Source organism: Columba livia, chromosome 4 (genome assembly GCF_036013475.1).
Source record: "Columba livia isolate bColLiv1 breed racing homer chromosome 4, bColLiv1.pat.W.v2, whole genome shotgun sequence".
NCBI lineage: Eukaryota > Metazoa > Chordata > Aves > Columbiformes > Columbidae > Columba > Columba livia.
Window position 1 is genome coordinate 14,626,977 of NC_088605.1, and position 144,179 is coordinate 14,771,155.

Sequence of the window (144,179 nt, forward strand, 5' to 3'; positions counted from 1 at the left end):
ACATTTGGTCTTCTGCCATTACTACTTCGTCAGCCTTTGTCAAAAGCCTTCTAGAAATCTCAACAGGCTCTGTCAGCCAGAAGACCTTCTTCACAAGTTTTAAAAATGTTAAAAAAACTAAAATGTTCAAAACTCCACAGCTAACAGTATTGTGGTTTTTTTTTTTACACTGCTGATCAAAAGAGGTAACAGACTGTGGGGGCATGGTCTCATTTGGAAATTAAAAAAAACATAGTTTAGAGGATTCTTTCCCCCCAACGTTCCCTGTCTGATAGCTTTAGCTTTCCGTTTTCTTTTTTTGTGATCCAAAGAGCCTGTCCCAAAATCCAAGATCCCTGAAGATCTGTGTTCATGTCTAGACAATGGTAAGATTAGGTGAAGCCCTGTTTCCACTTGTTCCCGTACAGAACTGATTGGAAGATGTAACTTACTCGTGGTTCCTCTTATCACACAGAACCCATGCTAACAGAACAATCAGCAAGACAGAGTATAACTTTGAAGTCATGTACTAAAAACCTCTTTTCAAAAGATGCCATCTGGAAAGACTTTGGGCCCTGTGTTAGATACAGTTTCCTCTTCAAGCATGTTGGTTGGATACTGCAGTGATGTTAAAGGCACTTTCAGAGGAAAAGATGCTGGCAGTTAAATTCCCTTTTTCTCCCTTTAAATTTGACTAAGATCAATTTAAAGAGAAATTTGGATTTTTCAGAGAGCACACGAAAATACACAACCAGTGTGCCATTGTACTACTGAAGTGAGCAATCCCTGTGAAATGTATGTCCATGCCACACGCTATGAAAAAAAAAAGGTGGTATCAGAGGGAACGTCGAGAGGTATTGGGAAGGACAGCTCTCCCTTCGGCCTGTGTCAGAACGCTCGAGGGACGGGGCGGCGGGCAGCACCCCAGGGCAGCTCCGGACATGCCCCCGCCTGCCTCGGCGCAGGTGCTTCAACGCCAGCCCAGCCGCTCGCACTGCGTGTCCCCGCGCACGGGTGACAGGTCCCCACGCAGGGCCAGGCCGTGCTCCCCAAGGTGCCACCTCAGCGCCGGGTCCCTCCCCGCGGGTCGGCGGGCCGGGCCGCGTTCGCAGCGCGCCTGCGCGGCCGCCGGGGCTCCTCAGTAGAGCTCTACACGGCGCCGCCGGCGGGAGCGGCGGAGCGGCGCTGGCCAATGGGGCGGCGCGGTGCTGAGGTCAGTTCCGCCGCGGCGGCGGGCGGGGGGTCGTGCTGAGAAGGCGGCGGGGGGCTCGCCCTGCCCTCGCTGGGGTAAGTAACCTCAGGGCGGGGTGGGAACTGTGGGCCGGGGAGGATGGGGCTCGGCGCTGCGGTGTTTGTGCATCTGGAGGCGAGGGGAGCGGTGGCGGCTGGTGGGGTCTGTCCCTGAGGGGGTAGCCCGTGTTTTTCATCGCCCTCCTCCGCGCCAGGTAAGGCTCCCCCCCGCCCTGCCTGTTCCAGCCGGGCCAGCGCCGCGGTTGCCGGCTGCCCGCCATCCAGTCTGCCCTGCCCGCCAGCCCGGGTGGGCGGGGGTCCGAGCAGCGAGCCAGGGCTGCGGGCCGCGCGGTGCTGCCCCCTGCGGGCCGGCAGCGGCGCGGGCGGAGCCACCGGGCCGGCGGCGGGTGGAGGCTGCGCGGCCTGCGGAGGGGCCGCCACCCGGCGCGGCAGCGGCGCTCGGCCTCCGGGACACGGTCCTGAGGAGGGAAGGAGGGAAGGAAGGAGGGAGGCCGCGCGTCGCCGGAGAGGCGGCAGCACTCGCGCGTGGGTGGCTGGATGCCCAAGGAAATGGGGTTTGTTGGTGCGGGTGGCGGGCGCTGCTGTCTCGTGGACGCCATCGGGCTGCTCGACCCGTCTGGACTGCGGGGCTGTTGTCCAGGTTTGTCATCTTGGTCTTCTTCCCGAGGAAAAGAAGCTTTCGGGTTAGTAACTGTGTTACTGAGCACAATGGAACATTCGGTGTTTTGTATGTAAGTTGAGTTCTTTAGAGTATTTGGGCACAAGGTTCTCTTAATTAAATCCTTTATTAAATTGTGTTGCAAGAGAATCTATCTTAAAAAAGTATGACATGTAAAACTACTTGGGTTTCATCTAAATAAATGACCCATCGCTATAATAGATGTAGCCCAACTATCCCAAAATACACATTTAATTTTAAAAGTGTATTTATTATTAAGAAGACTAATGATGTTGCAGAGGATTTTGCTAGCATTCTGCTCTGCATTGTTGCTACAGTAAAAGGTGATAGTCAAGGCCCTTTTCTTGCAGATACTTATATACATGACTAATTTTAGCAGGAATTAAATTTGTAGAAATGAATTTTAGTGTCTACATGTGTGTTTTTAGAACTGGAAATGAAGAAATACATAGTTTTAATGGGACTCTGCCCCCTCTCCCATTTTCTTCAGTGCCATACCTCCTTGCTTTGTTGCTTACAGGCCTTAAAGCTTAGACTAAGGTAACGCTAAATACTCGTCAGTGTGCTCTGGATATATGGAGAGATTTTAAAAATGGCTGTATATTGTGTTAAATACTGAAATGTGCAGCAGAGATTTCAAAGTTGATCATACATGTAATGAAAAAAAACTGTGTAAACGTCTGAGCACTCTCTAAATGACTGCTTTTGATGCAGTAGTTCTTTGAGAATGTGTTGCTTAGTTTGTTGCCAGAAGACCACCAAGCAATGGAATGATATGTCAGAAACATGTGTCTTTCAGATAGGAATAAAGCCAGGCCTCAGTCCTACGACCACAGAGGAGCAGACCTCCATTTTGGGCCTGCCTTCTTACAATGCCAGTAAATGTCAATACATTGGGCATTTTTTTACCTATGCATTTGAAAAATAGTGATTTACTTTTAATAGTGTTTTGCATAACTTTATGTCATAAGTAGTAAAAATTTTGCATGTAATTAATTTTTTACTGTAGAGTGAAATAACTGTATGTTTTGTAATAAAAGTAACCTCTAAAAACCTGATGTGTGGTCTTTGCTTGTCTTAATTCTCTGCATTGACATTTGTCCTTCATTTTGATGGAAAAACTTCATGTGAATTTCAGATACAGAAAGTGTAATGACTCTGTGATGACATCTTATTGTGAGGCAAACAGTCTTTTTAAGAAGAAATAATTGTAGATAAAATGTCTTTGGTGCATTTGAATTGTTTGGTTTTAATAGAAAATGAGTTCTTTAATTAATACAATACTTTATACTTGAGTGAAGCACTTTGGATCTCTCCCAGTCATTAGGCCTAAAATCAGTGACTGACAACTGGCAACTACATAGTATGGTCAGTAGAACAGTTAACTCTGCTTAACAGAGATAGTCAACCGATGTTAAATGGGTGGTATATGGCATATATATAATTGTACAATACGGACAAGATAATTTTAAGCTTATACAGACATTTTAAGTTTTTTCACAGAGATGCAAATTTTACGTGATGCATCTTGCTGACAGAGTGATGCACAGTGTCTTCCAGTTCTGTTTGAACTTTTTCTCTTAGGAGATGACTTATATGGGCTTTTCAATATCAAAGCAGGCCTTGATTGCTGGATACAGTCGTAGAACTTAGTGTGCGAGATGTGTATGTTTTGCTGAAGTAAGTTTTTACTTATTTAATCACATATGATAAATTCATGTGGATTGTCACACCCATTTCATTGATAGCAGTGTATAATTTGAGATAAAAAGGGAACTAAAACACTGGAAAAGAAATATTCTTATTTGAAATGATGAACTAAGTATTAATATATTTGAAGTAAATGGAAATTTCAATAATATAGAATAATAGGAAGACAGTAGCAATTCCTGTCTGACAGTGGCCACATCAGGAGTTTGTAATGTACTGCAGTGCAAAAATCCCATTTGTACTGGATGAATTTGGCATAGTCAGGCTGTGTAGGATATTTCTGCCTGTTTTTCTTGGTTTTAATTGGTCTTTGTTTTCTAACCTTCATGTAACTGTGATATCCGCTGTTTAGAATGCCTTTTGACTCCTGCAGATCTATTGATCTCTGTCTTGAGCAGCAAGGTTCAAGATGTACTAGTGTTGTGTGAAAGGGGGGAATATTTCCTGTTACTGAGTGCTCCACTTTTTAATGTCACTGAATTGCAGGTGTCTGGTAGAGGGAGTGAATGAGAAATTTTGATTTATCTTTCTGTTGTTGTTTTTCCATTTACCTCTAAGTTTCTGCTTCCATTTTTTTTTTCAAAACTAGGGCCTCTAATTTTTTTCAGTTTCACCTAACTCAGCTACCTTATTGTATTTAAAATTATTTTTACAAACTTCTGAATCTGTCCCTATGAAGACAGGAACTAGAATTGCTTTTAAGACTCCTAGTATTTCTTACTCCATTCTTAATCTGTCTTTTGTTTGCCATTCAGACTCCATGTAGACTTTCAGTTCTTCCTTTAACAGTATTTTTTGATTGGTCTGTGTGCTCTCCTTTTGATTGTAGTTTGAAAAATTGAGTATGTAGCTTTTAATTAAATCTTCTGAAGCATATCTCTGCTAACCCTTTAAATCTCAAAACAAATCTTGGAGGGTATTCCCTCCCCCTGTCCCTGCTGGTATGGAGTGAATGGGTGCTGGATTGCACCACCTCTCTGTATACATTGATGGTCTCATTTTTCTGAAATAACCAGAAGAAGCAAATAATATTTTAAAATATAATTAGAGTGCACTTTGGGGCTTGTTTTATCAAAGTAATGATAAAGTGGGCATGTTTGCATCAAACCTTTTCTTGTTAACTATTCAGCGTTCAGGAAAGACTGGTGAACAAAATAGCTAGGGAGACAATGGCAGTGTCACTTCAGCATCACCTGGTTATTCAGTTCTTTTTTTACCCTGTACTGCGTCTGACTGGGATGGAGTTAAATTTCTTCGTAGCAGCCTGTAGGGTGCTGTATTCTGGATCTGTGGCTAAACCTGTGTAGATAACACTGGTGTTTTGCCTGTTGCTGAGCAGTGTTTCCATAATGTCAAGATTTTCTTTCGCTCCGCCTCTGCTGCAGTGAGTTGGCGTGGGCGGGCAAGAGGTTGGGAGGATATACCTCAGGGACAGCTGACCAGAACTGGTCAAGGGGATAGTCCATACCGTATAACCTCATGCTCAGCAATAGAAACTCAAGTAGAAGGAGGAGAGGGGCTTTAGCTTCCGGAGGGTTGTTATTCAGAGGGTGGCCAGGCATCAGTCTGCTTGTGGAAAGTGGTAAGTGACTTCCTTTGCATCACCTCAAACTGCCTTTATCCAGATCCATAAGCTTTCTTGGTCTTTTCCTCCAGTTTACTCCCCTTCCTACTTAGGGAATGTTGGGGAGCCAGCATGTGGCTGCTTGGCTGCTGGTGGGATTGACCATGGCATATCTGAAATGTGATCACAGTAACTCCAACAACATTTGAAAACTCGATTCTGGCAACAAGGTATTTGTGCAAGTCTGAATGAAAGCTTGGTTTTGGGGCTATATACGCATTTGTTTTCACTTTGATACATAAAGCTATTTGAATTAGGAAAGTTTAGAAGGATTACTAGCATGTTCTTTGGATTACCTCTGTTAATTTTTCTTGTGTCCACTTAGGCTGAGCAATCTGGATGTGTTTGGTAAATTAAAACATTCTTAAAGTGTTTGACAATTACTTGTACTTTCTCTTGAAGGTGGTGGATACTTTTTAATGTTGTCCCGTAAGGTGAAGTTTACAGTGTTAAAAACAATATGAAAAAACTGTCCATGTCTTTAATATTGTCTTTTGTGATCAAGGATGTGGATGGCATAAAGTGCTCTGTGCTTATCTTTTGATCTGGTTCATATAGAATGCAGTTTCAGTACCAATGGATAGCTGTTAACAGAAAAACAAAAGGCAAATACTGATTTAACTTCGCCCTTTCATTTCAAATGCAATTTTAGTTCTGTCTTAAAGATGTATAGAAGTCTTCAAAGCATCTTTGGTCTGGATCTTGAGCTTATCTTTCTCCTCAAATAAAACAGTGGATCTCCTAGCCCACCATCATGCTTGTGTGTCAACAAGATTCTTCTTAAGTTTAATAATTGATATTAGCAGGGGAAGAATTGCCCATGAGAGACTACCAGAAACATTTTTTTTTCTTTCCACTTTAGAATCTGGACAGTATAGGGCATGATGTTACCAACATTAGAGTTGCTTGAAAATAAAAAATCGTCATACCGTGTTACAGTAGTCGTGTATACTTTCCTGCTTCCTAGGGGGCTGCCATTTATTTGTTTTTCACATTGAGATACAGAGGTTTTTCACATGGGGTGTACAGCTGTCTGCATTGCAATGAGATGAGATTACTACACTCCTAAGAACTACGTACTGAGGAGTTTTAAAGGTGTGCAGTCATCCATCTGCTAAAGAGTGAAAAGGACATTATGTTGTCCTCAGTCATTTTTCTAGCTTATTTTTACTGTTGTTTGAGATTACATCGGTATACTTGCTCCTTGCAGAGGCCCATCTTTAGGGCAGCGTTCCCTTAGCAGCTGGGGATATTGGCAGATGGGGCACAGGGAGATGCAAGAAAAACTTTCTGGATCAGGTGCTTCCTCCTGTCAAGCCATTGTGGAGATGCACCATACTGTAAAGTTTTTGTCATTCGTGCAGGATTATTGTAGTAGCACACTGCTTAGGTGAGCTCAGCACTGTGCTTTTGGAGCCCAAATCGAGCCCTGCTCTATGTACACAGACTTGGAGAGGAGCTGGATTTCAGAAGCAGAAGCCTTCTGTGAGATGTATTGAAATCTAAAGGAATAACCTTGTGAAACAGGTTGTCTACATGAATGCAGATCTGTGCAACAGTATGTCTGTAAGTAAGAATGTGTACTGTTTTTTTCTGGGATTGAGTTAATTTTCTTTGTGGTAGTTAGAATATTTTCTTTTTAGCAGCTAGCTCAGTCTTTTCTTTCAGATTTACTGTGAGAATAATGTAATAACACACTGCACTGCACTTTGCTTGGGGCAGAGTTATTTTTTTCTTTCCAGTAGCTGGGCTGTGTTTTGGAGTTGGTTTGAAGAGACTGTGAGGTCTCACTGGGGTTTTGGCTGTTGCTGAGCAGACCAAGCACTTTCTCAGCTTTCCAGTTGCAGGTGTAGATAGAAGCTGGGAGGGAGCATAACGGGACAGCACCTAGACTGACATCCAGGCTGGCCAAGGAGATATTGTCTGTCATTAGTGTTGTGTTCCATGTATAGCTGGAGCCATCTTTTTTGGCTTTTTCTTCATTTTCCTTTTTTCCTGCTGGGATCGTGTGTTTGAGACCAGTGCGCTCTTGTCTTCTGGGACCAGCTGTTTGACATGATTATGTTCAATATGAACTGCTGTCCAGGTCTCCACTCTCCTGGGATCAGCTGTACAGGAGTGGTGTTTGTGATCACTGCCTGGGGATGGGCTGGGTATTGGTCACCAGGTGGTGAGCAGTTGCATTCTGCATCGCTTATTTAGTATTATTATATCTTCCTTTGCTGACCTATTAACTGTTCTTGTCTCAACGCACAAGTTTCTCCGTTCTATTTCAATTCTCTCCCCCACCTCACTTGAGGGGGAAGAGGGGAGTGAGTGAGCAGCTGCATGGTCCTAGTTGCTGAATGGATTTAAGCCATGACAGAATGTTTGAATAAGAAAGGTATTGACTAGATTTTACTTGTTGCTGTTAGCTGTGGACTTGTTTTATATATATCTTGAAAGACTAATTAAGTTGTTAGTTTTCCAAATAATAGTGGTCTCATAGTCTTGACAAAAGCTTAAAGGCTGAGTTCTTATTCATGTTAAATATAGAAGAGAGACAGTAAGAGTGCTGGAACCTGTGGGGCCAAATATGCTGCACAAGTTAATGTGCTGTTTTTACACTGATATTACTGTTTTACCTCTACTTTCCGTTGGCATTGTTTATTTTGCTTGATTGGCATATTCTGTATTAGAAGGATGGAGTGACTTACTTGTATGCTTGTCCACATATATAGAAGTGATTACACTCTGATGTCAATAGAAGTGAAAGTGATTAATTTTGCAGCCACAGATTGTTTTGACTTCATTACTTTGAGAACATGTGAAGTATAAATCACACATTGTTATGAGTTAGTGTTCAAGACTGTTTGGATCTGAAACATTGGCAGTGATTAGAATAGAACTTCCTTCTGTACTTAATTTCTGCACTAACTTAATCCTTGTATTTAAAACTCATGGTTTTGTGTTTCTAGTAACCGTTGTAGTTGCTCTCCTTTTTCCTCCTGGATTTTACAAATGAGTGGCACCTGCACTGTTTCATAATCGCTTTTCCCAAGTTCAGGATTGTATATGAACTGAAATCATATTCTGCTGCTCAGTTCTGTTGCCAAGTGTCTTTCCTGTTTGGCTTATAAATGCATTTCTTAAATGTAAAGTTTTTCATGGTGTGCATATACTTTTATGAATTTATGAATATTTTGAATATGAGCAAATGTTGAACAATTATTTGACTGGGTACGTTTTGCTTAGAGTTAACGGTTTTATGTGCAGAATACAATTAGTGGTGTATTAGCATATTAACTTGCACTCAGCAATTCAGCTGTGATCCACTAATAGTTCAATTATTCATTGTATTTCCATGATCAGTGAATTGTAACTGACTTAATTTTCTGATTTTTATTCTTTAGTGCTACAAGTTGATTGAATAATATTAAGCACATGGAGTATAATATGGATGCAGTTCCTTGAGCACCGTTTCTTCCAGAGTATATCTTCTGAAGACTGTTGGCCTGAGTGATTGATAAGCACCATACACAAGACTAATACCAAGAACAGATTTCGTCTGTTGCTTCTGTGGTTGGCAGAACTGATGCAGAGTCACGTCTTCTGAAATGCAGTTGAAAAAAATGAGGGAAATTTTACCAACGTTGTACCCTGGCCAAGTTAATGATAAAAATAATTCCTTAACAACATCCCCGAAGCAATCTTCTGAGGATAAACCAAATCCATCAAAAGGGGATGATGACCAAAACTGCTGTTACCAAGGGACTGAGGCTGAGAATAGTAAGTTGACACTGATAAGCTGTATAAAATGCAGAAGTGTTCAGAAAATTTCAATGCAAGATATAGAAAAGCATAAGAATCTTGGGTGGACTGAAGACAAAAATTTTATCTGCAAGAAGTGTAGTCATATTACATCACCAGCTTTCCAGTTTGTTCCTGAGGGTGCCAGTGCTGTAGACTTTGAAAAACGTGGAAAAAAATCCCCAAGTAAAACCCAGAAAACATTTAAAGTTAAAAACTTTCTGCCAGGTAAATACTACTGTGATAAATGTAGATTTTCTACAAAGGATCCTTTGCAGTATAAAAAGCATGTAGGTCAACATGAAGAAATTAAATTTATTTGTTCCCACTGTAGTTATATATCCTACACAAAAGGAGAATTCCAGAGACATTTGGTGAAACATACTGGAACTTTTCCGTATCAGTGTGAATACTGTGAATATGGTGCTGTTAGACATGACTATATAGTGAAACACACAAGAAGAGTACATGAAACACCCACAAAACGGCTGTCAAATACTACCACAAACCACAAACAAAAGAAGTCTTGCTTGCCGAGTCAAAGCACTTTATTTGAAAAGCAGAAATATGATAAAATTCCTTATCAGAATAAACTTTCAAGTTCTTCAAATATGGTTTGTGAGATTCCAGATAAAGTAGCTAAGCCAGTCTCTTTGTCTCATGATGTAGAATGTAACGTAAATACAGCATCAGTCCAGGATAAAACGATATTGCAGCCGTCTGAAATAAGTGTATGTGAGAATCAAAGTGTGGAAGTTGAGGTTTATTCACCAAAAACGGAGCCTTTACAACCTGGGATGCCTTTAACAGTAATTGCACCGTCTGAACTTGTAGTTCCTTCTAACTGTTTAGCTCAGATAGTAGAGATTAAAATAGTGAATGGAGCACAACAGCTGGTTCTCAAATTAATTCCTGTGAAAGAAGCAACTTACAAACCTGCAAATGGTGCTGAAGAGGAGCTTGAGAATCAACGTATAGAACAATTTGTGGAAGGAAAAAAGACATCTTCTGTGTCTCAAAATGAGTTGCTAACCATGGAAGTGAATGTAGACAAATTATCCAGTGTTAGTAACCAGTGTAATGTGGATGGTATGTATGACAAGAATTCTGAATGTCTTTGTTCTTCTGATTCTCAGCTCTCGGACTGTAACTCTGTATCTATACAGAGGGATGATGCGTCAAAATTATGCTTTCATTTGGTGAAAGGTATTGATGTCCGTTCAGGTGTTATAGAACTTTGTTCTCAATCTCTGGTGATGAATAGTACTGAAAAAAAAAGTGATCTGAAATCCTCAAGGTGTGAAGTAGATGGAAAAAATAGCTTGCATTATGACTTACATCATTATGAAGAAGCTGTGGATATACCCCCTCCAAAATATGCTGCTATTTCCGAAGATATAAGTTCCAAGAACATTTCAGTAGAGGCTGCTCAGGAGGGCAAAAATTCCCCTTCTGCTGCAGTCCTTAAACAAAAGGATACATTGCCTCTAAAGAGGGATGCTAAAGAATGTAGGAGCCTGCCAGTTAGCTCTACAGAAACGCATTCAGTTGGTAAGAGTTTTGATAAAAAATCTGTTACATCTTCTGAAGCAGGAAAAAACTTTAATGTCACCAAAACTCCACCTTGCGAGGCCACGACTTTTGACTTCAGCAAAGTAAAGAGAGCTGAAACCGTAAGTCAAAAGAATAATCATCTTCTGGATTCATTAGAACTACAGAAGATGGAAAATAAAGGCAACCCCTTTGAGGGACCTATTATTTCATCTGTATTTTCTCTTAGCTCTGGGGCTGAAAATGTTCCAGAGGGTGTCAGATGGGATGACACAACTTGCAGTAAGAAGACAGCGACGTTGCTGTGTAGAAAGATTGCTCAGCTCATGTCTGCTGCTGAATCCAACATGAAATCCATGCCTTTGAGATGTCACGCTTCGAGTAAAAAGGTGCTTTACCCTCAAGAAAATTCAGCAAGCTGTGAGAGGGTCGTTTATGCCGCAGAAGTGGAGCAGCCTGAATCCTTGTCTCAAGTGCATGGTGAAAACTGTGTGATTAGTAGTGAAGAACATAGTGAAGAGCAGCTGCTTACATTTGCAAGAACATCTAAAAGCAGGGTAACTAAAAATGCCCATGTTGCTACTCCAGTGTTCATCCCCAAAGGGACAGTACTGAGAGTGCTGAATGCTACTAGCAGTCAAAACTCAAATGGACTAGAAAACAGGAGTGAAACACCAGCTCCTTCTGTGTATTGCAATGAAATGTTTCTGCCTCGCCCAGTTCCTGTGAGTGTTTCTGAGACACTTGGCAGTAATTTGCCGTGTTTGCATGATCAGAGCGAACTGACTGCACAGCCCCGAGTTATATCACTCAGGCAAAGACCAAAGCGAGAGGCAAGTGTTAAAAATAATACCAAACAAACTGGTGTACTGTTTCAGAAAAGCAGTAGTGTGAGTAAGCAAAGCAAACCTTATTCAAAAAGTCAACCAGGTCCCAAAAAAAAGGTGAAACGAGTGGGTACCAGGGAACTTCCTAAGAGGAAAGCAAGGACTCGGTCAGACACCAGTTCAAGTTCTGACATGTCCTATCTGTTGACAGCAAGACGTCTTCGACTTGTCCCTCTGAGAATGAACCAGCTGATAAAGTGCCCTCGTCGTAACCAGCCAGTTGTGGTACTAAACCATCCCGATGTTGACTCACCAGAAATAATTAATGTCATGAAGACTATTAACAAGTATAAAGGTCAAGTCCTGAAAGTAGTTCTATCAGAAAGGACAAGTAGGTGTCTTGGTGCCAGACGTTATCGAAACCGTCTTACTCTTCAAAATGGTGAGACAGGAAGTCAAGTGAAAAAGGAGAATATGCTAAAAATGAAACTAAAAAAGACCCATAAAAACAACTACCAGGTGGTGGAAACTTCATCAGCTGAAACACTTCAGTGTATGTTTAAGTGTTGGTTTTGTGGAAGAGTATATATGGACCAAGAAGAATGGGTAAGTCATGGACAGAGGCACTTGATAGAGGCCACCAAGGGTTGGGATGTTCTTTCTCTTCCAGCAAAAAAGCATTAAGTGAGAGACTAGGAGGGGGTTCCCCTCTTCTTTTTAATGAGTGCCGCAAACTTGCTTGAAGGAAGATGGAAGTAACTGCTTTATTTTGCCAAAAGATCTCTACTCTTAGCAAAGTGGAAGAGGAGAGCAGAGCTATAGAGATACAGAGAAGCTGATAGTGAAGATTAAGCACTACTTTGCACTCTCATGTTTGAAATTTGTATTGGAGGTCAACTTCATCTGTTCCATAGGAGAAATTTGAAACAAATTTGCTATGCAAACATCTTTCTAGTTACCATTCTTTGTGCTAGAATACTGTGCTGTAACTGGTTTGTGCTAGGTCTTTATGGATTAAAATCTTAGACGATAAGATCTTTGTAAATTTAACAGGGTTTAGTTTGCTTTCTTACAGCATGGTGTTTCAGAGATCGAGCATATGTGTACTGAAAAGCACCTTTGATCCTCTCTGGGCAGCAAGTACATCATAGATTTTAGTGGCAAATTAAGCACCATGCATAAAAAGTAAAACTTAAATGTGAGTACCCCGTTTCACTGAAACAAAAACACTTCTGCTGACGTTGGAGGAAGTACAAGGGTGTAAATGAAGATTCTGTGGGATCAGAGTTGGTCCCACTAGGTCAGATAGCACTAAAAGTTTAGTTTTGTTTGGTACTTAGATTTAACTAGCCTGTATTGTGTAGGTGTGAGAAAGAGAGCAGAACGCTGTCAATTTTCTGTACCATCCTTGTTGAACAGGCAGCGCCGGAGATACCATCAGACTTGGACTGATCGGAGTGAGAAGCTTTTCTCCATATGGTCTCAAGGCTGTTCTGAAATGTGAGGAAGTAATAGCCAAACATAAACCCTCTTGTGCCGTGTGTGTGCAGTCTGATAGAAACGCAATTGCAGAATTGGGCGTTTGGTTAGAACTCTAGCTGGTGCATTGATGCTTATTTATGGGGGGAGCATGCTGAAGATGAAGACTTTTCAAAATGAAAAACCATGTTGCACAGTGTTGACGTTGCCAGTGTTGAACCAGATTTTCAGTGCAATCTTTCATCGTCCTTAAGAATTTGGATGCTGTTAGATTATATTTTTTTGTAGGCCTCAATTCATAAAGCATGTGCCTAGTTACATATTTATGTCTAACGTGTATCTGCTGACTTCAGTGCAGCATAAACATTGCTCAGTTGCTTAAACACTTTCCTAAATCAGGGCCAAATTTCAAGTTTTTAGTGAAGAAGAGCGATGGATAATACTGAAGTCTAATGTTTCTGTAAATGAATAATAAATGTTTGTCTTCATCTTGTCAATTTTAAATCATTTAATGTTCATATAGAATGAACTATATTGAAGCACATATTTACAATTAAAATGAGTTCTTACATTTTTGCAGGTAAGAAAATCAATACTGACTCTAATGCTGGATGTCTGTTATATGTTTGAACTGGGACTACTCTTGGAAAAACTGGTAGTTCCTAACTCTTTCTGCCGTTGTTGCGTTTTTGTAAACCGTTTAAGCTGGGAATATTTTTTTATATACTCCAGTGGCTTATACGTTGTTTTGATAAAGTATGTTTTTTATCTGTATTGAAATGTAAATATTTTAAAACTGCATCTGACTGAGGCTTATTTTCAAAACTGGTTAAAACATTGCTTTCTAATCATTTTGCAATACAGTGTTAAAATTCTTCAGATAGTTGGTGCTTTGTCAGACCTTTTTCATCATGTACACATGGACCATTTTTGTATCATTTGTATCAGACCAACGTATTCCAACTTCCTTTTGTCCGTTTCGTCAATAATAATGAAATGATAGTTCTCATTTTGTATTCAAATAGAATTATATTTTTTTAGATGGGTACAGTAGAGGGTTTTTTCACTTCGTATACTTTGATGCAAACATAACAGTACTATTTGCATTTTCGATTGTGAAAATAGCTTCCACCTTAAAATTCTGGCATATCACATAAAATAAATATGGATACTGTTAACATAAGAAAAAACATGGTGAAAATTCCTCCTTTGTTTTAAATCCTTCAGTCCAGGTTACTGCTTGAATTAATTTTGTTTCTGTAGAAGCTACTAAATAAATAGTTTTAAATTTGCTTCGTAAGAGTTGTCACTGGCAAAATTAGAACATTGCTCGTGAAAGCTGTACTGAGGGGCGGGGAACTGCTGATGCTCAGCATTATAAACTCTAGGTGGTTTAAGTACACTAGTAATGCTTGTCTTCTGTAAGCAAGTCTACTGTTCTAGTAAATGTCTGCAAAGCTTTGTATGTCACTGCCATAATCTGCTATCTAGATTGTTAAACTGTGTTTCTTCAGGTTTAATTTAGAAAATATTTATTTTTGTTCCAACATGAAAACCTTTGGCAAGTTAAATTTTATGGCGGCTATGAAACTCCTGAAGCAGATTACATTATACCTCTTTTCCTTTTTATGAGCTCTGACAAACTCTACTTAGCAGCTTCTGTTTTGTTAATTTTTATTCTTATTGTTAGATAATGTAATGTCAGAATAATTCCCTTGAAGTCTGAGAGTCTCAGTGGTTTGAAATAATTACAATGAATGTTCTCTTGCATTTTGGTGCAGGTTGCAAGGAAATAACAACCAACTGCTAAATTTTTTTAGAGCTAGTTTGTGCCACTACATACTACATTGTACATTGTGTTGGGATGTCATGCTTTGGGCTTGAATGTTTTCATTCCGCTTGGTCCTGTTCTGTAAGGATAAAGTAACTGAGTTTGCTTTATTCCAGTCACCTAGTCAGACTTCTGGGTATGCTTAGAAATGAGGGCTATGGATGCTTTGCAGAAAAATACTGAAGTTTTGTCTTTCATATTTATAATGAATTTAGTTAAGCCTTCCAAACCTGAAATTATATGAATAAATATTATCATGTCCTTTGCTGGAAAAATATCACATCCTTGTCTTCTGTGATACACACTAGAACATGTTTTCTTGCTGAGTTTGAACCACGTCTGCTGTTCCTGCTGATGGCTTTTATCTCTATATTTGCACATGGTATGAATTCAAACGGACTGTTTGCATAATGGTCCTACTGTGTAAGTGGTTGACAGCTCAGATACGGTGTAAAGTATTGCTACTTAAGCTAAAGAATAAGTGTTAGTTAAGTAATAGAATTTACATAATGAAAGCTAGCTTTATATAATCTGCTCCAATATCTATGAGCACCAGCTGACACCCACTGACTTCAGTGGCTGCTGAGCACAGCTCGTTACTGTGCAAACACATAAGCACACTGAATGAATTTGTTATACAGTGAATACTCAGTAGCATTTCACCTGTATTTTTCAAAAGCAAGAGTATAATTTGCATATGACTGTAGTATGTTTTATTTGGTTTTGCTACTAACTGAGCTTCAGTGATGTTTAGGTGAGCAAGACTGGGTTTGGTTTTCGCCTTTTGGAAGGTACAGTGCAAGAAAAGCGAATTGGTCAATCCTTGTCAAAATTTCAGGAGTTGGTCTCTCTTAATGCTTTTCTGTGAGTTAATACAACGGCATATACCTTACCTGTATGCTCAAATTTAAAAACAAATAGAATAAAAAAATGGGAGTAGATCTGTGTTCTCAGTGGAGAGAAGTGTTTTTAGCGGAGCATCTAGAATGTTTCAGAGTATTATGGGGAGCTCCTCACTCCGGCTAGTCCGATTTTTGAGACATCTAAATAATTTTTGTGTTGGCATCTATACAAACAAATCAGTGACGTTAAGGCAGAAAACATCTTTTACGCCACTTGAATGGATGTGTCAGGTAGCATTGTTCTCTCTGGCTTCCTGATTTATCCTTTCCATCAATGAGTGTGATGGGAACATATTTGTAGAAGTCAATGATTTCTTTCACAGAATTAAATTTCTGAGGGGAAAAAAGAAAAATTGTAATCAGTGACCGAAAATGAAATTGCTAGATGGTTTTATCAATAACACTAAAGGACTTGCAAATGACAATATTAGAAATAAGTAATATTTTGCATAGAATTACGATTAGATTAGGGGAAGCAATCATAAAAGGAAAAGCACCAGATTTTAATAATCTTATTTCCTTTGTGTCCCTCTGTCTTGTGCAGGAGAAAGCAGCAGGCTGCTTCAGGGAAAAGGGGAGCATGTCTAAGCCCTGGGAATGCAGTATGACCTGTAAAAGTTTGTGGTGGCAAGTGTGATAAGAGATTTTGAAAAGATGAAGCAACTATAAGTCATGACGAACTTCATGCTGTCGAAAGTTACCCTTCAGTAGCAGTACATAATACTTTACACTGCAAGTTTCTTTGTACCTTTTTAAATGTACCTTTTTTCTTATTGAGTTAATGGAGAAAGTTGCTATGAAATCCCTTTGGAGTATGGAACAAGAAAGGTCTCAGCAGGGTTTTACTTTCATTCTCTGCTGTTCAAAACAATGATATCATCCAGGCCCGTTCTGAAAATTATAAAGGTGTGGTTTGAGAGTCCTGAATTGATCAAACAGCAATGGAAAGCTATCCAAGGTATTTATCCTCTTACGTCCTGGTGGGAGTCGCTTAGTCTTGCCATTCTGCTGGTTAACAGTTTTAACTAGTTCTCTTAGCTGTGTGTAGCTTGTAAACTCTAATCATGCCACTAAATTGTCACCACACCACTGTTGCTCCTCCTGAGCCATTCTTGACTCACTGGTATTAAATCTCTAGAGCTGTACACAGTGATGCAAGTTTGCTGTGACATTAATACTTATCCTGTATCTACATTATATCACATTTACCAAAAGCATCGAAATTCGTTGTGTGTGTGGTGGTATCTCATGGTAGTCTCTGTCACCTCCACCTGATTCACACCTAGTTGATAACAAGAATCTGATTAAATCGGTGATTTGGTGTAACTGCTCCTGTATTATTTTAAGATGAAAACTATTTGATCTCAAACCCAGTGTGCTAATTTTTGAAGGTTTATTTTGTTAACTTATATACATTTTTCCACTTTGCCTTTTGGTCTTTGCCTTATGTTCAAGGTCACTATTGCTACTAGAAGACTAGGCAAAGCTTGTTTGTATTTTATGTCATATGAAAGTAATCCTGACTTTTTTTAATTCTAAATTTATTCTTTATCAGCACCAGTTTTTTGTTGTTGTTGTTGTCTAATGTTTGTTAATGGTTGGAAAGTTTAAAAGTCTTACTGTAGTTGTTATTATGCTTTGGAACGTTAACTTCGCTTCACTTGGCTAACGTCATATTACATTCATCACTGTACCTATTAGCTGTAGCTTTTCGGTAATGGGGCAAAAATGTCTCAGTTGTTACTTAGATTTTTTTTTTTTTTTCCATATTTTATTTCATCCTGTACTCCTATTTGAGTTAGTGGGATTTAAAATATTGACCTCTGAGTTTCTTCATGGCTGCTAGAACATGAAATTGACTTGGACATTGTACCACCGATGATTCAGAACTCTGTCTTTGGCCTTTCTAATGGAACCTCGCAGTTTGTTAGGTGTAAAGTCACCTAAGGACTTAAAGATGAAGAAAATTCAGTACTGCAGAATTGTTCATTTCCCTTCAATGTCTGAAGAGACTCAAACTGATCTCTGCTGTCCTAGGAATGTCCTGCCTCCTGGTTTCCAGACTGTTCTGGGAGACGGGAATAGGGTCTCAAGGATTGCTCATGAAAGCTGTAGTTATTAGTTGCCTTGGGGTGGTGGTGGGACTCTGGACTGTGTCACATATCCTCAGGGAGACCAGTTTGTCCTTGAACTGTCATTCAAGCCGTGGACAAGATGTTTACCTTGTAGACATCTCTCAGTTGAATGTACTAGCATCCCCTGACGGGTGTTCACTGTGCCCGTTTTCCTGGTGGCAACTTTTGATGTGACACTGTCAGTGGGAGTGCTCCCTCATCTACTCTTAATGAGTCAGACCAGTTTAACGGCTGATGAAGGTACTTGGATCTGATCCATTTGTCTCACTTGGAAATGAACTGAGTTGAATTGATGTGACTTGTATGACCAACAATTTGAAAATAAAAGTAGCAGCAAATAGTGATAAGGAGTGGTGAGGATGGAGAAAAGATCTCTGGCCACAACAGTGAGATCCAGAGGTATGTGTTGGGCCACGCTCTAAGCTTCTATGTAAAACACACACTGAGCTGAAGAGGAGTCAACTCCTGCCTTTTAGTTACTACGTTGTGAGTTGAGTCCACTACTGCAGACGTACTAAAAGCTTGGATTTTGTGTGTGACAGATCTAGTTTTGCAATGGTGATAAGAAAAATACTTAATTTTTGTGTCACGATCAGCTTTAAATGTGAGCAAGTTTTTTTTGATTTTTTTTAGTTTTCAAAAGAACTGTTTATATGAAAAGCAGCAGCATTACAGGTATCTCTGAATCTTTAATACTGAAACTGACTGGGAAGGCAACAGCCAAGTAAAGGGTGCTCAGAACAGCAGTTTTGAATGTAAATGCCTAAATTTCTCGTGTGTCCTATTGGGGGTCTGGTCTTTATAGCTTTATGTGATTTGGCCTTTAGTGAGCCTAGTGTAGTATATGAAATATGTATGTGGATATGAACATCTGTGGCTAAATTGCTAGTGAAAGATACAGCTCTACTAACAGTTAATGTGCTTTTTTTGTCATGTTGACGTAGAAGTGACAATTTTTAAAAATAGATATATGGTGATCAATGCATTTTTCCCATCTTATGGCTTTTAAGGGCTATATGAGAGCTAATGATGCCCTCAGAAAAGCTGAATTAAATACATTTTAAAAATTGTTAATAAAAAGTCTTTTTTGGATCATACAAAGTGTTAACACCTTGTAAACTGCGTATGAAAAATCAAGAGTTGCAATAGGATAGTGAAAACTATGAATAATGATGTGTAAGAAAAAAATAAGTTTTTAATGGATGGAAAAAGATTAATCCAGAAGTGAAACATGCTGCAGAAAATCAGTAAGATTGAAACTTTGAATAAAATGAACAAGTGGGTAGAAATATTAATAGGTCCGCACCTGTTTGTTGTTTAAGTTGTTTTCTCTTTAGCGTGTGAAGAAGAAATAATCAGCTAATGTAGACAAAGCAGCTGGCCTGTCTGCATTGCATACTGCAAAATGTGGTGAAACAAAGGGAGGGACAATGGAGAGCACACTGGAAAGCAATTTAACAAGCATTGGAAAATTATAGGCAGCAATTTTTCTGTAACTCACAGCCTTGCAAATTGTTGTCACCCTCCTGAGAAAAGAACTTTAAGCAAGGTGCAGAAGTTGAGGTGACAGTTTTTGGGGAATCCTTTCAGAGTGCCTGAGATGGAAGTAGTTCTGCTGAGCGAGGTTAGTGCCATTGATTGTTCATTATTGCATATGTTTTGTGCCCAGTTTAGCGTTAATTTTATTTTCGCGTCTGCTACTGAGAAGAATGCACAGAAGCGAGATGCCGTTATTTCTTTCGGCGGCTCCCTGGTACATCACTGACTAGTAAAGCGAGTCTGAGATTTTTCTGTTGTAGTTCATCTATGGGAGGATTTCTGACTTAAAGAGAAACAATACTCAACATTAAAAAAGAAGGTTTAAGGTAACATGTCATGATTACAGATTTGGCCTGGTAGAGCCAGGTCTTAGATACGCTGTTATTAACCAGGTGCTTGAAATCCCTATTCTGGAATTGTAACTTTATGACTTGACTGTTGTCAGTTCAGACCCACTGTTTAACATACGTACTTTCTGTGCAGAAGTTGAAACAAGCAAAAAAGTCCTAAATTTTGATATTTCCTGAGATGGGAGGGATTGTGTTCTCCTTCCTTTTAGTTCAGTAAAAATTGTCCAGATGAATTTTTCAGGTGATTTTCTAGTTGCCTTAATTGTGAAATCTGTTAAAATGATGAATGTTTAGTGTTACGTCTTTATTCTGTAGTGTTCTGTACAGATATTACATTATCCTGTAGTTTACTGTATTTCAACTCCAGTCAGGCTTTTTAGTCAGTCATTGTTTCTAATCTGAGCCTTTGTTTTTAAAAAAAAATTCAATGGGGGCCATTACAGCAAGGCTAAACAGTGCAAGAACCACAGAAAACTAAACTTGTTTTCTCCCTAAATCATTCTAAAACTCCAGGAAGTCTGGGAGACTTGGTTCAGAAATGCAGCCAATGTTTTACAGAAGAGCAGTGTTTTCCTACAGCAATGCCAGGTGATGGTACCTGCAGTACAGTACAGTTCTCGTTCGTTCTACCCTTCCACCTCAGTGTGCCTGAGCAAGGATCTTTTCCCCTCCTTATTAAACCCCAGTGTTCCTGAAGAACAACTTCCCAGTAAACGTTGCCCCTCATCTCTGAAAGTTCATGAATCCTATCTCACCATTTCTAAGAAGAATCCAAATATAAGTCTTGAACCTGCCCAGTTTATCAGATTAGCTTGGGTCAGTTTTAATTTCAGGTTTTTTTAAGTCTGTCTGTATAAAAGGTAAGTTTAAAAAGTATTGACACACAGAAAAAAGATGTAGTTTAAGGTTCAGCTACAGAGGCTTTTGCTGCTTCACCTTAGTTGGATTTCTGACTGTCATTCACATAGCTAATGACACTCCTAGTAGTTTGTTGCTTTGCTTTTCTGGTGTGCAGCTGGTCCTCCCTTACGCTGAATTTCATGCTCAGATGAGCGTTCTTTGAGTTTCTTTTAAATTTTTTTTTTTTGAGAGATGACTGACATCTTTAGAGAGGTGACTGTTGCAGTTTTCACTTTTTCCTTGTGTGAAAGACATGCAAGTATGGTATTTGTTATTTAACCATATAGGTTATCATGAATATAATTGAATTTATTATGTAAAATAGCATTGCTAATCTAAAGGGATTTTCTAATTGAAATTTAGCATATCAGAAAGACTGGTGGGGATTCACAGGATTTAATCACTTTTGAATATCCATGACAACTTTAGCCTCATTCTCGCTAAGATATTTTTTGCCTTTTGCTATATGAGAGACAATTAGTGGTTTTATGCAGCATTAATAGCAACAGGCCATGCTGTCAGATATGTGAAATTGTATGTATTTTAGAATATCTGCTGATACTACGTTAGCATATTTTTAACTTGTTATAGTATGTATACCTGGAAAAGGAGGGCTGTTTAACTCTTTACTTTGCAGGTGTTTACTTAAAGTAGGTAGACGCTTCTTCCCTGTGAGGGTGGTGAGGCCCTGGAACAGGCTGCCCAGAGAAGCTGTGGATGCCCCATCCCTGGAAGTGTTCAAGGCCAGGTTGGATGGGGCTTGGAGCACCTGGTCTAGTGGAAGGTGCTCCTGCCCATGGCAGGGGGGTTGGAACCAGATGGTCTTTAAGGTCCTTTCCAACCCAAACCATTCTATGATTATAAGTACCGAGGAAATTTTTACACTGATTTAAATCCGAATTTGAGCACGATATGCAAAATTCAGTTTTAAATCATTATCTTGAAGTTGCTTGGAACTTTGAGTTGTACTTGAAATGAGAGCATTGTAAAAGAAACTTTAATGAAATAGCAGATTTGTTATGTGGGAGAGTTTATAACTAATCTTTAGTATTAAGAGCTTGTGAAGTGTGACATAAAAGCAGTAGACTATAAAGATGGGTGGGATTTTACTTACATCATCTCCTCTGAGCCCTGTTCCCAGTGCATATTGTTGACTCTCTTCCAGAAAACGTACTTTAATGTTGTATACCCTGCTTCCATAGTAGACAACCAAAACATATGGTTCAGCATTTGATTTCGTTGAACAATCTCTAACCAAGAATGTCTCATCCTGTATGACACAGATTTGAATTATGGATTGTATGGTTAGTTCACAAAAAAGCCCCTGTAAGCTATTCTGAACAGTTTCCAGACACTTCCTCCAAGAGTTTACATCCCAGGTTTTGAGATAAATTGTACTTACAGTGTTTTCCAGTAACAGTGCCTTCTCTGCTTCATGGCGATCATAATCTCCAATGTACCATTCATATTTGTTTAAATCCTTAATTTTAAGACAGCATAATCAGTGTATAGAAATTAACCACAGCTGGCAGAAGCAAAAGGCAGTGCAAACAGATTATATCTACTCTTCATTTTTAGCAAATTTAGCACAGTTTATAAAAATAATTGCAATGCGTCTATATCAAGACACCCTGTTAGGAAATCTGAATCAAATTAGACATGTAAATTCTTATCTGTGGTTTCAAGAACTCGTATTGGTCTGTGTTCATGGATGCTCAATACCCACAGCTTTCAGACCATTTAACTTCTTGGAGAAATACTTTCAGTAAACAGCAGTTGTTATGTTATATGTGTGCCCTATAGTGATAATGCAATTTTCTAAAACCCGTCTCTTTATGAAGCGAAGGGGTCTTTACCTTTTCAATGGGTTGGGTAGGAGGTTGCATTTCCCATTCTAGAAGTGAATGTTTTGATTTGTTTCTGGGTGCTGTGTGTGGCGTCGGAGATGGTGACCTCTTCACTGACAAATTCTCTGCATGTAACGTGGACCCTGTAAAAGTAAGTTCAGAAGGAAAAAAGCTGTATTTTTAAAATGGAAGTTATAGTTTCATTTTACCCTATCACTTTTACTAAATAAGTATGAGAACAGCATTTACAGCTTGGAAATACAGTATTGTGATATGAACCTTTAAAATGAAGAGCTGTCAGTTATGACTGGCCTTGCGCTAATGCAGCACCAGTGCTTTCAGATTCATGCCCTAGGAGATTTAACACATTAGTTTCCTCATGTTTTTCAACTGTCATCACTCTGCCAGGTTCTTGAGCACATAAGCATGGCAAAAAAATATTCAAGATAAGCTACTAGTAACATAGCAAATGCTAAATAAAATAATAAATATGGGACTTTTGTATTCTAGAAGTGTAACAGTTCATTCTGTTCTTTCACCTTTTGTGTTGGATTGGAGCTGTTGTTATGTTGAATCGTATTAAAGCCCCTTGTCATCCCATTGCCAGCCAGCATTGTTTCATCCAAGCTGTTGAAAACTTAAAGGATTCAGATGCTGATGAATTTCAGTCAGCTCAGCGACTTGTTTCACTTAACGAATTTAGGGCCAAGACGTGAGGTTGGTGTGGCATTAAGGAGAAGATGAAGGTGGTGGCTCCAGCTGCGTGTTCCAGCTCCGCGCTGCACTGCTGAGGAGGCAGCCGACTGAGAGAGCTTAGGTAGCTGAAAACCGTCCTCCCAAAGCAAATGTGATTACCGTCTGTAGATTAGGGCTGCTGTTTCCCAGCTAGACCCAGCTCGCCATGTCACTGGGGAGCTGTGTGGGTTCAGGGGATGGGATGGGAACGCAGAGTGTAGGGTAATGTGGGAGGCTCGCGCTGAGCTCCATGAGGATGCAGCAGAAACAGCCTGGGATATGCAGTAGTGGACTTTCAGTGTATACATCAAATGCACGTTGTAGGAGCACAGCATGGGGGGAGAATGGTTAATTGAAGATAAAAACCCATCATATCCTGCTCTACAAAAGAAAGCATTTTTGTTTGTTTCATGCAATGCCGGTGGGAGAAATGACCAAGTGACTATTGTTAGAGTAAATGAGAAAAATGTGGTTATCAATGGTTTGCATCTTTTCCTTCTGGTTACTGTCACAAGAGACGGTAGTGTTTGCCAAAGCAGTATTTCATTACTTTTTATCAATTCTTCATGCTTTATCAGTTCATTATTTTTCTGTCCATACATCACGTATGACAGAATATTGAAGAAATTTGACTTGGGAGACATTCTTTTACAGAAGAATAGTAGTTTTCACTGTGTTTCACTGTTTCATGCATACATGTACCATGTTCTGGTTTATAGCAGCATTATGTTTGTTTTTAAGAGAGTAAAAAACATGCGCTGATCTCAACACACAAACAGCTGTGGTCCATTCAGGAATTAAGTCACTGTTCAAAGGGTCTGTGACCAGACATCTACACTGTGTTTCTGTAACCACTTTGAGTTGTCAAAGTGCAAGTATGTCACTGTTCAGCTTATTGCATCCTGATTTTGGCATGTGTTCACATTGCATTTCTGGTGGCTATCCCCAGATATTTTGTTTTTAAAAAGAGACCCCACAGCTAGGACCATGTTTGCTTTGTGACTGGTGCTATGTATGTTCCGTAATTTTTTTTCAGGTATGTTTTAAACTGCGGGACAAGAAGTGGCAAATGATCTCGCAATGCTCGTGGTCTGGGCCTGGTTAACAACAGCTCAACGAGAAAATAAGAAGGTTTTATATTTTTTAAGAGGAAAACATTGTTTTCAACAATAAAAACTAAAACTATCAGAGAGAAATATGTACTTACATAGCGTAAAAAAGGAAATTTGTATAAATTTAATAAAATTAGTATTTCTTCTTTAAATGTTTTTCTAATCCTAACATGGGCTTGAAAGGAAAAATTATAGGATAGCATGTGAAAAGGCCACTTGTTTGTTCTGTCCCTGTTGTTTCATGAGCGCAAGGAATTTATAGAGGGAAAAGGATATTGTGCTGTCCCAGAGAGCCTGAATGACCAAGAGCAGTGGTTGGGATGGTAGGAAGTGCCTGAAGCGGAGATGGCTGTGGGGCACCTAGGAAAAAGACTGAGGGTTGACTGAGGACAGCAGGAACCAGAGACCTGCTTGAGCTTTGTGGATTCTGTAGAGACAGATTTTTTGTAGGTATCCAGAGGAGAGTATGTGGAATTGGACCCCCAGCACAGGAAGGATGTTGATAACCAGAAGTGGCTCAGTGAGGGGCCACCACTGGAGTCAGGGAGCTGTGAAACAAAGCTGGGGGAGGTGGGCTTGTTTAGCTTGGCAATGACTGAAGTTAAGGTGGGTCCTGCTTGCTCTGAACAAACAGTCCATATGTTCTTCCTGGTGTTATTTACTTTTACCATAAATTCACATTGTGCAACTCATAGGCTTTGGCATGGCGTAGGGGTTTTGATACGAAAGTGCATTCGCAGAGGCACTTAAAAGGAGAACATAGAAGTATAGTAAGTGTAGTCAAGGACAGTAGGAAGTTACCAGTGTGGATGATTCCTATAGCTCCTCAGTCCCCAAAGCCCCTGGGTCTCCCAAGGTGTGAACTCTCTTTTTAAGGAATGGAGACCCAGCATTTTAATGACATTCAAAAAACCAAATAGACCCAAGTCATGTTATTTACATGTACTCCATCTAAGATATCGATACACCTCTTTATCAATGAATCTGTTTACATAAGACAAATAGTTTCCTTTATTGCATCTTTTATCTTTAGTATGCATTTCTAAAAAGGGAAATGGTGTTTACACAAGAGAATCATAAGTGTTTTCTTTTGCTTACACAATTCTTATCATGAAATTTGTTTAATAAAGGGATTTTGCTTTTTAAAAGTCTGTCAGTAGATGCTGGGGTGTTTTTCTGTCCTTGGTTTTTAAAGCAGGTGTAAATATATTGAAAGGGATGAGCCACATGCAATTTGGGTTAAACACTAATGAGGCTGTGTTTTCCTAAAATAAATTAGGTAGAGGGGCTGGTGGATGACAGATACAGTATGATATGACAGCAAAAAGCTAACAGAACTTTTAATAGTCCTTGTAGAAGTATTGTCTTTAACATTAGAGACACAGTGTGTGTATGAATGTAATGAAGCTGCTGCTGTGTGTGGCATCCAGTTCTGGCAATCTTACAGGAATCCAGGGCAAACGAGCAGAGGGGTGTTGCCATGGTGCCTGGGCAAGCTGCACCACAGGGTGTTTCTTGGCGGGGCACCCACCGGTGTTAGTCTTGGCTTCCAGTACATTCCCTTAGCTGAAACTACACCATCCAGTGGAAGTCTTGGTTCTCATCATAATTATTTGACAGGCCTGATAGTGACATTTATAAATCCTTCCCTCTAGTAATCTGGGATAAATCCTGAGCAATTTCTTCGAAGATCAGTTTGTTAGTTTACACAAAGGCATTAAACCCATAGCAGCTGCCCTGTAATGGCCTGAACATCTGTAGCTTCCATTTAGCCCAACTGATTGCATCTCTGCCTGGAAGAGCAGAGGCGGTTGTGCTCACAGCGTGCTCTGTCTCCATGGGTGTCTCTTTGTGTGCTCAAGCAGTTTGCCTTCCCTTCCTCTCCCCATTGTCCTTCAGTAGCTTGTCCCAATCCCTTTCCTTTTCTGGGTGTGGGATCTGCAGTGGTCTAACACTCCCATTCCAGGTTGGGCATTTCTTAGCTTGCACCAGGCACAGGGCATGGCTGGGCAAGGAACTCTCTGCTCGTTTCTTCACTTCAGTTGACTGTGCCATTGTTTTACTTGTTTTGTGCTTGCTTTATTCAACAATCCCTTTGCACTAACTATGCAGAGTGAAAATTCCCAGTGCAGATGTGCACATGGATCCATTTCTTATTTATCTACATCTGGTGTAGTTTTCAAAGCAATCTCTGGTTCTTACCTGAGCTGCGAACATTTTTAGAGCTCCGCGTACATTGAAGGCTGGGAAAAAGCAATGAATGAAAATAACGTCAGAAAAATACTTCTGTAAGCGACAGTATTTAAGTAAGGGTCAAATTAGAGATCAATGCCTGGCTGTGCTTCCCCAGAATACCCCTTCCTCTACTGTAGATTGCAGCTTTGGGCCTTCCTGGGTTTGGGACGGTAATTTTATATTTAGCATCTTTTTACAGTTTTCTCTTCCATGAATTTCAACAGCCCCTTTTTGAAGTTATATCAATTTTTACTCTCCACACGAGTATTTGGCAAGAGTTGCACATTTTAGCTGCGTGTGTAGTGAAGCACAATTTGCTTTCGTTAATTTTGAGCCCATTCCCTGCTAATTTCACCTGATGTTCCCAGTCGTTTTCTAGGAAGACCAAGGGAGCAGTTGTTCCCTGTCCTTTCTGATTTTCTAGACTGCTGCTGAGTACCCAGCTGCTATTTTGTTGTGCTATTAATTAGAACGGTTACACTGGGAAGAGCACTGACCAAATAACTTCACATAACAGAGCCACTGGTACCACACAAGGAGAAACAAAGTACTTGGGGTCACGCATACTGTTACATTTACTCCAGACAATAATCTTATCTTGGAGAAATGCCATCGTAGTAAACAAGGCTAGATCAGAGATTCAGTATTTGTCTAGGAAAGATGTTAAATCATTCATACGCTTCCTAATACTTTATCCTATACTTTTGTGTTTTGCTGAGTACTTTAGGAGGATATAGTTTTAAATGTGCATTTTGAAAAGAAAGATATGTGTAGGTTAGAAAAGAAAAATAGGAGCCACAGTGACAGATTTCTATGGAAGAATATTTGGCCTTTGAAAAGCCAAGTATGTTTCCTTGTATATACAAAGTTGAAAATAAGTGGAAGAGAAAATGCTGAGGCTGAAGGTGGCAGAGCTTCTTTATACAGTATATTTAACACCCTATCATGGATAGGGAGGCAAAAATGTAATATAGTAGTATGCTATTAAAGATAAAAATTGAATGCGCAATTACAACAGCTTGAAAGCAATTCCCAAAGACAGTTATTGTCATGCATCAGGGCAATACATATCACTACATGGCATCAGAAAGTGATAGCATCTTTTATTGCATAGTGAAGTCTCATTTTCTAGGACAGAATCTTTAGTCCTTGAAGCATCCAGTACAAACTCAAGAAATTCTTATATTCCTACCTGGCTTCAGAATGATGCTTTGGTGTATACTGTTGTGCTTGAAAAGATGTTTCAGCTTTCTTCCCCAAATCTGTAACTATGAATACAAAGAGTAAGAACTTATTATTTCCACTTATGTGTAACTTGAGTGTATCTAGCAACTCCAGTGAAATAAATTAACTAAACTAAACTCCTGGATGGCAGCTCAATAAAAAAACCTAGCAAGCTGCAATCAGTCTGACTTAAATGAGTCAACTAATTATTTCAGTGGGAAACATTTATACTAGCACTGAATGTTACAGGTTTTGCTGATGCCAAATATGGCTTAAGATAGTGGTAAATAGTGTGGAATGCTGTACTGGAAGCAGAGGGTTCATAAATCCTTTTTATAGCACAGGATAGATAGGCAGCGAATGCATTAATGCAGTCAGTACTATTTCTAGCTGAAAGTCAGGAAACTCTGCCTTAATCTGCACAAGAAAATGTCAGAGGAAATTATGGAGTCATTAACACAAACGTGTAAACAGCATAATAAACCTCTATCTATCTTCAGAGTATTTCAGAGTAACATTTTTTCCATGGACCTTTGTGCATGTATACACAGAAAGCGGCTTAAGCTGTTATTTTCCAAAGCTGTACATGTATCTGAAGAATTGACATGTTTTTGAAAAATGGGGCTTTTTTAAAGCTTTCAAAAAACTGTCTTTCAAAATTCTTACCCTCAGATTATGAGAGAGGAGCAAGATGGGGAGAAGGATGATGTTATGTGTGCAGATCAGATTAATCTGGTCAGGATGTCCTTCCTTCCAGTTTTGTTTGTTTGTTTGTGATGTTTTGTTTTGTTTTTTATTTATATATATTTTTTTTATTCCAGCACTCTTATTTTCCCCAGAATCTTAAGACTTTGATTTCCTAGAAAAAAATGTGGTATCCCAAATAGCTGTAGTTAATGCCAAGTTAGATTCCTTTTTTTTCCACTGTGTCTTCCACAGCAGTTGAGATCACTCTGAACCTCTCATTTCTCAGCAGATATATACCCGGGAGGTGTCTTTTCCTCATTTAAACACAGAGCCAAGTAGCCCGATGCTACATAGCAGGATAGGTGTCACATTCCTGTACTGATTACTTCAGCTGGAATTTTAGTGATAGAATATTTTGTTCTTGGAATATGAAAGACAAAAAATTAATATCATATTATTAAATACTAACCTTGTTCTCTTCCAGGTGCCTAAACAAAATGATAACATAGACAGTAAATATTTTTCTTTTGATTATCAACTTACTCCAACAGACCCAACTGTGTTTTAATTTAGAAACAGTTTATAGATATCATTCATTAATATCCAATCACTGTCAAAACCTCAGGCTGACTGCTGATCTCAGTCCACTGGCAACAATGAAAACTGCGTTTTTAGGGGTATAAGAGGACGTATGGCTTACTGCAATGATCACCATTTCATGATGACTGTTGTGCATCAGTTTAACCTGGTCCGGCTCGATGTGCTGTTAGCCTTTATGGCACCAAGGGCACACCAGTGGCTTATGTTCAGCCCATGGTCCCCAGGTCCTTTTGAGCAGAGCTGCTGCCAGGGGGTTAGTCCATCCCAGGGGAGGATTTTGCATTTGTCCTTTCCAATTTCGGGGGCTCCTCTTGGCCTGTCTGGGTCCTGGTGAGGGACAGTCCTGCTCTCAAACCTATTGACCTGTCATTTCATGTCTAAAACCCTGACAAAGGCACACTCTTGTTTCCTTCTCCAGGTCACACTAAAACTATTTATGCAGTCAGATCTATATGAATGGGAAGTGATCCAAATTGAATTTGATCTTTTCCATGTTCTGAGATATACAATGTTTCTCCTTAAGATATAGCCGAATTAAGAGCCTGTTAGGAGCTGCAGTATTTGTGCAGCTGTGCAGTGCCCAGCTAGAAATATGGTTTACAGATGTAAGATATTTATTGTTCTTGGGGGTGTTTTAACATTTGGTTTGTAATGAGTCAGTATCTAGGACAAGACAAAGCTTTTTGTGGTAAAATATTATCTTTCTTGCCAATATATAATTTTCTTAGCATTAAATGTTCATTACAATATTGCAATCAAACCATCTTTTGTAATGATCTTCCAAATGAAAAGATTTTCTAACCATGGGAGGAGTGAGGTTTAGGACAGCCTCCCACTCAGATCTGTGGAGAAGAAAACCTCAAAGGATTTGACAGTTAGAGCTACACCAGTCTATAGATTTGCACTACAACCCACTGTGGTAGGAAATGGCAGGGCTTAGTTAGTATAGAGATTCCTTTCTTTCCTCTGTTCCCTTGCAATGAAATAAAAAAAACAACCCAATACAGTAGAAACATGTTAGTGCAGTAAACAGAACATTCAGTAAGAAACACAAAATGCCATAAATTATAACCTATCTGAATTTAAAAAACATCCTTTAATACTCTGCTTTATTGTAAGAACTGTATCTCTTAATCCATGTTATGGAAACCACTTGTCATAACTAAACCCCTTTATTGCTAAACCCATTTCCTCTGCTTTACTTCATTGGCCTGAGTAGAAAGTGAAGAACTTCTTAAAAACATTTTTACAGAAACTGAGATCTGGAAAAAAAAAATCACTTGCTGTTAACCGGTCTCTCTGTAAAAGTTCCTGCTTTCTGCTTTATACGTGTGTATAGGTGCATTCCCAGCATTGCTTCTGGCCACAGCAGCTGGTGCGGGGTGGTGGTGGCAGGGCTGCTGGTGGCCGGCTTGGGGGGAGAGGTGGTCAGCTTGGAGGTGTGGGCAGGGAGGGAAGAGCCATTTTAGGCTCTGTCAGACTGGGGAATTTGGAGCCACTGCTGCTGTTGAGAGGACACACGTCTCAGTGATGCCTGGAGCTGCCCTTGGTGGAGCTTTGCAGACCGACTGGAGCATGGGGCCAGTGGGAGATGAACTGGGGGATGTTCTGAGGCTTCCTGGGCTGCTCGTGGCTCCGGAGGTTTGAGGCCATAGCGGAGTGCGAGCTTTGGTAGGAGGGCTGTGCTGTACGGGGCTGTACTGGGCTCAGGATGGTGAGGACCAGCATTGCTGTGGCCATGGTCCCCACCTTGCTGGTGGGGCTGGGGGGAGCCAGAGTACCACACAGAAGGCGGAGCGGCAGTGTGGTGGCCCCCTCAGTGGCTGCTGGAGCTATTTTGCAGGCAAAGCTGCGAAGTAGCTGTGGTGAGGGTTTTTGCAGGGGTCGTGAGACACCCTAGGGAAGGAGACAGGAGAGGAGAGGGAAGAGGGAGCTTGGATATAGTAGGTGAGGTTCATTCTGGGTATAAATTTTGTCAGTTTTTTATTTCTCTTCTTGGAAAGGTTCATGTTATTTTTGAGGTAGCCTCACATTTACATCAGAGTAATACTATTTATTACTGCTCTATTAATCTTATCATTTCAGTTTTCTGCTTTTAAAAATCTCTATGAAATTTCTGTTTCTCTGAACGAGAGTGTCTCTCCTGCTGCTCATTGTTCATAGATATCCGCGGCATCTGGCAGTTATGAGATAAACTTTCATGGGGATACTTGGGAAAGTAGCTTTGCATGGTGTGTATGTTTTTATTTCTGCAAGTAACTTCAGAAACTGACCTTACGAAGTAGTGGTCTTGGAAATGCTACACGCAGTAAAGATAGATACATTTATGACCCAGAGCTACTATGATTCTTATAGTATTTTTTACTTATTAGGCTAAAATACTGTTAGAAGCAAGGCTGTGAAGCCATGGAATGTGTATGCTTTTTATGGTCATAATATACACAAAGTTGATTACTTACTTCGTTTATTTTCTTAACAGATAGATGTCTGGAAAAGAAAGAATTATATGCAAAACATTTCATTACCATAAAATAAAAAGCACTTTGAGTACTTAAATACTTTGATTACATCATCACTGAAAATTAACAGCCCTTGGAAAGGGAAGGATTTTATTACTGCTATAGAAATTCAGTGGCTCGTTATATTTTTACATAAATTATTTGCAGGAAAAGGTTATGGACTTCCATAAAAAAAGAATAGCATCCACTGAATTAATTATGGTAAACGAGAAAAGACTTTGTTAAGGATTTATTCTGGGAGGAAGGGAAAAGTGGTATGAATGATTATCAGCTTTCTTCACTACTTTTCATCTCATGCCATAATGTCTTGTTATGAACTTTAAAGTCAGCTATAAATGGAGGTAAATTCTTGAAGAGTTTAAAAAATGGAACATTCACAGAGGCACAATGAAAACTGTAGAGGAATGGAGGTGCAAACCAGGAAAGGAAGAATAGAGAATGCTCCCCATATTCCTGACTCAAGCAGGTGTTTAGGTATTGTTCTGCCTTCTCCTCATATACCCGATCAACAGAAATATCTTCATTTCCTGTAAAGGATCATCAGAAAATATTCTCCCTGGAAAGGGACAGTGTATTGAGTCTGACATTTTTTGTTAGATGTCCTAGGTCTGATGAACACTCATGTATTTTAGCAGGGTATATCTCATAGTAAAGGAGATAGAAGACTTGGTTTAGAAGTTATTCAGCAACACAAGGTGTGGATAGGAATCTAGTAGTTTTTTTGGGATTTAGTCCCTGCTTAGCTTACCTCCTGGTCTGAGAAGCTACGACAGTGAGTTGTTTTGCTAAATCAGTCAGAAAGAATGCGAAAGGAAGAGGTGGTATAGAAAACCCTGGGAGCTGTTTTTCAACACTTGTTCAGCAAGAAGGGTCTCTTCCTTAGAATCTTAGAATTGTTTAGGTTGGAAAAGATGCTTAAGATCATCAAGTCCAACTGTTAACCTAACACTGCCAAGTCCACCACACTACATGTCTTTTAAACACCTCCAGGGATTGTGACTCAGACACTTTCCTGGGCAGCCTGTTCCAATGCCTGACAACCCTTTCCGTGAAGTTTTTCCTAATATCCAATCTAAACCTCCTCTGGCACAACTTGAGGCCTTTTTCTCTAATCCTATCACTTGCTAGTTAGGAGAAGAGACCAACACCCCCCATGCTACAACCTCCTTTCAGGCAGTTGCAGACAGCAATAATGTCTCCCCTCAGCCTCCTTTTCTTCAGGCCAAACAGCCCCAGCTCCCTCAGCCGCTCCTCATCACACTTGTGCTCCAGGCCCCTCACCAGCTTCGTTGATCTTCTCTGAACTCTCTCCAGCACCCCAGTGTCTTTCGTGTCACGTGGGGCCCAAAACTGAACACAGTATCCGAGGTGGGGCCTCACCAGCGCCAAGTACAGGGGGACAATCACTTCCCTGGTCCTGCTGGCCACACTATTGCTGATACAAGCCAGGATGCTGTTGGCCTGTTGGTCTTCAGCACAGGTGCAAGACCCGTGCTGAAGACATCAGTATGGAGGGTGAAGGAGGCAAGAAATTTGAGAATGATCTGTTAGGAGAAAGTTTGAGGAAGACTAAGAGAAAGGAGAGGAAATGTTTAGTGTTTGGATAGCTGGCATTTGTGTTAGCTTCTGCAAGTTGTTAGCTTGGTCTCCAAGGTCATTATTTGACATGTGAAAGCCTATATTCAGGGCATTGGGTGCATGGTAAAGTTAAGCAATAATAAAGGTGTGCTGACAGGGCTGGCCACCATGAGGGGACATGGCACTTGTATGGCCTGCTTTCCACAGGCACGTTAAAGTTTAAATCTCACCAAGGCTTCTGAGATACATTCCAGGGTCCTGCACACGCCTATACTTTTTTTATGAGGCTATTTATAAAGTGTATAATTAATGATGTGTTTAATTTTATAAGTCTTCCAAATCTTGTGGGAAAACAGGGCTTGCACTCCTAAATCACATCTGTGGTTTGACAGCTTTGTTTACAGTGTAGCTGATAACAGCCGTACTCCTCCATGCTGCGGCTCATGCGACTGTTTTCTCCTTACAAAGCTGTGGCTGGGCTGAAGATGGGTGAGAAATATTTTGAGTGAAGTGCTTGTATGGGAAAATTGTGAAGTGCCTTCCCCAGGTCATGTGTGGTCTTAGCCTGTGCCACTCCTCTCTTACATGATTAAAAAACCTAGCACAATAAAAAACCAAACAAACTATTAGAAATATGTTGAAATCTATAGCTGCAATGAGAAGTGGAGTTTGGCCATTTTTGCTGCTGCCTTTTACTTCTAGAATAACAAATGGCGTTTATTAGTATTACAGAATTTGGCCTTATGATGGAACCTTTCAAATCCAAGTGCTCTGCATACTGCTGTCTGCTGGCAAACATGGCTTATGACAGTTCTCACAGAGCTTTCAAGGTATGTGCTGCCCTACCAAGGGATGGGATCAGTCATGGGATTTGGAACTTTGCAGCTATAGGTCAGGTCAAACATCTGAATATGAAGCTACTTCATATTAATAAAATGATTTAACAACCAACAGCCTAAGCCATTAAAAAAATTAAGCATCATTCAGGAAAACAAAACAAACCAACTTGTACTTAGAGCTTGGTCCTGAAGTATATAGTTAACCTACAGTTAACCTAAATTATTTCATTGATTTGTAAGCTTTCCCCTCTCCATGGGATTTGTAGTGACCTTGTAAAATGAAGTAAAATACCATCCTGATGAACTGAAATTGAAACAACTTAAGGAAGTATGGATGTGATTGACACAGCTCAGCTGTGCCTAAACTTCAGGCTGCAAAAGATTTTCGTCGAGAGGCATTTGAGCATTATACTCTGTGGCCCCTGGATATTTCCCATTCCTCTTCCCACCATCCCCGTTTATGAATGTGCATTTTGATTACACAGCAATAAAACATGCATCTGGTTACATGGCAGCAAGCAGTGTATATACATGCTCATCTGACTAGATTCATGTGTTGTGTGAAAGAAGTAACCAGACTCATAGCCTGACATATGGATAGGCTTGGCCATACAGTTGAACACAAGTGGTTTGTGCTTCAGAACTCAGTGCTCATCCACACTGCCATGTCAGGGTGCCAAATGAGCCTGGGTGCCATATGACAGAGGAGGGCGAGATGGAAAGGACAAGCAGCAACTCGTAGTCTGATTTATTGGCCTCATGGGCTGGAGAAGGACTCTGGCTACAGATTAGTAATTTCTTTCACTGAATGTAACATCCATGGCTGTGGAGTGTGTTTCTGTATCTCTGGTGCAGTCAGTGTATTTCCCCATCACTTGATTCACCAACTTGATTCACTATGCAAGTGCAATTGTTTCCATTTAGCAGTGGTTGCAAAACTTCTAAATTTCAGTAAGAAAAGGATAAACCTTAAGCAAAGGGTTCATGAAAGTTCTGCCTATGTTTCTATTCCTTTATTTCTTTACCATTATTTTGGCAGTTTTTCCTGTAAAAAGTTCAAGTGTCACATTACACTAAATACCACTTCTCTCAATTATTTGCAGCTGTCTAAAGAATAACTATTTTTTTTTTCTTAAGTAAAAGCAGAGGTGCAATGGAGGTAAAGTCTTGTGGTTTGACCGGGAAGAGTGTTTTGCTTCTGAGGGAATAAGGATGAGGAATGCACCCATACCTTGTGGCTTTTGCTGACGTTGGAAAGGTGTGAGCTTGGCTGAGTGTTTTCCTCGTGTGAAAGAACTGGCTGCTTATCTTCGGCTCTGGAGGAAGGGGCTGATACTGCTTTGGCAGTGTCTTCAGAGGCCTACAGAAGTCAAAGGAGAATTTTAAGAACTTTTAGGGAATAAAGGAGGTAGGGACTGTGGTGTAAGTGCAAACTCGAGGAGTAAAACATTGGAATTTTACCAGGGCATTTCAATGTATTTCTGCTGAGCTTAGCTCAGATCCAGGAGTTTCTTGGGCCCTTCAATAGCAATAGTAATTTTGGATAATATTCTACATTTGTAAGACATTACTGTGCTATGTTATGTGCCATGTAATACTGCTTTTGTGCGCTTCACCAGTGTGTGCCAAGTGCAGCTTCCCAGTGTTGACATTTCTGGATATGGCTGTGAATGAGGCCCAGCCAGGGAACACACTGCAGTTCAGACACAGGAAAAAATGCTCTTCATCCCAGAAAACTCACAGCTAACACGTGCGCAGTGTTTTATGGCAGATGTGGGGATGCTCTGCCCATGCTGTGAGACCTGCCAGTCACAGCCCAGCTCCAGCTGGGAGCTGTAGCACAGACAACTCAGGTGAGTAGAAGTGGAGGTGCATCCATGCTGTACCGCAGACCTGCCCCTCAGCAGTGGGCTCCTGGGGAGGGAACCTCATGCGTTTGCATGGTACAGACCAAAATTAAGTCAGGTGAGAGAATTAAGAGCCATTCTGGCCATTGTAATACAAATGGAAACAAATAGTGAAATTTTGTAGAATAATGGAATGAGAATGTTCTTATTTTGGTGCTTTTATGGTTATGAATTTGTGAAGCTACACTGCCCTTGTACACTCTTATTTCATATTTTAACTTCAGGAATAATCTGAATATGTCTGTAATGCTGTAATGCTAATCATATTTTAAACTTATTTATAGCTGTTACAGCAGTCAGCGTCAGCGTGGAGGAATACGCTTGTCAGTCCTGGATCACCTTTTGGAAGGATGTCTTAATTGTAGCACTTATTGTTTGAGGTTCAAGGGTCAAGAAGTGTGGTGTGTTTTGTTTTGTTTTCTTTTGTTTTTATTTTTTTGTTTGTTTGCTTTTTTTTTGAGGGGGGGGAGGTATATAATAGAAAAACATTTATGTGGAATACAGCTTGGTCCATCTGTTGTGAAAGTAAGTGGCAATATTCCGGTTAATTTTTATGGATGTGATTTAGATTTGTAACAAAAAAAATTGGCAGAAGGATTCAAGAGGCGATGAAGTCAATATTATCACTTTCAACAGAGCCTAAGGCACCAATACAAATGGATGAAAGATTTTTTTTTCCCAACAGTTTGTATCTGAGTTGAACCCGATTCAAGATTTCTAGGCTTTTGACTTGGTTGTAGGCTCAGCCAAGTTGTTTTTGAGGATACAGACCTGAGCTCCTGCTACAAATACTTACAGCTCATGTTTTATTCTCCCTGATTTCATATAAGAACCTAAAAAAGTCCAAATAGAGCCAGGCAGTAAAGGGATGCCGGCTCACTTCCAGTCATCTCGTTACAATGAGCGGTACAGATGGATGTGACCGTTCATTAGCACTGAGTTCCCCAAGGACCGCAGGTAAGCGACCTCTTAAGTGATCTCACCGTGGGGGAGGCACAGGGTCCTGGAAAAGAGAGGAAACAAAAATCTGTGTAAGCTTTCTCCCTTGTTTTGCTAAGAGAAATGTAAAGAGTTTAGATTAAGGAGACATGCCTGTGTCAACAGTCAAAGGGTTTATGTACTCTACAGCATAGAACATCATACTTCAATATGCTGTTTTAAAATCACTGAGGGGTAAAAGACGTCTACATAAACCATGAATGCAAGTAAGTGGGAGAATGTAGGACTGCAGGTGTGAGTTCTCTTATCCTTTAGATAGTCGTTGGCAAAATTGCAGCCTGTTTTTAAAAAGATATTAAATGGCAAAATGACCTGTAAAAATTTTAGTTGATGACAGATTCTGCTTACCTGGGGTCCATGTATTTTCATTCTTTCTCCTAAAAATAATTATTAATAATTGTTAATAGAGTGCTACCCACATAATTCGCAAATAAAGGTATAGCTTTGTTCTGGTATTGTCATCGTTATTATTGGCAGTCCAGCCCCATTCCCCTGCCCCCCGGCTCTACCTGCAGAGCATTCATCCTGCCTGTCACATCTGCATCTCTGTAATTTTTCCTGCTACTGCAAGGTGAGCATTAATTTCTGTGAACCTAGAAGAGTCTGGAAGCTTCGGAGGTTCAGTGGGAGATTGCTGTGTGTGGGAATGGAGGCAAGTCACAGCCTGGACCTGAGGCAGAGGTCACCAAAATGCCTTTTTCCTCTGTTAGCTGTTCTGCACATGAGGCCAATGGACTCTGAATGAGGCTTGCTGGAAGTGAACTTGGTTTGATCTGTACTTTACTTAGCCTTTTTTTTAAGGATGGATTCACAGGTGGATTCAGGTGCTGCTTCTTATCAACCATTTGTGCTTTTCTCCATATAAAGCACAAGACTAAGTGGACTTAGATAATTATGGTGATCATAGTGCTGAGAATCTTCCTGTGCTGTAGCAAATAAATCTTTTTGATACCACTCACAGTCATTACACAGGTGACATAGCTAAGAATCAGTTAAAGTGAAAGCAGAGTAAACTTTGGTTCACAGAGCAAACTTTGGTTTTCACTGTGTCTTTCAGATTGAAATATCTGATGATGACATTTATTCAGTTATTGTATATCTAAATATTGTTCAGAGACTTTACAAATATACTCTTATCAGGTTGTTTGGGATGCGTTTTTGTCTGTTCATTTTTCTATACAGAGATTTATAAAAATATTGAAAAGTAACGAAAGTAATTAATTTTTTTTAATTTCAAAAAATATGACAGATTAAATGAACATTAGGACATCTTACTAATAAGAAACCTCATATCTTACTCTATATTAGATTTTTATTTTGAAAATATTTTCATGAGTTCTACATACTGAGATCCTAATTAATGCAGAAAGAGTTATAGTATATCTTAAATTCTCCTTCAAGTAAACCATAACAAATAGCTCTGGATAAAATTAAATGTTTAATGTTAAATGTTTAACAATTCTAGAAAATAACTGTTGACAAAAATTCTGTGCTGTTTATGCCATCTTGTGGCAAAGCCACTTAATAGCACCGGGAATGAGAATAAATGTTACACGTTTAATGACAGTGTAGTTATTATCTAAAAATAATAGTCCTCTACAAGCACTGTTGGCTCAGGATGTACTAAAATACGTATAAGTTGCATTCTCAAAGTGCAGAGTTTAATTTACTTGCCTGCGCTGTCTTTGGTTCATCTTTCTTAATGTCAACACACATCTCATGGAGGCAGATGCACATGGAAATCCAACATACTGATCATGGGGGAACTTGAAGCTTTATCTAAACTGGCAAACTGTCAGTGGGTCCCTGCCTACCAAGTTCTGCAGATTTTGAAGCTGGCTTACTCGAATTTCTCTCAATTCAGCTTTCTTACAAGTTACATAAGGATTTGCTCATAAGAGTCAATCTAACCTTTCATTTCGCAAACTTTTTAGTGCTTACTTTCTCATAATCTGTAGGAATTATTTGGCTCTATGTTTTGTATTATAATATGAACTAAAAGGAAAAGAAATAAAATCTGTTTGCATGGAATTCTTTGTGTTATTTTTCTGGCTGATCGAATATAATACTTACTCTTTGAAAATGAGCCATTACAGCAAACATGGAAAGGATCATATTTTCATGGCTTGGCAATTTCATTCTTTTTGACCATAATTAGCTTATGGTTCGAAGATTTGAAAATGGTAAGTGAAAAAATACTCCTTTTCAAGGTTAAGCAGATATTTAATCCTTCAGTGGCTGAACTCATGAGATATTGCTACTTCTAAAGTATGTGAAATATCAAAAAGTATATAGAAAAGCATATAGAAAACTGCTTTCAAAATAATCTTATGATTGAGTAAAACCATCAATTAAAGGATTTTTAATAGTTGGACACCTCATTAGATTCCTGAAGGATAAGATAGCAGTTTGTCTCCAATTTCACCATAAGAAGCAAAACAGAGCAAAGAAAAATCAAAGCTACATTTGTGACTCAAAATTATAGGATTTGGAAGTAAACTTACAGTTAAAGGTAAAGTGGTGGAGAAAAAAATAGATGCTAGGTGAAACATAATTAGCATATTCTTAGTAGAGGAATATTGCCTAATATATTTTGTCAATAGTTACCCTAGGATGTAAAACCTTCATAGGAATTACTAAAGTTGATATTACTATTTAAAAATAGTTATTAGATGATGCTTTACAATGTATTAATGCAAAATGCCTGAGAAAGGGAACCAAAAAGCGTGATATCTTAAGAAGGAGAAGTAAAGCACATCAGGGCTCCTGCAGCCTTTTGGTGGAACAGTTCAGGAGGCACAGGCTCCACCCCACGCCATGCCCCTCGTGCCCTTTTAATTGCAGGGAAAAGCAAAACCTGATTTTTAAAATGAACGTCCTTCCCCCCACTCCTGACCCTGGCCCCTGTTCCCTTGAGGCACAGGGATCTCATGATATAAAATATATCTCCTTTTGTAAATTATGACTTTGATGTTAGCTAGTTGAAACAGTATTGCAAAATTTGCAGTGCAGCTGCCATTCTGAAAACCATGTCTATTCTATCATCTGCAATCTCTGCTTACGTACAAAACCTAATATGGAAGCAACAATTTCTATTTCTGATCGCAGAAATGGGTAGATTTTTTTTTTTATTATTTATTATCATACCTCTAACACTTGGCACGCTCCTCTCCTCCAGAACAGACATGTGTTTCTGTTAATAGAACAAAATAAAGATGTGATGTCAGTCATCATCCTTGAAACTATGGCTGGTAGAAACAGCGCTGCTGCTGGCTGGGATGCCTTTAATGCTCGGTAGATCCCCAGCAGCCACCAAGCGAAAGCAAGTGGTGAGGGCATTGGTGCAGAGCACAACAGGAACGGCTCACAGGAACTCGTGCGACCCTGTACAATCAAATGTTATGTGGCTAAGACTTTACACAGACTGCACTTAACTCTAAATGATATTACAGACAAGGGTAAATCTGTTTGTGACTGGGATTGAAGATCTCTACTTACAGCTGAGAATGGAGGGGGCCTAGCTGTGTGCTGGCTGTTCACTGGGGAAGTGGTACCTGAGGGCCTTAAACAACGTTTATCTGTAAAAGAGGAAGAAAGAGCAAGCCTAAGTAATTCAGTAATATTATGTTTTAAGAAGAGGAGAGTTTCATGTTCAAAATATGTTTTTCAGGTTGGATCTTGCTATATTTATAACATTTAATTTTTTCATCTTTAGAACTTAACCAGTATTTTAGTAGCTGTATTGAGGACATAAGCATGGGCCTGGTAATAGCTTTATGGTTAACCTCCTAACTGTGGTAAAAAAAGAGTAAATAATAATCCTGCATAATCTTGTACACAGTTAAGGCAGACATTTAGACATTAGACCCAAACTGTGGATAGATTAGTGAATTTGTTTTTCACTTAAACCTTTGTTATTGGCAATGCCATTGCAATGTCCTGCTTTTGCAAAGGGTCTGGGGTGTTTGCTCTCTAGAGAGCTTTTTAATTTCTACTTTAGCATTAATAAATACTGCACCCATGTCAATCTAAAAGAAATGCACGGGTTGTGCACTAGTGTGTGTTTTTGAGTCATTAATTTTATATCTCGAGGGCATTGTTATTTGCCTAGGAAAGAGGGCAAAATGGGATGTTAGCATTGAGTTTCGTCTTTCTGAAAAACATTTTCAGACCTTTCCTTACTCTTGTATCCAGCCACATTGTAGTTACTGGGGATAACACACAGGAAAAAAGCAGCTTTTGTTTAATGTGCTTTCCCTGAAATTGTAGACCAAAAATGGTGTCTTTTTGGTATTTCAGGACAGTCTTACATAAAAAAACAAAAGATGCTGACTGCTGCCTGAAAGTCTTTACTAATAACCAAGATAAAAACAGCATTTGGCATTTAACTTCAGATTTCGAAATAAATGCTCAAGTTAGTCTTTGGAACATCATGTAGAATATCTGGATGTTCAGATCTGCTAACACACTGATAAATTTACTCGCATTAAAAGCATCAAACTAACTCCCACAAAAATCAGTAGAAAAATATTTGCTGATTTTGATGTGAACTGGAGCAAGATTTCATACATACACATACACACACACATACACATATACATCCATACATATATTTTCAGATATTTTTTGTTTCTGATTTCCATCAGACTTTCGCCCCCAGTTTTTAACCGATTTAAAGCCTCTACAGGATGATATTTCACTTTCATAAATGAGATATTAATTTGCTATCTATGTTTGGGCATTAAATGTGACTTAGAATGGATTTAGTAAACCAAAACTTGATTAATGCAACTATCTTGCAAGGTTAAGAATACTTGAGAAATACACTCAAAGTAATTGCTTATTACTGCTATTGAAAGTGGCAGAAAATGCCTTTAAGAAGAATACTACACTTATTCATCTACAAATTATAATCTGGAGGAAAATTTCTTATGTGCTTTAATATGTTTTCCATCTTAAAGGTTTCTAGGCTTAAATAGCAGTGGGCTTTTCTGAAGTGGTTGTGGGTTTGACCAGTCAGAACTTTGCACATTCCAGGTGGAATGGGATCATAGAATTTCTCACATGAGGGTAATATTAAAATTACAAAAGCAGCATGTAATTATTAATTTAACATAATCTAATGGAAATAATTGTAATTGTTGAGTATGAAGATGCAGATAAAGATCTTCTCTTATTCCTGCCCACCAGTGTTTTATTTTTCAGTTCAACCATTTCATTTTAAAAAATACCCAGACTGAAAAACCCAAGGCTGTACTGTTCCTGTTTATCTAGAAGTTTAGCTCACTTTCTGCAGTCAGCAAATGTTACCTGCATATTCAGATTCTTGTAGAGGTTTGGCAGGAAGGATTCTCAAAGCATGGATGGCCTCCAGAGTGGAAGAACTCACAGTCTCATAATCACCTTCTTCCTCCTCAGATACCTTGGAGGAAGATTGTAAATTGCTCTTGCCCTTCATTGTCAGATCTTTGTTCTGGATAGAAGAAGAGATGCACAGTGAAGTTCAAGATTAATTTGAGATTTGGAAATATTTGATTACCAGAACCAGACGTTTTGGTGCACAGGAAATTTTCTGATGGAAATTGGAGGGTTGGAGTCGGAGGAAATTGGAGGGTTGAGCAAGGGTTTTGAGGATCTGAATTTTTGGTTTAGATTCAAAAACTAGCCATTTGGGAGATGGTTTAGGTCTTTCTCTGAATTTGGTCTGTCATCACTCTTGAAAATATGAGAGTGTTTAATTTTATGATCATTGCAGAGATTTGAAACAGTGCCTTTCATGACAATATTATCCATGTGGTATTTGTATTGTACTGACTGTTTGCATATGTTACATGCAGGAATATATTAACTAGCTCAACACAAATGCCATGCTTTAAAATAAAAACATGCATTGTTTTTGAGAATTAGAGCTAGCAAATGTGCAGTCCAAGTGAACACAATAGCAAGTGTGTGTTGAACAGTGGAGTCCACAGAAACGTGGTGCTGACAGTGATTCAGGATGTCTCTGGATGTGTCTTTATGCTTGTACTAGGTTTGTTCAGGATTATTTTCTGAAGTCCTTTTCCACCCTTCATACTCACTGCTACACGCTGGAACATGACTGTTGGCTTCCTTCAGGAGATGTGCACAAGTAGTGCAGAGCTGGGGTTACTGCCGAGTGAACTTAACCGAGGGCAGCCAGAGGCTTTTAAGTCACGTTTTGCTACCTGAGATGGTATAGGTGCATCCATGATGTTTGTTTTAATCTCTTCTTGAACTCACTAGTAATGGGGAATCAATAACTTTCCGAACTGTCCTTTCAGTTCACGCTTTTTCTCTCGAGTGCTGCAAATTAAACCAATTTGTTTTACCCTCCAAGGACACTGAAAAAATTGATGACTATCCGCTTTATTTCAACCCTTATCATGCTTAATGCCTATAATTGTATTTCCTTTTAGTCTTCTAGCTAAGCAAGTACAAGTCTTTAAAGCTCTTCCGAGTTGTCAACCAACTTAAAAGATTTTGATCCTCATATCTCCAGTGTTGCTTCCTGTGAACTCTCTCCAGGTTGTACGCATGGTTATTAAAACATCAAGCACACCTACAAACAGTGTTATTGACAGTACGTTTCAGGGTAAGGTTTGCCTTTTTATAACATAAAAAGGGATACATAAGAGTACTTAAGAGATAATACCCCCACACCCTAGACAGACCCCTGCAAGAGACCTGGGTTTGCAGGCTCTTCTGCTGCAGAACAATTTCCAGTTCAGTAGCAGACTGTCAGCTGGACTGGGGGTGGGTAATGTTTTCAATCAGTTTGCAAATGCTTCACACATTTTCACCTAGCCCAGGTTTCCAGGTTTCTGCCTGTGACACTGTCTTCTGGGAAATGTCAAAGCCCTAATAAAAATCAAGATATCTCACATCTACTGTTTTCTTTCTGCCCATTATGGTCATATTTCTGCCGAGACAAAAATAATTTTGGTGTGAGGAATTGATGAGATGTTCTTGTGTTCACATTAGTAGTTTTTTTTACATAACCAGACTTGTTATTTCCAAAAGATGCTTTAAGAGTGACTTTGTTGAATAGTCTCTCCAGGTATCCAATGAACCCTCAGGGTTTACTTTCTTTCTTGTAAGAAATGGATGTTACCAATGTTCTTTTCCATTGCTTTAGGATCTCAAGACTCCTTGGGGAGTTCCCAAAGATAATTAATTAATGTAACAGAAATTACTTCAAATACTTAAGTGCTTTAGCATAAGTAAATATTCTCCTGGCTGTTCTTTCCTTGTTCTGCTCTGCACTTTTGCCACCTCCTAGCTGGTATTAATTCCATATAGTGTCTGATTGTAATGAACCTTTCTGTGAAACCTGAAGCAGCCAAACAAAGTATTGATAGCATTCTTTAGTCATCCTGTACTTATTCAACTTGCTTATTAATCAATAGACCTGTACTATCTTTTAATCTTTCTCTGACTGGTAAGGTATTTACAGTCTTCTTATACTTCGGAGCTGCAACTCAAAACCAGCTTTTAGATACAAATGGGGAAGATGTTGAAACGTGTACTGTTTGCTTTTCAGCTTTCATTTGCATTGGTTGCATATTAAAGCATGATATTTATGACTTACATACTTGTTCAGCTTGACTCCTCTTATTTTCACATGATCTTGTGATAAAGATGTATTTAATTTTATTTTAAATGGATAATGCATTAGTAAGTTAATCACTAATCTAGCTCCCACTATAAAAAAGAGTTCTCATATATACTTCAAAATTCTCATGCTTCATTTTACATTAACAAACAGTGAATATTACATTTTCTCTTACCAGCATTATAGGCAAGATGATATCAATGCACATCAAGAAGTGAAAAAAAAAAAGTAAAATTTTAGGAACAACAGTGTGATACTTACAAAATGGTAAGTATTAGCAGGATTAGTCCTTCTGTTTTCTGTGTGAAACAGAAAAAATGTCAGCAGGTGTCATTCTGGAGAAAATTATACAATAAAGCAATAACAATCCATCAGCTGTACAGTATTTTTCAGATACTAAAACAAGATGAAGCAAATCCATCATGAGTTTGTTGACCTGTGCAATGCATGAGGAAGTAGCTGTGTGGAAGTGGGATTCACAACCCCATGTCTACATCTGCCCACAGAAACTACTCAGAGAAGGATGTACTTGGACTCCTCTCCCTCTTCTGAATTTTGCTGCTTGGTGCAGAACTATGAGGTCTCACCCTGGGAAGCTTGGGAATCCTGGTCTGGAAATCCCTCTTCTGAATAGAGACGTATCTTGTTCATTTAGTGGCAGGAGAAAATTAAACCTCCTGCTTTCACAACTGATCTGGAGAACGAGTTGTACTGATCTCTTTTCTGTAGCAGTACAGCATTTGCCCAGGAAACTGGAGTTGTGGTTTCAGATTGAGAGGCTCCAAATTCACATTTCCCCAAAGTGAGAACACTCCAACTACCAGGCTATAAACTGTTCTAGGTAGTGGCTGTCTGCCTATGGAAGTTGTCTCATGGTATATCCAGGAGAGGATGAGTTACAGAGCCAAAGAGCTGGGGAACAGGAAAGTGTTTTTACTTAATCTCATTTACACATTTAGTCCAGTGACTGTTTAATGCAAACCAGTGAGGGTGTCCTTGCCCAGAACGTGTTCTTGTTCTGGGCTGCTGAAGCAATTCTTGCTTAGGCCACCTGTAGCCTCACAGGTCTCACATCTGTGACTATAAAATAGCCTGATTTCAAAAGCAGAGCACGAAGTTCTTCTATTAAGCCTAACCTATAAGATATAATTGCAGCGTGCTCTAATGCTTTGTAGGAAGGCAGAATTGTGGACTGAAACCCTTTTTTGCCAAGGACAGAATTAAAACAAGTCTTCTTGCCCTGGTGTTGTAGCTTCTGTGGGTACGTGAAAGACGGGCAGCATCCCGCAACCCTCCCTTCCAGCTGTGTTCTGAAAGAAGCCAGTCTTTACCTAAACAGCCTCTTTAGATTTGTGCTGTTGTTCTTTCATGGTCTGAATACTGCATGAGCCTCCTATTGCAGAGTTTTGTATGCCCCAGTAGATGGCATTGAATGTTCATTTATTCAATATATATATATTATCTCTGCTCAGAGGGTCATTCTTGGGGGGGAAGGGAGAGTTATTCATGCAAACTACTTGTCTGATTTTTCTGTTTCATTATGCTGGTGCAGATCAGAAGAAAACTCAGCTAAATCAATAGTATTACTGAGGAAAAGCGCTGCAATGAGAGGATAATTAGATGGTACCAATATAACAATGAAAAAAAGGAAGGCAGTGTCTTAAATTGTAGCCTTTTTACTTCTGTGGGTTTAAAAAATGGTCATTCTATCCTCCACAATAAGAAATGAATAACAGTGGTAAACATGGTAAACATCAAAGCTATTAGCCGTGTATTTCATGGCTTAATGCTAAAAGGAGACTGTTTGACACAAGCCTTTGGGGTGATTTATTGCTATCCAGTATCAGTTTACAATTTGATGTCCAGGTTAGTTTATAATCTATTCTGTTCCACTAGGGTCACCGGAGTTTGGAGGAACTGCAGCCCTCCCTCTCCTTTTCCTCTAACGCCTCCTTTGCACAGGCAAGTGAAGACAGAGGCAGTGTTGCTGCTCTCCTGCCGACATTCCCTTTAATGAGATGAACACCCAAATATTTGCTCTGTGCTAGCTGAGGAGCACAAAGTAGCTAGAAACTGCTCCTTGTGTTATTTAAAGATAATTTGGTAGTGATGATGAAATTCAATTCTGTCAGCTATGCTGTACATATGCGTCCTTCAGAATGAGAAGGGCTGTGTGCTATCGGGTGGAAGACCACTGAAGAGGCTTACTGCTTGGGAAGAGACTGTTTCTACTATATTTTATATACATATATATCACCCTGGGACATCCAATTTCCTGCCTTCTGTTGTGCTGACTTTTGTACAGGGAATGAAAGAGGGCAGAATCTTTGTATGAGGTAGTTGCAATCAGCTGGACCTTCTGACATCAATATTTTTTTCACTGCAAGTTAAAGACGTACAGCTGGCAGGAGTCAAAATCTTCTCAGGCTATAAGGATTGAACATATTTTATTCAGTCTGAAAAATTTGTGTTGCTTTGCTACATCCTTTGTGAAATTAATAAATGGAGTGTATCAGTTATAACAGTAGTAAGGTATTGTATTTCTATGGCATATACGTGGGTGTGTTTCTGACAGTTGACAGAGAACGCCTGATGTCAATGGAAAAAAGGGAAGAAATTAATTTATCTTTAATTTCTGAGGGAATAACTTTATGTGCATTTTGTGTCAACCTTGCCTGCTTTTCATAGTGGCCTAAAATAAGTTTGTTCAAAAGGGTGACAGGTTAGCAATTTGTATATAAAAAACCCAGCGTCAGAAAGGGAGCCCTTCGTTAAATGAGAAAGCAGAAGGTAACTCTGTTCCCATTGACTTCGGTATGAGTGCACAGTGGTTTTTCAGTCACTGTTCGTGGTGTTTCAGCCAGTGACAGAAAGTGATAAAATATTGTGGGTTATATTTTAATAGATGTTGTGATCCTGACAGGGTGTCTCCTAACCACTTCAATAGTGGACAAAATGAGGCTGGAAATGCTGCAAGGAAGAACCTGCACAGGAGTTGTCAGAGTCACGTTTTTTCTGTCCAGCACAAAAGTGCCTGGTAAAATCTTGTCCTGTTAAGTATATCGGCATCTTCTGTTAGCCTCGAGAGGTGTTAGGCAAGATAAGTAGAAGCTTCCCGAATTGCATAAGTTTAATTCCAAGACCAAGCAAAAGCCTAGGAAGGCTTTGCTTCAGAGACTGTGGAAAAGTTTTGTGAATGAATGCCAGTTATGGTGAGCTTCTGTGATGTGGCCAGCTGTCTGTAGAGAATGAAAGTCTTGCAATAAGATGACACTATTGCATTTTATTTTTCCAGAACTGCTTTTTCCAGCCCTAAATCTTCTGTAATATATTGATACTAAATGCATTTAATCAGCTTCACATATTGCAATAAACATACGGTGTACCAAATAGATTTTTCTGGCTAGTTGTGCCCCTATTTAGTCAGATACTTTTTGTGCTTTGCATTAAATATCTTTCAGCTCAGCTACAGTTGTGAAATATGGTATCATTTTCCACTGGCTTAAGTAGGAACAGTGTTTTACTTATGAAATCAATATGATTTAAACATGCGCTTACTACTGTCCATAAGCTGTCGTGGAATTGGATTTAGGGATCCTGTGTCATTGTGCCATTATTTTGGAATGGCAAACAATAAAAAGGGGGGAGTCCTTCATGAGTAATGTGAGAGGAAAAAGGATAGGTCCGTTAGTTGCCTCTAGAAGTCATCAGCCAATGTAATATTTTCAATCTCCAGCAAGAGGATGATTTATTGATGGCTTTTTGCAGTGCACAACTTCACAAAGCCAAAGTTTTTTGGGAGCACTCTGGAATTAAACACTATTTTGCTTTCTTTATTAGTGGGTATCCAGTTTCCAATTAGTGAATATCCATTGCTTTTCCTTATTTCTTACAATTAATTTTAATTTCTATGATCTTACAATCTTTTACACCTTGCATGTTATGACTGTCACTGACTGAGTAATAAATATGGTAAAAAGACATGCTATAGCACTTCCTTTTTCCATACTGAATGAATTTTACCTTTTGGATGTGTATCCAGATTCATTGCTGCACGTATGCTTGGGCAAGATCTAAAGACATTAAGAAAAGGAAAAAAAGTCCACTTTAATATTAGAAATTTCCATCGTTCTGTGAAACTTCTCAAAGAATTTAGCTTAACAGAATGAGTGAAAGCTTCAAGGTTAATAATTATATTTGAAAAATTATTTGGCAGATTTGGAAATCCAACAATCTTGAGTCAAACCTTACATTTTTGTTTACTTACAGCTCCAAGTTTGGCGCAGTTACAGAGAGCTCTGCTCATACGGCAAACATTCATTTTAGACATAAATATTGTAACAGCCTTATTGATGCTTTAGCATATTCAGTAGATTGTTCAAGGGATGAATTTGCTTAGGGAGGCAGGAGCCAAACCTCTCTTAGCACACGGCTGTGCCACTGCACATGGCTCCATTCCCGTTCTTCCAGCCAGCAGAATAAGTATAACAATTTCCTCTAGTCCTGATGTGATATTCTTCCATCCTGCTATTACTCTGCCATAGGGAATATATGAGATATATTGAGTGTGGAAGAAACATATAAATGGGCCTTGACCTTACTCTGGTGTTCTGGATGATGGTTCTCTCGCCATTACCCTCTTTACCTCCCGGACCTTAGCTCTGTATCAGCCTGTCCAGCAACATTTATGGATCGTTGCAGTAGTCAGTGTTCAGAAACAACAAGATATATTTTGCAATGAAAACGTGGCCAGAGATCACATTAGGACTGCATTAATACACACTCGCTTTATCCAGTATCTAAGCATCCACCCTTGGAATTGCCCAAAATTTGTGAAATACCAACACAAATCTTTGAGTATCAGCTGCTCCACTCTTAGAATTACAAAATAAATTAGTTTTGCAGCAACTTTTTGAATAGAGTGAAGCTCAGTGGTTTCCTGTTCAGGGAACAGCCTGCAAACCACACCAGAGTCGTCTGGTCTTTCACCGTCTGCTGCTTAGAGTGTGGAAACATCAATAATGAAGCTTTTATTTATGTTACTTATCAGTACTTTAAAAAGTAGTTTATTTACTTAATTATTTTTGTCAAAGTTGCATTCCTGCTGTTTGAATCTGTTGGGTGATGTAGTACAGTTTTCTTGTTAGCTCTGACAGAACTGGACAAGGTTTACTGACAGCAAACAGCAGTAAGTAGGGAAGAAATATGAGGGCAAGCAGAGTTGAAAAACTAATTTTCAAATCTGGAAAATGCATATATCTAAATTATTCCCTTCTTCTCTACTTCAGACATTTCCATTGGCTGAATATTTTGATGATTTTCTTGTAGTTTTCAACTATTTGGAGAAAAGAACAATGTTTTCCTGCCGAGAGAATGAAAAGCTGGAAACTGAATTCCTGCATCCAGTGTTTTGGTTTCTTTAGAGTAGGGTCCTTGTTAAACTTTTGCACAAGTGAATAGGAATTAAAACCAAGCAGCACCTATCTAAGATCTGTGTTGCTACCAAAATACCTGTGAGACACTGGTAATGTATCTATCAAAGCAACAGAGATCAGTTCTCTTATGCTCGCTGGTTCTGTTTGCTCCTGAGAACCATTTAGAAACATCTTCTTAATTCAATCATGTAAAATAATACTTTTCCATAAATCCTTGAAACAAACAGAGTTGATCTCATCTTTCACACTTTGACTACCAGAAACTCGAGTATTTGCAGCAATTGATTTAGGATTATTCCCACGCATTGTAAAGATGGTCATGTTCTCTTGAACAATGTCACTTGGATGTAGTTCTGCCCAAATTCCTTTAAATTCATAGATACTATAGTCAGTGTTATCAAACTGAGTTTCAATTTTTCTTTGGAAATGTGCCCCCAAATACTATTTAAATATAAAAAGAAAAATAACAAAAAACCATGCTCTTTAAACAATATTTGAATGTGCACATTGATAATTAATATTTCTAACTGTCAGTGTGGAAATACTAATGGGCACAAATGCAAAGATTAAAATTTTAGAAGAATGAGAACATATTTTCTGCTGTGGAGTTAGAGCAGGAGGTATGGTTGAACAGTCGCTGTAATTATGGAGGATTTTTGTCAAGTGGTTAAAATCTATACTGCTGATCTATCTCTGTGGAACATCAGGAATACAAACAGGTAACTGATTTCTGTAATCTCTATGCTCTTTATCACTCATGTATAATTTTTTTGTCCTTTAAAAGAACAATTTCATTCTTTGCAAAACTCTTTCCCCAACTCCCCCTAAGGGAATGTGTATTAGAAATGCAAAAGTCTATTGTGTATGAATATTATACATACAGTTAACATACTTTTTTATGTGTTTGAATTTACTGCATTCCTCCCTGACCCGCCTGGTGGTGAATTTCCCAACATGCACGCGCAGTGTGACCTTCTGCAAGTTCTCCCTTGCCTGCAGCAGGGAACTATTTTAGTCTGTTTAGTCTGTTTTTTGTCTGCGTATGAGATGCAGCACTGGGGCTGAAATCCTCTTTTGCTGGCTACCTCCATGAATCCTTCAGAACTACATACGTGTTCCTCTAACTAGAAGCATAAACAGCTCAGAAGTACAGGATTTGTCAGAAACTTATCATAGGTTCAGACTATGAGGACATTTGGCACCTTTTGGGTGATTTATGTTAACAAAATCCTCACCTTTCCTGAAAAGACTACCAAAAGTATTTTCCACCATTTTTGCTTTAAAATACAGCTATTCCATTTTAAAAATCCCCATGTCTAGTTCTAGGGCCCAAGCATTTTTCCTTCCCAGGATTTTCTTCATTCTCTGGTCAGTGCTACAACAACATTGCTCCCTCCTTCTGTAAAAAGGTGGGATTTTAGCTGTGCAATTTAAGACACTTTAACCTCTTTTAACTTAAGGGGAATGTGTAATTTCATTTAACTGTCTATGTTCTGTAACTTTTCCCATTTATGATACTCATTCCAGAGTGACCAGGTGAAAACCCCTAAATGGTGTGTCTCTGATAGTGCAGTTTAGCGGCACAGACAGAGCAGCAATATCCACTTAGCTCAAGATTCAAGTTACATGATATATGGCCAGGAGATATACTGGGGAGAAAAATCAAAGGTAGGCTTAATTTTAAACGATGATTGACTAATATTTAACTGCAGACAAATTGTAATGGAACACCTACAGAAATAGACATGACATTTACATTAATGTCAACTGAATTAATCTTGGTGGGTTATGTTGCAATAAATTATGATAAATTTATGGTGATTTGGATGTATAAATTTGTTTCAAAAATCTCCAGGATTCCTGAAATGATCAGGTAAGTTGTAAGATACTCCATTTGAAAGTTTATGTAATTCACAGCATTTAAGGGAACAATTAGTAGGGTAAATTTTACCTGCCAGGGATAAAAGGTGATTAAGCCAATAGCTGAAGTACAGATGGTTAAAACACAGACAAGCCCATTTCATCTTATCTTTGTTCTTCTCTTTTATTCTGTTTCAACAGTGAAACAACAACAATAAAAGTAGCTACCATATTAAATAGCTCTCCTCTGACTGCAATACTTTACATGAAACTGTTCAATATTGCCAGATGCTTTGTTTAATCAATTACTAGATTTCAAAGGCCCTGCCATACTCACGTCAAATCCTTCTTCATGAGAGACAGTAAATGCTATAATTCGGCCCAAAATATTCAGAAGCAAATCCCCACTGGTAAAACATTATTGCAGTTATCTGTTTTTTGTAGTTACTTATTTTTGCAGTTATTTGCATATTTATTTGGTTTTGTGGTAATGTTTGAGAGCTCCTGTCATAGAAGAGATCCTCACTGTGCCAGGTGATTCACAATCACAAAGCCAGTCCCGGTCAAAAAGATGCATAAACCAAGAGAAAAAAGTGCATGCAACTAACAAGTGGTGGTTAAAACAACCAGCTAAAGAGAAAAGAAGTTTTGCTAGAAGGAAAGGAGTAAAACATGGAGTATGCAACTTTGTGCTGACTGTAGACATCTGAAGAGGGTCAGTCTGTAGTTTGAAAATCCAGGCACCTGTCATGCCCATGGAGAGAGAAAACCACCTTTATATCAGTACTACGGTTGAAAAAGGTCAGTATTATATTTTATGGGCTACTTAATACAACAGAAGGATCCTACTATTTATCATTCTGATTGTTGCAATCCATGGTTTATTTTCTGAATAAATGTTTACCAGGGTGATTAAGGGGCACTACCATTCAGAAACCAGCTTGTTTCTTGAAGTGGTGGCTGAAGGTGGTGTATGCACTGCACATGGCAGTGTGGTTGGATTTCGGGGACTTTGCAATCACCAGGTTACACAGTGGTTTGAAAGTGCATTGTACTGTTCATTTTGTTTCCTGATAACGTATGTCTCTATAGATGCTGCTACTTAATAGTAGGGTTTGGGTTGGGAGGAGGCTTAGCCACCTCTGCCGTTGCCCTGATTAAGCAAAACTGAAGTCAGTAGGGTAGAAGTAATGTTTAAATCTAACAAGAGATAACATTGTCAAAAACCCTAAGGGAGTACATGGCAGAGAGTTCACTTTCAGAAGTAAGAGAGATAGTTAACCTGGCTTGATTCGTCTATCTCACTATTGAAGATAAGCTCGGATTTGGAAGCATCCCTGTACTTGCAGTATGCAGCTAGAAGCATGAGGTGGACACTTTCTTCCAAGGAAAAGTGAAGGATAGCTGTGCACCATGTTTTGTATGAAATCATCTTGCGATTAGAGGATGTTTGTTGTTCAATACCTCAGTTATTACTGCTTCTGCTAACATTTGCTCTCCACTGAAAACACAGGTACAGGAACCTGGGATGGACTCCCATGGCCCAGCTGAGCAGATGCACCTCTTGGCTCTTCACTCACAGCTTGCTCTGCTGTGTATGATGAAGGAGAGGTGGATTTTCCGCATGGTGGTTGGGCAGGCGATGAGTGCATCTCATCAAAATACCCTGCAGTCCCCATTTGAAAGGCTGAGGGATCTGGGGCTCTTTAGCTTGGAGAAAAGAAGACTGAGGGGTGACCTCATTAATGTTTACAAATATATAAAGGATGAGTGTCATGAGGATGGAGCCAGGCTCTTCTCAGTGACGACCAGTGGTAGGACAAGGGGTAATGGGTTCAAACTGGAACACAAGAGGTTCCCCTTAAATTTGAGAAGGAACTTCTTCTCAGTGTGGGTGACAGAGCACTGGAACAGGCTGCCCAGGGAGGTTGTGGAGTCTCCTACTCTGGAGAAATTCAAAACCCACCTGGACACATTCCTGTGTAACCTCATCTGGGTGTTCCTGCTCCGGCAGGGATTGGACTAGATGATCTTTCGAGGTCCCTTCCAATCCATAACATTCTGTGATTCTGTGATTCTGTAGGTACTTTCTGGAACAGAGGCTTGGATCCCACAAGGTTGTGAGCCCAAATCTTCCTTTTCTCGGACGCGGTACCTGCATGCAGAAGGGCAGTGGGAGAGTTTCACTACTCTCACCATCCCTCCAAGGGGGCAGCAACCAGAGGTGACTTTGGGAGGTGCAATGAGAAGTACATTTCCAAGCAAGGCTGTCCAGGGCCTTTAACAGGCTGAGATGAACCCTATGTACTCTGAATTACCTGTGGTACAAGCTGAGCTTTTAAGTTCTTTGCAGCAGCTTTGGACAGGCACAGAGTTGCCTTTCTAAGTATGTGAGATAATTTGCAGGACACTGTATTGTCTCTGTCTGGGATGGATTTAATTTTCTTCAAGGTAGCTCGTATGGTGCTGTGCTTTGGATTTTTGACCATGCTTTGGCTGCTGCTGAGCAGTTCTTGCGTAGCACCAAGGCTTTGTCGTTTTCCCATTCTGCTCTCCCACTGGGCAGGCTGGGGGTGGGTAGGCGGTTGGGAGGCAACACATCTGGGACAGCAGAACCCAACTGACCAAAGGGATATTCCATACCATATGATGTCATGCTCAGCAATAAACAGCAAGGGAAGGAGTGTTTTGGAGGTAGCCACAACTCAGAGATTGCCTTCATACCACTTGTTTAGTATGTGGTATATTTTTTTAATTTGTTTACTTAACTCTTCATCTCAACCCAAAAGTTTTCTCACTTTTGCTCTTCCATCTCTCCCTGTCCCACGGTGGGGAGGGAGCGAGGGGCTCTGCAGGTCTCACTGCCGCCCGGGTCAGCCCCACGTGTGCACAGGCAGGCAGGGCCCAGGGGAGGGAGGGAAGGGACACTTGACCTTCCAGCTGTCACAGGGGTTTCAGGATCACGGTGTTGACGCAGGCATGAAAGCATCGTCTAGGTCTGAGGCAAAGGCCTGACCACTTTTCTGAAATATGTCCCAGATACTGCCCTAAAATGGAGCACTCTTTTGTTGCTTTTAATTTAGAAAGGTCAGTTTTATGAATCAGTGATATGATCATCCGTGGAAGCATTGTACTCAGTGTTGTGATCTTAGAAAAAAACTCCGTAAAACAGATGCTTATACGATAAACATATTTAAACTACTACAGCTGTGGGCCTTCCAAGTACGTCATGTAGGGGGAGACTAGTTCTGGGTTTTTTACCAAAAGTAAATCTTAGGAACATATAATAAATATTAAAGGCTATGTTATCTTAGCACATTTATGTAACTGATCTCTTGCAAAACTATTTAAAAATTATGAGTGCCAAAATTCATTTGAATTATTTTATTTTAGAAAAGAGTGCTCTAGGTTTCTGTAGCAACCTTTAAATGATATGTATAAACACACCAACCAATCAGCATAATTGCAGTTCAACAGAAACACAAATACAATGAACATTAATTAGCTATTGTACTGGTTAAATGCAGATTTCAGAAATGTCAAATAGAAACATTTCCTTAGTGCCAAACTGCATTAACAAGCTGCAAAATGCCAGCTCTTTGCAAGTCCACCTACAAAATATTAAAAGATTTTAAAACTAGTTCTATCAGGGAAAGAGGCCCCATGGCAAATGTGTTATGAATCGTACTTCTCTAGCACTGGTTAATACAGGTATTCAGGCTGACAAGTAGGATACACAGAACACACTTTTATTTGTATTGCAGCCTCTTCTGGTTTGGAATGGCTGTAATGGATCCTAGACAGGTCACTTTACACTGAATGGAGGATTAAAATGAGAAAAAAATGATAACCCATTGTGGCTGAAGAAAAGGATGGCACTACACTAGGCCATGTCTCAAGCCAAAAGAAAGAAAAGAGAAGAAAGTACTTTAATCAAGAGAAGTAAATACTTTAGTCAACCTTAATTACAAATACTCACAGCTATTACTGTTGCAAAACTCAGATTAGTTTTTTGTTGTTGTGCGTGACACCATGCTGTGCAGAGAAATGCCTGGAAAAGATTTGGTGTTTGGCATGGTTTCCTTCCCACAACTCTTCTATTGAATCAGAGAAAACGTATTCACGCAGCAACAGAGTGTTCTGGGACACTTCAAGCCAAATGCTGCAATATAATCTGAACCACATTGCAAAGTTTCCTTGGAGAGGTGTGGCATGAATAAAACAATATGAACCATGAGCTTGCCTCCTCCTTGCCTTACCCTTCCCGTACGTCTCGTTAATGGTATACAGTGCACAAGGCAGTACCACACAGCTTCATTAAATTTGAATATATGCTTGTTTAAGCATAGCATCTGCCATCTCAGCCCACCCAGTTGAGACCAGCATGCATTTAGTCAGGTTTATGTAGTTTGAACTGCTAATAAATTGTCAGGCAGTGACTTGCTGGCTGAAGAGATGCTGTCAGGAAAGACAGGGGCTGTGGGTACCTGAAGGGTAACCATGGACATTTGACACTTGGAAGGATGCTAGTGGGAGGCTTTGGTGCCTGTGGTTACTGTTCATATTACTGTGCATGTTTATGCCAAGCACTTTCTTATCTACAATAGCATCTCTGCCACGGTACAGTATAGAGCGGGGAGATCAGGCAAACAATGGATTGAAATAGAAATGCTTAAAAAGTGCAAATAAAAATAGTCACTCAGTGACTTCTGCTAAACTCACCTGAAATATGTATTCTATGAGAAGACGAGGAAATGCATAAAGGAACCAAATCCGTATTGTGGATAGGGTTTTCACATTTTTCAGTCCAAGCAGCTAAATACTAGAGTGAGTGGGCATGACTGAGGGAAGTCCTTAATGCATATAAAATGGTTTATAGTAACATAATAATAAAAAGATGCTCTTGAAATACTGTAGTTTGTGACCGTAGAAATGGGAGTCATTCAATTACAATGCCTCATCTGAATTTGGTCCTGAGATTATATTAACACTTTGGAGAGGTCTAGGGTTGCATCACTGCGGCTATTTTCATTTTCACATTTCTTAGCTTCTATGCAACCGCTTGGGATTTTTCACATCTAAATGATAGAGTTTCTTCTGGAATAAAGAGCAAAGATGTGAATGAGAAATGAATGTGTTTTACTTGTTCATGAAGATCCTGGTGACACAGGCAGTCTCAGAGGACAGGCAAAATTTGAAAACATTCCATCTAAAGATAATTCTGCCTGCAATATGTGTCTTTCATAATGTTCATATATATACATTTTAAATTATTTTCTCTTTTGCCTCTCTCTTATAATCAGTATAGTTTTCTGACTTGTTCTGTGTTGTTACTTACCAAGTTATTTTTCCTGGCCTTTTAAGTCCATACATCAGGATACATTGCTTATCTCTGCCCTTGCATCTTGTAATAAAGAATGCAAATCCCTATTACCTCAGGAAAGTCAGAGGGAAAATATTTAACTTCTTAATTCTCTCACTAGTGCTTGAAATCTTGGGGTTACCATCTGCCAGACCTTTTAGGGACCGCTGGGTGTGAAAAAGGAAGCCAAACCCTTCTGGCTTTCCATTTGCCTAGAGAATACCCAGGTATCCCAGCCTCAGTGGTCAGAGGAGCCGGAGGTTTGTTATCTCCCTCCTCCACAGATGAGCAACATTCTGGGAGCAAACAAGCAGGTGATATCTTATCTCAGGGGATGCGGTGCTGGCTGCAGCTACTTGCCAGAGAATCTGGGGAGGTGCTGTGCGACCCAGCACTGCCCAGGGTGTTGTCATTACGTGTGTAGCCCTTTTTAGCTTATACCAGAGTCTGGCAATCTTCCCTGTAGCCCAAGGCAAACCTGCTGCTTCAGCAGACATTTGACTGGGGGTTAAGTGCCTGGATCAAAATTCCCTCTTATTCCTGTAATGCTGATGGTTTGCTGCTTCTGTACAACAGCAAATCATAAAACAACCTGAGCAGACCTATTGCACATGACAGGCAAGTAACAAGAACTCAAAGAAAATGCCATTTCCATCCTTCCTTGGTATATGCTGTCAGGAAGGAGCTAGTAGGTAAGCAGCTTTTAATTTAATCTCACTTTGAGTCAAGGTGGAGTAATCTGTGTATGAATATAACGCAAGTGCTTGATCCCTCCCTCACATACATAGTGTCTAACCTAAAATATGACTCTTAGTATCCAGGGAGAATAAAATTACCTTTCTAAGGTAGGAGAGAAATACATATCTAGAGAAAAGGACATCCTATAGTGAAGCTCTCCAGTTTACAGCTACTGCACTGTAAACTTATATCCTTAGTACCTGTGAACCCAACATCGTTACACTGTAGTTACAGGTTGCCAATGAAATCCACTTTATAGGTGGATTAAAATAATTTTTGCAAGTATGCTCACAGGAGTGGTTTCCATGCTGGATTAGAGTTAAGTATAGCAGTCATTCTTCCAAGTAAAAATGAAAGCAAGCAAGTAGCTTTATAGCTGTCTCTTTCATTTATATGGAGTTTTTGAATCATCAGAGATAACAAGCAAAAATAATTAATCTGATGATTTTTTTTTTAAATCAACTCTTTGTGTTTTTTTAGAAAAACAACCATCAGCATTTCTTTAACACTCAGTTCTTAATGGAGGACAGCAAATATTAAACCAATGGTTTCTGTACGGGTCTGACCGGAAAACAGTTTCTATTAATTACCTGTACATTTCACAGAATATTCTGATATCTTGCTTTAGCAATCTGTAGAACTCATGCTGAAAAACCAAATATAAGAAATGCTACAATTTGGGTGAAGGAGAAGGGGCTTTGCTGAATAGGTTATATTTGCTTATTTAAACATTCATATCACTTAGATTGGGATCCTGAAATATAAATTATGTGTTTGAATTAACCTGCTCTTGACTCAATGCAGTCATTCATGTTTGAAAAGACTGGCTTTTCTCTAGGTCTAGCTAAGTGCCCCTGAAAATTAAAAAAAACCAACCCTCCTGCACTTTTTTCCCCCTCTTTCTCTGTCTCTGTCAATAATCCAATTTTATGTAAAAACCCATGTACTTGACCAGTCCTAGATCGCCATTTGTGTCTTTTCCTGACTAATCCCAGATTAACCCTCTTCTTGCTTTTGACCACCGTTGTGCAGTTTTACCCCTCTCTGGAGGGTATAAACTCTACACAGAAGTCACGGCTGGATATCTGCTCAGCGCTGCCGGCTGCCCACTCTTGTGGCTCCTGGGATTTCCATTCATGCTGCCCAACAGCTACAGACACGTACGCAGGTGAAATGTTGGATGTCTACATGAAAAGCTTACTGAAGGAGAGGGACTGGAGTGGAACGGACCATGCTGTTTCTGAAGCCTTTGTGAATAAGTGCCTGATTCTGGTAGCAAGACACACTTCACAAGCAGCACAATGTTCCTTTCAGAAAAGATTTCTTAAATCATCACTTTAAACTACAGCCTAATATTTAATCCTTATGCCAGTTCTTCTCTCCTTGAAGGCCATTCAACAGAAGCAGAAACATCCAGGAACCACAAACAAACAAACAATTCTGTCAATAACTGAACTATCCCAAATGTCTAGTGTTGAGATGCTGTACCTAGTGAAACCAAATGCTGACCTCCTTACTCAAATTAAACAATGCAAGGTTAGATGTCAAGGAAGCATGTGCAAAATATCTGCAAAGAAAAACTTATGCTGGGAAAGGCAGACAAATGAAAACTGACAGGCTCCACTGCAAGGAAAAGAATACTTCAACAATATCTTTGGTGAAAGCTGAAAAGCATTATGCTAGGTTTTAAAGTAATGGTTAATCCTTTTACAACCAATGAAAGTTTCATTCAATAATATCCATACATCCAAAATGACCATTTTTGGTATTTTTCCCCATTAGAATATGGAATAGAATGTAGAGAAAGAGGTCTAGGAGAATCAAAAAGAAAGTGATGTTTTTCTTCATCTATCTCAACTAATCACTACAAAATTATTCCACAAACTCCATACCGTGGTCAGTATGCGTATACACTTTTTCAAATTAGCTGCTTTCTGTTAATAAAAGCATCTATTCACAGGTTGATTTTGCATTTGCATTCATGTGCATACATTTTTTTTTTCATTCTTTCTGTCAAGATGTCAACAATAACCACAGAAATATTATCTTTTGACAGCAATAGATATTTCTTGTTGGAGACAGAGAGCTGCAAAAGTCTTGTATTTTTCTCTGAGGATGTCACTAGTAGCATCATAAGGATGCTACCGAAAGGAGAAAGAACACTTTGGCAGCTTAAAGGCTGCCAAATGTAAGTATGTGCTGCAAGAAGGGGGCATTATTTTACTAACATGAATTAACTTACTAAATATTGGTTTATAGTAATGTATTTTTGTGTTATTAATCCTGCAACATAATCCTGTAATACAGTTGTCTTTAATGTTTCTATATTATATATTACAGGAAAAAATGAACAAACTGAATTTTCATGATGCTAGGTTACTGTGAGGAGCTACTCCTTCCTTCCTTGCTGGAGAGAACATAATTTCTTTAAAGATGTGCTTTTTTAAATAGAAGGCTTTGCATAATTTGGTCAGTTTTTCTTTTTGTGACAGCAGACTCAAAGGTTCTGCACTGGCTACACAGTGCCCTCATATTTCCAACTAACCCACTATGACAGCATTAGTGCAGGCTTTGCCGCTTGCCCCTGCTGATGTTCAAAATGCTACCAGCAGAATTAGTTCCAGGGACAAAGTCAGCAGTGCTGCCTCCAGCAGCAGTGCTATGATGGTGCATCCAAAGTGGTCACCTAAGCAAAATCCTGTGAAAGACCGGCCAATTTTTGGTCTAGGTCAACAGATCATTGGGATCGCTAAGGCCCAGGTGTTTTGGTTTCAGCTTCAAACATAATATTAGTAAGATCTAACACTCAATAACCTCAGTTACAACTAAAACCTCCTCAGAAGGGGGGGTCCACATTCAGTATTGGTCCCTGCTAAATTGACCACTGACACACACACCATACATTTATCTGAAGGAATAACTTTAGCCATTCCCCCATCTTCTCTTTCAGCTGATATGCAACTTATTCCTGTTCGCACCCAGAAGAAAATTACGAAAAAAACATTTTCATATTTTGCCTTCTTAGTAAGGTAAACAGATACCTGGATTTTCATTCTGAGATGGAAAAAAAATGCATCTTTACCCTATAGACACTGCAAGACAGTCTATTCCCATAGTCAAACTAAACACAACTTATTCTCTCGGCCAGCTACAGCTTTTATGCTGGCCTTGACTGACACAGCAATAAACTCTACCTGTTACTATATCACTTATGCCCTGAAAGGGACTCAGCCTTAACTATACTCGAATGAAACCTGTAGACCTAACCACACTGCTTCTGTCATCCCACATCCTGATTCTGTGGGGTTTGTCTGACACAGTTTAAAGCTATCTCCTCAATCTAGGTCTTGAGCCTCAGTCCCAATTCTGAACCTTAAAGGTAGCTCAGGGACTCTTGTAAACTACTCATCATCATCTACAGTGAGGGTCCTGAAGACACTAATAGGCTTTAATGGCTCTGACCAGTCTCACCTGGGGCCTCTCCCCCACCCTGGCTCATGGCCCAAGAGCCCATTTCAACTCACCTGGGGGCCATCAGACCCTACCCAATGAATGATGACATAAAAGTTTCAGTCACCAGCTCAGCCATGCCTATGTCTGGCCATGGACCCTGTTCATTCAGTCCCCAACTCACAAAAGGACCTTCCAGCCTCACCTTGAATGTGCCCGACAACCACTGGACTGTGTCTCACCCTGATTACCTCAGTCAGACACGATTATAACCCCGACCAGCAAACTGACTTCCCAGCTTGGTCTAGGCCCTGTCTCATTGCCATGACCTTGTCTGCTCTGGACCACTGGCTGGACCTGGCTGCCATCCCCAGCTGTGCCCTGCTTGTCCCACTGGGGTGGTATGATGGGCCCAGGCTGGCAAGGCCCCTGCCCCAGTGGTCCTATCATCCCCCTCTGCTCTGGATTCCTTCGAGTGATTAGCTCCCTATTGTGACCAATTTCATGTTTTTAATAATTTGCAGTGAAAAATCTTCAGTTTCTAAAAATAGAATTAGATCGATGTTGCATGTAATAAGGGAAGTAGAAAAAAATCTGGAAATTCCAATTCTGTCCTAAAAGCTTAAGGACTGATGCCTGCTAAAGCTTTGGTCTCCCAGCTAGGGTTCCTGTCTTGCTTTTCAGAGATAGCATCAACACTTTAAAAATAAATACTTTTAAATGCTTGCATGTGAATTGAAAGGTGAAACTGTGAAATTTTAAGCGTACAGTTTTTGAAATATAAAGGTTTAGTATGTGAGAGAAAGCAAATGAAAAGGAAATCATGAATGTGTTCAGATCAAAACCACAGGAGCATCGGATGCTCTACCAGTTGCTGGAATGCTGGCCTCAATAAAGCTACAGCAACACACACAAGCCAGGTGCTGTACCACAGAGCAGGGAGAGCCATAATGGCTTTGAGCTGCAGGTTTTCCACTCCTCCCTAATGCAGGCTGTAGTTATGTTGGATGTATATAAACTGCTCAGAATGAAGAATTAAAATGAAAGATAATATTACATTGGGAAAAAAATGGGTAATCAGCATTACAAACATGCCTTTGCTTTGACATAGTAAAATAACGTTAATGTTTAGTACCAAAGTATTAGAATTTTTGCCCACTCTCCCAATCATGGACCATCTAAAAAAGCATTTCCCAATGTCTCATAGTGATGCTTTACATTAAAACTTTCAGTATTAACTGGAAAATCCAACCTACTTTAATAATAACAGATGGCTATGAAGTGAATGCAGAGCTGTATTTCACTCGTGGGCCTTTGCGGCTATTCAGAAGCCACTTGAGTTACACACTCATGGTTAATAACATCAGCTGAGCCACTGCAGTTAATTACAGCATTATATTTAGTCCATAGCTTTCTATTATACTTTAAGTCACAGTAAAAAAAGGGCAAGCATATAATCCCTCCAAAGACATTGTACTGTCCTTGTTAAAAAGACTGAAAAAGCTTCATAGCTGTAGACAGAATGCAAACCCCAGTATGTCTCTTGCACAGTGCAGCTTAATTGACAGTAATTCCAGGCTGGCCAGATAGCAGACACTGTATTGCTCCTTATTGCAGGCTAGTAAATGAAGTATTGTCTCTTGGCCACAGGAGGAAGGGAGGAATTGGGAGATGTAATGACAATGGAGAAAGAGCCTCAGGAAGCATCAAGCTCCCTCCAGTTTAATTTAGTTTTTCTTCCTGATTTCACCCCATTCTCTACTTTTTTTGTCTTCTTTTCATTTGATTTCTGAAGGAAAGGAAACATATAAATAAAGCCAAATAAACCGGAATGCTTTTTCACCAAATACTTAAGACAAAGTAAAATAAAGCTATTTCATCAAGGAAATTTTAAGGAGTATTTTTAAGAGACCTTTTCATCAGCAGGGCTGTAAATTATTGACTTAGATTTTTCATTAAAAATACATAGGCAAACTCTTAAAAGTAGAGCTTCATTTCAGAGGCAATAAGACCCATGACCAAAAAATTGAATTGACAGCCCCCAAAACCCCTGTTCTTAAGATACTTTTCCACTCCTTCTGTTGGCTTAACACCTCCTGTAGAAAATGGACTAGCAGGGAGTTTCCTTTTGTGTCCCTTGCCCGTGCCTAGTTCCTCTCTTTATACTCCAGACTCAGAAGGAAAGGAGAATGACAGAACTGTGTACCTGTGCATCAGGGATAAGACAGAGGATCTGTGAATTAATCTAGAAAACACTGTTTAAAAACTGTATCACAGGGACATTGTTTTTTTGGCACTATTAATTATATCTGTGCTTTTCCCCAGTGTGAACTGAGCTTTCCCCGAATGCAGTGTCTCTGTGGTGAGCAGCTCGTTCTCACCTGCCTTCCCACAGTTACAGGGTGGTAAAAGCTGCAGTCTTGCTCTTAGCTCTCCAGGTGCCAAGCTGTGTGCTTGAAGTGTTTGGGTTGTTTCTGAACAAAGTCTGGGGAATGATGCTATTTCTCTATCTAGCACTGGCCTTTTTGCAGTGAACACTCTACTTGCCTGGGTTGTGAAGTCATTCCTCAGTATTTTTAACAGTTCTACCTGACACAGTAATAAAGGCAAATCTTATTTTCAGCACCTTACAAAACTAGAATAGGTATATTCGTGATCCTTTGGAAAGGAAGGCCTCTGACAAATGTAAATAATTCACAAATGCTAAAATGTCTACTTTATCTAAATAATTTTTTAGAGTGTAGCTGTATTTAAAATTGCAAATTAGTATTATAGATGGCATCTAATTTATTAAAATGTGTACATCCATAAAACTGATGCTGGAAGCTTTTGGATCACAAAACCTTGTGTATGTTGAAGCTGGCATCTTAATTCTAGCTCTAGTTCCAGCTGTGGCATCTATGCCTTTGAAATACTCACAGCTGGGTTTGACACTCCTCCCTGCAGACAAAGAAGCCTGCTGTCTCAAAACATTGGCTTTAAATTTGCTGTAGCTTAGTTGGAACTTGACTTAAAGACTTGTTTCTCATTGCTAGGAGACACCTCTGTATCTACTTCAAAAGCAAGTGATACCAAAACATCTTCAGTCTCAGGTGTAGTTAAAAATTCACTCCCATAGCAAAGGTAAGGCAACAGCCTTAAAACACAGGTTAAAATTCAGTTTATAGCTATGTTACAATTAGGTGCAAAGACCTTAGATTAAATTTGAGCCTCTTCTCCATGCAAAATGCCATTTAATCAATTGCAATATTTCTTGTGTACCTCTCACTCTCTTATATGAATACCTCTGCCTGCAGATCAGCAGGAGTTTTTCCAGAACAAGGGGAAAGTAATCTCTCTGGGTTCAGGCTCCTTGGTTTAAAACAGCAGGGCTTTCTCTGCTGAGCTGCCCCTACCTGTGAACACTTCAAAAGAGCAGTCACAGCAGGGGCTGTAGCCGAAACCGAAAGTGGTGGCTTTATCTAACATGGGAGGTTTCATAAGTCTTCAGGCTCGGGGGCAACTTGTTCATTTAAAAAACATATTTTTAAAGTGATACATTGCATGGCTGTTATAAGACCTTGAAGAAGATAATAGTAGCCACACGCTCTTTCCCTCTGGCTAGCTTTGTGAGAAAATGAAATGAAAAAACAGAAAAGAGGACGAGTGCACTGTTCCAGAAACTCGGTGTTAACCCCATTTCCATACTGCACCCACAGAGTGACGGTATTTGGAAGGGTGAACCACAAGGGTTGTTTGTTCTCTTTGATGATATTTTATGATGTACAAAGACAGTACCATTTTAGACATTCTTTTCCTTCATGGTCTTAGTTAAAAATGTCAGGAATACCGGGTTATGCCTTTACTTTTTGTGCTAGAGTACTGACTGGGGCAAGGTTTTGAGAGATTTTGGAAACGACTTTGCTTTAGAATGAAAGTGAATGTTGACTTTAGCATAGTTTAAGCTCATGAATTTAAAGGTGTTTAGGTATTTATTTCCAAATTATTTCCAAGTTAGAAGGAATAAATGGCTTTGTTTTTCTTATGGCAGGAGAGAAAGGCATATGTACATCTTATGTGCTTTTGTATTATTTTACGAAGTATAACTGATAATATTATACAAATGCAAAATGACTTTATACACACAGGTTTTTTTCCACATGGGTATTTTTTTCACAAGAATGATACTGGTCAGGCTCACAGGCATGTGTTTTATTGCCAGCAGATCTAGGGACTACAGTAGTTCATTCAGTGTTTACTGATTTTCTGTATTTATAGAAAGTTGTGTGTCGTGGTCTAAATTAATGCATAATTATAATTTTGGATTTTTTTTTAAAAACCTTCAAAATTATAGACTCACATTGGGTGAGTCCTGCCATTGATAAGTAAGTCTCAAAAAGGTAGGTAAGCTAGGATGGAGAGCTGACTAGCTACATATTTGATATCTATAAAAGCTACAACAAAGTATATATCTGAAAAAACTGGCATGAGGTCAAGAATGGTTCTTAATTTTCTAAATTTCCTTCTTGTTCAGTGCCCTGTGAAAGTCTGACTTCCTAAAACATGCATCGTATTTTCTGTGGTACCCCAGAAAATGGGTATTTATGGGGTTTTCTCATATAACTAGGTCTGAGCTCTGAGAATTGAAAAAGCCTCCCTTTCTCCAGCTGAACAAGAAACAAATCTGCAAGTATACCATAGGCATAATTTTTCAGACAGAGTGACCTGATTTTGGTTATCATATAAGCAACTCTTATTTCACTGTAAAGAGTTGACCAGAGTTACCTGCCCGAACATGACTTTGTGCTAAGCCATTACGCTAGTGCTCCTACACACCTACAAATTCAACCCTCCACTCTGTGTATAAAACCTAACTGCATATTTTTACTCGAGTTTGTAGAGGGACTTAAGCCCAGGTGAATCCCCCCCAAGCTAGTTTTAAATTGAGAGCTACAAGCCTTGCCTGCTCATGGGAGTAAATATTCCAGTGCATGGTTTTACTGAGCAGTGAGCTGCTGTGGGTGAGTTACTATCAGAAGTGAGTTAACTAGTTTATGCTAAGTTAGCTATTTCTTTAAAAGATCTGGTAGCTACAGGGTGTTTCTGTAGTAACATTTTTTTGGTGTCTGGAATGCCTAAAATAACAACAACAGCAAAAGAAGTACAGAAAGAGTTTTTCCACAGAAAAAATATTTTTCACAGAAGTCTATCATTTCTGCTGGGGTGGTAAGCAGAAGCTGCAGGTCCCCTGGTCTTTGTGGAAATCTCATGAGGTGAGACTGACTGATGGACCTGAGGCTGAACAAAGGAGTACCATAGCTGAAAAAGAACACCGACAATCCCCCCATTCCCAGGCCACAACCCCTTGCTGCTGCTGCTGCTGCTGAAAATATTGTCTTCTGAAATACAGCTTCAGTTGTAGCCTCTGTGACATGCAAAACCTCGGGGGTTTATAAGCCTGTAACTAAGAAATTACATCACCTCCCTTACATTCCCTGTGAATTTCAGTTCTACCATGGAGCCAACACATGAAAAAAGTGAAATGTAGGTGTGTCCCTGGGAGGAAATTACTCATTAGCAAATTTCAATAAATGAAGCAAAGTTAGAGGCTCAACTATTACTGCCTTCTGAACCGCAGAGCTCCTGCACCAGTCACAGTGTGGATTCCTCCATCCAAACAAACAAACCTTCCTCGACTCTGGGAACGTCATGGGCACTAAAGTATGTATGGGAATGTGATAACATCCCTTCTAACATGCTATTAGAAGAATGTAAAAAGAACAGGAAGAAAGAGCTGCAGCATAAGAGGGTTTGAATATATGTTTATGACTCATTCTCATAGACAAGCTGACTGTGAGTTAGAGCAATGGGCAATGAGGATTGAAAACTTACTGAATGGCCAGGCCTAGAGAGTTGTGATCAGTGACAAAGGTGAGTAAGGGATGAGAGCATCTTTCCTACTACGAAAGCCTGAGAGAACTGGGACTGTTCAGTCTGGAGAAAAGAAGGCTTGGGGGGATCTTAATCAATGTTACAACTACCTGATGGAAGAGAGTAAAGAGGAAGCCAGGCTCTTCTCAGTGGTGTGCAGTGACAGGGCAAGAGGCACAGGGCACACACCAAAATGCAGAAAATTCCATTTAAACATAAGAAAAAACTTCCTTACCCTGAGAATGGTCAAGTCCTGGCACAGTTTGTCCAGAAACGTGGATTCTCCATCCTCGGAGATATTCAGAACTCCACTGGACAAAACCCTGATCAACCTGTTCTAGCTGATCCTGCTTGAGCAGGGAGGCTGGACTAGCTGATGTCCAGAGGTCTCTTTCAACCTCAGCCATTCAGTGGTTTGTCCACTGATAGCAAATGCAAGCTTTCCAACTTTTAAAAATACATTTTCATGTTAGTAGTCAGAGGAGCTGTTAAAGCCATAAAGTGTCTTTAAAGGCAGGCTCTACATGGTGGCCCCTATCATTTGGTAGCACTGGAAGAAACAGAAAAATGCATGGAGAAGAGGCAATGTGGGAAGAGAGGTGAAAGGTAGGGCAGGAGAAATATAAAGGAGGAAGAAAGTAAAGCTATGGAAAGTCTGAGACAAAGTTCTAAAACCAAAGACTAATTTAGGGAGTTGTTTTCCATTGCCAATTTTAGTAATTCCTCTCCATTACCTAAGGCATGTTTTGAAACAAAAAATACATTCCTGGCAGCATTTGAGTTGCTCTGTTCCTTATTACTGACTTGGTCTACAACAAAGGGAATGAATTTCAGTGCTGAATATTTCCTTTCTGTATGTGCTGTTGAATCATGATGTAGCACACAGCACTTCCAGGCAGTCAATATGCTGTTAGATGTTGACTACAGAAGAGGGTGGGGATTGCTAAGAGCAGCAAATGGACAGTGATTTTCTGATGCTACCCAGAAGCAAAGCCCCCATAAAATGAAAACAGAGAGACTGCAGTGGTACAACTATGCAACACCAATATAACCAGTGTGAGGTAGTGGAAGTTCAGATACTCACTATGGGTAAGAGGAAAGATGTCTCACAGTAGAAGAAAGATGGGCCACCTTATTAGAGAATTAGATTTCCTTCGGGAAAAGCATCTGAACAGCAAACACAGAACTCCTTTTCAGTCATTGCCTCTCAGTTCTGTCTTAATATTTTTTTTTTTTTTTTTGCAAGAGGCAGATATAAATTTGGAAAAGTATGCAAGGAAAATGCACACATAAAGTAAATGAAAAGTCATTGACCTCATCTCCTAGATGAGTTGTTCAGTTTGGATGCTTATACATGAGAAATATTTTCAGTGATGATTTGTGACACAATAATTATTTTAAAGTCCATTTATTACCAATGGAAACATCCGTTGCCCCCAGGTTGTTTAAAACATATTCTTAGAACTAATATATGGCTCTGGAACTGCTTTGAAAAACCTTATCTGCAAATGTCCTTATTGGAAAAAAACACAGGAGGCAGTATTTCTCAGTGAAAGACATCAGAGTGGAATTTGGAAAGCTTGCATTTCTTGCTGGGATATGCTGCTCAATCCCTATATGACCCTGGATAAATGACTGGACTTACATTCATTGTATTTTAGCTGGCTTCAAAATGAAGACTAGACTTTGTTGTCCATCTAGACTGTTAATATTAGAGGTTCCTACAAGCTAACTCTAGAGTGCTGCAGCTATTTTTCCCAGATACTGGAAGATTCATAGGTTTCCCTTCTCTCGAGGTCTGCTCGAGATTGCATATGTGTATTAAAAGTTTGTTCCTGGCTTCACTGCCTCCCTACATCCCATCAGCACCAGCACTGGCATTGTATAACTAGCATCAGGCTGGTGGCACTTCTGCCTTCTTTGAAATCCCTGAACTATTCTACTACAAAGACAGATGAGGTTTATCTCTGAATACTAGAGGTAAGTGTAGTGAAGTTAAGGACATTCTTCAACAATCATCCCAGAGTGGTGATTTGAGAACTAGGAGATAGAACAGGAGAGGGCAGCTTCAGAAAAGACAAAAGAAGGTACTAACAGATAGATGAGCAAAGACTCTGAGACTGCCATGTAACCTTCACAGTGAGTGAAGCATAACATTAACATCAATAATCAAATGCAGTAACAGCCAAGTATAGAATGCCAAAGAGAGGCTGGCAAACATTCAGGTACAGTACTTATTCCTTGTTCATGGAAATGCAAATTTTCAGAAGAGTCTGTGATCAAAAAAGTAAATGTAGTGTTTATTTAGAGTCTTAAAAATCTAGATGCATGCATTTTTTTCCTTCTTTTTTCTTCTGTATACTTTTTGCTAAACTAGAAAATAACTTAATTTGAGGTATCATCTATTTTCCAGTGAAAATGTTTCAGTTTTGCAGTTTTGACAGGAGTTAGTCTGTTTGAAGATGTGATGATGACTGTGACTAGCATCACAAAGTGTATAGCATAGTCATATTTTTAAAGGTGTCCTTAATGAAATCTCCGTTTGTATGTGAACAAGTTTTCATTTATGCATACATTGTTCTACCACTACCATCTGTGCGGTCAGTAATGGAATTTGTACACATAGATCTGTGTTTGTGAGAATTTGTGAAGTGAGATTTAGGTTTTACAAACCAAGCATAAATTTTGAGAAGAATCTCTGAAACCCAAATCTAAACATTAGGGGTCTGTGAAATGCCTTGGTCACAAATGAGAGAATTAAAATATATATGTACATACACAAACACACACTTTTTAAAAGCTTGGTTTTGCAGTCTAAAATTCTAAATTCTAAAATGTCTAAAATTTTAAAGGCCATTTCAGACTTGTCAGCTATTGTATTGCCAGGTCTTTTATGTAGATGGCTCAATCAAGTTTCCAATTGTCTGCTTGTCTCTGCCTGATATTTCCTAATAGAAGCCTTAGTAGTCCCATAATTTGAACAAAAAATGGAATTTATAACTTTTCCATTTTCTTTATCTCTATTACAGTCCAGTGCCATTACTTTCTTTCAGCTTAATAAATATAGTGAGAGCAAAAAATAGTCTTATTGTCTTCTCTCCTAATGTGCAGCTACTTGCCAAATGGCAGGACCTTGCAGCTTTACATATACCAATATTTCTGTGCTTTCTGCTATTCTCACCCTGTTTTACATTTTCATTTAAAATTGGCCTTAAATTCACACACAATTTCTTAAGCTTTCTATTTACTGGGGTGTGTGCAGATTCAGTTTAGTTCAAAATGCCTTAACCCAATTTTAGCTATTGCTGAATGATATCTGTAGTGAACCAAAATGTTTTATTCTTCTGGAGTTAATTTTCTCCTGCTGTTTTTCTGTACTGATTATTTTTATTCAGTGTTTGTGAAATTCCTGGTAAATTTCTATGGCAGGTCCCTCTTCATCTGAAATCACAATAACGTGTTTGTGATAGCAGAAATAGCCCATGGTGGCTTGCGATTTACAGTAAACAGTAATGGTAGAAGCAGACAGACATCTGACTGGAAAAATGATTCCTTAAATACTTTTAAAAATTAAGACAGAACAAATATTCTGGAAGATGTGCAAGAAACAGTGCTTTTGTCTAAATGGCTGCCTTTTAAAAAATTCACCAGAGAGCGTTGATTTCTCTTACCTCATAATAAGAAAACTTATTTTTCCTGCCTTAAATACTGGACATTATGTTTCAGATATCTGGAAAGAGCTTAATATTCTGAAGAAAGCTACCTGAAAATTGTGTCTTGAATGTGAGATATAGGATCAAAAGAATAATTTATGAAAATTTTGGCCCACATTTTCTGTGTTAGGGTCTTTGAACTTCTTAAACTTGTCTTCAAAATATTAAAAAAAGGGTAGCATGAGCAAAATTATAAATTTACAGTAATTCCAAAAATTACCAGTAGCTCACAATACTGTAAATTGTGTGTTTACTAGGAATTTCATAATTACATGGAGGCCTGTAATAATCTGTTTTTTGAAATATTTCTAGGCATTCTGGTGTAGAATGGAGCTTAGAAGTACGACTTCTAAATTAGAAAGAGGACAAAAAGAGAAAGCTCACATGAAAACCTTACAACTTTTCCAAGGCTAGCTTTGATAGTATTGAAACACTGAGGTTGTCAGTAGAGGGGATGTAAGATGAAGTAGGGAGAAGGTTTCAAAAACATTAGCAGATTCAACTGAGAAAGATGCCAGGGAGAACTTAGCTAACAGGTCACCTGAATCCTATTCAGCTAGTTCACAGAAATACCTCATTTCTTGTAACTAAATCTAGCTGGAGCACAGAAGTAACAGCAGAGTAGTAACACTATACAAAGTTTGCCCTGTGCAACTCTCGTGATAAGACACTTTTTTGGCAGTCTACACCTACTGAATTTGGGTGGCTGCCTTTATTGTGGGCTTGGGGGCCTTTGGAAATAAAATTCTTGGAATAAATACAGTTAGTCAAATTACCAGACATGTCTGTCATTGATTAAGAAAAGCTTTTGCAAACATTTAGAGCAGTAAACTTGGCCCAGATTGTAAATGTTGATGTTCCACGGATTAAAAGGGGAACGAGTGACAATCAACAAACTGTAGCTCCCTGTCTGCTTTTCAGCAGGACCACAAAAATCTTTTGCAGGCGACTGAAATGCTGGGAACTCATGATGGGCTTTCCACTGCCTTTCTCCAGCACATTGTGCAGGCATCAAGGAGAATGTTTGTTTCTCTTGGCTAAAACCCTGCAGTGCAGATGACTCTTGCCAAGCAAACTGATGCAGGGGCATATGCCAGAAAACTCCCTGTCCTAAGAGCACCATCTTAGTCAAAATAACCAACAAAATCAACTCTCCTCTAAACCAGGCTTGGATGGGGTCCTCCCATTCAACTTAAAAAGAAGGAAGGAAAATCAAAGACCCTAAGCCACTAACAGTTTGTAAAAAGCATAACTAAGTGTAACAAGAAAATGAGAATTAGCTTTTATGTGCTGTCTGAAAAAATAACTACAGTCAACATAGAAGCATGGTTAAAAACCCAGACAAGTATTATTTGTCGTGAACATTGAAAACTGATCAAAAACTTTCAAATATTGCTACTTGAATGAAATTTCAGAATGAAAGTCAGAATTAAAAAATGTGAAAACATATAGCATTGTTTTGTTGTAGCTCTGTAGCACAAAATGCAACAGATTTCCTGAAAAAAACAGCAGATTTCCTGGAAATGGAGCAGATTTCCTGAGGCTTTTACTTTCAGACAAAGGATATATAACCCAAACAGATTTCAGGCCTCTGCTGGAAGTTTTGTGAGTTTTTTGTCCAAATAACAGAATGGAGCAAGTCATGGGAACCTACGACATCCGTGGGGTGACCCAATTCCTAAAAAAACACTGGGCAGAGATGTTCTGGTTTGGCCCTGAGTAAGATCACTGTCTGATCACATGGACAGTTAGTGCCAGTTTTTTCTTTGAACAGCTTCCTAGACAGTACATGCTAGTTTGGGCTTTAAGGTTTTACACCACTATTATTTGAATTAGAAGAAAATCTACAGCTTTTGCAGGACATCTGAAGTTTTCTTAACAAACAACCCTAAACCCAACAGAAAATAACCAAAACAAAACCTACATGGCATTGTTGCAGAAAAAATATTACTTTATTCCCCAATCAAAGGTGAGTTAGCAAGCACATAATTTGCCACTGGAAATAGGACATAAGCTTCTAAATCATTTAGACACTTCTGGAAACCAGATTTGAAAATCCAGCTCACAGCACAGCCAGATTCCTAGCCAAGCACCACTGGAAGAACTGAAGAATTTGGTTTCAGTTCTGTAAATAATTAACTCAACCTGCCTTTTATGTCAATTCCTATACATAGATAAAAATGTCTACCAGGAGCCAGATGTTTGTGCAGAGACTACGGCACTGCAGAGACATCATGTAACTTCACGCCAGTTATCCACGCTCATTCAGCTGTCTGTATTCTCACAATAAAATTTAGTGGAAATAGACGAAAGTCGCTGTAGACACTACTGGATGTTTGGTTCAGAAAATCAGTTGTGAGATTATAGTTAAGGTGCAGGCAATTTTGGGAAGCTTAGTTTTTATGCTGCCTGTATCCTGCTCTATTTCCTTTTGAAGTGCTTTGTAGTACCAGGCCAATTGTATTTAGTGCAAGAGGGAACAGTGGCAGAAACAGAAGCACTCATTTTACCAGCAAGCATGAAGCAGTTGTCAAACGGCATTGTCAAAATTATTTTCAAAGCCTGTCTTCACAACAACAGAAGACAGTCACATGGAGGAGGAAGTACTTATTTATCTGATCGAAATAATACAATCTGGTTTCACTAATTTGTTTCTGGCAATAATTAGCATGTTGCTCAATTTATTTTAATAGCACATTAATTTGATTCCTTCTCTTGCCAGAAAGGCAACCAGAAGCTTCAAAGTAACAAAATACATCTCTAATAGGAGCTGCCAAATTTCTCTGTAAAGACAGTTATTTAGGAAAGTATTTGTGCTGGTTTATTAAGTGTAACTTTATAATGCAGTCCTAATACGTTACATCTAGCCAGAAACATAAATCAGCAACACAGAAATCCTGTACACTGGAATTAGGCAAAAGAGGCCAAGTTTTTTGGTAGAGGGTCTGTTGGTTTGCTGAAGGAAGAAGTAAAGGAAACAGTTTAAAATGGGAGGAAGGAGCTTTTGCTGTGTGCCCTAAGGCTGCCCAAGGTGGCAGCTTGTATCTAGGACCTGCGTCCCATGCAATCCACACATTTCAACTCATAGTATGAATCTGTTAGAGCAAAGAAGACTCCAAAACACAAGATAATCCCTTGGTTAAAACTATTTTCTTCAGCAGAAGCCTTTTAAAAGCAGAAGAGCATAGGAAAAAAACAAGGGCAACTCACAGATGCTTTCCTTCAGGGCGCGTGGGTTTGAAGCTAGCACAACGCCAAGGTGGTTTCCCCTGTAAAGCAACTTTTGTTCAGCTTTTTTAAAAGCTTCGTGAAGCTATCTGAAGGTCAGTGATACTGATAAGTTGAAATAGTGTAAGTGGTAAAGTATTCTGCAGGTTTTTGATGGGCTTCCTGTGGACGGCTACCACATGTCCAGGCACCAATCAGCACTACGAGACCTGACCGGTGGGTGCCTGTTGTTTCCTCTCTCTGAATCTGCCTCAAAGCGAAATAAGACACAGAACATTCTCTCATGCTCCTGTCTGCTGTAACCCATATCCAACAACTCTGTCTCTGTGGCAATCACCATTTAAAATCTTAGCATGGGCAAAATAAATTAATTTCAGTAGGCTCCTGCTTAATTTTAATGGGGGAAAATTATTCCTCCTGATTTTAAATTTTCTCATCTTATCAGGCTTTTCCAAGGGCTTATAAATTATTTTAAGATATGTTTAAGTATTTTAATTATCTACTTCTGAAAAGAAATTAATATTTCAGGAACAATGTGCTTTTTCTTACACTATGGTTTCAAGGGATTTCAGTAGAATTTTGTACCTGTGTATGGGACTACTATGTAGAACACGAAGAATTTTTTCCTTGTATTTTGAAACATAAAATCCATGTGTAAATAGAGAAGATGCATGTGATTTCTAAAAATATATACTTTAGTAAATATATATTTTCTATTAAAAATAACATTTTGTAAAAAAGATGTTGTTGTGGGGGCAAGCTGTACAGCCTGAAAACATCTGTCCACGGTACAAAATGAGGAATGGTGTCCAGCATAAGAGCATGGCAGCACTTGAAGCCCAGAAATTAGCATGCATGGGGCACTCACAGTGCAGCCCCAATAAATCCTTGTAATGGAATTTCCATATTTTCATTTTCATACCTCTGTTATAAGCTGACTCTCCCAACAGCAGCTTTGTTCAGGCTTGTATTTCTCAGGAAAAAAGGGTATTTTGTCTGAAAAATCTGCTCTACATGCAAGAAATCATTTAAAAATGGAATAAGTAATTTCAGTTCTCCATTAGTTCAGCATATGGCCCACAAACCTGTAGATATTTTGACTGTTTTTGGAAAGCATGTTATGTTTTTATTTGAGATTTTTAATGCAAACATTTGAAGCCACAGCATTTACAGTACTGTTTGTATAAATAAAATATTATAATTAAAATGTTGCATGGAGCCATCATTATGGCAGATGGACAAAATTATAATTATACACTGCAAAAATACAGAATCCTGATTTAGCATTAACTGGAGTCAGCAGGACTCCTACTGTTCTGTTTAATTGTTCTTTTAGAGAGTGAATATGAACACTATGATTTTCCTTTGAAAGCAACCTGCAAATTCATTTTTCTTCTTTCTTTTCTTATGTGCTATGGGCAGCCTCAGGTCTCCTGCTGAGGGAGAGCAACTACAGGGATTATTAGGAAGAGATTTTACAGAGGAACAATGATGGCATGATGGCACTAATACCGCCCCTTGCAGGATGGACATTTCTGGTTACATTTTGCAGGAGCGCCTCCACAGCTCTTCATCCTCTCTTCTTGCTTTCTGTTCAAGGTTTCATACGACTGAAGAAATGTTAACTTGACTTTTGTTTTTGTTTCAGAAGCCTGTCCCTGCTCTTGTTTTACAGAACAGAAAGTTCTGGAGCTGTGAGGCAGTTCCTGGTGGGATTGTATCTTTTGTGCCGTGTTTGTGAATCTGTGATTAGGTGCTGTGTTTTCAGCTGACCCACGTCTACTTACAGACTGTCACCACTGCATCCCACAAATAGTTAGGCTGAAAAAAAAAGCGGGAATAAAAGTCAACCGTTTCAAACCAGTTTATTTCGATATTTCTGAAATTAAACTCTTTTTTTTTTTCCAGACTATGCTCAGAGAATTCGCATAGGTAGCATCTATAAAAGCAGTATTTGATTCCAAGGGAACAAACATTCCTTAATGAATTTATGGACCACACAAAAGTATTTGTGACAAATATATATATATTTTTAATGCTGAACAGCAAGGTTCATGATGCTGCTGTGGAGTGAAACAGTCTCAAAATTTCTTTGTGTAGTTGTCATCCCAGAGCAACAGACATTGACAAAAGCTTAAATTTGTAAACATGGAGCTATTTCAATCAGAAATTTCACTTCCTCAGAAAATTTCTCAACATCTTGAAGTGGTTAGCTGCTAAACTCCCTCAAAGTCTCTTTTCTTTAGAAAAAGTTCTTTTAACATTATGATTTATATCAATATTACTTTGCTTTCAGTAAATGGTACATTGCTGCTCTAATATCCAAGCTGTTCACTGTAGGAAAATGTCTCATTTACAGGGGAGGGACTCAATGGCCGTGTCTTTGTATGTCTGGAAGAGCAGCATCCCAAGGCAGATGTGAACACAGCGTGATTCACCTCCTGCAAGCTTCCCGCCGCGTGGCTGCCTTGGCGCTCAGCCTGCCCGCGGGACAGGCTCCATGCACACACACACTGGGCAGCCTGGAGCTGTGAGCTCTTGTGAACTTTGGAGGTTGCTCTCCTGTCACAGTATCACAGTATCACAGTATGTTTGGGATTGGAAGGGACCTCAAAAGATCATCTAGTCCAATCCCCCTGCTGGAGCAGGAACACCTAGGTGAGGTCGCACAGGAACATGTCCAGGCGGGTTTTGAATGTCTCCAGAGAAGGAGACTCCACAACCTCCCTGGGCAGCCTGTTCCTGTGCTCTGTCACCCTCACTGAGAAGAAGTTTTTTCTCAAATTTAAGCGGAACCTCTTGTGTTCCAGCTTGATCCCATTACCCCTTGTCCTATCATTGTTTGCCACCGAGAAGAGCCTGGCTCCATCCTCATGGCACTCACCCTTTATATATTTATAAACATTAATGAGGTCCCCCCTTAGTCTCCTCTTCTCCAAACTAAAGAGCCTCAGCTCCCTCAGCCTTTCTTCATAAGGGAGGTGCTCCACTCCCTTAATCATCTTGGTTGCCCTACGCTGGACCCTCTCCAGCAGTTCCCTGTCCTTCTTGAACTGAGGGGCAAGCTCCTCCTGCAGGCCTATGTTATTGAAGAGCTGAGGCTTCATAGGGCCAGTAGAAGTGCCCTTTAATCAACTTGATAGACATGGAATAATTTTCTCTACCAGGGAGAAGCATGGATTGTGCATTGTGTTTTCTGTTTTGAAGGACGTTGCCTTTTCTGTTTATAACCTTTAGTTCTTAGATGAAGAACTAAAAGCCCTACATTCAGATATCCATTTTACTTCCCTTTCATTTCTGCACCTTTTATTTTTCTTTTCAGTCAATTATCTTGTTAGTCAGGACAACATGGGACATCACTCACATTTTGAAATACTACGGGTATGGATGAAATGCCAGAATCACCAAACTCAGTTTCTAAAAACATAATTATTTTTGTGTGTGAGTGCTGATGAATTATGATGGGAAAGTAAACACAAAGGGACAGCTTTTACAATACAATTTAGAAGGATCTAGGGAAAACGGAATGAAGAATAAACTCAGCTTTGAGATATATGGAATAAAAACTTGTTGCCTTTCCCATGTCAGTGAAAGGGATATAACAAGGGGTAAGAATATGGATACTCAGGAGAAATCTTCTGTCTTACCTGGGTACATCCAAATTCTTTGCTGCAGAAAGCTGGAATGAGAAAATGGTGGGGCACGACATATTATTTATACATTGTTTATGTTTGTGTCCTCTAGGACAGACATTGGCTTTGTGTTTTGCTCGATGAAAAACCCCCACAACATTCAATTTTTCCATCACTTTTTCTTTTAGCTTCTGTTTTGATGATGGATAGTTTTATAGATATATTCTGTTCATAATAATAGAATTTCTAGTGTACATGGAACATGTATATTGTGCATTGCTTCCCTGAAGCAATAATAAGCTGCCTGTAGCATTATAGAAGTATATTTAAACCTTTATAGAAGGTTATTTTTCAATATCTTACAATTTTTTTTCGGTGGTCTGTTGCTTGTACTACTGAAAAGCAAAGCATTTCCCTCTAATTACAATGCATTTTGCTGACTTCTTGGTTTTATTTCTTAAACATTCTTCATTGTTGCTTATAAGGCCAAACTACAGACCAGTAAATCCTCCTGTGTGTTTTCTAATGTAAATAAGGCTGGCATATCTGGTTGGAAAGCTCTGTGCACAGTGTGTCTCTGCTGTTTTTTGAAGGGAGACCACCGCGGTATTAAGATGTCTAAGTGTTATCAAGGTCACAAAGCCTGAAGTGATAGATCAACTCTGCCAATATAAATGACATCAGAACGTATCTTTTTGATCTAAATGTTCTTCTTCCAAGCAAAATAAAATGATCATAATGTCAGGGAAGCCTTATGGGAGCATTTGCTTAATTACTGTCAGGACGAGTATGCAGTACTCCTGCTGCTGTAGTTTCATATAGTTGTTAGGGAAATAATGTCAGTAGAGCTGGAAAAACAATAGGTTTAGCTTTGGTGGACTGAATGATAAATCACAGAATCACAGAATGCTTGGGGTTGGAAGGGACCTCTGGAGATCATCTAGTTCAACCCACCTGCTAAAGCAAGTTCATCCAGAGCAGATCACACAGGGAAGTGTCCAGGTCGTTTTGAATGTCTCCAGAGAAGGAGACTCCACAACCTCTCTGGGCAGCCTGTTCCAGTGCTCTGGCACCCTCACTGAGAGGATGTTTCTCCTCGTATTTAGATGGAACCTCTTAGGTTTCAGTCTATGCCTGTAACCCCTCATCCTATCATTGGGCACCACTGAAAGGAGATTGGTCCCATTGTCTTGACATCCACCTTTGAGATATTTATAAACATTGATGAGATCGCCTCTCAGCCTTTTCTTCTCCAGGCTGAACAGACCCAGTTCTCTCAGTCTGTCCTCATAAGAAAGGTGCTCTAGGCACCTTTAATAAGCAGAAAAAAAACCCTTAATGCAGGCCAAAATGAAAGAAAAGTAGCTTACTTCTGGAGAAGTGAAAGCTGAAATTTTGCTGCACAATAATGTATTTAGCTTTGTTTCAGCTGATAACTCTGTTTAACCTTTTTCATTTGTACAGTCTAAGCTTTAGATGACAAGCTTAATGAATGAGGTAGGAGACTGCTCACTCTATGGTCAATGGAAGGAGACTGAGTTTTTTCTTGACAACTCAGTGCAGCATCTTTTTATGCCCTCTGAAGTGCTCTATTTCCATTCTCTGTACAGGGAACCTGGAGGGAATGTAAATTTCCAGTGTGGGTCAGTATTAATTTTTTCCTAATCATCCCTTGAAGTGCTAAAAAGTTTCACTTTGTTAAATTGTATATAAAAAAAATTATTGGCAAAATAAATTTTGCCATTTTTGGACCAGGACATCACACTTTGGTCAAATTTATGAATTTGTTTTTGGTCTCTTCCTTTTCATTAGAAACATTCACTTTCCTCCAAGCTGACTAGATATGTGGTATTTGCGTATAACAAAATCACCTCTCTGTGAGGTACAAAAATTTACTGAAACAAATGATGCAGGTTTTGACTGGTAACAAATCAAGTTTTCATTGATATTAAGCTAATTAACCCTTTCTCCACCCTGCAGATTCGCTGTATTTTAAATCTGCACACTGTGCTGCCAGGAAGCTTGGCTTAAAATCAGATGAAAGTTTTAACACTGATTAAGAAATAAAAACCTATCAGGCCTGGGGAATAATGAAAATAGTCTCCATATTTTATTCCAATTCAGCTACCTCTAGAAAGTACAAAGATAACCATGATCTTTATGCTAATGAATTGAGAATAACAGAATATACTAATTCAAAAACTTAGCCCAAATCATTAGCAGCTTAGGTCCTTTCAAATGCTATAGTTGTTTGTACTCAACTTGTGGTTTTAAATAACACAACTGTCAAATATGGGCTTGGGTAAAAGTGCCTGAAATAATCTCCTTGGCATAATAAAGGATGTGAATTGCAATGAGTATCTCTCTGGCCAAGCTAGAGTTTGGGGAAAAGGAATTCAATGGTAAGTTCCAAGTAAACCCAGAGATATATTTGTGAAATATTTTGAAATTGCCCATCGAGGTAAGCGTGCTTTTGGGAGAAGGATGCACCCTGTCGCATGGCTGCGTGCTGTTAATGTGGGATTACCAAAAGCACCAGCAAAGCACTACTGATTCCTTGGACTTTAAAAACTTGAAAAAAACTACTTTATTTCTGTCTCTTCCATTTCAGCTGATATGACAAGATAACTTATTCAATGTCTCATGTCTAATTGGGGCATGAAGGAACAACTGAGCAATTGGAGCAGTTGCCTTTCTGTATCTTTTCACTCATCTATGTTTCAGTGTCACTATCACACTCCCCAGGCATTAAAATAACATGTCATATTCTGTCTTCATTTTTTTCCAAAACAAAATCAAGCTCCAAATTGCAGAGATAGGAAGCATGGTTCCTGCCCCCCTCCCCCCTCCCCCCGCCTTATTTTTTAAAATTATTATCTATCTATCTATCTATCTATCCATCTATAATCTATCTATCTATTTAATTATTTTTAAATTTTTACTTCCTATTCAAGCTCTGAAATTATTTCATATGAAGGGTTTTCAAGCAGTTAAAATTAGCCTAGCAGTATGTTGTGTACCTCATTATCAAGTACTTAAGACATAAATACAATGTTCATCAATACAGCACTGAGTTACCATTGTCCAGCATGGATGCACAGTTCTCATTAGACGTTATACCTGTGCAGTTCAGAGGATCACCATGACAGTGGCTGGCTAACGACCTTTTACCACCCTGAGGAGCATGAGCTTCTGGCCTGGCATGCAGTTGAAAGGAGGAGTTAGGTGGGACTTGCCACTAGTCCAAAAGGTGATGCCCACCCTCAGCATAACAAACTTTGAGCTGATGCTAAACTCAAAGCTCGGCAGGAAGCAAAAGCCAGGAGCCAAGACAAGATGCTGTTGGCTAGGTGATCACTTATCTTTTCCTTTGTGTAATGCGGCATGTCTGTATGAGAACTGAGTACCTTTTGTTGGGTTCCTGTACACATTTCCAGTTCAGGTGTTTTCCACCAGAAGTGGCACTAACCTGGTGTTCTACTCAGAAAGATTAAGTCAGTGTCTGAGACAGAGACTCCTGAGCACTGCTGTTGTGGTGTATGACTGCAGCTTAATCTTCAAGCTTTTTGTTAACAAAATTAACATATCCTGTGCTTGAGTCTGACCCAAGACTTCTGAGTTTTACTGGTGATACTTTAACCAATTCAAATGGGACTTGATAAATTTTAGAAATAGAGAAACCCATTAAAACTCACATGGTCATCAAAAAGACCTCTGCATATGTTTATGCTTTTTGTAGGTACTTTCAATTTAAACATTTTGTGATTGGTTGGTCATATTTCCTTGAACAGGTTACCAGAACTAAGCTTTCAGTTAATAAAAGTATGTGCTGAATGAACATACATTCACTGTAAAGCTTAGTAGCTAGATTCCCATTTACGTAAATATAGAGATTAAAACACACGGGATGTGTACTATATTAAATACATTAAATATATATGGTAAAACACGTCTAACAATGTGTTGTAATATCTGAAAGATTATACAAAGATTCAGCATTAGAAGAGCTTTGTGGGGTTGCACAGCCAGCACTCAAAATTAAAGAAATAGTATAATTTCTATGCAGGCAAACTTATTCAGATTCCCTTTTTCACAGTTTAATTTTTATTTACATGAAAAAAAAAAAAAGAAAAGCATTAGCATGCCTTGAAAAATACATTCAGTGAGTGGGATTTGCTCAGAAACAGTTCATTCTTCCTTCACTGTTCAGTTCGTGCCTCATCTTTTTAGTGTATGTTGTTAGAAACCTGCTTTGAAGACAGAATAATTACTTTCTTGACAGTCTTGACAGACTTTCCTATGGCATCATCACTGTGGTATCTGAGTGCTTCATAAACATGAAATAATAAAACTTCTCAGCACCCTTGGGAGGTGATGGTATGATATTAACTGAATTTGACTGATGAGGAACGAAGGGATTCAGGTAAAAAGCTTCCATTAATTATGGGAGACCACTCTAAGGTGACAAAAATCTAACTTTTCAGAGTGCTCATCCTTCTACAGCCCTCTATCCAAAGCAGAGCTCTCTTTGACTTCTGTTAACAAATGTAGTCACTTTTTCTTTTTAAAAATCAAAATGTTCTATTACCCTAAATGTTTCATTTGAAACCTCTCATCTTTGGGAACTCAACAGAAGGTGGACAAAATCTCTGCTGTGATTATGATGGGTTACATGGTGGTTCTGCACGTGTGGAAGAGACCCGCACTGGATGCTCTGACACAAGGTAACCAGCAGCTCTGAATCTGAAATCCTTGGGTACCTTATTTCTCAAGGGAAAACCTGCATTCTGACCACTGAGAAACTCAGCCTAAGTCACATCTCCCAGTTCTTTGCTGCAAGGTTGGGACTGAGGACGTTGAAGGACTCTGGAGTAATCTGCTAGGAGGGGAGTTCTCAGAGTCACAGCTGGCAAGATTCCCCTAGAAGTCACTCTGGAAACTTGCACCTCAGTTTATCTAAGCAACTACAGATCTGTGGGATTACATAGTTTGCATAAAATTTTGAAATATTTTCACAGTAGAAAAAATATCCGTAACATAAATGACATTTCTGTGTCCCATCTTAAGTCCTTAAGTCTTTGAAGTCTGGGTGCTGGGATACTATATTTCTGCCTAAAAAGGTGAAAATTATTTTCACACAGTTAAAATATATTTAAAGATGTTTATTACATAGGCAAAATATTGTAATAAGGCCTCCCACTATCAAGAAACTATAATCCTTAGTATCCATCTTAGAAATAACTGAGTCACTTGGGCTGAGGCAGGAAACAGCAAAAATGTTTTTATTGGTTTGCATTCTTCGTTTCCAAGTGCAATAGGAACACAAAAATGATAAGAAATTGATTAGTAATAGCACATGCAGAAATGTGATATTTTACTAGCAAAAGGAAAAGGAGTGCTCTGTTAGTAAAATTGCTCTATTTAGGCACATGAATCATATTTGTGTACATATATATATATATGAATTTCACCTTTTTTTTACACTGGGGAGATGGTAAATGCAATTAAAAAATGAATTACTTTTAATTAATTTACATAAAATTAATTATGTCAAAGACCATGAGAACTTCTTGTTTGGTCTTGTTTATACTACTGATCATCAGGCAATACCAAGTATTTCAGTACTTGGAAAAAACGTTTAGTGCATGTAACAACAAAGTGAGTTTTCTGCAGTGACAATGATATGGAGAGAGTCGAATTACTCATTTAAAGTCAGAAATTGTGAAACATAGAGGTTTCTGCCATTCTCACTGGAGAGAAAATTTATTTCTCTACACCAAATTCAATTATTTTTATTTATTTATTTATAAAGGATACCAGTCGGGAGGCTCAGAGGTTCATACTTCTCCATGTCTTACCCTTCCCCACAGCTAAACTCTGTTGCTTTTGAGGGACATAAAAATCCTTGCCCTCTTTGCACTAAGTAAGGTGCTGAGGAAAAACTGTTATTTTCAGTTCTTTACAGGCATTTTGACAATTCCCAAAGCATGAAATTTGTAATCCTTATCTTAATGGGGAACTACAGAACATGTGGGAGATATGCATGCAAGTCTTGGTCTCCCTGGGGCTCAGAAGTAAAAGATGAGACTGATATTAATCCAGTCCAAAGAGTTCAAACCCAGAAAGATTCTCCAGCCTTACTCTTCCTTTCATACCATGATCACAAGCCAAGGAATTTGTTCCAAAAGAGAAAATAATTCTGTTTTGTAGAAATATATCTAATCTCACTTTACAGGCTCAAGGTGTTAGTAAAGCTAAGTTGTTGAAGTATTTAATCACTGTCATTTCTCTGAAATTTCATCTTTTGTGAAATTTCGGCTACTTTGAAGTTGAGTTGTCTAATTTCCATTTCTAGTCATTGGATCTTATTATGTCATTATCAGCAAGGTTCAAAGGCCTCCCACTATCAAGAAGTTATTTCATGTATTTGTGATCAAGCACTTATTTTATAAGTTGAGCTCTTTAAGTCTCATATCATAGGGCTTATTTTTCCTGTCCCCTAGTTCATTATTTTGGCCCTCTTTTGAACTGCCTTTGCATTTTCACATCCCTCATCTGTAGAAAACAGAGAAGATACAGCATTGCCAGCAGTGTTCTTACTAACACTGGGTGTTAGTCTGCAATTGTTTGCTGACAGAGCCTCTAATTAGTCTGTCACTGTTGATAGAGTCTCTTATGTACTGTTAGTGTTGTTACATACAAACATCTCTGAGTTAACTTTTATGTAATATTCCTCTTTTAAAATATAGAGGAAATATGTCTAGCTGTATACAATGTATTGACCATTTTGCAAGCAAACCTACAGGTTAGCTTTATATGTTTATTATTGCTTTGCATTTGCTTTACTCATATTTGTTTTATGTATTTAATATGTTAAAATGAGTCTGTAAATTATTTTAATCTCATCCTGTATATTAATGTATTTTAACTCCCTCCTGTATACTACGGGAAAGGTAATTTTTCTGACATGGTAGTACAAAAGCTAAATATGCCTACCACCATACTAAATGAGATCAAAAGCATTTGACAAACAAAAGGTGAACAGGTTCTTCAGTATAAAACAGAAAAATGAGTGTGTCAGTGTCTTCTTATGCTAATGTCACATTTTTGGCTTTAACTTTTTATTTTGTTCTTCAGTTTTCTTTTCTAAGTTTAGTCCTTCAAGACACGGAAGGACTACGTATCACTGCTGATCATGTAAGACTGTTTTTGTGCGGTTACTGGAGCTGTTTTCATCTTGGCCCATGTTTCTCGGTGTACACATGGTCCATCCTGCTGACCGGGTACAATTCAACATTGTCCTCCACCAAAGGCCAACCCTTCCCAAATAACAAGCCATTTTCGAACCTCATAAGGCTGCTGAGGGGACAAATTAATTAAAAATCTTTTATAAGAATTCAATGTCTGATACTTTGAATCTAATGGTTAAGTCAGCTACTTGGGCAGTGTGTTTATGTATATTTGTGTCAGGAATACACACCAAAGGGCAGTAGTGTACTTCACCACTGCATACATTGTGTAAATGTAGATGATTACTTCAAATAGCCCAGACTGACTCCTGGAAGTGCATGGGATGAAATAGTGACTAAAAAAATAGCTTTTTTAAAGAGAGATGACTCTATGATTTTTTTTTGAAATGAGAACTTCTCACTTAGAGCAGCGAACAGTGTTACTGGAGGAAGGCTGATTGGAAGCTAACTTCCAGCAAATACTTCATTCCACTACTGCTCTGTGTATGCAAGAGACTGATCTGGATAATTTCAATATTTTCAGTATATTTTTCCCAGAAAATGATTATTGCTTCTGGACACTCAAATAATCACTTTAGTAAGTGCATGGAATGTCTAAACCAACAAATACATCTGTTTCAGATAACCTAATGTATTTTGTTGGGATTCTCTTGTAGCACCTAGCTCAAAGCACACTGAAATCACTGAAAAGTAAACTCCTTAGCTGTGTGCCGCAACCAGGCATCATGGTGTTAAATATTGTAAGAAAAACATCATCATCTTATGGACAGATAGATGGAGTGTGACTTCAATTTTCTTAGAAGTTATGGCTTCTGATTATTATTTTATGAAGTGACTATGTTTTCTATTACGAGAAGAAGCACAGCAAAGCCTCACATATCTTATTCATTTCTACATGTTAATGCTGCTGTCTTTAAAAATCCATTTCTACAGCTTACTAAATAATCACTAGAGATATATGACAAGAGAAAAATAAAATAAGAAATAATGTTTATCTTGTCTCTAACAGAATTACTTTTTTTTGAGATTCAGAGAAGCTTTTGCTCTTAAACAAGTATTAGTCATATTTGCCTACAGCTTTCTTTCTCATTCTGGTTTACAGGGACTATGCCAACTTAGATTTGGCTTGTACACTGCATATAAACAGAAAGTTATACAACTGAGACTGATAGAAATATTTGTCACATTTTATTCTGATTTTATATATTTGATTCCAAACATTCTGTTATGATGATTGAAAGACCAGCATTGCACTCACTGCTGCCAGTTCTCATGGGTGAGTCTTCTAATATGTGTTATTTCTTTCTAACAGGCCATAACCCTAAAATCATGTGGTTATGCAAGATTCAGCTTTCCTTTAAAAGGGAATTATGTTTCTAACCCTCAAAAGAAATCTTGAATAAATAAAACTCATATTGCTTTAAAAAAACCAAACACTCCCCTAGATAAATAATGAGGGGTTTTAAAATTAAAAATACAGATTATTTTTAAGTTTAAAGGTAATGGAATATAGATTTAGTGACAGATATATTAACAGTCATGAGGCTAACAATAGAGACAACCTAAAATTAAAACCAAAATATTAATAAGATTAATTTGCCCAAATACAGAGAAACCTAGAAAATAAACTCGCAGCAGAAACTATATTCTTTCAACTTCATCTTTAAGGTTTTATTAGTCTAGTTAGGTGAAGAAATCTCATGTTTGTAGCTTGATTTTCCACTACTTCATATCTCTGAAATAATCTCCAGCTATGTGAAAACGTAGTAAAATGCTGTATGCAGATGAGTTGAGCAGATAACCAGGCTAGTGGCTGTTAAAGGGGTGGTGTACTAACTTGGGGTGACACGGATTAAAAATCCGTTTTAAACCCCTCAACAAACTATTTTCTATAAGTGAGTTACAAATTACTCCAGCAGCCTTGAATGTTCAGTGATTTTTTTCCCATCCAAAATCTTTGTAAACGCTTCAGTTCATTTTAGCAATGTTGCTTTGGATGTCCAGATATGGAGGTCAGTGAGGTTACCTGCAGATGTACAGACACATACAGTGTGTTCCCATACTGGCTTTCGTAGTTGTCAAGAAAGTGAGGGAATGGCAGGAAGATGTGCCAGAGGAGGTTTAGGTTGGACATGAGGAAAAGGTTCTTCACCCAGAGGGTGCTGGAGCACGGAACAGGCTCCCCAGGGAGGTGTCACAGCCCCAAGCCTGACAGTGTTCAAGAAGAGACTGGACAACACCCTCAGACACACAGTGTGAACTGTGGGGTTGTTCTATGCAGGGACAGGAGTTGGACTCAATGATCCTTGTGGGTCTCTTCCAACTCAGGACATTGTATGGTTCTATGAGTGATGTGGGGGCTTGAGTTTAGTGCTAGAGCTGAGGAGTTCAGGTTAACGTGGGTTTTCTGTTGGTGTTTTTTTATTTTTTTTTAATAAAAGGGCAGGGATAGGCAGGAGTGAAGGTTTGGAGAGGGGAAAAGGAGGGTGAAGAACAGATCTAGGCTGAGCTGGAAGCTGAAAACTGGCATTAAAAAGGTAAGAAAACTATTCAGTTTTACCTCTACTAAAATTAGCCAGCCCTGACATTTTGTTGCTTTTACTTTGAATCAGACTGAGGAAAGCTGTAACGCTGACATACTCTTACTGAGAAAAGACATATTCTGGAAGTGCAGACATGGGCTTCGAGGTAGAAGGATGTGCTTTGCAGCTTTGTTTCCTGTTTTTTTTTTTTTTTTTTTTTTCCCCTTTTCTCCTGCTTTCCTCTTGCTTGACACTGTGATTGATACAATATCATAAATAATTGTTCTCTTGTATTTTGGAGTAAAGTTCACAAAGATTTCAAAATGCAGATGACACAGCACTCCAGTATTCAATGAAGTTTGTTCAGAAAGAGTTGAAATTGGATAACTTGCATTTCCAGCTACTGTTACATATTTAAATGCAACCTGTTTCACAGTGTTTTCAAACCAAGTGTACCTAAGGGGTTGTCAGAAAATAATGAGGTTCTGTTGAGCCAGTACAAGTAGTCTTGCATTCCTGCGGTGAAGGCTCTTGTATGAAATTCTCCCCGGAATCATATCTGTTTTCAAAGCTGACTTTAGGAGACCAACTAGTCGAAGAATGGATAGAAAACAAACTCATAGAGATGTAGATTGAAATGGCTAGTGTTTTAAATACTGCTATATACCTTCACCCAAAAAGCTGCCTGATTACTCAAGCTTATGTGAAGTTAATAGTAGGGGTAGAAATAACCTATATCCTACAATCAGTAGAGACAGAAGGATCTAGGAGGAATATATGGAAACAAACATGTTCAACTTTAATGTTCTTATTAGTTGTACATGAGTGGGGCTCCTGCTGAGCAAGGTTTATTTGCACTTTTAACCTACATCGACATCACAGGGAAAATTAACTTCTGAGCATCATTCTGTAATAGATTCAGAGTTGTGCAGTTTGTGGTGCCAGTCTCATACGGCTCTAACACAGACACGTCTTTGTGCTTGCATAAAATTTGATTGGCTTTGTGTTCTAATGCTGTAGTATGACTGAAAAAGTTTAGTCATATTATTCTATCCTCCAAACACTAGGCTGTATTATAATAATTTATTTTCTCTGATAGCTGCTCATTCATTAGAAATGTTAAGTACCTGTTTAACTACTAATGTGAAGCAGATGACTTGTTGCTTGTGAAACGGATGTGAAACTGGGCATAAAAAAAGTCTAGTAGGAGATGTGTATTTGTCTTCATCACTTGGAAGAAAAATCTGGAATGTTTCTTTACACCAGATTATGTGGTTATAGCTAGGAGATTTAAAAAAAATTCTCACCTTCCTATGGAAAACAACGGATAATTACTTTATCATTCCAGAGAACCTTCAGTTTCACTGTGAATTTTTTATCAGAATGTCCACAAGGTTTAACTTATCATAACTTTTCCCTGTCATTGATGGTTCTTCGCTAAAATTTGGCCTAAGGTAGATGTGGGTGTGCTTGTGTTGCCATTATTATCTGCTTGCTCTTTGAGTGATCTCAAGTCTGTTTTACCTCAGAAATTAAAGAGAATTACAATGCTCAACTTCTACTTTCTCGTGAACTGGTTTCCCAACACAGATCCTTAAGTGAATATTGTTGCAGGTTGGTTGGGAGCAGGAATGATTCCTAACATCTGGAAATAAGAAGTTGAAACAGCAGGTAAGGAGAAGGGGAACAAGATGTGTATTTGATGCAAATAAGCAGGATCAATTTGTATAGCGAAGTCTGGGAGGAGATTCTCTGTACTAGGAGGGAATATAACAGGAAAGGAAGAGTTATTTAAACTAAACAAAATTGTCAGAGGAACAAGCGTGTATCAGCATATACATTTGACTAAAGCTGCAAGGTAACATGAATCAATGAAAAGAATTTGTGTAACACTTTCAAAGGAGAGAGCAGCTGGAGGGACAAGCTGTCTTCTTTTACGATGATGGAAAAAATCGTGTTAGAATCAGTTCACTGCTTAAGAGAGGAAAAAAAAACAGAGTAGTGCTCTGAGGTACCTAGGAGCTGGGGACGTACAGAGACTGGAGACCCAAGTCCATCCTCCAGCACAGAAGAAGCAAAGCCACATATTGCTTTTCACAGGAGAGAGGCCACCAGCCTTTACCATTTCTTTACTCTCTAAGAATGGATTTCTCTTTATGACAGAGGAAGATGAGGGGTTTGTTGGCACTGCAATAAATATCTTTTAATACCAACAAATACCTTTGATAAATCCTTTTTTTTTTTTTTTTGGTAATACTAACCGATTTTGAAATATATCTGTTTTAGCAAGACAATAAAGATGTGGATGTAAAAAGGTGTTTAAAAGCCCAGCATCTTAATGAGAAGCTCAAAGTTAATAAAATAATAGCCTATTTTAAAGAAGAGGAAATAAATTCAATACTTATTAGTATTAAGTTAATATAGCTTAGAACAGCTTAGATCAGTGTGTATATAGCCCTGCCCTGAACTTATGCCTGCAGAGACTTAGAAGATAAAATTTTCCAAATAGAAGAAAAAGGCATATGTGTAATCACTTAAGGGTTGGAGCTATTTAGGTGGAATGTTTTTTATTTGGTCTGTTTATGCCAGGGAGGTATTTGGAGAGAGGCAGGAGCAAGCCAGAGCACAGAGGGAAAAACTGATGATGGCAAAATGTGCTATGACTACAAAAACACAAGACTTGAGAGAGTTTGTGATACAAAAACACAAGACTTGAGAGAGTTTGTGATAAAGTACAGTCTGGTTAGATATTGATAAATTGTTTAGCGTGCTTTTCCTTCAAGAACGCACTCTGGGATCTGATACCACCCGAGTACCGAGTATCGCTTTCTTCCCACCAGCTGCCCTGGAGGAAAGAGTGACCTTTCCCATTTTCCAGGTTTACTTGACTCAGAGTGTATATGCTGTGCCAAAGAAAATGAAGCTGCTTTTTGACCTACTGTGCAGATATAACTTTGTAAAGGATCAAAACCATACAGATTTGTAACAATTGTGAATAAACAAATTAAACAATTACACAGTCTGTAACAGAAAGGGTGAGAGGCTGGAAAACCTCCTGTTCTCCTAAGCCTTGTAGCTGGGTAAACAGACATAAAGTAGCTGAGTAATATGTTCAGGGCTTAGTCTGTGAGTATGAACTATAAGTGTTTTGGGAGAAGTCAGTTTTGTAGGGAGATCTGTTTGACATTTAAAAGTAATAATTTATTTCTAAAACGTGTGATGATGTTTCCAACAAACATGTTTTATCCCTTGCTTCCATTTTAAAGTTGTTAATCTTCCCCTTTTTTTTTTTTTCCCACTTTTTGATGTCAAATCAGAATTTAGGCTGGCATTACACTCTTGAAACATCTGGAAACTTTAAAACATCTGGAAACTTTTAATCCATAAGGAAAAACCTTTGCTTGTTCTGAGTAAATAGAAGACCATAAAATTCCTAAAGGTTTGTTTGTTTATTTATTGTCTTTCATATCTGGGAAGAAAAGGATTTTTATGCTTTTTTACACTGTAGTGACACATGAGGACATTCCTTCCTACCACCAACTTCCTTCAGAAAACACGCCTTATGCTAATGGCAGTTGATTCCAGTTTATTAGAAAATATATTTGCTATTTAATCACTGACTTCAGTGTTAGAGATCTGGGTTCTTGGAGTACACAACCCTGACTCCAGCTGTGCAGGAGAACTTTGATCCTGTCACATCATTTTCTGTGATATTTGCTAAAACTGATCAACTGGTCTTGTAAAGGAAGTAAGGCAGACTTAGATGTAAACTTCCCACTACTTATGAGAAAATATTTCACTGGTATTGGCTATTTTTCTTATTTTAAAATCTGTCTTAAGAAAATTGATGACTGGAAGTGCTTTCACGTGCTACATAACAGACTGGCAAAAGCTTAAATCTGAAATTATTTCCATTAGAAAGTAGGTATTCGTGGAAAACAAACATTGGCACAATATACAACACTATAAATATACTGGAAATACCAGTATTAATGATTGTTAAAAATTAACTGATCTGGATCCAGGTGTAGGTACAGGCTAGACCTATGTTAGGGGGATAACAGGGGCTACATAGTCCCCAAAAGAGGTTATCATATAGCATTGAATAGTGGTGTTTTTTTTTTCTTTGGCCAGAGATTTAATTCTGCCCCTGAAAAGTCCATGTCTCAAATTCACTGCTGGTACACATCTCAAAGTCCTGAAAGGTTCCTATGTAAAACACCAGTTAATTAGTTAGCACACCCTTCTAAAATGGCCAAAGGAGACTAACCATGAAAGAATTCTTCCAAGAATCCCCTAACAAATTTCCTGACAGTGTTTTTGGACAAAGTTTGGCCACATAGTTCCTAAATTATTCTATCCTAGCTATTAATTCTTGATAGGAGACCAATTAATATTTGAATTTAGCAATCAAGCAATGCATACTAATTTTTCAACACAAAAATACAGAGCCTCTTCAAATAAGTGACAGCATGTTCCCAACACAGCTTGCGCTAAAACTGCAAAACTTTAAGTAGGAAACATATATAGTAAGAGCTGTGTATCAATAATAGACCTGAATGAACATCAGCCTGTTTGTCAAGGCAATCGGAGGTGGGAGGTAAGGGAAAGCAGGAGCACTTCTTCCCACCGCAGTGTGCTTGTGGGAGTCTGACATTACGGACATGTATGAGCAGAAGCACATATATAAATGTGCTTATAATATGCTAAAGGCTAAAGTGATGTATCCTGGAGTTACATAGCAAAACTTTAGCTACATTATAGTTACAGAGATATGCTATATCTACATTATAACTGTTTCAGAATGCCTAAAGGGAGTATTAGAAAATATTTTTTTCTTCTGAAGAGGTTGCAGTAGTGCATACTGGGAAACTGAAAGCTATATTTTAATAAGAATTTTAGAATCTGATGCTATCACACGAAAAGTTCAGTCCTTAGGATAGCTTTCTGACAAGAAAAATGCAATAAAAAGATTGAGCTCTGTCACCTGATACTTTTGATATTCTGGGTTCATTTACAGTCTAACATCTCTGAATCTCTCATTTTATCCTCTTCCTTCTTCATTACTCACCCCTATTGCATTACTGATTTGTCATGCTGCTACAAAAGTAACATCACATTTATTACTTACAAAAGGGGGGCTCACTTTTCTACAGTTCTTAACACTAGTTAATTCTATCAGAGAAATTTCTGAAACAACTATAGGGAATAGGGATAGATGGAGGGAAAAATAGGTCTATGGAGGGTACATCATCACTTTCTAAACTGTGTATTAATTTCTTCCTGTTTCAGCTATTCATGCAGGATTAAAGGCATCTCTATTTATAAAGAGATTTAAGAACAATGAGGAGGGATGAGTATTTGTACAGGAAATAAGGAACAGCATTGGCAATGCCTTTGGAAATGAATTAAAACATTTTATAGATAATTTAATTGAATCAAGTAATGAGCTGTGAAAAGCCATGTTTTTAATGCATGTCAGGAGCACTTGGATATTTAAATGTTGTCCCAACTGAGTATTCATTCATATCTTCCATTTAAAAAATACTTAAAATTGCCTTTTAGCCATGCAAGAGCTCTCTACTCTTCACTTCCACTGCTAGGGGATTTGAGCATATATGAAAGATTTCAAGTCAAGTGCTACTGCAGATCCATCAGCATGAAACTACCATAAGCTCATTGTTTTGTGTTTTGTCTTTGCAACATGGCAAAATGAAAACCAGATTATTGATTCAATCTAATTTAATTCATTTCTAAACTGAGTTAATATAGCACTGAGTACTGTGCACAATTTTCAGACTTAGTTATATAATTATGAAAGTAAAATTATATTTAAATTTGATCTGATTTACTTCTATGTTATAATAGGTTTTCTTTAGACTTTTATGCAAGGATGGAATGGGAAATGTAAATAAAAAAAGTATTATTGGAAGTGATACTTCCATTTTAATCTCAAAGGGAAACAGATGCCATTTAGAATAGACATTTGCTGGCATCAAATGATTGTTGAACTTTAGAGGCTACAATGCTGCAGATTTTCCATTCTGACAACTCTGCAAAACTCTAGAAAATGTAAAAGGGTGACAAAATTGTCAAGCATAACCAAGCAAATGAATTCTGATTAGGGCTAACAGAATTCTGCAAAATTTGTGTCAACTGTTGACAAGTAGGACTAAAGTAACAAGTAAAACTCTTCCATTCTGAAGTCAGGGCTAAATGAAGACACATTTACTAGGTTATGTAGTTATCATTGCCAAGTCTTCCTTGTGATAAAAACATTCTGGTTTAGGAGTTATGCATAAAAGATTTAGTATTACAGAATTACCCTTTCTTCTATTGAGAACATAGCAAACTAGAAGGTGAAGCCAGCTCTTCAGCAGCCCTAATGCCCAAAATTCTTAAAATAATAATACAATAGAGCAACATTTTCAGGTCAGACAGACAAGGCCTTTTCAGTTCTAAAATCTATTATAAGGAAGGCGGGCATTCCATCAGTTAAAATAAAACCAGAGTATGGACTGAAGTAAGATATTTTTGTCATCTGCAATGCTCTTTAAGAGGACTGAAAATTATCATCACTTTGACAAACCTTGTTGATTTTCCCCCTCTGAAACTGGAATTATCATTGCTGATTTTGTTGCAGAATCACAACTTTAGCTGAAATGACACTTTATCCTGCCAAAGTAGATTTGCTCATGTAGTGCACCTGCTTCATCACTGATGTCAGCTGAGCCCTGGAAGGGGTGATTTCTAGATAAACACTACTGTAGAACCAGCCACGATGCTATAAAACTTATGGGCAATTGCTCTGTTTTAGCAGAAAAAAATAAAAGGAAAGAAAACAGCAAGTTTGAACTAGTGAGACTGTTAGTGCAGCATTTACCAGCATTATGGGGGAGAGGTTAACCCCCCAAGACACCAGTATCAACATGTTCTAACTGCTGAGGTGGCCCACAGGAACTTAGAAACCTTCTCTATAGCCTCAGGCACGTCCCATATGTGCATCTGACAGCTCCCTGCAAAAGCATCTGGGGCCTGACCTGGTTTACAGGGCTGAGTTTAAAAAATTAAATGTGGTGTGAAAGGCCTTGCAGCTCTCTGTTCATACACACGCTAGGTAAGTCCCCAGCATGTCAGCTGGCTAGCAGGGACACAATGGCCCTTCTGAGAGGTTCTAGCAGAACACTGCACACAGTGAAAGGCCAGGACCTTATGCCAGAGACGATTTCTTTCTACTGTCTTCGGCAAATTCTCAATTAAAAAAAAAAATATACAGTCATTTAAACTCAATGAAGTGTCTTTCAAATCTTAACTAGTGAAGTAATGATCATATTTACAGTCGAATCAGTAGTGTTATTTACAACAATACTTTGTATAATTCTGTCAAAAACATTAGAAGTAGCAAAACTTGAAACACTTTTTTTAACACTCTTTGCTAAGAACCAATAACTGAGGGATGTATTGCTTCTCTTTGATTATCAACCAGACCAAGATTCAAGTTTCCACACCCACTACCTGTTCTATGTGGTCTTCTACACAAGCTTTCTCCTGAAATACTGCTCATCCAAATCCTGTCCAGCTCCATGGACTGTTAATGTGCTGCTGGCTGGTCAATTCAGTTGTGTGGGGTGCTCTGCTAAAGGCACAACAAAGGTCCTACTCATTCTTCAGATCTCCTTTGCATTTATTCTGGAGAGATAAAGAGAGACAATTAAGCAGAATGAATGTGGAGTGATTCTTATCCATGTGCCTTTGGATCCCAGGTTACCCTGTGCAAGTTAGAGGGAAGGTATTTACATCTTCAGTTGTCGAAGCAGGAAGCACAGGCCCAGGTGGCATATGTACTAAACTAAAACCAAAAGTTATCCCAGCAAAGAAAAACAAGCTGCTAAAGCTTTTCTGTTGAACTAAAAATAACATTTTTTACTAATTACTTAATGCTAACTCTACAATATGATAGTGCCTATAGATTTGTCTTTTAAATAGCCATTAACAGTAAAAAGATAAAGTGGAAAAGTGGCACAGAATTAATGAACAGAGATTTTACATCTCACGGACCACTGTTCAGACTTTTAAAATAAACTGAAATGCTGCATAATTTATGACGTAGGGTTAAAATAATCTATTTCAAAAATTAAACAGAGTTGAAGGGTTAGTAGAAATTTATTAGACTTGAACAGAATTTGGCATCTTTGAAGAAATTTACATTAGGCTAAGTAAGGAGTGTTATTAAATTAAAATTAATGAGCAGAGAAGATGTACTCATCTGTACTTTTCCTAGTGATTGCAGGTAACCTGAGATGAAAGAAAAATAAATGGGTTTCTAGAAGTTCTAGTCATTTTTGCCTAGATTCATCTTATTTTATTTCAGCCATCAAAAACGATACAGCCCTAATCTTAGATAGTCATCCAAACTCACTCTGTAGTCAGTGGAGAGAAATAGCTGTCTCCAGAGAGCTATTCATTTCATCTTAAGATGGATGAGATGAATTACATTTTTCAGTGGCCATCTCTCTTCATTGACTGCGGAGGAGCATAGATGGATAAATTACACTAAGAATGGGATTTATTTTCCCGGTCCTTTGTTCTCCAAAATCTAGATGTCTAGTGTAAGGATTGGGCTACAACAATTCAAGGCTTTTTACTTGTTGTGAGTCTAGAGATCAACTCATTGAGGTTTTCATGGTTACCATCTCTACAGGCATCAGCAGCGCTTATAGGGTAATTACACACAGTTCCCTTTGTGGCTGCTGTTCCAACCAGTGCTCTGGCAGCACAGTCAAACCCCTTCCATTACAGAGGCAGACTGGATCCTTGTTATTTTGAACCCACATACTCTTCTGGCCTCTCATGTAGCCTTCCCCTGCCATGCCTTCTGATTTGGGCTATGGAAATGGTGACAGAAACACTTACTTGAAAGCAAAGAAGGTGAAGAGGCCATGTGGCTATCCCATCTGCTACCTCTTGTTTCCTTGCTCCCCCACAGTACAGGTGCAGACATTTCATATAAGCTCTTTGTGCAAAACTCCATCTGTATTTTTGTGTGTACCAAGAAAACAAATATTATAAATGCTAATCACCCGCATTTATTTATATTTATCGATATTTTCTTTTCCTTCCTATAGCAGGTTTCATGTCTGGTGATAAATCAACACTTCATCTGTTAGTGCTAATTAGCTATGTCATGTTCTCTACAGTAATATCACTTAGGAAGCACGTTCTTTAGGGAGTTGTGTAAAATGCCAGATATCAAAAGTTCAGACAAAAAGACCAGTAATCCAAAAATTGACATTCAGCCACTCTTTCATACCTTAATGTTTCTGCCTAAGCATCTGATTTCTAAAGATAGATACTTAAAAAAGCGAAACCTTCACCTTTAACTAAATTGGAATTTCTAAATATCAGTGCTTTAATAGTGTTTAAAGAAAAATGACAGTGAAGCATGAATAGACTCTCTTAAATCTGGCATCCTGTGCTGATAGGGCAAACAGGACAACAAAAGAGCAAATCAAGAGTGAAATAAATCGATTCTCTGTGTAAAATGATTAAATTCTCCTGCTTCCTCACCTTTTCCCCTTGCGTAAGACTAATTCAGTATCTCACATCAAGAAACTAGCAATTTTTGTAAAGAAACAGACATATTAGTAGGCAGAAGGAGTGCCCATCAGCATAAGAGAGTATTGTAGCCATTATTTTGAAAAGATGTCCAACATTATACTTCAGGGCTTAAGCTGTTCTGTTAGTATTAGCAACAGTGGGAGAGACAGAAGCAGAACATGCTGTGGATGGACATTTTATTTACCCAGCATGGAAGCTCTTAGTTCATCTGCTTGGGTTGTTGGATTGTGCAGGTTGAAAATAGAGGCAAAGAGAATTGAGGTAGTGGGGAGGAAAAGGAGACAGAAGGAAAAGAAATAACCTATGAATTGACTATGCAGTATGACACTTCTGTAACAAAAGAGAACATAACAAGGTTGGCAGGAAGCTGTTAAGTGATTCTTCACCGAGACACATATGTCTATGAGAGGCAAACAATCCTTTCCATTATCATTTCCCCTCTCTTGTCCCATGAATCACACTTATATAAATATTTTGGTTTCAATGAGTATGACAACTCTACAGTTTTGATATGGCCGTAAGGAAAATTGCCTCAGTAAGTGGTGTTAACCCCAGTCTTCATATGTCCTGCACCAAATTTAGATATAGTGGTTTCAAAATTACATAGCAGCTGAGTAGGAAAGTGCTCTGAAGAGATCATTCATTTGTGCTGTTGTCCTCTGGATCTCTAATGAAGACTTTATTTGCATCGCGCTCCTCCAGAAAATCATCTCCATCTCCATCCTCTATTATTAGTCCTTATGCTGAATAGTCCATAAGACACTCAAGCAGAGAACTGAGACTTGTAAGCAAACTTTCTGTTGCCAAAGCTAAATTCCTGGGTTTAAGATGGAAGTTATTCTTGCCCAAGAGAGTTTAACTGCTAACTAGTGCCAAGTTCATGCTAAGTTATGGTGGTTTCCCAAGGAAGATATCTGAGTAGAAATCTTGTGCTGGTGAAGCTATCTTTCTCTTTACTCATCTAGACAGGGGTAGAAAGTTCCTTCATTTTTGAGCTTCTATTAGTATCTGAGTTAAATAATCCATGTAGATAAAGCAGTTTTGAGGCTGCTTTTTACCCTGCCTGTCAATGTAAAGAGCTTTTTGTTCTCCACAGCAACATTTTTAAATACATTCAGAGGTGACCCTATTTTCAGAGTCTTGACATTGTTTCTGAGGTCTGTCATTAAGATTTTATTCATCTGATAATCCAAAAAAGCTTAATCAAATATAAGTAAAAGCTTAGCAAAACATAAGTAGAGGTCACAGATAATATAGCCCCAGTTTGGCTTCAGTTATGTGAATAGGAAATAAGATGACTGGAAACTGTCGTCAGGAAGAACCAGAAATAAAAAACGATTCAGGGTGTTCCGTGAGCGAAGATTGCAAGGTAGCCTGATCCAAAATAACCCAATGATTTTCCTTTTTAGACATGAAATAATTTAAAACTAGTAATAGGTGTATTTATTTGTCTTATGTAGATGAGATTCATGTATTAATATTCATTTACCTCATGGAGACTAAGAAAATAATTCCGTTTTAGAGACAGGATTATATGGAAGTGCTGTGCTTTAAAATGGTATTTGTCTTGCACTAAACTTACAGTCAGGAACAGGCTCCAGTTTCCATTGGATTCAGTCTCCTGGATCTTCAAAACTGTGTCTCTAAACTGAAGTTAACTGCCTTTCCAGTGAAATGGCCTTTCAGTAGTGATATTCAAGTTAATATTTGAAGTTTTGAGTACAAACATTTATTTTTCGTTTATTATCTAAACACTCAGATTTTAGACTATGTTTGTATGTAAATTATCTGTGTTTTATTTGCAATGCATTATTATTTCTCTTTCATGGTATTGCGAGTTTATGATTTTAAGTTCTTTGTTAGTCTGAGAGCCAGGTTTCTCTGGCAGCTGTTGTTTCCCAGTTAATATCAAGTATCAACACTTCTGGCTGCAAAAGTCACTTTTGCAATAGAATTTCCATCAATTTCATGACTTCATTGATAAATTGTGTGAACCCAAGAGGCTTTATATCTCTGATTTGGGAACTGTTGGTCTAACACCTCACGGTTTTAAGAGCTAATTCTAAAGCTGGTTTTATCCTTCTTTTTTTGATGTCTCTTTCTCTCTTTTATTTTTTTTTTTTTAATTTTCCCATTCTATGATTATGTTTTATTTTATATTCATTTATGTGATTTTATTCACTCTATTTACCCATTTTATTTGTTACTTATTTCTTCTCTCCCATCAAAGCTCTTGATGTGCAACACATCTGGTAAAAATAATTAAAAAAAGAATCAGAATGTGATTCTTTTAGATAGTACTCTGAAAACAAATATGATTCATACCAGTTTCAGACTAATTCTACCTGTACTTTGGAGATAATATTTGAAGAAGTACATAAGTAATTCAGCTATCCTTGGAGAGGGCAATACAACCTTAAAACAAACAACTGAACAGTGCCAGAAAAATCTTCAGTGTGTGAAATACCTGTTTACTAACATTTACATTTAATGATGTCCAAGTAAAATTAAGATACACTCAGTAATTGCAAGTATGTTACAGTGCCATTTGATGAGGGTGTCCCTTTCTTGGTTTGCCTATATGTTGTCTATCTATACATCCAATCCATACTTTATATGTAAACTATAGATATTTAAATTACAAATTAAGAACTGTGTCAAGAAAACTGCTATTAGGAAAAGCCCCTCACATTTAAGTAAAAGCTATATTTAAAAGAGTATTTTATCTTACATAGAGGGGAAAAAAGCATAACATTGACATCTTGTTGTGTGATAGAAAGAGTATAAACAGGAGAAAATCGTATAGTCAGTATCTGTAACCTTAAGAGGAAGCAGTGATTGTCAGTGACCATTTCAAAATGAGGAAAGAAGGGCCTAGATTGTTAGTATGGACAAGACTTGTATGTGAAATATATACTGAGCTATTCAGCCTTGTCTGGACTAGGAATACGTTGCACACAAGTTTCTGGGATACTGTAACTTAAAAAGATAAAAGGGAGAAATGTATTGATTTCAGGTTCTTCTGTTATAACTCTGGGACCGTAAGTCATGAGGCAAAATAATAGAATGCAGTGTATAGCCCTGGTAGTTTTCAGAATTTGTATATGCTGACATACAGCTGATGTAGTTGTACTGAGTGTGTCACTGCTCACAGCTATATTACCCACATTACTAGCTCTAATAAGGTCAGTGCAACTATTGTTCGAGTAAAGTTGTAGGATTTGTCTGATAATCCTGTATACTGTGCAGGTACTGAACCACTAGAAACTGTCATGATCCCGTACATACTGAAACATAATTGATATAGCCCACTAATTAGAATGAATGTTGTCATGAAAGATGTGTTTAGGAGGCAGAGAGAAATGGATGTAGCAAAAGGAAGACCTGTGTAAATGTTAAAGTAGCTGTTATTTTTAAAGCAGTGATAAAGCTAGGGGTAAAATATTGCATGCTTCGCCGCGTATTTGTTAAATCCTGGTCAAAGTTTGTCTTCTAGACTGCCAAGCCACATGGATAGCATAAAAACATATATTCCACCAACTTGTTCTCAATACAACATACTCCTTTAACACTAATCAGAGAATCATAGAATCATTTCAGTTAGAAGAGACCCTCAAGATCATCGAGTCCAACTGTAACCTAACTCCAGCACTAATCCGTGTCCCCAAGAACCTCGTCTAAATGCCTTTTAAACACCACCAGGGGTGGTGACGTCACCACTTCCCTGGGCGGCCTGTTCCGACGCCTGACAACCCTTTCCATGAACAATATTTTCCTGATATCCAATCTAAACCTCCCCTGATGCAACTTGAAGCCATTTCCTCTTGTCCTGGCACTTGCTACTTGGGAGCTACATTGGTTTAGAACAAGATTTTGAAATTTTTTTACTGCACATAAAATTCAAAGTTGCATCCAAGTATATGTAACTATACTTCAGTGACAGTATTGAAAGTAATCTGACTAAGAGATCCAAAAATAAAATTAAGTTTAAAATCAACCACAGAGAGCAGAAAATTATCTATGTTGTACAAAAAGATCTTATAGTCTCTCTAATGCCTGACCTAAAATTTATATTTCTTTTTTATTATTAAATTAAAAATAGAATCAGGTGCTGTCACCATCTTATTAGCTGCAAGGAGTAAACAGCTACTGGAAGCAAACAGAAAAAATAATTTCATCATTTTTTTGACAATAAAGAAAATTATGTACCGCATAGCTCTGTTTTCCTTAAGCTGAGTTAGGAAAATATAACAAATCATTTAAATGACTGCATTCAGTTGTAATGGTCAAGCCTAAGGGCTATCTAAATCATCTGAGGTCTTGCTTATACATGGAATTCATAACATATTAACTGCAGTCATAACACTGAAAAACCTCCTTGGAGATACGGTTAACCTAATATAACACTGCCCTGAGTTAATACAGTTTATACATATTTCCATATGGAGCTTAGGATGTTTGGAATGGCATAATTTGCACCTGTTTGTTATTGTATGAATAAAAATATATGGTGAAATATCTTATTCTAAGTGTCATTCTTCTTCTAAATCAAACTACAGAATAATACCAACTAAACTTCCTAGGATTTTACTATATTAGCAAAGGCTGGATGTATTCAAATCACAGCAATTAGATGTTGATAGCATTAAAAAAAGTAAGAAAATAATAATTATACTGTCTTTAATGAGGTTCCTTCTTCATGTTGTGCCTGGTGTTCTTTCTACTTTAGCCCGTAGGTAGAAAAGGAAGCCTCAAAGATGTGGAGAGAGGTGTGAATCTGCCAATAGTGAATGGAGTTCCTATTAATGGATGGAAAGTAGAGTGGAGATCAGGTGAGAGGAAGGCAGAGAGGTATTACCAAAGGAATGGAAAAGATGTGGAGGTAAGCCACAGGTGAAAAATATGAGCGAAATAACAAAAAAAAAAACACACCAAAAAGGTGAGAATTGGGGCAAGATAAAGGTGAGGATAAGAACAACACCTCATGGAGCAGAAAGTACAGTCTTCTGGGAGTGGTCGAGAAAAATAATAATAAGGTAAAGGAAAGGAGAAAGAGAAGTAGAAACAATAAAAGGAAGGTCGAAAACCCAAGCCTAAGCAAACCTCAAAACTGCCACAAAGTGTAAAGCGGAAGCTGCTGCAGTGTAGAAAAAGAAATCCCAGATATGAATAGATAAATATCGTAAAGAAAAAAGTAAACAACTAAACTAAAAGGGACCACAAAGATCAGAACTGAAGAGGGAAGAAAAGTGACTCAGGAAGTATAGAAGCTGTATCAAAGTGGGGCTTTTAAAAAAATTAATACGCCTATATATTCCTGTGCAGACCTATTTTATCCTGCTACGTGAGGTCTGTTTCTGAAGTTATGTTCAGGACTGTACTGAGACTGCGCTCTTATTGTCTTCTCAAAAAAGACTCATAAACCTGCTTAATAAAAATTATTAAATTGCCAGACTGGGTATATTTACATATTTTAAATTGCCATTTTAGTCTGTAAGAATGCAATGATATGCTTCTATGCGATGATGTGAATGGACTGGGTTTAATTTGGGAGTCTTGTGGTCTGTAAATTGCTTTCCTGAAATTTCTGGAGCTGTCAGGGTTTGTGACCCCTTTGGGCTGTGTTCACACCACTAAGTAAAGGAGTGTTAAGCATTGACCACTAGTCCTTGGTATAAATGACAATGACTGGCTTATGTTTGAATATCTTGGGACTTCTCCCCTTTATAGAAGAGCTGTCTTGGAAAGAGCCATTTGGTGTGAACCAAAGCAAAGCCAATGCTGCCTAACAGTGATATGCTGCAGAAGATCACGGACTCCCTCTTCCATTTGTCCTTATTTTTTTCCATTGCTTGTTCACCTTTCTGATGAAAACAAAATTTTTCTTATAAATAATTTATTACTGAGTTTTTGCTATTACATCTGTTACAAATAAAACAAAAATATGGCCAAATCAAAGCTGTAATTAAGGTTCACTTACTAGATCAATGATTTCACATCGGCAAATAGATGCAGTGGAGAACCAAAGTTGTTTTGATTATATGGTTGAAGCTGAAAGCTATTCCATCATTTGAATCTCCTCTTGATGAAATTTAAGGAAGGAATTTCACATATAATATTTCAAATCATGAGGGTGCTGATCTGGTTAAGGCATCTGTAGATCATACATTTCCACTAGATTACATTTTATTCTTAGAACTTGAATTACAGGATTAAAGACTGCTGAATCCTCCAGAGTGGAAAAGTTGTAAAGGAACTGTGGATCCTCCTAGATCTCTCAAAGAAAGTGGCTTGCACACTGCTTCTGGTGTGCAGCTCAGAAGTGTTTCCCCTAAAGACAATATGATAAGATTGTGGCTTGTCTTCATCCCCAACAACAGGGGCCACTTGTTAAAACGTGTAGGACACTGAATACCTGTCTCCTTAGAAGACCAAGCATTGGAAAGACAGGCTGTTTTGAAGGACAGAATGTGGGGATTTGAGGAGACCGACTTGTGGAAGGAAAATGAAAACTGTTAGAATGAAAGATCTGAAGGACTGGGAGCCATTTAAAAATCTGGCTTTAGGTGCAGTCATGATAAAAAACTATAGTTGTAGAGAGCTGTGCAAATGACATAATTTTAGTTCTGTCACTGGTTTTCCTTTATTTCTGGTAAAAATCTAATAGTTTTGGAAGATCTGTCTGTAGTAGAGATGTATCCTCTTATCCATGGATTTTCTGAACTACATATCAAACAGTTTTGCTCCCAGAACATGCTAGGTGAGAGAGCAGGCTATGGAACTTGGGCAGGTGTCTCTGTTAAATTTTTGGAGGCTGGCTTTTAGCATCCAAGTTGATGGCGCGCAAAGAATCTATAACCATCCACTGCATAGTTTCAGTGTGTTTTGCTAAAAACAGAATTCTGTCACACTGAAAGGTCACAGATTGGGAATGAAGGGGGATTATAGTGAGAAAATGTGGAGTAGTTATCATTCATGACAAGTGTTAAAAAGCCAATGCGATAAAATAACCAAGCCTTTCCTTTCTTCAAGCAGTTCATACATATTTACAAAAAAAGGATAATCTCGAGGCTATTTCCAGTTTCATATGTTGTTTTGACTGTTTTCAGTTATAATACCTACAGTTTTATGAAGGTATCTCATGCTGTATCCCTTATCCCAAATCATCAACACCATGGTTGCTACGAATTCAGTAAGATTAAGATTACATTATCTAATTAGTATCACATGATGATTCCTTTGCTTTCTCATTTCATTTAATAGGTTTTCATTGGGGGCAAACTTTTTACAAAGAACTGGACCAGTAAGGTTTCTATAATTAGTACAAGTGTGGATATGTGATAACTTGATTTGAGTTTTTATAAATGTTGGTGGATATAGTGAATATTAGGAAAGAAAAGCAGCACTAACTGGAGCAGTTTCAGTATAAAAACTGCAGGAAAGTCAAATAATTACAGGGATTGCTTTGATCAGTTAAAAGTAATAAAATGGAAACTTGTTTAAAAATATTTATGGTGTTTAGGAATGAATGCAAGAGAGAATATCCAATCCACTTTAAAGATTGTGAGGCAAGTAGAATAAAACAAGCTGTCCAGAATCAGGTTAGGATACCGGTGCTAAAATATGAAGAAAAATCACACCATAACTACAGTGACTGCTAATGATCAGCAGCTCAGTTTTATTTCTAAACTGAAGGTGGAACAGTGGAAGTTGGCTGTGACACAGGGGATGCACTTGCTTCAGCCTGACCTGCATTTTGTGGTAAGTGCTCAGTGTGTGCCTAATCTTGCCCAGGCAAATCTGCTGTGATGTATTCCACAGAAGGTTTGTGACAAATTCTGGGGTGCTTGTGACTGGCAAAGCATTGATACAGCAGTTGAGGACCATCATCTTTGGCTGCTTCAGAATTGCTGGTCAATCTCCTCAAAACAGTGGATTGTCTCCTCAATAGCAGCTTGAGCTGCTGTAAATATTCAGTTTGCCTGCATGGCAGAAGGCTTGAAAGGGCTGCTTTTCTCAGCAGAGGAGCAGATTATCACCCCAATTCTGCAATGCTTTTAAAAGGCAAGGACCCAGCATATTCCTTGGTTAAGCCTGGCTCAGCATGGCTAAGTTTGTGCTGTCTTGTTGTCTGTTCTTCTAACTCTTTCTTAATGAGAAATCCAGAGAAGCCAAGGAATAACTAGTAAAAGACTATATGATACCTTGACGAAGAGTACGTAAATGTAAGTTGGTATGGGCTCAGGCTCTCTAGGCTCTGACTACAGGATCTAAAACCAGTGCACTGCAGAGTTTTGTGAGCTGAACAAGGACCCCAGCCCATGGTTAGAGTTTGAGGCCATGCTTTTGGCCAGTCACATTAGGAATGCTGACTGAATTGTGTCTATCCTCAATTTACTGTGAAGCACCTGATAATCTGAGTATAGGTTTTTCCATACCTGATGCTATAAAGATCAGGGATAGGTCAAGACTTCAAACACCGATTCTGTGTCGTTGTTGTTCTTGTTGTTGTTTGTTTGTTTGTGTTTTTTGTTTGTTTTGTTTTGTTTTGTTTTGTTTTTCTTCTGTTAGAGGAAATAATTTGGTGTAATAGCATATAATATGCAGAATCTTTTGATTTCAAACCAGAATTTTATAATGTCCTTTATTTCACACCCTTTCAACTGTGTTGTACAGGGAGGTGGAGCATTGTTTGGATCTGAAATCAACTGAGGATGCTAGCAATGTCAAGGAGATTCACCCATCTTAATTTCCAAGCACACCAGAGACAAAAGTGAAATCCTCTCTTTCATGTTGGGAAGGGAACTTTTTATAAGTTATACCTTTTGCTTCACAGTAAAATGCAGTTGCAATTGGCACCGCATCCTCAAAGGATTTTTTACTCCATTAAACTGGATGTAACAGAAGTTTCCAGGCGCAGACATACAGTTTGTTCTGTGGGTCTCAGTGCGTTAATGCATTAGATTCAAACACAGTAGGAAAAGGTTCCAGTTCAGAGATGAAAAGAATTTACCTAAACTCATTTAGCTTTTTAGAGACTTGAATGTGCCGTCTTGGCAGAAAACAATGGCCAAGTGCATCCTGAGAATAATACCACCAATTTACAGTAGAATTGCACCATAGATTTAATTTAGCCTAATGTGTTTTTGTTGGTTTGGCTTTTTTTTTTTTTTCCTGTAAATTAGTTATTTCTAGTAGAATTGCAAAAATACACTAGCAGTGTACAGAAAATATGTTCATTAAGAAAATGTTACATGGATAAATATTTTGCTCATGATTTTAAACATGGTTATTAGGGTTTTTGTTTTCTCCAAATTAATGTGGACTTCAAGAACAAAGAAAGGAAAAATGATGCTAAAGCACTAACCATTCTAACAGTAATTGCTCCCAGGATGTCTGTGTCCTTTCTAAAGGTTCGAATGTTAAGTGTGTAGGTGATTTTCAGCATAATCTTAAGAATCATGCTAAAAGTAGTTTAGTGTTCCAGAAATTCCACTCTGCAGAACTTAGAGGACCTGTCCATCAGAACCCACTGATGAATTCAGCTATCACGTCCTCTGAGTTGTAATCACCAGTAATGAATGACCACTGCCATCCACCCGGGAAATCCAAAGGCCGTTGTGCTGTCTCTGCCCTGTGCCTGCTTAACTTCCCTAATGCTAAAATGGTTTTATGGGCCAGTGAACTGTGTTCAAGCTTTCCTGGAGCCGGTGCTTAATTTTATAGGTTGTGATATTGGAATTTTTGGCATTGAACTTTTTAAGTAGTGGTGTATTTATTACTTAACTGTCCCTAAATAACTGAAGGGTAAAACTCTGTGTAAACAACTGATAGTTTGATCTGTTAATGTGGAGAATTTCTGCAAGAACTTAGGTTTAGCTGTCTCAAGGAAGTGATAGACCAGTGGGAAAGAGATTCCCATTCTCTCTGTACGGAAGTTCATGTCTGTGTCAAGGAAGCTAAAAGTTAATTTCTCAATATAAATTTTTAATATATGTATGCTTAAAATGTGGGATTTCTGGATTGTATAGCAGAATCTGGAGTAGATTAGAACGTGCCCTCAAATGTATTTCGATCTGCCCTTTGAAATGTAGATGTTCTTAAGGAAAACATCTGAATATCTCCCGTATGGCCCAACTGATGAAGCTACAGAATAATGAGTAATTTTCATCATTAAATGAGTTTATCTGCATTCCATGTAAGTATAGTACCTTACGTAGATACACAGCTTACAAGACATATTGTAATACATTATCTCAATATTACATATGAGAGATGTTTTGACATTGAAAATATTATTGATTTTTATTTCACTGGGATGCTAAATCTTAATGACCATGTATTCAGATCAAACCAAAGTAAGGAGCTCGTTACCAGTATTATCCAATTATAGTAATAATAGTAATTTTAAAAGACAGTGAATATGTCAAAGAGAAAAGAACAAAATAAGTATTTTTAAAATTAATTAATCCCCTATTACCTCATTCCATCATTGTTTTATTATGGATGTTTGTTTTACTTTGCATATTTCAGTCAACTTTCAGGTTTTCCACCTGCAGAAGATACTTGCTTTGATCTGTTTGATTATTTTCATAAATTTTTCCATTTCTAATCTAATCACTTTATCTATCACTTGTGCTGTAGCTTCCTATATTATTCTGTTCATCCTAATACTTGAGTTGTATGTCACGTTAAGAAGAAAAAGTTACAGTAGTTGAATATTTTCAAAGTTTTTCAACAGTTATATAAGAATTTATTTCATCTGGTGAGTTGATAACACATGATACAGGAAATTTGACAGTTATCTCAGCAAGATATCTGAAATTTGACCTATTACTCAAGCCTTTCTTCCTTTCGTCCTTCTTAGGGCTGGTGCATTTATTTTGTTTTTCGTGTCAAATGATGGCTGACTGTTTGCCCCCTGGTATCTGTGCCTTTGTTCTTGTGAGGGCTCTAGGAGAAAAGCAGTCACATAATTTCACTTGATACATATCTTTTTTTATTTTCCTGGGCTCCTACTGGGATAGAAGACACTAGTTAGAATATAAGAAGAAACATTATGTTTGTTTCCTAGATAGCTGTGTGTATTTGCTGTGTGCGGTAATGCTGTAAGATAAACACAGCTATATCTGGTGCAGTTGTTACAATCATGACCACATAATCATATTTCACTGTCAGGCTAGTAAGGCAATTAACAGAACTTAAAACTCCACATAAAATGTTTCTCTCGATCAGAAAATGCATGCATTTCAATAGAAGACCTAATTTACATTTTATTCCCGAAATTGTACTCACCAAAGGCATTAGACTGAATAGGTGGATGTGAGTGAGGGGCCTGCTTATTTATTTTTATTTTGGGGAAAACAGATGGGAAAACATACCCTGGTATCATGGCATGAATGTCCTACTGTAACTATTATGACATTAGCAAGAACTGCAGTATCAGATGCTGATCCCTGCTATTTAGCACACATAATTTTTAATCTTGCTATCTCAATTAATGCAAGCTGTTTAAATGGACAATGCCAAAACCAGAAGGATTTTCTGTGGGTTGTTTAGCAAGACTTCAGAAAAATCTTGTAAGACTGGGAACTTTCAGGTGATAAAGCCGAAGCAGGTAATTTCGCCACTTGCCCCTAGAGAATGCATCTCAGAGGGACACTGTTACAGCTCTGCCTTTTACTGAAATGTGGTTGTGTTAAATTTTGCATGGAGTTTATCCAGTCAGTTGATAGTCTGGTTATCTAACATAAGTTATACCTTATCAGTGAAGTTGCTGATAATTGCTGTACCTCTAGGTGGCAAGTAATAGTTTCTTCTTGAAAAATGGATGTTGAGAATGATCATATAATGTTTGGCAAATGAACAACAGAGAAGTCTTCAAAAGCTGAATTTTCATAGTGTGTTAAGGTTATTTCACTACCTTTTAATTTTAGTTTTACTGATGTGTGAACAATTAAATGATTATCGTCATATCAGGATAATTCCTGTCTTCGCTATTTTGTTTCTATCATTAAATCTCAAAGCAATTTGCAGTGGAAGTCAGTATTGCTATTACTGCTGCTTCACAGGAAAAGCAGAAATGAAAAGACTTGTCCAGCACACCCAGAGGCTGAATCAGGGAGGGACATCTTAGTGTGTGAAATAAAATTAGGCTCTGTTGTCTAGTGAGAAATGCCATCCCCCATGCACAGCAGAGCACAGGTGGAAAAATCCTATTTGTTTCTTCTTATTTATGTCATAGGGTAGGTGGTTGCTTAAAAAAAAAAAAGTGAACATCTGATTCAACAGCACATACTGGATATAGAGTGACTACAAGTTGGAATGATTTAAGCACTTGCCTAAACCACAGTGGTCTTATATACTGAGGCTGTACATCTGACAGTATTTTGATTTCAATATTTTAAGAAAGAAACAAAATCCCATTCTAATTTCCTTGGATCAGGTTCTGATGAGACACTTGCACTTTAGTTAAAAAATCCAGCCCAAATAATTATAAAGTCTATGTCTTTACTATAACAGAATTGAGTAAATGGGACCCTTATTTGAAAATGTACTTTTTTTTCAGTCAATTAAGTGAAAGCAAATTCATCCTTGCTTTTGCTCACAATTTTTTTTCCCTCTCAGTAAAAAAATTCAACAGCTTTCTACTAGAGCCACTCAAAGAACATTGTGCCCCTTTGGCACAGAGTAGTAAACAAGTCCCACAGAGCTTGGAAGATTATCAGCTGCTGAGGAAGCAGACGTTTGACTGTGAGCCGGTAGACATGCTCAGCAGGATGCATAAAATAAAGTAAAAATAATTGTGCCAATGTGTCTGGTTGAGAAATTCAAAATTCCTGCAAGTGAGAAAATAAACAAACATTGAGATGGAAAATTGTAATAACTTCAGAGTGAGGTGGTTTGTGGATGAGCTACTTGAGAGCACAGTTTTGCTCTTTGTATTTTGCAGAGAGTAGCAAAATAATTGTTTTGTGGATGTATGACAGAAAAAGAGGAAAAGGATGGGAAGCCAAAATTGTAAGTGAAAGTATAATTTAAAATAATTGTACATGGAAGAGAAAAAGCAGGTTTAAGGTGTTGATCCTTAATAGGCACGAATCAACACAAAAATCAGTGCACTCATTTATAGAATTTATAACCATTTTTGTAATCATCCTTCCTGAATTCTATCCTCAGAGAGAAAATAGTGACATTAAATCTACGATAAATTGTGAGAGGAAAAGAAATCCCTGAATTAAAAATAGTAGTTACTTTAGGTTTTCTCTTTTCACTGTCTCAGGTAAGAAGACGTGCTCCTTAGCTTTTGCCTCATAGACTGCAAAAGGTGTAAGATTCTCTGTGGCAACGCCTTTGAGCCTCTAAATTTTGTGTTAGAGGAGGAGGAGTGGTATTGAGAAGAGGTCATGGCTGAGATCTCAGCCGTTCTGTTGTGTATTTTCCTACAGATGTATGCAATCAGAAGTGATGGACTTTGAGACCTTTAGGCTATGTAAATACTACTCACAAAAGCATAATCTCACGAATGGTGGGGCTCACAGTAGGTTGTCTCCAGTGAATGGTTGCCTAGGGACAGTATTTGCATAAGACCTTTGGGTAGGGTTGTCAGCATACTGTGATGGGGTGTGAAGGCCAAAATAAAGCAGAGGTACACTGAGGAATGTGTGATCCAGAAGGGAGCTTCTGGGCATATCTGGGATTTCGCTGACAAATTAAAGAAAGTGGACCTGGGCTTGAAGGCATTTTAGATGCCTGTATCAGCAGAAGAGTATCCAACATGGTCACAGAAAAGAGCCAGAGCACATATGGGTAGACTCCATGCGTATATCTGATCATTTTAATCGCGGAAGAAGCCCAGAACAGAATAATGAGAAAATAAGTATTATATGTGGAAATCATAATATGAGTAGTCAGGTAAGGTTTGAACAGCTTTCTAGTTTATTCTTCCTTGTGCATACTCATTCCAGAATACCCAGGGAGCATACTTTGATGAATATTTTCACAGATTGTTGTAACTGTAAATTGCTTTCTTGATTTCCTCTTTTTTACAAGGGTACCTTGGACTGTGCTTTTTGTTAAGTGCTGCTCCTGTAGTGCTGTCTCCCTACTTTTTTTTTTGTATCAGGGTGACCTTGCATCTGTAGGAAACAAATCAGAAACTAAATATGTGATTTACTTGTTTTTCTTTTTCTTCACTGATTTGTCTTCTTTTCTCATGTTAGAGCAAGTTTCCCTCTGCTTTTAGTACCTACTAAGTCTTTTATTGATCTGAAAGAGAATCAAATACAAATTAAAAAAATGAACTTGTGTGAAATGCAAAATCCTTGTGTAGGTTTTTTTCTCATTTGCAATAGATTTTTAAAATTATTATTTTATTTTTTCCTGGAACATTCTAGAAAGCTATGCACAAACTTATTTGGGCTTATTTTGACTTAGTGAGATCACCAGTACATGATGCCATGGACTTACTGAAGTGAGTCCAGCAAAGGGCTATGAAGAGGATTAAGGGATTGAAGCATCTTTTTTATGTGAAGATGCTGAGAGACCTGTGACTGTTCAGCCTAGAGAATGCTCGGTGGGGTGGGTGGGGAATCTTATCTGTGTAAAAATACCTGATGAGAGGCAGTGAAGACAAGGGAGCCAGATTTTTCTCAACAGTGCCCACTGACAGGACAAGGAGCAATGGGCACAAACAAAAAAAAAATGAAATTCCATCTTAATACAACGAAGTATATTTTACTCTGGGGTTGATTGAGAACTGGAACAGGTTTTCCAGACAGCAACTGAACATGGTCCTGAGGCAACTGGCTCTATGTGACTCTGCTTGAGTAAGGGGGGCTGGACTTAGGTGATCTCAGTAAATCACTTCCAGCCTAAACTATTCTATGAATCTATGTTTTTTTGCAGTTCTTTTCCCTAGATTTTGTGATTAATGCTGAGATTACATCATTATCCTGTAATTATTTGTTTGTAAGCAATCTTTTTACCACCTAGCAGTCTTGAAATGTTCTGAGTCTCTTTCCCCCTCTCCATTACATTGTATTTACAGTTGCATGATAATATTTTTTTTCAGAATAATTCCAGATATTCTTTGTAAATGTATCTTTTATTCAGGGAACTGATGTTAATAACACTCATAATCCTCTAAATGTAGAAATCAAGTTTCACAAAGTCAAGTGCTTGATTAATTTCTACTCAGCAAAAGCCTTTAAAAGTCTGGCATTAAGCTGGCTCTTCTAGTCCTTTCTGAAATAAACAATTGTCAGTAGATGTTTGTAATTTCCATATTAAGATGATTGAACAGTCAGTCTAGTGTATGTGTGGTCCTTTCCCCTCTCAATTAGACTGTCTTAGTGTCTTATCTCTGTAACCTCCTTACTTGCTCTTCAGTATCAGCACTGTAATTAGCTGGGAATTTTCCCACTGTGTTTCAGTCCACCTGCTTTAAAGGGATTTTGCATATGTTACTATAGAAGCAATCATTTACATGGCTACATTTTGATAACTAGATATGTCAAACAGAACTAGAGATGTACACAGGACAGCGGCTACAACTTTTGGCTTTCTGAAAGGAGCAGAAATTCTGGTGCTAGACTCTGATTAATTTTTTCAGTTATATTCCATTTTAAAGGAATTTGCTCTTCAATATTGCTTATCGATGCACCTTTTTAATCACAGAAATATGAATTTTTTAAAAAATCTCTCAAATGCTCAAATAATATTATTATTTTTAATTTATGTATCACAGATAACTGTATAGAGCTGCCAATCAAGAAATGGTGCATATTATTGATTCACAGTAGTCCTGATTATTTCAGGGTTTCACACATTTCCCAATACTTCAATTCTGAGCCCTTCATGGCATTTCTGGGGGGGATGGATAAGGACTGTTGTTGCAGTCTTCTTTGATCAAGAACTCAGGATAACTCAGTTTTCTATAGAATTTGAAATGGTATCTCCTGACTTGCAGCAAAACTGGATGGCTCTGGGGATTTTTTACAGCATATAATTTTATGTTTATTTCTTTATTTTTTTTTTTACACATATTATGAATTTTCAGGAAGAATCACACATATCCTAGAAGAAAAAGAAGGTACTTATACCATATTTGCTATGTTGTTTCTAATACCAAATTAGCAGTTAATGAGATGGGGTAGTTGAATAATTGAAGTGCAACTGACGTTTTTGAAACTGCTCAGGCTTTTGGAAGCTTTAATATCTACAGTTCCTTCTTGTGTGTCTAAAGCAGAACAGCTTTGACATCACTTGTTACAAGCCATCATCTCCAAGGCCTACTTGCCTGTGACTTTGAAGAAAGTGATTCCACTGAATCCATGACTGAAATGTGAGACATGGCAGAAAGTATCCTAGTCCACCTACACAGATGATCACACAAAAGAGAACTTATTTCCATGTATTATATGAATTTTGGTCTTTGACATAATGATAGTTCAAAATAAGAAACACATGGAAGATCAATGTAAAATAACCTGACATGTCAAGCAGCACACCAATGAAGAGTTATTTTTATTAGGTTTAAAAACTGTCTGCAGTAAGACTATAAGACATGTTTATATGTACCATATAAACTTGGGATAAATCTAGTCAGTGTTTTTTCTCCTTATTCTTATTAACAAAAGAAAAAAATAAGATCTGTGATATTATGTGTCAGTCAATCATGTGTATTTGAATATTTCACTCGTGTTCTTGTTATCATGACAAGGAAACAAGTCTCACAGTAGGGGTCAATATCCAGAATGAACAAGCATGAAAGAATTTGTTACTTTATCTAATTATACAAGTTGGTACAAGCTAAGCAGAACATCACAAAACCAAACTGCAGTTGATGGGGATAAGGAGAAATGAGAGGTTTAAATACTGTATTCAACAATAAAAAGGAAAAGCAACATATGGCTTTGGAAAAATTGAGTACAAAGTTGAGTTGTAGCTTAATTTGGGAAACAGCTTGAAGGTTTTGGACTCTTTGTGTCTGTTGATTTATCTGAAATAGGTTTCCCAGTTCCTTTGAATCATTTAGGAGAAGTCAGGTTTTCACAGTCTTCTTAATGTGCAATGTGGTGCAGTAGAACAGATGCTCTGTTTCAGAGTCCTAAGGCTCAGCATATGGGACTCATGGCTTACTGAATTACGACAACCAATCGTCAGCTTGTGGAGTGTTTTTCAAAGCTTTCTGATGTGATCTGGTGTGTAGGAATAGTGCAAGAACGGTGAGGAGGAGGATTGTAAAGCAACTGCACCTGGGGTGTAGAAAAACACATAAATCACAAGTAGAACCTCTGTGTTAGGTAACAGGCCTGTGACAAAAGTTGTAAAGGCACCTTATCATACATCCTTGAAATTCCTGCAGGGAAACCATGCATGCGTGAAGCCCTAAATACAGACCAAAATGAGCAGGCTCGTTGATCTTCACCAAGGGCCGAATTCTGCAGCGCCTGCATCTCCGCTGGTCTGACCTCCGCCTGGGAGTGCAAGTGCTGTTTCAAATATTCCGCAATAGTGAGGCAACAAAAGTAAATTTGCTCTTTGCATTACATCTGTGGCTTCTGGTTGTTCTTGTGACCTGCCTGCACCAGCTCACACATCTGGGGAGATATATTCTAACTGAGTTACAGATCTACTTTTATACTTGAGTGTCTAGAGCTAAAGAAAAGTAGATATAATCTAAATAAAAGTATCCTTTTCAGTTCAGAAACCTCTAAATGATCCGTGTTTGGAAAAGGAGACTCTATTCTTCACTGAAATGAACATTTGTATTAATAGTATGTCATAGCATATGGATTCTATGAAAATGTGCGTATTTTCTAGCATAGCTTGGAAATGGAAGCTGTTAAGGTGGTGTGTTTTTTTGTTTGTTTGTTTGGTTGGTTGTTTTTTTTTGTTTTTGTTTGTTTGTTTTTAAATTACTGCCGGTAATCAATCAGCAAATACGGAATAACTACAAATTCATGATATGTTTCCATACTAGGTTCAGTTCAACATGGTTCGATGCCAAGACACTTCTGTATGACTTGACCTGATCAGTGAATCAGGTACAGAAGTTGCCAGCAGGTTTCCTTCTGTAGTGAGGTTGTCTGCCTGTCCACAATAACCCTTTGCTAATACTCATTCTTTTCTTGCTCTTGTTCCTGGCTTCCCTTTTATCACTGTCCTAAATTCTAGTGCCATGAGAGTGAAGCATCTACAACTTTGATTACTCAACAGGTTTTGTCAGTATGTGCTCAAAGAAATATACAGCATTTGTTATTGCCAATGACTGCTCAGCTATAAATTTACTGAAAAAGAGAGTAAACGTTGTTGTGCTTTCAGACAGTGTTCTCACAAATTTTGTTAATCTGCTGTCTGAATGTCTTTATTTTTCATTTTTGTTTTTCTACCACAATGAAAGAGAGATTAAATCTTAATCACATTTTAAAAATGAAATCGATTCAGCAGCAGTCTAGGTGTTGTCTTTTTTTTTTTTTTTTTTTAGATCATACGGTTTATTTTAGACTCTTCATTTGACACTGAATCTGTATAACTATTGAATTCTGAGCATTTTCTGAGCATTTTGATTACTGCAGTAGAGATCCTATGTTCCTCTAAATGTATATTTTCTGCTTGTAAATGCATTTTCTTTCCTGCCTTGCATTGTCCTTTGTTTTATTTTTATTGTTAAAGGAAGTGAGGGAAAGTGACAACGCAAACCGAGCACTGTGCTTGGCAGATGAACACTATGTCAGCTACAGGGCCCTGGACTGCTCTTTCTGCTTTACTTCATACCATTCATTGACTTCACTGCGTTACTCCACACTACTCATGGAGCTGTAGAAGTGGATGGAAAAGATGATGCTTTAAAGTCTTTCTACCTATCAAAGATACTGTGAAGGTGCAGAAATGCAAACTTTCTGTTTCCTGGTGCTACTGTAGTCTTACTCTGTCTTTCTTAGTGTGGTTTTAGAATACATTGTTTTTTCTTTCATTTCCAACAAATACAATGTCTATAGAGCCAAGCCTCAGCACTGCAGCATCCTCTGTCTCTGCAACTTTGGCAGTGTCTGTAATAACCAAAGAAGATTAAAAACAAAATCAGAAAGAAAAAATGCTGAAACATTTGGCTGTTGAAATCAAGATTCTCTCTAGAAAAATGATAGTTTTGATGACCAAATTTGAAAGGATTGCCAGACTTGGGATAAAAAAATGAGATGCTACTTCACATTCTCTCCTGGAAAGCGTGAGACAGGGCTGTAGCTTCTGTTCTGCCTGGTGGGAAGAGGGATTTGAAACTGGCTCTGCCGTCTTCTGTTTCAGGGAAATTAAGATATGTCTTAGTTTTATACTGATGAAACTTGAGAACAACTGTCAAAATCTTGCTGTTATTCATGAAAGAAAGTTCATTTTATTTTCCTTGTGGCTTACAGATAATACTGTATATAATTATTTTGAAAATAAGAATAACCTTCAGTGGTACAATCTCCTGATTTCTCCCTTCTTCCATTTTACATTTGTCTTCTTGGAGAGATAACAAAACCAGTGGATTTGCAGATGGAGTGTGGGGACTGTCAGCAATTCTGCATGGGCACCACAGCTTGTGAAAGAGAATGGGAGAGTGAGAGATTTTCTGGGGGTTGGAAGAAATTTGTACGGGAGGAATTCTCTCTGGCAGCTAGCAGTCAGTTCTTTTGATCAGAGTTAATTGTCCTGGTCACACTTTATAGTCAATGCAATCAATATAATGTGTTTTCAGATGAAAGTAAATCTAAACAAAGTAACATGAGCTGTGTATCCAACAATACCTCTTTCTCCTTATTAAGGTAAATCAAAGCTAGCAAGCTAGCTCGGATGAAGGAAGTTAGAATTGACTGAGGTGAATCCTACCAGATCTGTCAGTTTGTTATTTTGTTTGGTATTGCACATATTTGTCCTGCACATTGAACTGCTGGTTCTGACACAGGTTCCTACAAGTGATCAAGCAGAGAGTGCTTGTCCCTTTTGTGTGGGGAAAATAAAATGAAAGGGGCAGAAGGCATAGAAATGACCATGACTTTTGTCCTGAGACAAGATTGGTAAATAATATTCAGCTGCCATTTAGGGAATTAAATGAAGTTGTTTCCTGTCTGGAGAAAGAACTCATTACTTAGATTTTCTATGTCTAATTTAATCTAAGGTTTGTAGGAAACATCAATCTAAGATCTAAGCATGTGGAATTTGCAAGATGTTGACAAAACTCCGAGGCTTTGTTCACAGTGGGATTTCCATTTTGCCCTTTCGTGGAAGCTAAAAGACATCCTGAGTTGCTAGAGAGGTTGTGCTCAGGCACAGAGGACTGTCTCTGTTCTGATCCTTATAACAAGCACTGCAGCTCTTACATGTGCTGCAGTTACAGTAGGTTCACTTGGCCATGTGTCACATTTGAGTTACGTACAGCTGCTAGTGGGTCACTGGAGATCCAGAGACCTTCTCGCTACTGAAGAGGAAGTATGTTGATCTGTGCTTTCCTACAGCCATGAGGTACTTTGCTTCTAACCACAACTTTAAGCAGCAAAACCTGACATGTCTGTCTGGCATGTGTGATAAAACTGGATCAGAGCCATCAAATAACCCCTAATCGTACAAAGACTTGGGCACATGTTTCCCTCTTAAGTACATGAGCCATACTACAGGTGAAAGTATTGCTTACTGTGTATTGGGTAGATCTAAGCTGTGGTGGAGAAAGCTTATGGCTAAAATAAAAAGCTTTCATGAAGAAGTAATCTTCTTACCAGTTACATCAACAGCAAAAGTCTCTCTGACTTGAAGACTGCCAAATTACAATCAAGCATCAAATCTGAGGGATAATACGTCTCAAGGAATATGGATGAAGACACATCAATGCCTTGAATTGGAACAGAAAAGAGGTGCTAAATATGTTTGTATTTGACTTTGTTAGCCCTCCTGAAACAATATTTGTAAAAGCTTTTAAAAAGTGTTTGCATCAGGTGGGAAAATGTGATGCCATCTGTTTACCTCACACAAGCACATGTTGGTTTGTGCAAACTAGTTATTATGGATATTATAACTGACTTGACAGGCAAGCACCTGTTTGTTTCTACAAATACTAGTACTGAAGTTTGCTCACACTCCCACAGACACAGAGAGGTCATCTGAAAAGTGAACTCATGCTGAACAAGAGCAAATGAACACAGCATCAAGTACTGGTCACAGTGTGATCTTGATTGTTCCTTGTGGATATAAGAGAGAGTCTGTATTCCATCTTCTTAATTTATAATCATTTCAGTATGATTACACTGAATTTCAACCTTGAAATACTTATTCCTCATCACCACAGATGTTGGTAAATACACATGGGCAAAAATGCTGCTGTGTGGAAATAGGAAGGTGAAAAAGTGAAGAGGCATGATGCTCTTGATTTCTGCTCTAATGTAATCTGTGCTTTCTTTTTTTCCTTTTCTGGAACTCAGTATAGCTTACTTTCTTCTCCCATGTGGGTGGCCACAATGAAAAAGACTGGGATCTCGTACAGGGTTTAAGAATATTTGATCCTCATTTCACATTAGATTCTTACCTCTCAAATGTGAATCTTCATGGCAGTATTTAAGAAATAATGCACGTTATCTGAAAAAGTGGTATACTGGATGAAGAGTGATAGTTTATGTTTGTATTTAGATTTATTTATAAATGAAACTCTACTAAAATAACATATTTTTCTAAACATATTTATACTTTATGTGTCCAGTTGTGGATTTTACAAGTTAAGACATTTTTAAAGACTAGTAGCCGCTGACTGTCTCTGCCCATGACAGGAGGGTTGTAACTGAAGGTCTTAAAAGGTCCCTTCCAACCCAAACCATTCTCCTATTTTATGATTCTGTGTTTTGTGTAATCTTTGCAGATTTTTTTTTTTTGTTATGGAACTGCAAATATTAGTTGTGTTTTATATAACAATATAAAGCTTCTTGCTTAGGCTTTGCTGTCTATCTGCAAATCTCCTCATTCTCTAAAGCACAGTTTGAAGCTGGTACATCCTTTCATCTTTATCCACAAAGATACTGCTGAGGGCGAATATTTATAAATAAATGTTGCAATTAATAATGCATTAATTAATATAATTTCTGACCTGAGGAAACAGTGGAAGTGGATTAAATGGCCAAGATGAACTTGGGAATTGGAGCAGAAAGTTGTGCTGCTGTTTGTGCCCTGACAGTATGCTTGTGTGCTAGTCTCTGAACTAAGCTGCCTTACTGGATGGAAAAGTTTGTCTTTCATAGAGATATGTAGCTCAATGGGTATACTTGGGTGCTTAGGTGAATTCTGTTGTAGTTGAGAAACACGATTATTTGATAGGCATATAAGAATAGAAACTTATTTGTAGAAAAGGAAAAGTTTAAGAGGATTCTACCTTTTTCTTGCTTTCTATACTTTCTCCTGGAAAAGAGTTCTCAGTCTTTTCTGAAAACAAACTTTCTATGAGATAATGAGTCAATGGTTCACTGTAATGACCACTGCCATTTTCCAGTTACTGTCCCTGCATCTTCTTCAGTTTTGCTGGCTTCTGCCAGCAATTTGGTGACGTTGGTACAGACTGGAGCTTAGATACACTCCTTGACTTTCAGCCACTGAGTTCCTTCATCATCCTTAGCTAGTTCCTGTACCACTAAAACCAGTAGACTCAAAGAGGTTCACAGACCAAAAGGTTAAGGGTGCTAAAGGTTCAAGACTATTGTGGACAAATGCCTGTCTGAGACAAGATATCTTTTTGCAATGCAAGCAGGCAGTAAAACAAAAACAAAGAAACAAGCTATGAGACAGTCAATAAGACATGTTTGTCATGAGATATGCAAAGAGTCACAGGGGAAGCTGCAATACAGTCCCTTTAGTCACATCTTCCAAATGCATGAGAACATCTGAAGACATGCATGAACTCACAACAGAAGAAATCAGAAAGCTGAGCTGGGCCAAGCTGGCTTAGGTCTGGTAGATCCTGTTTGTACTCCTTGCCATGTTCCACCAGCTGAGCACCATTGTGGATTAGAGCAGAAACAGAAGAAACCAGCTGTGCATAGGAGAGCAAAACATTTTAAGTCATGAGCATTTCTGTCTCTTCCTCTTCTCCCTTGCTATTTGGTTGTGACTGGCAAAGAGAGTGATCAGGTTTGAAACCTTTATAAAACGTGTAGTAATTAGAGGGAAGTTGAAGAAACAGAAATGAACAAGCAGTGAATCTTTTGCCTTACAGTCTTCCGGTTCTATTTATAAAAGTACAGACAGCAATGTTGAAATTGGAGAGATTAGATTTTGTTATGCTGAGAAATTCCTCGCATGAGGACTACATTTGTCATCCTGTATAATGAAAACCTGATTTTGACAGTTCCATCTGTAAGTAACACTCCACCATGCAAATGCTAGGTTGTGACTCATGCTACAGAAGACAGGCCTGCATTTGTAGAATGACTTTCCACTTTGTCTCACGTACTCAATTCTTTTTTTTATTTCTTTCATTAAGGAATCTTCTATCCACCATTGTTCAGTAGATAGGATCTCATCAAGTGCATCATCTTCATCTTGACAGAATTGATTCAGGAGCTGAATTATATACCAAGTAATTGGAATGACCTAGCAGAGAATGTGCCTGAATTTATAAATAGGATCTGAACTCAAATAACATATAAGTAGGTAATAAACCAATCTCTAGATTTCCTGGTAAAGTCTCATTACCAGTATCCAATACCTCCTTGATTAGGTTGCTCTCCTGCTAAAAAATCCAGTTTATTACTTTTCCTTTTAAATAATGAATTATTCTACTGGGCTCAGTCAGAGGATTGTAACTGAAAGACATTGGGAGCTGTTCTGGAGAGACCGAGATTGTCGTACTATTCTTTTACTTTTTATGTTGTAGCATGGTATCATGACATGGAACAAGTGGTAATTTTTTTTTAAAGGTGAGCTTTCCAGGTTCCTGTTATCAGATTATCTTTATACAGCAGATTTTTTTTTCCTGAAATTCCCCATGGGGATGATGTATTCTTGGCTTTTCACAATACATTTTGAGTATTATCACTTTGAAAGTTTTCTTAAGATATGTTCTCAAGACTATTTTGAAAGTTCAAAAGTTCTCCTTCGTGGTGACTCTATTACTATAATAGAGTAGAGGAGCACTGAAAATACTTTTTCAAAGATATGGGACGTAGTCGTAGGCTGGATGAGGGCTTCAGGGCTAAGAAATGATCCAACCTCAATATTCTGCTTATATTTGCCACTCTGCTTTAGGTGCTTAGGGAGAGCTTTGCTGCCAAAGAGGCCTAGGTGCATCGTTTCAATGCATGCAGAATAAATGACTAGGGAGTCTACTGCATACTTTGATGTGGACAAATACAGAAACTACAAATAGACAATTTTTTCCCCAATTTCCCTGATTATTTGGGTTTGTTATGGTTATAGATGAGATGTGGGAATAATGGACCAGAGCTCTGAGGGCTATAGAGATGCTTGAATTTGTTTGGCTTGCATAATTTGTTCACCTTTTTAGGTTTGAATGGGTTACTTGAGCTGCAGTCAGGAAAAAAAATGTCCTCTTCTGTAAGTAGCAGAATCATCTGGCCATGTCACCTCAATCTGTTCTATGTCAGCCATGGTTATAAGTGATAATTGGTTTTTTCTAATCTCCTTCTGTTTAAAATTAAGTGGAGTAAATTTTGTAGGGAAGAAGGTGCTTTGACAGACATAAATCTCTAGACCTCTAGACTATCAGCATAACTGCAGTCTGAAACTGCAAATAGTGGACAAAAATATGTTTCTATATATGGTCTAGGGAGTCTCAAGGTTAGTTCTGAATTTTATCACTATCTCAATTAAAAAGTTTATCTGTATTAAGGTGGGCTATTTGGTTGCAGATTAGGAATGAGTATGCATGTTCTAATAGTTTCTTCTCTTCTTACAAAGCAGCAAATAGCACACTGATACTGCACGGTTTGTACCACTTTGGAACTCTGAATGCCAGAGTTTCAAAACTATGCAGGCTCAGTTTTTATCATTATGTGGCTGATTCAGTGTGATTTACATTGTTGTGTAGATCAACATATATGTAAGAATATATGCATGATTTATGTCAGCAATTCCTGTTTATACATGGAAAAGAGCTTTCCATGGAACTTGAACTCCCGAGTGAATATGTAATTTATAAAGGAACTCCTGAGTCACTTTTGAAACATTGCAACTTGCTATTACATTGCCATAACATAAAATCAACTTGTACTCCTCTGAAAGGTTGTACATGAAGTGAAACAAGAATGTAGTAACTTTAAGTGTGAATCCACCAGATACCTGGAATATATTTCCTGGGTCTTAATTATTCCTCTAGCACAGTGGCAATTTCCCCATGCAGACAGCCTTTGGATTCCACAAGCTGTTTCCTGTTGGAATTTAACCTTTCTCACTCACCTTTGTTTTTTTCCCAAAGAAAACCACTGCCCGATCGTTACTCTCAGAAGTGAGAACAGTGTGTTTCAGTGATTCAGCTGGCAAAAGCCTTTTGAGGAATAAGCTGCTAATACACAGAAGCATCTGAATGCAGTGGTACTACACAGGACCTCTGAAAATCCTTAAATCAGTGACTCTTCCCACCACTGCTCCCGCAGAGGTGCACCTGGAGTCAATTAATTGGATTAGGAGGAAGGAGTGTACACTGTCTCTGCTGTTGCATGACAGATGAATGACATGATGGTAGCTTATTTGGCTCATTTTTGTTGTAGTTGAAAAGTTTAGTGTTTTCTTATATGTGTGATTTTATGTATATATTTGGTCTTGTAGGTTTCTAGCTATTAAGTATAAAGGTCCTTGGAGAGATGCTGTAGAGAGGAGTGGAGAGAAGGACTCTGTTTTGATTTTACCAAAGCAGAGAATGCAAGCAGTCTAAGACAGATGGCAGTTCTTGACATACGATGTATAAAACTGCCTAACCTTGAGAGGCTTTTTGGGGCTGTGTGTGTGGTCTGTTGTAGTTAGTGATGTGCAGTACACTAAGCTTGTTGCTGTTTTAAGGCTGTATCTCTAATTGTTTTACAAACTGATGGAAATCTGAGGCTATGTTCATTTTGTTTTCCTAGTAATTTCTGAATCTTTCAAAAGGAAGAACTTTGTCTTTTCCTTGTTATGACATTTGATTTTTTGGCAGGGTATGATGTGCATTTTTTTTAAAATCCAGAATAGTTTGATTCCTCTGTCAGTTGTGCAAATAACGTAGGAAGAGCCAATTTTAAATAATACTCCTACTTGTATTAAAAATAACCTTTGTGTAAAAGTTCTAGTTAAGAAACAATGTTAAAATATTAAAAAGCTTAAAATCATGCTGATATTATGGTTTAGCTTTTTCCTAACTAATGCTGTGAACAGTCCTGGTGTGAACAGAATTGCCTTCCTACTCTGTAGAATTGCTACCTTCAAACAGAAATATATTTCTGTTTTGGTCTTATATTATCCAGATGTTGCAATATTTTGTTTATGGAGTTGTTTAAAAATATGTCTAAAATGAGATGGGCCATTCCAAATAGAGTGAAAAGAAAGACCTGAAAAAAAGGCTATAAATGATAAGATGCACTTAAGATTTACTTCTGTCAAACTCTGTAAAAAGCTTTTTTTTTGTGTAATGCTTGCTTGATAAATCTTATTAACTTTACTGTTCCTAACATGGAAGTTTGAGATGATAAAACCATGAATTTTTACTTTAAAAAGGTATTATTTCTACTTATTTCTATTGGAACAGTTAGAAAACTTTTTAAAAAACTAGTGTGTAATTTATAATCTTAATCCCAAAACATAGTGAAATTGTGTTATTTTAAGTAAAAAAATAGTGCAGTGTAGCTCAAGCCACATTAGCATTAATTTAAGATAAAAGACAGTGGTTTAGTATGTCAATTATCCCCAAATTGAACACTTAAACCTGGGAAATTTATAGTTAAAACAATTAAAATCATGTGAGAAATCTTAGTGTAGGTGTACATTCTTAGGTTATGCAAAAGCCATTACTTTCTGTACTTGTATATATATATATATAGCTTTTAATTAAGATTTTTTTTCTGGAGTTCATGGACGTCTTTGAAATTTAAACACAAATCTGGATTCCCAGGTTAAACATAACTTGACTTTGGGACAATTGTTTTTTAAATTATGTTCCTCATATGTTATCAGCTTTAGTTCTATATGAATATCAAACTTCTGTGGGAAATAATTTTTTCCTACAAAACAGAGGATTTCATAAATAAACAGTAATCCTAAATTAAATCCCAGAAGAATGTGAAGCTGAGTTATTTCTAATGAAATAATATCCTTAAGTCCTTCTTCAAAGCAAACAATCAATCTTTTTTATTACAAGATTAAACATATCTTCCAAAGCCCTTCTTGTGTTGCTGGTGCTGCTGTTTGTTTGAAGTGCATCAGCTATAAGTGTATAATTACAAGTTCTGAACAACAGCGTCCACGGTAACGTGCAGCCCAAAGCCTGGAGGAGCAAATGGCAGCAGCAAACTACTGATAACAACTCTTGACTTGTATCTCCAGTGTCTGCCATGCTACTGAATTATCACAACAAACAAACATGCTGATGCAGATTATGAGTTGAATAAAGCTTGTGAGTGCCTGGGTCTCCTTTTTAATATAACTGCTGAGCCTGTTTATAGCATTATAATAAGATGAGCAACAAATTGTTAACAGCTTAGCTTAATTATAGTCTAAAGTCATCAATTAAACCTGAACAAAAGATTTACAATAATAGTTAAATGTGTGGATGTTAATAATATCACTAGGGGGAAAGATGACACTCTGAGAAAGGGCCTTTTTCTGAAATGAGTCAAAAGATACAGCTGTTTGTTAGTTAACTTTGCCAGCTCATTCTGGTCCTGAAAAGAAATCTGAATCTTTTGGGGAGACAGTCTAACAAAAGAGCTGAATCGCTGCTTTGAGTAGAGAATATGAATCAGTCATACCAAATGTCACAGTTACTAACTCATTTAATTGTGTTTTTCATGTGGGTACATGCATATGCACAGAATATTCCTGGGTTGGGAAAAGGAGAAATGGGAAAAATGATACTAAAATTGAAGTGACAAACACCCCAAAATCAGAAAATGACAAAAGCAGTCTGTTTGGTCCTATTTTGATATATGTAAATGAGACTTTCTTGTTTTTATGCATGTATATGCATCACTACAGGATCATATTCTCTGTCATGTTTCAGCCTCAGTGCCATTCACCATGTGTATCAGGTCTTCTCTCCACTGGTACTTTCCATAGCTTCAGTCCCAGTCTCTCACTCTTGTACCTCTCATACTTGTACCCCATTTTTTCACATCTGAAATGCTAGGTGTCTTTACATGTAATGGATCACACAGAATACTTGGGGTTGGAACGGACCTCTGGAGATCATCCAGTCCAACCCACCTGCTAAAGCAGGTTCACCAGAGCAGATCACACAGGAATGTGTCCAGGCGGGTTTTGAGTGTCTCCAGAGAAGGAGACTCCACAACCTCTCTGGGCAGCCTGTTCCAGTGCGCTGTCACCCTTGAAGTTTCTCCTCATATTCAAATGGAACCTCCTAAGTTTCAGTCTATGCCAGTAGCCCCTCATCCTGTCACTGGGCACCACTGAAAGGAGTCTGGTCTCATTGTCTTGACATCCACCCTCAAGTTATTTGTAAACATTGATGAGATCCCCACTCAGCCTTCTCTTCTCCAGGCTGAACAGACCCAGTTCTCTCAGTCTCTCTTCATAGGAAAGGTGCTCCAGAAACACCTGAAGCTATCTGCTTTTTGATGTTGTTTAGATGGAGACACTGCAAATACTGAACAGATCTTGTTTCTGTGTTCCTCTGGGGGCTAGAGCCTGCACACAGCACTGTCTAGAGTGGTAAGGAAATGGAAATTCATACAAAACAGTTGACAGTTGCAGCCACAATTTGCAGATAATTAAGCTACTCAAGTCCACTGGGACTCTAATGATCATATGCAAGTTTTTTCTTCCTCCTCTTCTCCCCCCCAGTAACTTAGCCCCAGCAAGTAGATGGAACTTCTACTGCTGACTCTTTCTGCAGTAGTCTGCAACACATTGTGAAGAGGTAAAATATAGTTAAGAGAGATTCAATCAAATCTGATGAAATGCTCCCAGTGAGTGAAATTAATATGCAAAGTAAGCTTTGCAGCTCTCTGCCACAAAGCATACAATTTGTAAACCTTAAACAGACAATTCTTTGGTTCTGGTCAATTTGTCAAGACAAGCTCTTTTACTCTGTTCTTGTTTGGGCTGAAGCTTTCCTCACATGTGCACACAAACAAATCAGTTGATACAGGCATTTGGAGCATGGAAAATTCCAGCCTAAATGACTCCAAAACTCATGATAGTATGAACAAGTAAAAAAAATAGGTCTTTGCTTGGGAAATTTGAACAGCCTTGTGGATAAACATTGTTACAAGCTCAGTCCCCAAGAATAAGGACAGATGTCTCTCCCTTTCCAAATACTAGGATTGCTTTCTTATGCTAATACCATTATCTGAAATGAAATATGTTTCACAGGAAAAACAAAGAATGCCCATGAAATCAAAAGCTCAGTGTTTTACAACAATACACTTCAAATTATCCCTTCTAAGTCTATAGAAATAAGTTATGAAGCTTTCTCCAATCCAATACATTCCTTTAGAGCTAAGCTCTGCTATTGGATGCTTTCATTAGTTCACAGGGAATGGTTTAGAGTAGGCTCAAAATTAGACCTTCTTTGTTAAAAAACATTTGAAATTAACATAATAGAAGTAGCAAGAAATGCAGATGCAGGGGGAAACTTGTTTTGGAATAAATGGCATTGGTAGGCTTTTTGATACCTTTTACTTACATTGAGTTTTTATGTAAGTTTTCAGAGCATTTAGATACCCTAGCCATCTGGCTGAGTTGCAGATTTCACTATTAGAAATTGGTCTTGTGCCTATGGATTCTGTTTCAAGAGATGCTGAACGTCGGCTCGCAGACAGGGCTGTTAGGGGCTCCCATGGTAAAGGCTGTGGCAGAACACATCCCCCTCACACACAAAGATTTCAGGACTATTTAGCTTGCCAGTCCTGGTTCCTCTCTGCAGCTGAAATAATCTCCTGTAACACATTCATAAAGTATATCATGCCTCACCAAACATGCTCATTTCAATGAGCTGTTTCTGTTTCTCACAGCACTTGCAACATAATTTAAGACTATGATGTTAAAGTCTTACCCCTACCTGAAACCTAAAGTACTATTTCTAGCACTAGAGAACTGGATTTTACATCAAATTAAAAGAGATGCAACTTGCCTGCTTATGTTCAAGCTTTTGGCTGTGCATCTTGATGAAGTAAGGCTTCTATTGCTGCAGAATGGCTAATCATTTACAATAAGGAGATTTTTCAGTCTGTTTTTCATGTGGTCCAAGAGTTCTTTTTCCATGGATATCTGAACCCATTCTGGCATGATGAAGCCTACTGAAAATATTGTGCCTTTTAGAGATAAATTCACTACTCTTTTAAAAGTAATTTATGGGCTCCTGGTGGTCTCTAAATTGGAGCCCAATAGCCTCAGGAATCTTTCTGTGATCTTCAGATCTTGTTGAAAGTAGTCTTGAGTGCTGAATCTTCTGAACTTAGGGATTTGCATTGGGTAAGCCCTGCTAATTTTGTTCCCTTGTGCCAGAAGCCACAAGTACAAAACAGTCTTTTATCATATGCAAAATAGGTACATAGTCTTAAATGATGACTATTTTTAAAAGTGTGGTGCAAGTAACTTGTAAAGGGTTGTAAATTGGTGCTATGTCCTTTGTGGTAATCTCTCCTAAGTGTATCATTAATACACTGGAGAGAAGGTGTTTCAGACTGCTGGATAAGTTTTTTTATCTGATTTTTTATTTTAGGAGATTTTGGTGGGACTCTAACAGCTGTTATGAATCTGTGCTGCATGTGGCAATGAGGGAAGGTCATCACTTTAAAGAGATAGCAATAGCATCTTCTGTAAGGAAGTTCTCATTTGGTCTGTAAGATAAACTTCTACATACAAGCAACTACAATTGCTGGTAAATTGCTGCTATATGTATATAACTTGTTCCTCAGCTTGCTTTGCTTGTAGAAGACTTGTACTTCCCATTCTGAATACGGAGGCATAGTTGCGCTAATGTGATGTAACAAGGACAGGGAAAATGAAGTGGGGGAATGCGGGTAGAGTATTGGAGGAGTGAAGGTAGGCGGGGACAGGATTTGGCCTTGCTTTTCAGAAGAAGGAGAGGTAAAGAGGATTATGCACGTGAAATTGTAATATTGAGAGTAAGGGGTGATGATACTGCTGTGCAAATGTGGGACAAGAGCACAGCTGTGCACTGGCACAGAGCTGGGAATCCATGCCGTTGCTGTTGCTCCCTAGATGTGCTCTGCAAGCAGAAGCTTCCACCTTCAGAAAATTGCCTGTGGGTTTTTTTGTTTGTTTTGTTTTGATTCTTTTTTATATCCTTAATCACAATTAATTTCATTTGAGATAGCCTCCTTATTTGAAAAAAAAAGATCAGCAACATTCAGCTTTCATTGCTAAGATTTTTCCATGAAATGCATCATCTTCAGCCTAATTATCAAAATAGAAGAATACAATCTTGATTGAATACATACTGAGTTAAGCTTTTGGTGTAGAAAACTACCTTTATTTTTGTGTATTTGTGCAGCTGTGAGTACATTCAGTTCATTTTCTCATCTTTCTATCAGTAAGTAGAAGCCCATGTGACAGATGACTTTATGTGCTTGTCAAGGCGTGCACCTGATTTGCTTTTTGAAACCAGGAAGCCATACTTGTCCCTTGGGCAATATAATTTTTTATTTTTGGTCCAAGATTTTATACAGCTCTTTTCTAGGGTGAAGAACACCCTCCCCCAGCCACTGTGTGTGTGTGTGCATGAGCCCACTTGTATTGTTCTTTAGTGCAAGGGAGGGAAGGAAGAGAATTTGGGCCACTAAACCTGCTTTCTCTGCAAGACCTTATGAGCTATGAATAGCTAAGTACACTCCAGAGTGTAGATTATTAGGCTGTTTTCCTCCATTTTTATAGTCAGGAGTGGCACTCAACAAGCTAGAGATACTGGAGGAAAAGAACTTAATTATCTTTTAGACATATGAAGAAGCAGCTAGGAATAGCTTCAATGTTTTTCCGTGGCTTTAGGTAGGACTGAGACAAGGATATGGTTAAGCTGTTTCAAGTTCACAAAAAAAAACCCTTACCTACTGCCAAAAACAATCCCCCACAAAACCAGACAGCCTTTGCCATGCAACTGACTGCTGGGAATTGTATAGATAAATTATCTAGTTCTCTTTCAAAGCCGCAAGCACATGTTTTTGTCTTTGAGTCTCTCTACCTCAATAGCAAAGATTCTTACACCAGCAAAATTAAGTCTCCTGTTTGGTGTTGGTGGAAATGGAATTTTGACCTTCATTACAAAACTCTCCCCTAGAGTTTAGTTTTCTTAGTACTGTACGGTGTTTGCCTTTTTCCTTACCATTTCCTTCTGCAATTATAACCCGAGATGTTATTTGACCTGTTCTCAGTCCAGTCACTCTTTACCATTATTAGCAATCCTGGGTGACTCTATTGCTTTCTCTTAGCCTCACTCCTGGATTTTTACAGGATGAAGTGAATCTATTCTGGTTATACTTGAAAGGATTAAACTGATTCAGAAACTAGATATCTAAGCTATTTTCAGTAACTGCAACATAAAAATCTTTACTGTAACATTATGAGTATCCAAATTAAAGAGTGAGGCAACTGTATCTTAAAAATGAAAACATTTACTTAACGAAGTACCAGACTTACAAAAACATATAACTCTATTAGAGAAAGCAACCAGCAAGTCTTCACCAGATATATGCTGCCTTTTGTTTTACATTTCTTTGGACTTTTTAAACCACTAATCTCCGGGAAACACTCTACAATCTTAACATCTTGTCTGGAATACAAATAGCTATAAAATATCCTAGAATAATAGAAAAGGGAGGAGAGAATGAAAGAGGCAAATGAAAGTCAAGTTTATTTAATAAATAATACATTCTGAAGCTAAACACATTCTAGTAAAAACCTGACTGTTGCATATATTGCAATGATCAAGAGCTGCTTTCTGCCGTAGACTATCAGCCATTAGGCAATAGGCACTGCATCATTCTAATTCAGAATCCCTTTCAATACCTCCAGAAAGTCTCTTTGCTGTTTTTGGATAAATCAATAATTCTTTTACATTGTCATAAACATAAAATAAAACCAGCATTATGATTTTTAGAAAGACGTATACTTTGGAATACTCTTCACAGCTTTAATCCTATTCTGTGTGACAGAAGTTGAAGTCTCCAAGGTGATTTAGGGGACAGTTAGATTTATAGTACTTTAAAGAGAGCATATATACTCAGAGCGGATGTTGAAAGACAGCCAAATAAACTGCCTTAAAAGGTAATAATTTAGTTATACAGATGTGTATAAATTGGGCTACCTAACAAAAAAAATGTATCCAATTTGCAGATAAGTCCCTCATCTCCTCCAGCCTCACTATGTAACTGCAAAGTAAAGATAAAAAGATAAAGTTAAAGATAAAGATAAGATAAAGATAAAGATAAAGACGATAAGGTGTAAACTGTAACGTACTGGATGGCAGCTCCATGTTAGTTCCATGTTGATGGGATGCTATAATGGAATCTGGGTTCATTAGATCACTAGGACTGCAGAGGACACAGAAAGGAACAAAACATAAGCCATCAAGTGTCTTTTAAGCAGACAATCACTTCCATGACAAATGGAAGTACTCTTGTTGGTAAACTCTTCAAACCTGCAAAATGTCTAACCTACTAAAAATGAGGTAGGGCAAAGCACTGTGAAAACAAACAAAGAAAGAAACGAAAGAAAATCCAAGCCAAACAAAAATACCCCAGACCAAATAACAACAACATAATGAACCAGCCAAACAAAAAAAACCAAACCAACCACCTCCCCACAAAAAGGAAAGGAGAATACTCCCTTCCAAAAAAACCACCATCCAGCCAAACAATAAACCACCACCACAGAAAACAGCCAAAAATAACACAGCCTTGTGATGAAAGCGTGAATCTTAACCATGCTCATGCCAGGAAAATCAGCAAGATAATCTTCATTTCTATATTTAATTTTGTTATGGGATTACACTTGTATTTTGGCTTTTGGTGGCCTGCTACATAAAAATAATTTATTCATTTATTAAACTCTTTGAGTGTACTGCAAAGATTGTGCTTAGTTAGTCCAAACCTGTGGTTGTGTTCTTTCTATTTTCCCCACCTACAGCTTTCTGCTAATTTGTGTTGAAATACATTCCAGCAAATATCATTTTAATTACTCCATAGAAAATGGAACCTGAAACAGTGAACAAGACATCAGAAATGGACAGCTGATATTATTTTTTTTGTCTTATTAAAAGGAAGAAATTATTTATGTTGACAGTAGATAAGTCCTTGCTGCAATGGCTGTTTTACTGCTGACCCATTTGAGCACTTCAGCTAGCTACTTGGCCTTTATAGTTAAATTAGTAAGCATGAGTGTTATAAATCAGAGAGATCCTTTTCAGCCAAGTGAAGATTATCAGTGCTTAATATCTACAGAAAAATGAGGAGTTAGAAGGGTATAATTTCATCATGGAAAACATGCACCACACGGTCCATGGATTTCTCCAGAACTGAATCAGTTTAATTCGTGAGCAAAGGAGTTCATAAATTATCTGAGACAGTCTCATTGACTGCCAAAATACAAAATTCTTATTAAGAAATCAGCACCCTGTGTCAGACAATACCTCCTGCAGTACAGCAGACAAATGACACTGAACTTGAGCTCCACAAGTGAGAAAAAATAATCAATAATCCTTACTTCAAGAAATGTTGAACATACTTATTTTTAAGTTACATACAACTATAGGGAGTTTCTTCAAATAGGAAGCAAAATATCTGGCTCATGTTGCTTTCACTGAAAAAAAGAGTGTTGTAAGCAAGAAAACTTTATAATCTTTAGAATGAAAAATTGATAATACATTTGTGGAAAGTAGAGCCTCTCATTACTAATTAATAGATCACCAAATGATACTGTTATTAATTGGAACCAATTAATCTGAGGTTGCTTTCTAAATTCTCAAATAATCAGAGAAAGGAAACTTTTTTGTAAGTGGGAAAGTCAGACCTAATGAGATTGAGACCTAGCAAAGGATTTGATTTGCTACTGGAACAGTATAGCCCTCTGTTCTATGAGCTTATTTTTATCTGTATAGCTCATTATATGTGGGAAAGAAAATAAAATATACACATTATTTATTTTGTTGGAAAAGTATTCATTCTTAGGTTTCTATGGATGTAGTTACACTGGTGCATTATGACAATATGATTTTTGTGTGTTGTCAGGGTTAAGAACAAAGATTTTGGAAAGACACAAGCCAAAAATACTAGTCAAGACTGCTATGCAATGATATGTTGATCACATACAGAGTAGAATTTATATTCAAGGATTTTAGCTGAAGATAGGAAGGAAAAAACCTTTTTGCAGACAACTGATACCTGTTCAATTTTATCTTATAAATGGCAATTTTGGTTCCCTATATCCAGAATTTGCAGATCTGGGTGACGCTGTCTTGTTTAGATAGTTCTTGGAGACAAGAAAGATCACATTAGGAAGTGAGCATTGATGGACACCAAATACACCTATTTGAACAGTAGTTATGTGTGAGATTTAGACACCTTTTTATTGTGTTGGTTCAGACACAAGGTTTTCCTCTTCAATTCACATTTTTTACATCACAGAATCACAGAATGTTAGGGATTGGAAGGGACCTCAAAAGATCATCCAGTCCAATCCCCCTGCCAGAGCAGGAAGACCTAGATGAGGCTACACAGGAAGGTGTCCAGGTGGGTTTTGAATATCTCCAGAGAAGGAGACTCCACAAGCCCCCTGGGCAGCCTGTTCCAGTGTCTGTAACCCTCACTATGAAGAAGTTCCTTCTCAAATTTAAATGGAACCTCCCAGGTTCCAGTTTATACCCATTGTCCCTTGTCTTATCATTGTTTGTCACCAAGAAGAGCCTGGCTCCATCCTCGTGACACTCACCCTTTATGTATTTATAAACATTAATGAGGTCACCCTTCAGTCTTCTCTTCTCCAAGCTAAAGAGACCCAGCTCCCTCAGCCTTTCCTCATAAGGGAGATGCTCCAGTCCCTTAATCATCTTGGTTGCCCTGCGCTGGACTCTCTCCAGCAGTTCCCTGTCCTTCTGGAACTGAAGGGCCCAGAACTGGACACAATATTCCAGGTATGGTCTCACCAGGGCAGAGTAGAGGCGGAGGAGAACCTCTCTCAACCTACTAACCACCCCCCTTCTGATACACCCCAGGATGCCATTGGTCTTGCTGGCCACATTGCCTCAGTGTTTCGCACAATGAAGACTTTATCCTTAAACTAGAGAAGAACAGGTGGTTGTCTGCCTTGCTTGTGTAAAATATATATTCTGTGCTCTGATCATCTTTCAGGAACTCAGAGACTGGAATCGGGACTGGACCTAGCTGTACAGATAGAACAAAGTCATTGCAGTCTAAAAGTACTAATGCCTTAAGTTTTGATCAGAAGTCTCAAGTGAAAGTCAGTTGTGGAAACAACTGTTACCTAAAGGTCTGTGATTTTTATTCACAGTGAGCTAAACTGATAGATAGATTTGCTCAATATTTCTTAATTCATCTTTCTTTTCCTCTGGATCCTTGGACAGGCATAGAGAGAGATTGAGGATTCCTGAAAACAGCAGAATGCACAACAGTTAAGTCATTTCTTGACACCAATGCTGCAGGTCCTGTTTTTATAGGCTTGTTATTTTAAGTGACTTCCTACAGACCTGAGGTGTTTCCTGACTCTGCCTTTTTGTGACAATCAAAAATTGGAGGAAAAAGGGGTAGCAGTTTGTTAACACTGGACTATCAGGTACTATTGTTACAGGAATAAACCATGGTAATATTGAAGACTGTTTGATGCTAGAGCTTCATATCTTAATGGCATGAATGGAAACAACAAATAAGTGTCATTTAAATGTCTTCTGGTTTAGAATGGCAAGGTGAACATTTGTGGCTAAACTTTGTAGTTAACTGCAGAGACAAACCTCGTAGGGAATGTCATAACGTGCAACAAATAAGGCACTGAAAGTGGAAGGCAACAGAATATTGACGAGTTCCTTCCTAAGTGAGAGCTAAATAATACAGGACACCCATTTAAAGGAAAATAGTAGGTGATCATATGATTATTCTATATTGGAAAGTGTAGATAGAAAAAGCAGTGAATTGAGTGATATCACTAACTCAATAACAGCATCTGCAAATGTTGAATAATGACTTTGCAATCTTAAAGGTGTTCTTTAGCATGGTGGTTTGGGCAACGCTACTATGTACGTGCCATTACTGACAGCAGGCAATGTGGCCTAGCAGATAAGGCATTGAACTCAGCAGGTGTTGCCAGAGTATAATCCAGGCTCACCACTAACATTGAGTAAATCTGTTCAGCTGTGAATGCTGCTGTTCATGTAACCCACAACCTAAGGGCTCAACTGAATGTATTCCAGAGCTAGTTTGGTTCATGGCAACTCTGTGACTAAGGCTCAGTTTTACTGATAAATTTGGTATTGAGAAATAAGAAAATATGTGAACTAAAGCTATGCAAGACAAGAAAAGCAAAACCACAAGCATAAGTGCAGTACCTGAGAGTAGTAGTTAGCATCTCAAGGATACAAAAGGAAAAATACTGATATGAAAAGGTATAAAACAAATGAGACAAAACAGAGTATTAGAAGACAGCAACTCAGCAACACCAAGAATCACTTCTAAGACATAATAGATTCAACTCTTCCCCTCTTGCTTGACAACTGCCTGGCTGGGAGAGGCTCATCAGCTCTATGTGTCCCCACTGGGAGGTTGGTAAGCATATTAATGCTTGTGCTACTTACATCTTAGTCCTTGCTGTCTACTGTGTTAACTAACAAATTATATCTGAGTAATCTTAAATCATGTATATTATGTGTGGAAAGTAAAAGATGCCCAAATGAAGGTAAGCCTTGGCAGAGCAGTTGTGCACAGTCCCACCCTTGTTTCCTCGCTGGTACTGTTCTAGTGCAGTGATATCACCAGTCCCAATAAGAAAGAGGCCCTGCCCTCAGCTGGGGCTCTGCTTCCCAGTGATTCGAATAAGAAAACGGAGCAAAAATGTTAATGTTATTATTTTTTTTCAGGTATTTTATTGATGACTAGAAGAAATTACTCCTTTTCCTGAACAAACTAATGCCTTCCTCAGGGATGGCAGGTGTTGTGCTTAGAGATCAACAACAAAAATTATCATATATGATGAATGTTTTAAAGAGGATCGTGGAGAAGGAATTAGAGGCTGTTCTACAATTATCATATAAGTGGCACAGAAACTTATTTTTAATACGTATTTAATATATTAAATAGCCCATGTCGGTTTTTGTTGTATTGTAGGATACATAGTGCAAACACGTGCTCTGGTTAACCATTTTACACTGTTGAACAACAACAAAAAGCAGTATCTGTGCTGAGGAGATAAAAAGAACCTGAGAGTCAGACAACTTTGTGTATAATAAATTCAGCACATTAAATCTTGCAGCAGCAGATCACAAGAAGTAGAATTCCCACAGAGATGCAGAAAGATGCTCGATGTGAGTTTTTGCTGATCTTCTCACTTGGTGATGAAAAGAAATCACTCAGCTCCATTTTAACCCTGAATATTCTCATTTCCATAACAAAATATTGGCAAATAATTTTTATATGCTTTATTCGATGATGTTAAGATTCCTTATCCAAAATGAGTGCCCGCCAGGCTGATATGGCACTCATAAGATTATGGGCTTCCATGTGATTCATTGTTTTTAATCTTTTATTCTACTTTCTGTAAAAATATTGACTTTTCCTGTATGCTGGTAAGTTCTAAGTATTTACTGAGCAAACAACTACTGGCATGTTGGTCTTCCTTTTCTATCTCTACAGTGGTTAAAAGATCTGTGACACTCTTTACCACATCCAATTTAAGTAATGCAATTTTTGTCACTTTAAAATAAAATTTTGTGGTGAAGTGGAAGAGGCTCAAAAGTTCATGAGAATTTGCATTTGAAAATGAGATTTTGACTTTAAAAAGTGTATCAAAAAGCCTAATTCCTACAATGTTTTGAGTCTGAGGTGCACCAACTCCAGAGAGGTGGGCTGGAGTATGTTGCCAGCTCAAGTAGTGAAAGTCTTATGCAGCCTCCTGTACTCAAGAAAGAGGAAAACAAGCATTCTTTTTCCTTATCACTATGAACAGGAAATCTACTTGAAGAAGGAATAAGTGAGTTCTAAGGGTTACCAGACTTCATCAGGGTAAATCATGTTTTTAATGTCACCTAGTCAGATCTTGGTCCCAATATGTATAATGAAGATTGAGAGTAATGTATTTGACTTTGAAAAAGACTAACATTCTTTGTCTTCCTTAATGAACTGGAAATTTCTGAGAATTTTATGTTTAGAAACTACTTCAAGGATCTATACACAAAGTACAATCTGGATAATAATCCTGATATTTTACTCTTTTCTTAAGCATTTACTTTTTTGCTGTTGTTGGAGATGAGATAAATACCTACATGTTTTCACTGGAGTGCCTGTTTTCATTTATATGTCTGTTCTTTTGTTTTTGTGCAATGCAGGATGAAATATTGCGATCACTTAAAACTGTGAACATTTTACAAAATAAATAATACAGGTGCCAGTTTCATTTTTGTTACCAGTTACTGTATGCAAGAAAGAACATAGCTGATTCTAATGTCCTGAATTTAATTAACAGTTGGCATTTGACAACTGCTGATAAGAAAACTAGTTTTATGTGTTAAAGTGATAAAGAATTCAGGGGAAAAGCAAAGCAGACACTTTTTTTTAATGCTAAGTTTTTGTTTTGAATACTATTGCTCTTCTAGCAAGGTTGTTCCTAAGAAATATACTAAGATTAATGGCCATGATACAAGAAAATACTTGCATGACACTTACATTACCTGTTCGTCTATCTACTCATACAAAGGTCTATCTTTAGCAGAAAGGAGGATTTTAGATATAAAGTAGCAGAATCAAAATGTTCACTTGAATACTACACAGTTAAATATCATCCTGATTAAAGAGACCTGGGATAAATAGATGAGTATATAGATATTTTGCCAGGAAGAGTTTTTGTAGATATATGCTATATTGAACATAATACCTTCCTTATATTTTTTTTTCTCCAATTGTTCTCAAGATGTTCATGGAGGATTAAGCTCTACCTCAATAAGAGGTGACTTAGCATCAGAGCAAAGGTTGAGCTTTCCCTGAGAGAAACTGCTTTTCATTATCTGTTCAATTTGACAGTAGTTTTTATTTTTATTTTTTTTTTTTTCCCAGTTGGAGCTCCTGTAATAAAACTGGGAAACCATGTGAACTACTGAATTTGGTGGATTACTTAATTGGTCAGGAATTTTATGTAGGGGAGCTAATTATTCTAGGCCATAAAAGGTATAACAGTTTTATCTGTACGCTCTTGTTTCTTCAAATGGGCCACTAAGGAACAAATAGAGGCAGTGAAAAAACAACATTCCATTGACTTTTCTTCATATTATTTTGGTATACCTGAATCCAACTGTCATCTTGTCTGCTGTTGAAATCATATAATATACTGTTCATATGCACAACCTTATGTGTAAATATTAGTTTTATTAGAAGTTTAGAACATACTGATTTGAATATATTTATTGACTTTTTTAATAGATATATTTTGCTGTACTAGTACTCAAAATCTTATGTTTGTTTTTGATGAGAAATTATGAACAAATTATGTACAATTCAATTTCTTTTAGAATGACACAAATTGGCAGATACTTACAAACCATTACAGTTCATCTATGGCTAGAGAACTGTGCAGGAAGCATTTTTTTAACAAATTATGTGCAGGCCAAGAGTTAATTGTTGTTGATATTCATAAGCACCTGTCATTGCATACCAAATTTTCAAAATTTAGGTGGCTAACAAATTAACAAAGCTTCTGTCTTAGTTATATATGTAAAACTCCACAGTGGATCCAGTTTTACCAAACTGAATTCCTCGGAGTTTTCATTTCTTATTTGCAAGCAAAGAACTGTTACCATCACAGCAGAGCTGTGTGCTTGTTACTTGTCTCTCTCCTACGCCTGTCTGAAATTTACAGCTCAGCCATCCCCCAGCCTAAATTCTTTAAAAGGCCTGAAATTGACAGCTCTGCTTGGAATACACAGAATCATGACAGCACAGAGTCTATCAAAAAAAGTCCTGCTGAGATTGATGCTTCCTAGTCTTAATAGGATAAAACCAAGAAACTTCACTTGGATTTACTGGCTCCCTTGTGGAAGTTCAGACCCTTCTGTTCTGCAAGGCTGCCCTTCAACCAGCTGTTAGGCAAGGACCATTCCATCTCCGGTTCTGCAGTCAAAACAAGGGGTTTAATATTCATAGTCCCTCTTTGTAAAACTATTCCTATAGTTAGCCAATGACAGTTAATACAGAAAGCAAAAGTAAGGCCGGGAATAGAAGTCTGACTATTCCAGTGTCAGTCCTAGTCAGTGGAACTTCATGTCATGCTCATTAGCTCTCCTTTTTTTAGGCCTATTTGAAATAGGTGAGGAAATAAGCTACTTGGCAAAACATATTTTTAAGATAAGGACTCAAATATTTTACTTCTACCCAGCCACCCGAGACATCTTTTCTATACCTATAATTCTTCTTGCTATATGAGTCACAAGGCTTCCTAATCTCTGTACCTGAAAGCATGTCCTGAATTCTGTGAACTCTAGAGAAAAGAAACAGGCTTTGAACACAATACCTGCAAATTGTTACAGAGCCATCTCCACTGGAGGCACTAGGAATAACCATATAAATATGAAACTGCAGATTTAATCTTGAAGCTGGTTAAATAAACATGCACAGTTGTCCTGCTTAGTAGAAGGAAGCCGAATGATAAATACCTCTCTCTGCCTGAAAGAATACAAGAATATAAATGGATTCATGATTTAAAATATGAGAGAACGGTAAGGAAAATGTGAGAGAAGCAAAGAAAACACGATTTTGTTGTAAGCCGAGAGCCCACAGTTGGATGTAATTTAAACACGATTTTTTCAATTGGCTCTGAATAATGATTTCCATAATTATGTTGGACTCACTCACAACAGCTGTAAATACTTTTTTTTTTCATGATAATAGACATTCTGCACCTGTTTGAAAAGATTAAACTTTATTAGCCTTCTAATAAACTGTGTTAACCTTATCAGTCATTTGAAATATATAGCCGCATTAATAATTATAGCATCAAATATGATTATTTCCTCACATTGAAGCATTAACAGGATCAAAGGTATATAGAATTTTGTAAGAGGCTTTAGTGCTTCCTCAAGGCTTTTTTTCATGGCACCAGGAAGCTCCATTTTTAATCCGCAGATGGCCAAGACCAGATATCTTTTCCCAACTAATGTGACTGAAATCTTTCTCTGGAAAGTTCCTGATTTATTCCTACAAGATATACTCACAAAGCGATTTGGATTTTTCAGTCTTCTAAAGGCAAATAACAAGAGCAAAGAAGTTATATAGCACAGCAACCTGCAACATGTAGTTTTGATAAACTGATGGTTTAGGTTTTATGTAACAAAGGTACCTAAACACTCTTAATCCGTAAGACCCCGTGCCATATGGCCACAAAAACACTGTTGTCAGAGTCACATGAGAAAGATGACTTCCAGAATATAATATACTAATATTATTTCTAATATACTTCTTAAGCCTTTTCTACAAATGCTGAAGAATCTGCGTAACTCAATTAAAATGAAAAGAATTCTCTATTTTACTAATACTGAGCACATTATCCGGTTCTTTCTAGTTCTTTCTTGTAAAAGGGTCTAGAGCAGAGCTCCCATTATACAACTTATGCTTCACATTGAATGCAAGCATGCGTCACAGAGTTTGGATCTGATCTTTTTTTTTTTAAGCTGTAGTGGACAGAGTGGAGATGTTTCAGCATGGAATTAGCTTTGCTGAGGATGTGTAACTATAGTCAACAATACCTTTTAACCCCACTTTCTGAATATTTTTACCTCTTCAAATGTGTTTATCCCTATATTTCTGTAAATATTTCAGCTAGTAAGTACAACTTAAGCAGCAAATATAATTTACTTACTCATTTCCTTGACACATTGAATTATTAGTGCAGTGAATTCTTATACTGTGCTTAATTTTGTTATTCTCCTGAAATACATTTGGTTCTTGAACTACAAACCCAAATTTCGATCTACGTACCCTACGTACCTCCTTTAAAGCACATCAAGAAATAAAGGTCTGAAGAGAAAGAGCTGTTCTTACGTGATACATTTATCTCTTTCTTCTTTTTATGTCATTACCTAGCTTTATCTGGACATACATCTAACTTTCATTTGTCATTGTTTATCATGTGTGCATGATAACATAACAGTAAGATGATGAAAATAATACTGTTTAGCTTATTGAGTTTGTGTATTTCCTCACTAACTCATGGGCACTTCTTGTCTTTCCAAAGCCTGTTATCTCCGGTGAAGGCCTGAGGCTGCGGTTTGAACTCTGCCCTTCACACTGTGTGAGAACTCCAAATCAACCAGCCAAGTGTGAATGTTGCCTGCAAACGTGTTAACTGGAGGGAGAAATTACCCACTGAGGGTAAGAAAAGGGACAATGCCAGTGTCTAGTGAGGTATCTGTAGTGACACAAGCTTGCCCAGGCAACACTTGTATATGCACCAGTGTGGCATTTATTTGGCTTTCACTTTGACAAATCATAGCTCTAGAGGCTATCTCAGTAAATCAGGGAGGCCTGCATACAATAAAGAAATAATATTCCTCTTCATAGTAAAAGAAAAGGTAACATGTGGCAAACATTTTAGGAAGCCACTATAGAATCTCTGAAGCAGCAGTAGAAATTGTATATCATGCCAAGTGTTATTTGCACATGGCCTGATGCGTTCACAGACTTTAATTGCATGCTGAAATGTCAACCTCCACATGGCTAATGATCTGGAAATATTTAAAACTGGTAGCTAACCCAGACTTTATAGCAATGTAACTGCATTGACCTTAATATTCCTAATTTTTAGCTTATGAAGATGAAATTCTGAGTTAATCAGTGGTAAAAGAAATATCAAAGTCATAAGTACACTGATTTGCGGTATGAACACTGAGTCAATACAAGGAAGAAAATGATATTGCATGTCGCCTTCCTCCCCAGTATTTCCTGATGACTCAGCCTATGGAAAAGGCATCGTGAATTTGCACACTTACACCTTTCATTGTGTGTCACAAGAGTTTCCCAGTTAGCAGTATTTGAGTCCAAGTTCTTATTTAGAAAACTCACTGGCGAGCAGCTTATAAAAATTGTATTTGATTGAATGTCTAGAACAGAAGTGAGAGCAACTACAGTTAACTTCTTTGAAAGACTGTCTTGAGATTAACGTTGAAAACACTATATAAAAAGGGGTGTCATAAAAAGAGCAATTTTTTAAATTATAGCTCTTATTTTTGAAAATGATATGAGTAAATTAAATATCTGGAATAAGAATATGTTTGCTACAAATTATTGTTGGCTTTGTTACCACTCAGAGTCCAATTCCAGATGAGTGCCAGTGAAAGAGGAGTAGATTAGTTAATAATGTAGTAGAGGTGAAAAACCCCAGAAAACTGAATCTATGCAAGGGTGACACGGCCAAATGTGTCAGAAGAGCTCACTGATACATACAGGCGATTAAATATATTGGAAATAACCTACTATTAGTGCTATGTTGTCTCCTGCTATCACAGAAAACAGTTTTTTGCTATGATTTATGACCTATAATTTAACTCATTTTTGTTTACCTGAGTTCCCTGAGTTTTTTTTGTGAAGAAAGGCACCATGAGGAAAGATAGTACTCAATATTTTCTGAATATAGCAGAATTGATTCAAAATGTTAACGGTTTGCACAAAAACTTTTTAGACAGGGTTTTTTGTGCACTGCTAAAACAAAGTGAGTTCAAATGTTTTTAAGAGAGACTAGCATAAAGTTGTAAGAAAGGTTGACATAGGTTACAATGATCTTTCAGAGTTCATAATCTGTTTTTCCTTTACATTTAAAAGATGCCTTTGAGGGATTAAGAAGCTACTGAATGCCATGTAGATCTATGACCATAGATGATGTGGATGGCAAATGCAAAGTCTGCTACTCTGTTAATTAGAGAACCACTGTGACTGATTTTTGTAACTTGTGATGGGAAATAGTGTTTTAGCACAAATTCTGGTTCAGAATTCTGAATTATTTCTGTGGTATACTTGGTATATCTTGAAAAACTTTATTGTGGTTTTTTATAACTCCAAATCCTAAACAAAAGACAGAATAAAGAAAATACTTCTCATTAAGTTTCTGCTGCTGTTAGATAGATTCTTCCATCTTTTTCCTGTAAACAGAATTCAAAATGAAGTTGAGGTATCTTAAGTCATTTGTATTTTCACTATTACTATATCCTATTCTTAAAATAGATCTTAACTGTGGAAAGACTTGTATATAATTTTATTCACTGAAATCAACAAAACTGACAAATATAAAAGCGAGTGCTAGTCTTGGCAAAAATGGGGCATTATCCTGCATATTACTCCAATTCAACGTGTTTTGCTGTAGTGTTGTGTTGGGGTTTTTAATTGTTCTTTGCAAGATTTTCCAATTTAAATAAACAATTTATGTGGACCTACTGTTCCTTTTTGACAGCTGTTAATCTGATGTGATTAATCTTATTTTTTATAACATTAAAAATCAAGTACCTAGGGGGGAAAATATGGATTAGGCAAGTATTTGAACTGTGTTTTTGAAGAGCAATAATGTCATTTCAGTAGCTCAAGAAGGTGGCTTACACACAGCATTTGGAGTATTTTTTTGCTTTATGCACCGTCTAAACAATCTGTCAGACTGGAAAAGCAGTTGGATGTCTCCAGAAGATCGGTGAGCAGTACTGAATTTTTTCCCAAACGTTTTCCAACAGTAATTGCTCTGTTGAAATTTTTTTTCTCAGACAAATCTTTTCAAGTGTTTTGTATTTTTAAATAGTTGGATTTTTTTTTCTTGCGCTCCATTAGTTCTGTTCTTTTCTGCTAGAAAGTGGGAAAATACTTTTCTTCCCTCAGAAATGTGTTAAAATCTAACTAAAAATACATTTTACCAAATATGTGCGGGCAATACAGTGTGTTTCAAGGTGAAAGGAAAAGGTTTAACAATTCTGAACATTTTCCAAAATTAAACCAACTTCACTATGTGCAGAAATTCAATATTTAAAAGAAACGAGCATCTGATTTTTTTTTTTTTTTTTAATAAATAGTGATCTGATAAAACAACGTGTGCATTTATAACAGAGATACAACAGGATGTGATTTGGGTCCTGAAATTTGATTATGAGATTCTCTTTTGTGAAGCTGCAAAAGATCATTTTCCGCTGTAGAATAGAAAATGATTTCAAAAGGCAGGGAGCTCATCATCTGAAGGTCAGTGAAACACAACTTCTCCCGTATCTGTCTCTCAAAAACCAATGTGAGATGTCATTCTAGCTCCATTCATAAATAGAAATTCCCAATTTCTGCCTTCTTAGCCAGCTTTAAGACCAAGAAGTAAGCAACATATACCAAAGGCAATGTTATTGTATGTGTATTGCGATTAGGAATATTTATTTTAAAAATAAGCATAACAGAAAAACTTCTCTGTTAATTTGGATATTTCTATTTATTATTAGAACTAGGAATAATTGACATGCAACATTTCACTCTTACTTGTTAGATTTTTCAAGTTGAAAAAAGGATCTCAGTATCGTGCTATAGTTATCCCATAATAACGAAAGGTAGCTGACAGGCTCTGGGGGCTGCTGTTCACCT

At 38.1% G+C, this 144,179-nt stretch overlaps 2 protein-coding genes across 12 annotated transcripts; one reads left to right on the plus strand and one right to left on the minus strand.

Moving 5' to 3' along the window:
* Nucleotides 1-1,105: 1,105 nt before the first annotated feature.
* ZNF518B (zinc finger protein 518B) lies at nucleotides 1,106-24,392 on the plus strand. Of its 11 annotated transcripts, none has more exons than XM_065060541.1 (3): nucleotides 1,106-1,192; nucleotides 8,636-12,016; nucleotides 16,167-24,392. In XM_065060541.1, the coding sequence occupies exons 2-3, from the start codon at nucleotides 8,840-8,842 to the stop codon at nucleotides 16,257-16,259; spliced, it is 3,270 nt and encodes a 1,089-aa protein (XP_064916613.1). In that variant the 5' UTR covers nucleotides 1,106-1,192; nucleotides 8,636-8,839; the 3' UTR covers nucleotides 16,260-24,392. The 11 variants fall into 11 exon arrangements, with proteins under 11 accessions (XP_064916613.1, XP_064916618.1, XP_064916610.1 ...); XM_065060546.1 differs by lacking the exon at nucleotides 16,167-24,392 and adding an exon at nucleotides 12,830-14,079; XM_065060538.1 differs by having other exon boundaries at nucleotides 1,109-1,266.
* Nucleotides 15,624-74,928, minus strand: CLNK (cytokine dependent hematopoietic cell linker). Its single transcript, XM_065060547.1, has 17 exons — nucleotides 74,140-74,928; nucleotides 48,485-48,534; nucleotides 44,723-44,760; nucleotides 42,139-42,301; nucleotides 40,327-40,406; nucleotides 39,976-40,021; nucleotides 37,177-37,205; nucleotides 36,813-36,832; nucleotides 35,154-35,282; nucleotides 31,446-31,473; nucleotides 28,856-28,874; nucleotides 27,668-27,743; nucleotides 26,443-26,483; nucleotides 22,403-22,536; nucleotides 21,949-22,026; nucleotides 21,661-21,816; nucleotides 15,624-15,955 (listed from the first exon to the last, which is right to left on the minus strand). The coding sequence occupies exons 2-17, from the start codon at nucleotides 48,507-48,509 to the stop codon at nucleotides 15,809-15,811; spliced, it is 1,209 nt and encodes a 402-aa protein (XP_064916619.1). The 5' UTR covers nucleotides 48,510-48,534; nucleotides 74,140-74,928; the 3' UTR covers nucleotides 15,624-15,808.
* Between the last annotated feature and the right edge of the window lie 69,251 nt (nucleotides 74,929-144,179).

Coding starts and splice junctions, on each gene's coding strand:
- CLNK (XM_065060547.1), bottom strand. CDS start 48,509: ATGAATCTGGATACACATCCAAAAG. Junction 22,027..22,402: donor CTACCCAACCCATTGAAAAG/GTAAAGACCCCT, acceptor CTTAAAATTAAG/GATTTAAACAAATATGAATG. Junction 21,817..21,948: donor CACTGTTACTGGAAAACACT/GTAAGTACAATT, acceptor TGTGTCATACAG/GATGAGACATTCTTGGTTAG.
- ZNF518B (XM_065060541.1), top strand. CDS start 8,840: ATGCAGTTGAAAAAAATGAGGGAAATTTTACCAACGTTGTACCCTGGC. Junction 12,017..16,166: donor ATATGGACCAAGAAGAATGG/GTAAGTCATGGA, acceptor TGTCTTGTGCAG/GAGAAAGCAGCAGGCTGCTT.